Source organism: Coffea arabica, chromosome 6c, assembly GCF_036785885.1.
Source record: "Coffea arabica cultivar ET-39 chromosome 6c, Coffea Arabica ET-39 HiFi, whole genome shotgun sequence".
Classification (NCBI taxonomy): Eukaryota; Viridiplantae; Streptophyta; class Magnoliopsida; order Gentianales; family Rubiaceae; genus Coffea; species Coffea arabica.
In genome coordinates, this window is record NC_092320.1 from 14,531,230 (window position 1) to 14,659,448 (window position 128,219).

At 35.0% G+C, this 128,219-nt stretch overlaps 8 protein-coding genes and 1 long non-coding RNA gene across 16 annotated transcripts; 3 read left to right on the plus strand and 6 right to left on the minus strand.

Annotated features, from left to right (window-relative positions):
- The first annotated feature begins 2,412 nt into the window (after nucleotides 1-2,412).
- LOC113720165 (uncharacterized) lies at nucleotides 2,413-6,750 on the plus strand. Its single transcript, XM_027245124.2, has 10 exons — nucleotides 2,413-2,996; nucleotides 3,331-3,511; nucleotides 3,967-4,100; nucleotides 4,224-4,336; nucleotides 4,884-5,007; nucleotides 5,101-5,256; nucleotides 5,615-5,767; nucleotides 5,950-6,029; nucleotides 6,260-6,309; nucleotides 6,395-6,750. Exons 1-10 carry the CDS (start codon nucleotides 2,628-2,630, stop codon nucleotides 6,523-6,525), a joined length of 1,491 nt encoding a protein of 496 aa, XP_027100925.2. The 5' UTR covers nucleotides 2,413-2,627; the 3' UTR covers nucleotides 6,526-6,750.
- A 1,865-nt stretch (nucleotides 6,751-8,615) lies between these two features.
- Nucleotides 8,616-13,644, plus strand: LOC113720167 (uncharacterized). Of its 4 annotated transcripts, XR_011815881.1 has the most exons (5): nucleotides 8,625-9,212; nucleotides 12,343-12,485; nucleotides 12,625-12,769; nucleotides 13,132-13,233; nucleotides 13,322-13,644. XR_011815881.1 is itself a non-coding variant. In XM_072053053.1 (4 exons), the coding sequence occupies exons 1-3, from the start codon at nucleotides 9,017-9,019 to the stop codon at nucleotides 12,721-12,723; spliced, it is 438 nt and encodes a 145-aa protein (XP_071909154.1). In that variant the 5' UTR covers nucleotides 8,625-9,016; the 3' UTR covers nucleotides 12,724-12,769; nucleotides 13,132-13,644. The 4 variants fall into 4 exon arrangements, 2 of the variants coding, with proteins under 2 accessions (XP_071909154.1, XP_027100926.2); XM_072053053.1 differs by having other exon boundaries at nucleotides 13,132-13,644; XR_011815882.1 differs by lacking the exons at nucleotides 13,132-13,233; nucleotides 13,322-13,644 and having other exon boundaries at nucleotides 8,616-9,212; nucleotides 12,179-12,485; nucleotides 12,625-13,052.
- Nucleotides 13,645-16,346: 2,702 nt separating this feature from the next.
- On the minus strand, nucleotides 16,347-18,947 carry LOC140007994 (uncharacterized). The gene is made up of 3 exons (XR_011815414.1): nucleotides 18,535-18,947; nucleotides 17,580-17,725; nucleotides 16,347-16,672 (listed from the first exon to the last, which is right to left on the minus strand). It is a non-coding gene; the product is annotated as an uncharacterized lncRNA (long non-coding RNA).
- A 478-nt stretch (nucleotides 18,948-19,425) lies between these two features.
- Nucleotides 19,426-31,436, minus strand: LOC113696019 (actin-related protein 4-like). The gene is made up of 21 exons (XM_027215304.2): nucleotides 31,164-31,436; nucleotides 29,837-29,952; nucleotides 29,605-29,696; nucleotides 28,570-28,716; nucleotides 28,408-28,481; nucleotides 27,724-27,804; nucleotides 27,066-27,126; nucleotides 26,786-26,835; nucleotides 26,004-26,058; nucleotides 24,763-24,840; nucleotides 24,599-24,652; nucleotides 23,779-23,832; nucleotides 23,635-23,695; nucleotides 23,087-23,138; nucleotides 22,770-22,836; nucleotides 21,551-21,613; nucleotides 21,390-21,452; nucleotides 20,737-20,799; nucleotides 20,369-20,433; nucleotides 19,852-19,920; nucleotides 19,426-19,762 (listed from the first exon to the last, which is right to left on the minus strand). Exons 2-21 carry the CDS (start codon nucleotides 29,847-29,849, stop codon nucleotides 19,717-19,719), a joined length of 1,308 nt encoding a protein of 435 aa, XP_027071105.2. The 5' UTR covers nucleotides 29,850-29,952; nucleotides 31,164-31,436; the 3' UTR covers nucleotides 19,426-19,716.
- Nucleotides 31,437-47,560: 16,124 nt separating this feature from the next.
- On the plus strand, nucleotides 47,561-54,819 carry LOC113692995 (uncharacterized). Its single transcript, XM_072053055.1, has 3 exons — nucleotides 47,561-48,129; nucleotides 53,513-53,536; nucleotides 54,114-54,819. The coding sequence occupies exons 1-3, from the start codon at nucleotides 47,934-47,936 to the stop codon at nucleotides 54,413-54,415; spliced, it is 522 nt and encodes a 173-aa protein (XP_071909156.1). The 5' UTR covers nucleotides 47,561-47,933; the 3' UTR covers nucleotides 54,416-54,819.
- Nucleotides 54,820-55,437: 618 nt separating this feature from the next.
- Nucleotides 55,438-60,714, minus strand: LOC113693587 (two-component response regulator ARR12-like). Of its 2 annotated transcripts, XM_027212129.2 has the most exons (7): nucleotides 60,200-60,714; nucleotides 59,953-60,100; nucleotides 58,874-59,026; nucleotides 58,225-58,617; nucleotides 58,060-58,136; nucleotides 56,323-57,567; nucleotides 55,438-55,744 (listed from the first exon to the last, which is right to left on the minus strand). In XM_027212129.2, the coding sequence occupies exons 2-7, from the start codon at nucleotides 60,098-60,100 to the stop codon at nucleotides 55,676-55,678; spliced, it is 2,085 nt and encodes a 694-aa protein (XP_027067930.2). In that variant the 5' UTR covers nucleotides 60,200-60,714; the 3' UTR covers nucleotides 55,438-55,675. The 2 variants fall into 2 exon arrangements, with proteins under 2 accessions (XP_027067930.2, XP_027067929.2); XM_027212128.2 differs by having other exon boundaries at nucleotides 59,953-60,714.
- Nucleotides 60,715-72,134: 11,420 nt separating this feature from the next.
- LOC113691916 (uncharacterized) lies at nucleotides 72,135-79,385 on the minus strand. Of its 4 annotated transcripts, XR_003448820.2 has the most exons (6): nucleotides 78,751-79,375; nucleotides 77,940-77,976; nucleotides 77,615-77,851; nucleotides 77,436-77,483; nucleotides 72,503-72,838; nucleotides 72,135-72,421 (listed from the first exon to the last, which is right to left on the minus strand). XR_003448820.2 is itself a non-coding variant. In XM_072053057.1 (5 exons), exons 1-5 carry the CDS (start codon nucleotides 79,047-79,049, stop codon nucleotides 72,581-72,583), a joined length of 723 nt encoding a protein of 240 aa, XP_071909158.1. In that variant the 5' UTR covers nucleotides 79,050-79,385; the 3' UTR covers nucleotides 72,135-72,580. The 4 variants fall into 4 exon arrangements, 3 of the variants coding, with proteins under 3 accessions (XP_071909158.1, XP_071909157.1, XP_027066044.1); XM_072053057.1 differs by having other exon boundaries at nucleotides 72,135-72,838; nucleotides 77,615-77,776; nucleotides 77,945-77,976; nucleotides 78,827-79,385; XM_072053056.1 differs by having other exon boundaries at nucleotides 72,135-72,838; nucleotides 77,615-77,779; nucleotides 77,945-77,976; nucleotides 78,827-79,385.
- Nucleotides 79,386-83,334: 3,949 nt separating this feature from the next.
- LOC113693986 (uncharacterized) lies at nucleotides 83,335-90,012 on the minus strand. Its single transcript, XM_027212805.2, has 9 exons — nucleotides 89,810-90,012; nucleotides 89,679-89,729; nucleotides 88,687-88,708; nucleotides 88,419-88,533; nucleotides 87,045-87,077; nucleotides 85,659-85,784; nucleotides 84,292-84,398; nucleotides 84,144-84,215; nucleotides 83,335-83,957 (listed from the first exon to the last, which is right to left on the minus strand). The coding sequence occupies exons 1-9, from the start codon at nucleotides 89,948-89,950 to the stop codon at nucleotides 83,551-83,553; spliced, it is 1,074 nt and encodes a 357-aa protein (XP_027068606.2). The 5' UTR covers nucleotides 89,951-90,012; the 3' UTR covers nucleotides 83,335-83,550.
- Nucleotides 90,013-113,699: 23,687 nt separating this feature from the next.
- Nucleotides 113,700-118,000, minus strand: LOC113692625 (receptor like protein 27-like). Its single transcript, XM_027211075.2, has 2 exons — nucleotides 115,890-118,000; nucleotides 113,700-113,904 (listed from the first exon to the last, which is right to left on the minus strand). The coding sequence occupies exon 1, from the start codon at nucleotides 117,996-117,998 to the stop codon at nucleotides 115,920-115,922; it is 2,079 nt and encodes a 692-aa protein (XP_027066876.1). The 5' UTR covers nucleotides 117,999-118,000; the 3' UTR covers nucleotides 113,700-113,904; nucleotides 115,890-115,919.
- Between the last annotated feature and the right edge of the window lie 10,219 nt (nucleotides 118,001-128,219).

A 128,219-nucleotide genomic window follows, 5' to 3' on the forward strand; every position in this document is an offset into this window, starting at 1 on the left:
GTATAATACATGGATCTTAATGTAGATTAATGATCTAATATTAGTGAGCGGCATTTTACAAAAATATGAAAGAAAAATAATTGTTATGATTATATTGATTAAATGTTTTAATTTGTGCAAAAAAAAAAGGGAAATAGACCCATATTTATGGAACTTAGTGAGTAATAGAGATATACATAAATATAGATGGGTATCTTTATAATTACCTCACCCAGACCACATAATTTATACAAATCATACCACACAAAATGTCGACACTACATTGTCTCAATTATAGTACTGTATTAACCATTATATTTCAAAATATCCTCCATACTTCACAAACTATTAACACTATATTCACCCAACCAATTTACCGCACTATTATTTTATAATTCAAGTCAGACTTATAATAATTATATAACTCTCTGCAGTATAAGAAATATATAACGACTAAAAATAAAGCAACTTAACACGGGAAATATTAGCACTCCTGCGCAACGCGCAGGCCGTCTCACTAGTTCTTTTTTAAATGAGAGAGATGAGATGAATAAGGTAATATTCTGGGATATTTGCATTTATCATTTATCCGTAATTTAAAAATGAAGGTTGAAAAATCTCGAGTTTTCCTTTGATCTTGTAAGACTGTCTCTATAAGTTGACAAATGTTGTCTCTGACAACTCTTCATGGTTTAGTTAATCCTAGAGAATAGGTCTTATTACAAATTCAGATGTTTCACTTTCGACAGCAAACTCCACTGTTCTGTCACTTTGAGCTAGTAAGAACCCTTTCCCTTTTTATTTTATTTTATTTTATTTCGTGAATAAAAGCTAGCAAGGCTACAAAGTTTGTGTATCATCCCATCCCAAGATGCACTGGCACATATGACAAACTTGGGATTACAGAGTTAGGAGTTTAGTTACATTAAGATTAGCATGTTTTAATATCACTCAAAGTTCTATATTTTGACGAAACAATTCATGCATGATGCTTCGGAGGAGTATGGCTGCATACGATTCGAACCATCCATGTGCAGTTCAACTCAAAACTCGACTCGAATTCGATGAACACCAAACTCAAGTCGAGTTCGAGCTGATTGAGTCAAGTTTGAGTTCAAACTTGAGTTTAAAAAATACTCAACTTATTAATTTGCGAACCGATTCGATTATAAATATATATATATATATTATTTTTAAAATGAAATTACATATATATATATATATATATATATGTATCTAATATTTTATTATTTATTAAGAAATTTTATTTTTTTAAAAAAATAAAATAGTTATTTTTTATTTTGTCAAGTTCAAATTCGAACTTAAGCTCGATTTGGCTTGAGTCCGAGTTTTACATTGAGACCTCGTCGAATTCGAGTTTGATATAATTAAATCAAGACTCAGTTTGATTAGACCAAAATTCGACTTGATTCGATTGGTTTGCAACTCTACTTCGGAGTATGTATTCTAAGACTGGACAATAATGCTAGCTTAATGTACCAAAATGAATCCCGTCAATATGGTAAATCAAAAGAAGAAAGGGCTCGTGTTTAACCTTATTAAAGAAAACAAGACAATCACTCATCCATTATAGGATCAGTGAAGACACAGAGGTAGCTGCGAGGGAAGGTTGGGTTGTGCGATGCGAGAGAAAGGTTGGATTGGATGGCACGACGGGAGTAACTGTAAATAGTATATCCTGAGTTTCAACATCTCTTACTTACCAAAGAAATAAATAAACAAAGGTAGCTGGATTTCCAATCGCATTTGCATGTAAATATGATGATTCTCTCATCTACTATTAGCTTGTGATTTAACAGTCCTTATTGGCACGCAACTCTTTCTGCTTTGGTCAAGAACGGCAAAAGAAGTAACGCGGGTTGCAAGTAGACAGTTCTACGAAGGATTGACAAGACCATGTGGATTATGGGTCCTTACATTGAATTTTGTCCAATTCAATCCGGCTGATATAATTTTTACAACTTTTGGTGCATATATATAATTTATTTTAGTATAATCATGATTTTTACATCAATTTAATTATACGAGTTCAACAACTTCAAATTTACACCAAACATTTTGAAAATTTCATAAACAAAAGATCAGCTTGAGTGGCATCAGATCCCCAGTGTATGTTTATGCAGTAGAAAGTTCTATGCTTCATCCTACCAAATATTTACTGTAAAAACAAGAGGGAGAAGGAAATTGGCTGGCCGATACTTTTAAGAGATGAAATGATTCCACCAACGTCCTTTGATATTAATGATGGATGTAAATTTTCTTTCTGCCAAGAAAACGATATGGATTTGGATTTGGTTACCGTCTGTAATGTATACTGAAAGATTAAACAGCTCATTTTCATAAATGAAAATGACTTCACAGCCTACTACATACAAATGAGCTGGCATTTGATGCCACTATAGCTGAAGACAGGTATACTGTTGATGCTTCACTATTTGAAGCTAGACCTCCAATCCTCTGTATCCTCCAAAAATCCTCTGCAGCTTTTGTAAGAACAAACCTCAGTCCAGCTGACAAGAAATTGGCCACCACTACTATTATCTAAAACTAAAGTATAACAATCTCGACTATCAAGTACTCTTTTCGGCTCAATTCTCACCCTCGAGAACTGAAAAGGACATATCTGTATGGCTTCATCTTCATTCTTTTTGTGGCTACTTTTATTTGCTGTTGCATTAGCCGCAGTAGAGTCAATCCCTGTTTTTGTACCTGGGGCATACAAATCTTCCCTTCTGAAGAAACAAGTCAAGAGTGCAAAACCAGAGATACCATACGAAGCCCACTATTTCCCTCAGGTTCTTGACCACTTCACTTTCCGACCCAGGAGCTACAAAATCTTCTACCAGAAGTATCTTATGAACAGCCAGTACTGGCACGAAGGAGCACCCATCTTTGTTTATACGGGAAATGAAGGAGATATTGAATGGTTTGCAGCAAATACTGGTTTCATGCTGGATATTGCTCCAAAGTTTCGAGCTCTCCTCGTCTTCATTGAAGTATAATCTGCCTGCTGAATTCTCAAATTTTTTTTTTTTTTTTACGTTAATGATCCTGAAAGCTCTCTTTTTCTTCCGCTTTAAATTTACTCAAATTTGTGATGCATGATAAACAATCAAGAAGGAACCTCTATAAATAATACTGCATTTTCATGAATTTTGTTCTTCCAAATTTAGTTAAGTCATTATATCCTAATTTTTGTAACAGTAGTATCTGCTTAACTGTTCTCTATTTGGATTGCCTTCATAGAGAAGAGGCTTAAGAAAAAAATTCTGATCAGGAAATTCTTATTGAAGAATGTGAACAATGGGATTTGTTTTTTACCATTTTCAGCATAGGTTTTATGGGGAATCTTTGCCCTTTCACAAGAAAGATCTCAACTCTGCAAAGACATTAGGGTACTTGAGTTCACAGCAAGCACTGGCTGATTATGCAGTTCTGATAAGGAGTTTGAAGAGGAATCTGTCTTCAGAGGCATCTCCTGTTGTGGTCTTTGGCGGATCCTATGGAGGAAGTAAGTTAAAGATTTTCCTTCCTATTCCCTTTGAATATACATTATTGATGCTGTGTAACTGAATGAGACAGGCATGAGAATGGATCATTTTTGTCTACGCCTGCACGTGAATAAATTGTTTGGACTTGAAAATATCAGTATTGCCACTTGCCAGTTGACTGGACCTTTTGCCAGCAGTCTTTGTGGCAATAATTTAATGACCATTGGGCATTCTTTGCGCAGAAATTTCGTGGCAATTATTGAAATTCTTGAGGATTGTGACCCGTAGAAACTGGATTTTTCCCTCAGTTTTCTGTCTGCAGTAGCAGATTTCTAAATCTCTGGTATTCCACATTGCCAGAAAAAGAAAAAGAAGGGGGCTGATAGTATCAGACTAATGAATAACTACTCCTAATAATAGATGATTATCAAGTTATTTTCAAAATTTTAACGTGATTCTTAACACTTGATTTCAGTGCTGGCTGCTTGGTTTAGACTTAAATACCCACACGTTGCTATTGGAGCTTTGGCATCTTCAGCCCCTATATTGCAGTTTGATGACATAACTCCTTGGTCTAGCTTCTATGATGCTGTTTCCCAGGATTTCAAGGTCTGTGGTTCATAGTAGAAATCAGACCTCAACCTGATTAGGAAAAGCTAAATTTTCTCTCCTTTTCATCCATAATCTTCCAGCATATATGCAACTTTTAATCACCTGATCATAAGCATACAGGAGGCTAGCTTAAACTGCTATGAGGTTATAAAAGGTGCTTGGACAGAATTGGATGCTTTTGGAAAAAGAAAAGACGGACTGGAAAAGCTCAGCAAGATGTTCAGAGCTTGCAAGTAAGTTGTAAGAAATTAGGAAGGGATCACAGTTTGGATTGGATCATAATCATGACCTATAGGCAATAGTTAGTGAAATTGTCTGATATTTTCAGTCTTGATCATGGGGTTATGTAACATAAATTTTACTTATTGTTTTTAAAAACAATAAGCATTGATGTTTTAATTTGGACGCCAAATATAGGGACTTCTTCTTGGTTTCCTCCTCTCTTCTTTTCTCAACTTCCCCTGCTCCTCCTCCATTTTCCTCGCCAAAGTTCTCCACTGCTCTTCCCCCCCTCCATATCTAGCCAGCAAGTAATTTCTCCGCAAACAAGGTTACAGGCAGCCATTGAAAAAGCTCTCTCAATCCTATGGAGGAGCATTGATGACAATCATGCAAGGAAGTCCAATAGCAATCATGGTAGCCTAGCCAAAATTCCCAAAGAATTGCTTAAAACACACGACCATAAAGTACACTATTCCCTTAAATTGCCCCTTGATCATGACTCTAATATTTTTGCAGCCAACTTTGCTAATCTAGTTCAATTTTCTGATTAAACCTCAGGAAGTTGAGTTCAGTAGATTATGCTCGGAACTGGTTATGGTCAGCTTTTACGTACACAGCAATGGTGAATTATCCGATGGAAGCTAATTTCATGAAGCACTTGCCTGCCTATCCTGTGGAGGAGGTGCAGTTTACATAGAAAACGCGCTAATTGAAATTTGATCGTAAAGGGTTTTTCCAGTTTCTAACAATACGTATCTTGGTTTGGTTGTTGAAGATGTGCAAGATTATTGATGGACATTCCCCTAGAGCAACAAAGCTTAGCAGGGCTGTTGCAGCAGCAAGTTTGTATTACAACTACTCCAAGACAGAAAAATGCTTCAAGTTGGAAGACGAGGATAATGATCATGGCCTCCAAGGCTGGAATTGGCAGGTAACAAGCTCGACTCATCGCACAGAAGAAGTAATATTAGTCCTCATGCATGCCAGACCAAATTTGTCAGCTTTAGTTAGCATGGTTTTCTATTGTTCTGTTTCAAAGAAGCTAAACTCGCCAGACAAAAGCTGTGCATGTGAAGGTTGGACCAGCTGTTACATGTGTTGGGTTGGAAAATGCTTAATGGAGTACTGACACAGGACTTTAAAAACTGGTTTTGCAAAGAAATGCATTACAATCTTCAAATTGCAACTGTGCTGCAACAGTGTAAAAATTGAATCAGTGAATTACACACTTCTGGATTCTGCTAAGTGAATGCTAGTTATTGATTTGAACTGACAGAATTTATCTTCAGGCATGTACAGAAATGGTTATGCCAATGACATGCTCCAATGGAAGCATGTTTCCCCCATCTCCCTACAGCTACAAGGAGTTTGCCGATGATTGCAACAGACAATTTGGAGTATGGCCTCGGGAACATTGGATCACTACTGAATTCGGTGGCATGGTGAGTCATCACTAGATAATAACTTTGTCCCATTACTTAAGCAAGTGAATGATTGATGTTCTGTTAAAAAATTCTTGCTGCTGGTAAGAACTAAGAAATCTTCAAGTTTTTTTTTTTTTTTTTTTTTTACAAAAAAAAAAAAAAATTCGAGCATTTTCTCACTCATCATGTTCTTGGTACAGAGGATTAACCTGGTGCTGAAAAGATTTGGCAGTAATATCATATTTTCCAATGGGATGCAAGATCCATGGAGCAGAGGCGGGTTAGTATCACTTGGTTTACTGCCCAGTGTCTGGAAATTTTATGAATTCTACATCCTGAGAATAATCAAATAGACAAAGCACCTTACTGTTTTTTTGTTCACGGTAAATTGATATTTTAAACTCTCAAATGTGTAAGACAAACTGTTCAACGACTCCTTTGCCATCTTGTTGTAAATATTAGTACAGAGGACATCTGCTGAATGCAATTTGATTGCGATTACTTTTTCAGTGTGCTGAAGAACATATCATCCAGCATTGTGGCATTAGTGACTGAGAAAGGTAAATCAGGAACCAGTTGCTTAAAGGGTTCTAACTTCTAGCCATGACCGATCACTTGACTGTTGCCTTTGTATCTTAAAATCAGGAGCACACCATGTTGATTTTAGGTCTGCAACAAACAAAGATCCAGAGTGGCTCATCGACCAAAGGAGGCAAGAAGTGGAGATTATCCAAAAGTGGTTACAGGAGTATTATGCAGACAGCAAGCAAGACTAGATATAGAGTTCTGGGGATAAAGCAACGTAGTGTCATGTCTAAATTTTGGTTATTGGAAAGATGCACTTCATCCTAAAGATGTGTGGCTCAAAAGAAATACTCCAAAGGAGTGATTTGTTCGGCAGAAGGACCATACAACGTTAATTGGATGTTCTTGAATTAGAATGAGGCACCAGAATGAATTGAACCTTTTTTTTTTGGAATGAATTCAACTTGTTTTTATAATTGTGAGGGTAGTAAGTCCTATCCAGTATCATTAATTGCTGGTGATTTGCCAATAGTAGAGAACAATTCATGCCCAAATAAAGGCGATTTAAACGTGCCTCAAATCCGAGCTGTAAATTTTGAAAAGAAAATTTTAGTTTAAATGTTTATACGAATAGTTGAGGTCGAACTAATTTAGCATGACCACGTCTAAATCACAAATCAGACTCCACAATGGCAATTGTAGAAGCCCCTTAGTTTCTCGTACAAGATTATGTATTCGAATCTCATTGTCAATATTTAAATTTCGTTGTCGATACTGAAAATTGTATTAGTGGACAATTTGTAAGCACTTCTATAAGCGACCTATGATCCGAATACACGCTTAATTCGTGGTGATAATCGAATCCAAACTTATTCAAACCTCTTTTGTATCAAAAAAAAAAAAAAAAGAAGAAAAGCACAAAGAGACATAGCCTACTTGAGGTTGAGCTAATTGAGCATGACCATATTTAGGTCACAAACCAGACTCCACAATGGCAATTGTAGAGGCCCTTTACTCCCTCATAAAAGATTATGTATTTGAATCTTACTGTCGATATTTGAATTCTGCTATCGATGTGAAAACTATGTTGATGAATAATTTATAAGCACCCCTATAAGCGATCTATGATCTAGTACATGCCTGATTTGTGGTGATAATCAAACCAAACTTATTCAAACCTTTTTTTTATTAAAAAAAAAAAAGAAGAAGAAAAGCACAAAGAGACACGGCCCACTTGTTAGTAGTTAATGATTTTAGCTTTAAAAGGAAATTAAGAATGTCTTTTGTTGTTTGGGAATGTATCAATTGTCATCCTAGGAAAAATCAACCTTTTAATCCCCTTTGTGGCTTTTTCAAGTTGTGGATCCTTGTGAGAATAGCACGGCAAACTATGCTTGTAACCATGACACGACCTACCAATACATGCACTGGTAGGCCTTAGAATCAAGGTCTCATGCATTCTTGCAATCCTTCTCTTTTTCTGCCCCTACCACCACATGCAAGAAGAGAAATTTGCATTTACCACCTAATATCTTCATTTACGCTCATGGTACAAGGCAAGAACAATTGTTAGGGGTAACCATTTTTCCAAATTTAGGATTGCACACATTTCTATTCTAAAGTTAATTTAACCATGTCATTGTATTTTAAGGAAAAAATTATGCTGCAAGCCTAAAATTTGGTAAATCACTTGTTTTGAATTGTACGAGGCTAATCCACTTCACTCCCTCCTTCTGTCACCTACGCTGCTAAGTGGGAATTCTTGACTTCTGTGTTCATTAGGGCCGATAAGACAGAAGGGATCATGCGAAGTTCCAACGAATCATGACACATAAAGGGAAAAACCCCAATTCTACATTTAGCTGGTCTTATTTTGGTCCCCTTGCTATTACTCAAGCTAATCTTGCAGCTTATCATATGAAAAGAAAGGATGTCGCTCAAGCTAATATGGTCGCTAATTATTTTAGGGGGGAGGGGGATCCAAAGCAGATACCCATTTTGACAATACCGTAATACCATCTCATATATGCATTAATTTAACAAATGCAGATATTAAAACACTACCGTGTAAAAACATGACAAAATTTGGAACTCATTAAAAACTGTCGACGTTTAATTTTTTACATTTGCAGTAAAATCTGGAGGTAGAGAGTGAGTAGTAATGTACCCTTTTAGTTTGAAAATAGGTTGCTTTGCTTCTAATTTTTATTGATTCAGTTAGACACTTAAAACTCTCTTGTAATATAAATTAAAATAAAAATATTGTAGATGTTGTGGGTTGACAAAAAAAATCAACTTACACACATCTTCTCCATGGATGCACCGGGCAATTGGTCAGCAATTGTACAGTCCATTCAACAAAACAGTTAACCACACCTAACATACGAGTCTCTGGTGTTTTTATCCCTTCATCGTTTGTATTTCTCCATTCCTTCAAAATGTGGGAGCGAATCAAGTCACAGAATTGATAGGTGAGGGGACCAAAACTGCAATTTGCCCATAAGTAAAAGCAATCATTCATAACCAGAGAAAACCACCTTTGACTGAAGTTAATGGAAAGTACACTAGCGTAACTAACTACTGCTCACAGCTATTAAATGGAGGTGTGCCAGAAAGGCAGCAGCCCCACTTCCCATTTCCACCTCAAAACCTCTAATCAAAACAAAGCAGTAGATCCAATATTCATAATCCTTCCCACTCAAATTACTTACTACTGCTCCTTTGCTATTGGCAATTAGGAAGATGTCAAGGCGATCTGGGAACTGTGTAAGGTGCTGTTTGGTTGTATTTGCAGTGGTTTCAGCTCTCTGTGTATCTGGGCCTGCAATTTACTGGAAATTCAAGAAAAGTCTCAGCTTGAAAACTGCATCGTTGAATTCTTGCAGTCCTTGTATTTGTGATTGCGCCCCTCCTCTTTCCCTTCTCAAGATTGCTCCTGGTATGATATTTATTGGTCAAAGTTTCAAGCTTTGGAATAATTTTTCCTTCTTTTTTGGTCGTCACGCCTGCATGATTTCATGACCAAATTTGATATTTTGTGGATTTGAGCTAGTATTTGTCACATTTTTTTAATATCTGAAGAACTGTGGAATTGGGACACCTTAGATCGCTTCTGATTTTCTTTTTGTCTTTATTCGGGATAGTCTTGTGTTTATTCGAATTGAATGGAAATCTTGCATGTTTATCTGGGCTGAAAATTAGAGGGCTTTAAAATTTGTTCTAGATTTCTTAATGCCCGCAATATTTTTTGTGGGTTGAGATCGATATTTGCAAGAACAGTTTACCCTCGTTGAGCGTTCATAATGTAATGTCGGTGCAGTTCATGCCCATTGCAACCCCAACCCAACCCCTCCCCCCCCCCCCCCAAAAACCAAAACAAAAAAAAACAAAGCAAAACTTTTTTTTTGTTTTTGTGTTGGGGGGGGGGGGGTGTTGGGTGGTTGGTCGTGACGGTGTACTAGGCTTTTGCGTGGGAATCTAGGAGTTTGGTGCATGGTTTTTATATTGCCCTATACGATGTTTTCTGGCTGCTTCCAAGCAGTATCCATCTACATTGGCAGAATGCAGATGCATGCATCCCTTCTCTGCTTGCGTTAGCAAAAAATCCACTCTCATTCTGGAATTGAGCAGCCTGACCATATCTTGCCTTATGCAATAGGGGAGATTCTTACTTAGGAGTCCCACCTAGATGGCTGCCATGTGCACCAAAAACGTGGGGACTCCTTAGTCCTTACTTTTGGTACCATAGTGGCATAGCCCCATGCTTTTGGTACACATGCAACTATCTTGAGGAGTTACAATGCAGGGCCTTTACATGCAATAGTTAGTATGTAGTTGCATGGTTTATGCAGGAAGCAAACAGGTTTGTAAAATGGCATATTTATGTATCGTGACTCTGGAGCTCAAAACTATTATCCATCTCATGCAAATCCAGTTGCTAAGGTCATACTTTGAATGGAATGCACCCTTTTGTGTCTTGCTTTACGCTTTTTATTCCAGAGTATAAGATCAGTTTGGATTTGTGGGGTTTAGTATTTTTTTCAGCATTAGTTGCAGGTAAAGATCCTATTTTTCTGCATGAGAAATAGATTTTCTACATGGCTCGAGTGATTAGGGAAATAGATATAATTATGCTGCTTCTCTTTTGAAAAGAATGCCGTGACATACTAGAGTTCTTTCTGTTTGTCTCTTTTTTTATTCAGGATAAAATCTTCATGTTTAAGCTTGATGGAGAATTGAATGTTTGTTGTTAGCTGTTGAAGGTGAGTGCCTTTTTTGTCCTGAGAGAAAAAAGAAAGAGAGAGGGGAACAAGGTGAGCAATTTTTTTTTGGGAAAATTGCAGAAACCTCCCCTGAGGTTTCTGACAGTAGCACTCACCTTCCCTCTAATTTAAGAAATTGCATTTACCCCCCTAATCTTAAGGAATCTGGTGCAGATTCTGTCCAAAGTAGAAAGAGTCCCATTAAAAAATTGTTTTAAGGAGGGAGATAAGAAATTTGTGCCAGATTTGCCGTTCATCTTGCTTGCCTAGTAGTATTAGCAAAGGAAGGACAAATCCTATTATGGATCAATAGACTTCGGGGGGTATAAGTGCAAACCATTTCCAATACACTTGCAACCGCTTAAGCATCAGATAAATGCGACAACTAATAAATGGCAAAATGAGATCTGAACTTGCATGAGCTTATAAATAAGGTCTGATTTAGCAGTACACTACTACAACTGGTTTTTACCGGTAACACAGCTAGTTTTCTTGACTTTAGTTTGGTAGTTAGAGACTTAGAGGTGAAGTGTTGCAGCAAAAAACATGGCTTCTTCCAGCCACAGGAGAGAATCGTAGAAAGCTGTATAACAGTGAAGATGTAACTAAGTTTCTTTGTTGAGGTACTTCATTAATGGGGCAGTTATATAATATATGAAATTTAGGAAAAAGAAGTCAGAGGAAGTCTGGTTTACAAAAGTTAGTTTGATGCTTGATTGACCAGCTCTAATACCATGAAGGAAAAATTGGAAGCCTCACTAAATCTCCCAAGATGATCTTGGGACCTTAGGTTGTGATGCAATAGATATTGAGCACATTCAGTCAATTACAGGAAAGTGATTCACCTGTTGCAATTGATTATCCATTCCCCTTGTGGGTTAGAGTTTAATCTACCAGAAAGTAAATTGGTCCAGTGTGGTAAACCAAATAAAATACAAGAAAACTTCTGAGTTTTGATGCCATGATTGTTGGTATCATAAATTTGATTATCCAAAGGTAAAGCCTACCTCAATTCTTGAAAGTGGTTGCAACGAGAAGCTTCCATTTATGTTTCCTTCATGGTGCACTTGCAGGTTAATCAAACCTTTTATAAGCTTCTCCTTATTCTTGTCTGTTGCTCTCGCTTGATTTCGTTGAACGACTTGACTACTTTGAACTATAAGAAATTAAGGGATTTGTCTATTACATGCTTACATGGCTATCAGAGGTAGTTTTCTGTGCATTTTTAGTGGATGAGAGTTGTCATGGGTGTCTAAGCAACACAATAAGTGATCAAAACCAAATATGACTCCTCTCACTAGATTGGTGTTTCCTCCAGCTCTTTGCTTTCCAACTTATCTCCATATACTAATCGAGTATCAGGTATCTAAATGGAAAGGGCCAAGAAAATGTGACTCGGTAGATCCTGAGTTAAATGAGCATTTGTATTTCGTTGGCATTATCCTCCATTAACCTAAACTTCCTCTGCTGACTTTCATCTTGCCGTTTACCTTCAGCAGTCTCAGCCTGCTTTAATTTGGAGTGGTATATTTGTATTTGTGTGGAGAAGGGAGCTTGCCTGCTGAAACTCTTGATCAAAATTTCTGCTCACAATACGATTCCAGTCAGATGCTTATCAATCAAAAAATTTAACCTTTTGCAGCATATTTTTGTTGCTGCCATCTCTTTGACCAGCTCATGCCAGGGTAGAGGTGGGCGTGTGAGTAAAGGTTGAGGGTTTGTTACAAATTAAGGCAATAGACAAAATACAATGCTAACCTACTGGAGCGTTCTTGTAGTTTGAAGTAACTCATGAAAAACTTACAGAAATGGTTATGCCAATGACATGCTCCAATGGAAGCATGTTTCCCCCATCTCCCTACAGCTACAAGGAGTTTGCCGATGATTGCAACAGACAATTTGGAGTATGGCCTCGGGAACATTGGATCACTACTGAATTCGGTGGCATGGTGAGTCATCACTAGATAATAACTTTGTCCCATTACTTAAGCAAGTGAATGATTGATGTTCTGTTAAAAAATTCTTGCTGCTGGTAAGAACTAAGAAAAAAAAACGAGCATTTTCTCACTCATCATGTTCTTGGTACAGAGGATTAACCTGGTGCTGAAAAGATTTGGCAGTAATATCATATTTTCCAATGGGATGCAAGATCCATGGAGCAGAGGCGGGTTCGTATCACTTGGTTGAGAACGAAGCTCCGATTGAGAGCACCAGAGCTCCGAAAGCGGTTGAGGCGGGTTTCATATAACCTGGACCTAATTTTCAATATAAATCAAACCACCTATCTAACTTGATTACAAACAAATTTTGGAGGTGTAATTGGTAGATCACTTGGTTAACTCAAAGTGAAATTTAATGAACCTATATTGTAATTGTAACATATAAAAGAAAGATTAATCCTTCCTATATTGTCATTATATACACTGATGGTTTTATGTACCTATCATATCATTTCAATTTAAATTTAAACACCAAATTCTGTATTTCAATAAACACTGATGGTTTTATTGTCGAAACTGTTGTTTTATTCACATTCTTTCTTTTTGAGCTATTCACAATCTTTCTACTTCATGCTTTTATCTTTTTTTCTTGCAGGTTGAGTGCAAAGTGATCTCTCTTGCCTCTGTCTATCTTTAATTTATCCGCTTGTTTAAATGAAATGATGGTGTTGCGAGTACTTCTCTGAAGCCACGAGAGGTGGTTTTAGTGAATGTGCAATTTGCCCCTGGAGCAATGGTTCATTTAGTTTCGGAGGAAACTGACTCTCTAACTACTTTTGTTTCAGTATATATCATTTGAGGTAGATAGATCCACCTGTATGGAGGCTGCAAGATTGGTAGTTTGGGAAGTGCTGCAGTTAATGTTGTCGAGTCTTTTGTGCTGTAAGAACTCTCCTCATGAACTGCGAGGACCAATGCCAATTTGTTTGATTAGTGATGCACAATTGCGCAATTGCAGCTGAAGACTTGAGACCTCACATACCAAATGGATAATTAATTCGATGGTACCTAGTAGATCAATGTTCCAAGTTTACTTGGAAATTCATGTGCAATCAAAACTCTGAAGAAAAAGACAATCATGTTCATAAGTTTTCTAATTTATACCTTATCTTCGTTGTGTTTTTTATGCATTAGAAAAGGGATAATTGCACAAACCTCCCTTGATGTTTCTAAAATTTTCACTTAGCACCCTTTAATTTTTAAAAAAAAAAAATCATTTGTCTTCCCTATTTTTAACTTTTTGTAACATTGACAACCTATTACAAAACATAATATTTAAAAACTCAAATTTTGGATAGCGGAGATATTTTCATTCCTAATGTGCCCTTTGTTGTCTTACTTTTTTTAAAAAAAAAAAAAATTGAAAGCATGTAATAAAAAGCTAAAAATAAAACAAACGGTACAAATGTGTAAATTTTGATTGATACAGTATAATCTTAGATATTTTAATGTACCAAAAATTTATTTTAATAATATATTCAAAGTGTTTTCAAGTCAAAAAAGATTGTTCCTTTATTATAAAATGCTATTGGTTAATTTGAGGAGCTTTAAAATTTTTTAACAAAATTTCTAAATTCCTTGTCTAGAGTGATGGCTTGTAAATCATAAAAAAGGCAAAATATTTATGTTCGCAAACGCATTTGAGGTTTTCTCAAAGATCGCAAATTATATGAAATTAAGGATTTAAGAATTGTGTACAATTTTTTTTGAATTTTATAATTCTTTGACCAGATCAATGGCTTGAAAACTCGAATAAGATAAAATTCTTAACTATAAATTTAAAAACATATTTGAGGTGTTTTGAAGGTGAAAAATGCTATTATTTTCATTGTACAATTCTTAGGCAACTTTTGTGAATTTTCCAAATTACTTAGATTTTCAAATTTTTAGTAGATTTCTTGTGCAGACAAATGACGCAAAAATTATTAATAGGTCTTTCAACCTTGTTAACACTTTGCAATTCCTAATTAAAAAATCACATTGGCCAAGTGTTCAAAAGTTAAGAGATTAACTAGTTTTGTTATGTCAACAAAATGGTTCACAAGAGAAGGGCAAAACACTGAAATGAAATTATATTCTCTATCTACAATTGAGTGTTATGCAAATGAAGGCAAGTGATTTTTAAAGTTTAAAGGTGCTAAGTGAAATTATCACAAACTCAAGGGAAGTTTCTGAATTTATTCCTGAAAAAAATTACGTCGGGGTAAGGTTAACCTTGCATTTGCGGAGACCAATAAGTACTGAGTTTAGTGAGATCTCAAGTTGCCTGAAGGATGGACTATCATTGGCAATCGGCAAATGATGCAGTATGGCAGGGCAATTGGCTGACATGTTCAGAGCATTGCTGCGAAGTAAATTGAAACGAAGGGAAAACCTTATACGCAGGCAAGAAAGTCATTATCCGTATGAACAATATAATCCAAAAAAGAAAAATCAAAAAAGAGTTAATCCATTTTATTTTTTCTCCAGAAAAAATATTAACCTAAGAGATTATTGTCAAGTCATCATATATATATATATATATATATATATATATATATATGCATATTTTGGGGAAGATTTCTCTTGCAATACTTGTCTATCTAAGGAAGAGTCACGCATTCTTATATGTCCTGCTTCGCCATAGTAAAAAAAGTGATTGTTCATATCAACAATAGAATCTGAAAAAAATGAAAAAGAGTTAATTCTTTTTATATTTTTCTCCAAAAAAATATTAACCTAACATATTATTATCAAAGCCATGTCCTTGTGTGCGTGTGTATATATTTTTTTGGGAAGATGTTGCTTTTTTTTATGTTTCTCTTACAACACTTACCTATCTAAAGGAAGAGCCACGTGTTCTTATTTGTCCAGCTTCGGCCATAGCCAAGAAAGGGATTATCCATACATTAATATAATCCAAAAAACAAAAAAAAAAAGTTAGTTTTTTTTTCCTTTTATTATCCAACCATGTCCTTGCCTTATATATATAGATATATATATATATATATATATATATATATATATATATATATATATATATATATATATATATATATATATATATATATATGTTGCATTTTTCTGTTCCTCTTTACCACACTTGCCAATCTAAGAAAGAGCCACGTGTTCTTGTTTGTCTTCGACCAGAGCCAAGAATGCTCAAAACCAAATTTAAAGCAGAAGAAGACGGAAGGAGCTTTAACTTTTAGGGTGCGTTTGGTTCAACAGAATTGGAATTGAATTGGAATTGGAATTCTATAGAATTAGAATTCCATGAATTGGAATTCCAAAACATTGAAATTCTTTTGTTTGGGAAATACATAGAATTGATACAGAATTCATTTAGAATTCCAAATTCTTTGTTTGGATCGGAGAAGAATTCATTAAAAATTAGAATTGTTTCCAACTAACATTTCCTTACATAAAAAATTTCTTTTTTTTTACTATATAATAATTTTTTAACATTTAGCTAATTGTTACTAAAGCTTTAAGGAAAAAGCCAATTAGTGCCTTTAATAATTTATTTTTTCTTGCATTTAACTAATTGTTACTAAAGCTTTAAAGAAAAAAAAAACAAATAAGTTCCTTTTCTGCAAAAAAAAAAAAAAATTCTTGTTTTTTTTAATTAAATTATATTAAATAAAAAATTGCTTCCATTCCCACTTTTCATGCTCCTAACCTTCCATTTCCGTTTCAGGCTGGATAAGATATTGTTTCCCCAATTTTATGATAGCACGTAGAACTATATTAAAGTATCGACTAACTGTCTCACATGATCTTATGAAATTAAAATTGACAGTGCGATTCTTAAAGTTATGAGCAAGAACATAGAGAAACATTGCAACTGCTTCTTCAACAGTAATATTTCTAGTATCCCTCAACCCACAATGCTCTCTTAAATTTGTACATAAAATAGTAAAACAATGTTTATTGAGTCGAAATTGCTCTACACAAACTCTATTGTTTCCATAGTAAAGACGCCTTAGATATATTTCATGTGCTACTTTAAAGTCCAAATAAGGCTCCTTTACTATATGTTTCTCGTGCCACCAAACTACTAATGTGGCTACTGTTACCATATAATTTGCAACTACCACTTTTCTCTTTTTTGTTTTTTGCTCGTCTCCTTCCTTATCGATGTCAATATCCAAATTCTGCAATTCAAAATCACGACAACAATAAGAAAAGGTAAGTCAAAAGACCAAATTTTAAAAAGTGGGTCTGTGTTAAATTCTACATGGTCAATTGAAGCTAAAATGATAGCTAAATAAACCTCTGACATAATAATCTGCAATAATATTTTTGCCTTTCGTAAAATATTACATTTACAGCTTGTGAATACAACTATTGACAGAAACAAATATATTGGCTTATACACCTTTAATACTTTAGAGATCGCTTAGGAATTAGCTTTAGTATTACAATTTTGTAATTCATTAGTTTGTGCAAGTTGTTGGTAAACATAATTATTAGCTTCTGTGATTCATTGCTATGATCAGGTTAGTGTTTCGATTTGGTACTGCCCACTTTGCCTTGGAAAATAAGCTTGGGAAACTATTACACTCAATTCTGCGAGTTACAAAACAAAAGATTAATTATCTTCCCCTTGAAACTCCTCTATATGTGTGTGTGTGTGAGATAAAGATAGCTATTTACAATTTCCTAACTAGCAATGAATTGCAGGGAAGGCCCAACTGGATAACAAGCACACCAAAGCTTCTTAAAAAAAGCCAGAAACTTTGGTATTATTCCTGCCTATTTTGCTACAAATATGTCAGAGTAAGGCCAGATTGGGAGATTAATTGCACTTCCTACCAATAACGCATTCATGTTACACCACATTAAGAATACTGTGATAACCATAAGCTTTAAAATATGCTTAACAATTGATTATATAGAGAAACATACACCAAAGAACTGCAGGACAACTGTTCTAATTAGTGTCAAAATTGAACCATTATTACCAGGCTCAATAGTTGAAATATGAAAGCTAGAGATAGAGCTATAATTTTCACATCAAAAAACCTATTCACAGCATTCGAAGCACTTGAAAATAAATACCTTTATAAATACCACACATACAAGGAAGACTGGAGTGACGATCTTCAGCCTTTAAGCATGTCCAACTTCATGTCAGCCCGCAACTTTGCTATCAAGAAGAATGCACCGACCTCACTTTAATGCAGGACAAGGTTAAACAAGCCTTCCTGTAACATATTAGGAACAATCAAACACATTTAAATGTACGTTAAGAGAGAGTGTGTGTGAGAATTTATGACAGCATTAAATAGTCGAAAACACACATTCATCACATTCCATGTCCATTGACGAGAAGTTAGCAGCCTTGAGACGATACATAAAAATTTTTCAGGCCCTGACCCGACAGCAAATTTTTCCTTTAAGAAAAGAAACAACAAGACAACAAGATAAAGTGCTCTATAAATTGAAGACAAGCAACCATTGTAAAGCACAAGTGCAGGCAAGCTTTAGCTAAACATGTCTCTGGCCTTTGTCAGGCAATACAGGAAGTTCAAACAAGGTTTAGAAAGCTTTTATTTTAAGCAATGAACAGATATGAATTATAAAACTTCACCCTAGAATTCTTCAAATTATCTAAAAGACTCCTAGTAGGATGAATTGTTGCTGAGGTAAATGACTCTGTATGATTAATCATACAGAGGAGGCAGGGGAATAAACGTATATATTTTGAAAATTTTGTCAAATAAATTTGTTGCATATGACCTGCAGAGATTGAGCCCCAGAGATCCTGAACTGCCCTATTGTTCAAGATGGCGTCCCAAATAGCTTTCTGCGGGCAACAGGTTATAGAATTGGTTTCGTTATCAACCAAACCAAACCCCCCCTCTCTTCCCTTCCCTTCCCTTCTTGGCTAATCATAATTTTCATTTTTTTTAAGCAAAAAATAATTATGTGCTAGAAAGATGCTGGAAAGATTAAAAGATTATTCTGATAGTAGATTATTTTGATGCTGGAAAAATTAAGAAACAACTCTTACCAACTTGGCTTGTTATTTCCTTAATATGATGGGTGTTTAGCTCGAACCACTGGTACTCTATTCGAGGTTGCCATGTGTTAGTACATCTTTAGGCTCAAAGTTCCGCACAGGCCATTTCGATTCGGGGCAATAGTAGCGGCAAAATCTCAGAGACCAAAAGGTGTTCCTCTGCTGTTGGAGGTTAACTTTGCGTTCGCATTATCCTTCTTGGGTGTCTCACAAGCCCTAAATGTGTCTGAAATTTGGGGTGGACGAGTGGCGAGAGTGGCGAAGGATGGAGGAAGTGGCCAGAGAAATGGAAGGCAGGGGGGAAGACGGTGGTGGGAAAGGTAAGATATTAGGGTTGCAGGTGGAAGTGATGGTGGAGAGTAGAGCACTAGCGGCTGAAGAAAATGGTGAGTTGGATAGGTAAAAAGGGGTGCCAATATCCTTTGACCCGATTTTAATTTTTGACCCATACTAGATCCGCGTGTGAACCCATTTAGTTGTGGAATCGGAATTAGAATTCTTTTGATCGAGTAAAGAATTCAATTCATAGAATTGGACTCCTATAGAATTCAGATTCAATTCTAATTATGTGAGGGAAGCAGAATCCAAACAATGGAATTGGAATTAGGACCCCAATTCCAATTCTAAATCCTAATTTCATAGGGAACCAAACATACCCTTAAGAACATTGGCTTGCATTGGAAATAAAATGGCAGTTGCTTAGACGTTGGAACCAGAGCATGACCATTAGTACATTTTTAGTTGTTGGGAGAAATAGGCTTTAGCTTTTTTCCAAGGCTGCACTTGCACCAAATCATTTCAGACTTTTATTAAATTTAACACGCAGAAATTTAATCCCTCTTTCACTAAGTACTCCTGGAAGACAGCAACAAATCACCCAAGTTTTAAAATGTCAGCGATCGTAAAATTCTTCACGGTGACTTAGATAGCAAGTCAATAATGTTGCTACACGAGCCTAGTACGGAGTATATTACAATCCCCAGTACGTAACGTAATTGTACAACATTAGCAACGATAGGTACAATACATATATAGTACATTGTTGTTTGGACTCCTATAGAGCAGGATATTAAAACCGAACAACCCATACCGTCAGCAAACTAATCGAAGTGAAGTCAGCTCCATGAATTTCTGTCTATCTAATGTGATAATTGACCGCACCAGTAAAGTTCCTTACGGGCATTTTCTTTGAACATAAGAAGCTCCATGTTCCTCGAACCTGTTAATCAAGAGACAAAAGACTTAATATGGGGAGAAAAAAGGAGAAAAGTTTGAGTATTGAGAGGTAGAGTGGATGCAAAAGCTTACTCAGATTTTGAAAACCACATTTGCTGAAAGGAACCAAGTGACGCCAATATACTCCCACCTATCCAAACACTGAATGCGACAAGTTAGTCAACGCTTGGTATGCTAACATGAATGCAAAGAAATATCCTCTTCAATCATAAAGCAGAAGCAATTTGGTCCAAACATGCAACTTCGGAGGAAGCACTGAGGCAAGGAATGCAGGAATGAAACAAAAGCATATCTGCCAGTTACCACCATGATTTACCCTCTCCATATGGCGAATTCCTAAGTGACACGTAACATCAATGCTGTAACCTAATGGCTTTTCTATTGAGCCACCTCCCAAAGAGATGCCGATTTATGTAAGAATTCACAATGTTCAACCAGAAAATTTGGTGCTTGAAGAAATGAAAATAACATGGGAAGGAAAGGACAACAGCAATCTACATCCACCCATCAACACAAGCAGAAGATAGAACACATTGATTTCCTTTTTTCATTTTTTTTAATTTTTTTCCCATCAAGCAAGTTAGTCTACCTGAATCTCCTTTCCGTTGCATTTCCACTTGCCAAAACTTTCACTCTAGCTGCTTGAGGAGATTCCTGCAAACGGTAGACCCAGACATAAGAAAAATCTCAAGCATTAACTAAAACCACTGGACAAACTTGAATTTTCACGTTGCAATAAGCTGTGTATTCTCTCAACATTAAGCATTTGATATCAGAAATAACCAAATAGCCGCATGTCTGATCTTTCTTCCTTCCCTTTCTTTCATCTTTTCCTTCATCACACAACTTTGGGCTTCTGAGTTTCCTTTTTATTTTCCCTCTCCTCTTTTAGGGAGAGTACCAGAACAAGGACTTCTTTTTCTTTTAAATACAGAAATCTGACTGAAAAAAACCTACCTCTAGCAAATCTTTCTCCAGACGTTCCTTTAACTGTTGCATGGATGCAGTGCCACCAGCAAGCTGTGTAAGGTTGAAATCAAATCAGATACTATATGATCCACTCTTCTAAGTACAAGATATGTTTCCTAAAGACAACACAAAAGGAAACTATGCAAATACGATGATCTGGGGGACAGAACAGAAACTTGAGTGGAAGGCATCATCTTTAAGAGTCATTGAGCTAAACAAGCTTAAAAAGAAGTTAGCAAAAGCTAAATATAACAGCAGGAATCCTTGATGTGCATCTGCACTGGAAAAAGGACAAAAAATAATATCCTGCTACTATAGGAATATCATCAGAGTGAAAAAGTAGAAATTAAGTGAGATGTCTGAGTTTGTGGAGAGGGGCAAATTTATTGGGACACAGCCAATTTATGCATAAATACTATGAAGAGAATATATGGGAAGCTGGAAATCCAAGGAAAAAGGGGAACAGCTGCAACATGAAGCACTACATACAAGGTTTACCTCACTAAAATTGCAGAGATTTTAGCTAATCAACAGGGGAAAAAATAATTTACTGTCGACAGAAAAAAAAAAGTCTAGATAACAGCCTTATACATTTTGGTGTAATTAAGGTACTTATTCACATTGAAGGGTTGAAAATTTACCAGTATACTGCTGAAGAGTTCTCTCCTAATATCCACATCACACTTATTTATGCTCTCCAAGACCTGAAGAATTTTAGAAGGATATATTGTAAAAGTAAAAAGAGAATAATGGTAGCTAGATCCCCAGCTCATGGATAAAAGTGCAAAATGACAGGAATTACCATTTGTGGCAGGCCACGAACAGAAGAAGCAGTCTCGGCAAAATTCTCCATACCAGGAATAGTCTGACAGATTAGATCATGTCAGTAAATGGAATTTCAAATCAAACCAAAAGCAATCAAGAGAATTCAAAATGCATCATATGTCAAAAAAACTCATCAGCATCATTTGTCAAAATCCATCATTTGTTTCTCTAGTTATTTGATAATTTGAACCAAGACAGTAGATTAGTTAATCTAAACTCATCAGTATAAAGGTCTCTAAAAGTAGCCCATGCAATGAGGCATATGTTTAGGCAATTCCGGCCAGTGCTAAACAAGTCTAATATAGCAGCAAACCTCATCGCCTCTTGTCTTTATAAGCAAGATTTATTGGACAATGAATGTCCCAACAAATGATGAGAAAGACCTCCTAAAGGCCAGAGCAGGAAACTGCCACAAGCCCTTACTTAATTCTTTGCTAGATGTGCATTTTCAGACCATCTTCATTTTCCAATGGCAATTAATAAAGTCCTAAAAGCCTAGCCAAGAAAAGGATATCCATGTTGAGCCAAACAATTTGAGCTATGATTCTCCAACCGTGCATGGTTTACGAGATCTGCATACTTAAGAATATTCTAATGACGCTTAAATTTCAAAGCAGAGAAGAAAGGTAAAAGTTTAACCTGCATACGTTACGACAAGCTCCACATGTTCTGAGAACATGAAAATAACTAAATCCAATTGGAAGAACTTTTAAGGCTGAAAAATATAAAATTACAAATCTAACTATAAGCTTCAACTCTTAGGGCGGAGAATTGGTCAAACAAATTTATAATTTTTAACATGCATATCATTCAAGGATTAGATTATCTTAGTAAGCTCGTGCTGTGCAATATATATAAGTTCAGGATACTCTACTAATTTTATGTGATGTAGATACTTAAACTATTTGTCAAGTCAGTGAAAGACAAACATGATGAAAATCATAGGGGAGAAGGGAGAGTCGAGAGGTGAAGCATAATGCAAAGAAAAATACATTTTTTTCTTTCAATCTGGGATACATGTACGCTATACTTCCCCCTTGAGCAAAAGCACAAAAATCTCTTAATACTAAGCTCAAAATAATAGCACGTAAAAAAAAATACTCCAAAAGGCTTGCAGATTATGTAAACCTGAAGAGTCAAATTTGCACTCATGATTATAAATGGAAAAGCGGCATAGGAAAAAGTTTCAAAACCACCTGAGCCAAGGATGGGTTGAAAAGAATATCAGGTGCCTTGAATCTGTCGGCTCCAATTTCTATTGTCCTGGATTAATAAACAATGAACTTAGATGAAAAGGAAGTGCCAGTAAGAAAATAGAAGTACAGAGAAAGCTATGAGATGCGGTAAGACCTAGATTATCAATGGCCTTGTTATATATCACCCCAGGTAAATCATGAAAAAGTTAATGGAACAAGAACAACTCATTAAGATGTGTCACTTACAGATTCTAAAAATGTCTGTATCCTGTAAAAAACTTTCAAGATAGAAACAAGGCTTTAATTACAAAACTTACTGTCCATCAGGAAGCTCATAAGATGTCATTGGTATGTTCGAGTATGAACTATCTGAAAAGAATAAAAGACCAAGATTATTTGTAAGTGTTTTTGTTATTGCACTACAATTAACATGATGAAACCACTATAAATAGGAGCACATCTTACATGATCAACTAATTATAATGCATTAGCAAGATTCCTGAACAAAGATAGGAAGGAAGTCGGCAGTGGGTCTGCCGGATTAAATAATAAAGCAAAAGATTATGGCATGTGCTAAAGAGAAGCATTAGGCTTTTTGTTGGATCATGACGACTTGTAATACAGGAATGTTTAAGTTTGCTCTATCCCTGCCAAATTTTCACAAGTGATATTATTGGTAGCTGCCCTTGTTCATGTAGACTTTCTAAGTGCTCAGACTTGGCTCTTACTGTGTCCAGGCTCTCCCCTGAAAAATAGTATGTACACTTTCTATACTCTTCTATCCTAGGTTATATATATTCCCAATAATGAGTCAATAAATGCAAGATCAAATGAAGTTCAAACAATGCACCAAAGCAGTACTAACCATCATATGGAGTATCAGGAGCTCGACATACACATTCTTTGATATCACTAGCAATTACTCTCTGTTAAAAGAAAGTCACAATTAGTAGCAGAAGAAAAAAGGGTACAAGTACAGAATAAATGTAGATTTTGGTCAGTCAGTAACCTGGCAATAGAGTTTGTAACTCTCAGTTGTATTTGGAAAATCAAGATCTACTGTCTGTATGACTCAATGAACAATCCATACAATGTAATAAGAACCACAAGCATAGTAATCAGTAAAATCAGTACAATATTAAGCCTTCAGAGAAAAGAAAGTAGAAAGTAATTACATTAGCTTCAGTTTACAACCTTGTTTAGTATTTACTTTAACAGCATTGCCTATGAAATACATGAGCTTGTAAAATAGTAAATATCTGTAATCACTTGATTCCACACTGGAAATGTCAAAAATATAACCAGTAAGCTTTTCCATTGTTTAAGCTTTTAAGAAGACTTGCTATTTAACATCATAAGCGTAGGTTAAAGGTACAGCCACCGCATGCTTGCACTTCATACACCTGTTAAAACTAAAATAAAGGCCACATTTGTGGAGCTTTTTAGAGATAAAAATAAAGCAGATCGTTCACTGGAGACCAGATTAGCATTTTGCAAGGCTGTACAATGAAATAAAGACACTATAAGACAACATTTAGTATGGCTTGAGGTGGAGTTCATTGTGATGATCACTTCAAAGAAAGGGGAAGAGAGAGCACGTAAAGCAACATTATTGTTAATTTTAGGTACAGACTATCAACTTATTTAGTTACCTACTGCAGAAGGTGGAAGGGGCTTGAAGAGATGGTTAGAAAGAGAAATTTCCAAACAATTTCTCCAGGACCAGAATAATGACTACAATTGTGGTAGTGATATACAAAAAAGAATGAATTCTTAAAATAGGGAGGTAAAATATTAAAAAACATTCATAATATAACAGGAAAAATCACCTGAAATTCTCCAGGCCGAATGTCCTTTCTTTTGAATGCGTAGCGAGGTTTTATCTGAAATGAAAATAGGAGAACCAAGAGATTGTACAAGGAAAGAATAGTCAGATAATCATGATCAGATATTTAAGAGCGTAAAGTATTATTCATTCAGTGAAAGAACTCACAGTAATGCCTTTGCTTTCCAAACTTTTCATCAAGCAATCAGTAAGGAATTCTCCGCCAATAGGAGATGTTGCCACGGCCTATGCAAAAAAATAGAAACTTAGAAAATATCTCTAAAAGACGAAGAAAACTATAAACTGGGCTATCTTCACAAGAATTGGGAAGGTGTAAATTAGAAAGGAATACTCCATCCAAATAAATGCTCATATTAATTGTTTGCAATAGTCTAATGAATTTAGATATCCAGATGTGTACTTCATTCAGTATAACCATTGAACATCCACTAGAAACAAATTGAAAGCAGACAAGCCTTGAGCAAACAGTGTAGGGAAGGCTTTACAGGTTTATTCAAACAGCAGAAACATATGAATGTGTATGTCTTATGCCCACTAGCATGCAAGATATGCCCCTATTGCTACGTGAATCACAAAATTTCAATTCTTCAGACTTTGCCTACAAACAACCCCCCAAAAATGAACTTCAATTCTCCACTTTTTACTGACCAGTAGTTCTTTGACTACAATATATCTCATCTCAGAGCTCCACCTGTATTAATGCTATTTCACCTTTGGAACTCAGAAATCAAACCATGTACTGCAATAAGGCTTCAAGCATCAAAAAAACTAAATTTGTTGCAATACCATCAGGATCCTTCACATTTGCAATGGTTACCATGTGCATATCAATCAACAGTACAACTAGACAACGACCAAGTAAATTTCCAAATTGTGGTAGTTTTGAAGAAGATTTCTCAAATAGTGAGAGTTCTGAAGCAACGCATTCACTGAATGCGTCTTTTAAACAATGCATTCAATAAATGTATTCTTCCAGGGAAAAAATGCATAAACAAATAAAAGAGTGTATTATGCGAATGCATCTTTTAAGGAAACAACACATTCACTAAGTATGTTTTTCACCCTTTGGGAAGAGGTTTGAAAAACACCACCTTTTGGGAATTAATTTTAAAACATCACACCTTTTGGGAATTTCCGAGACAACAACTGGACAACAGAATATGAAACTCAGGACAAAAAGGTATTAGTCAATTAAAAATCCAAGTTGTTCCACAAGAAGTAGCTCAAAAAAAAGCTACAAAAGACATGGATTAACACATTAACAAAATTAAAAGAGGATCACTGGAGTTGGATATACAATGATCTCACTACCAAAAACCTCCAACATAGTAAGGTCAAAGTCAGTGCTAGTATCCATCTGCAGTTTCTACATAGATCAACAGGAGTACCTTTTGAAGTACATATCCATCATGTACGGGAGCAACTGTAGTTGATCCTCCGCCACTGAATCAATTAGCACAACCAATAAGTGCCCATTTTAATCAAGGTCAAATAAGCATAAAATTTAATTGATCGACAAGAAAAAATAAGACAAAAGGCAACTTCATTATGGTAGAAAACAAAATATGATCCAGCACAGTAGTAAAGAGAAAAGAAAACACAAGATCAAGGGATTGTTCTTTTGTTTTCCGCAAAACACTCTAAGGACTACAAATGCATGAAAAAATTAAAGTAAGAAATTATTCCTCAGGAGTTTTACAGAGCTAGGATTGAATTGCATGCTGAAATTACCATGGGACTGTTTTTCTGGTATTTGTGCTTCCCCAGCAAACATTTAACAGAGAAAGTGAAGGTTCACATCTTATTCTTTTCAAGCAAACTCTGCATGACGCTTCTCAAAATGATCCTAAATACTAGACAAGAATGATTTATAGATCAAGAGGTTGTGCTTGTTGAAGACAATTTCTAACAAAACCACCTGAGATACCACTACTTGTCACACCAATATCTGATGTCTGCATCTTTTTACGAACTCCAGGAGTCATAGAAAAGGACGAGAATAAGGTGAAAGAAGTATGCATGCCAAAATATAGAAGCAACGTCTTGGAAATGGGTAAACAAATTTAACATGGAACATAGTAGGATAGTGCGGTTATAACACAAACTAGAATTTAAAATACTGCATTGAACGGACAGTAATAGTAGTTGGCATGCATAAGAAAACTCTTACCTATCAACAACTAAAGAGGTTGCACGTCCAGATGCAAAGGACGTAAGAACCTGGCATTTGAAAATTGCAGTGAATAACTAGCAAAACACAGACAAAATGATTTTTTAAAAGCATATGAAGGGAAACCAGGCATTTGAAAATAGCAGCCAATAATTAGCAAAACATAGACAAATTTATTTCTTGGAAGTATATGAAGGGAAACACTGGCTGTAGCATACTTCATCACAGATTGACATAAATAGCTACAAGTGCTAGTTGGAAACTGAATAGAGGAACTCACTGCATTTTTAGCCAAGAACAATGCCGGAACCTGGTACTTTTCAAACATAATCTCTGCTGACCTGTCAGATGCCTAGTCAGTTTCTTTAGTGCCAGAGATTGGACATAACTTTTCCAAAAGCCAACTCATAGAAGTAACACAGGGACACCAAATAATCTAAAATCACTTTTAAAAAAAAACACAAAACATAGTATTGCATACAAGAACATGGAAAAAGGAGAGCATTCTTGTTTAGAAGAGCATTCTACTTAGGTGCTACAAACCCAAGAAGAAAAGCATTCTTGTTTAGACAGCCACATGGAATACCACCACCTCCTTTCTTATGTCTCTCAAAATTATGGGAAATGGAAGAAAAGTACTTACATCTCAAATAACTGAAATCTCAAAAGAAGAGAGACAAAAATAACCAGAGCTTACCTTGCAAAGACAGACTTATCCACCCATAACCCCCAAAATTATATGAGAAAATTTTAACTTATAAATCAAGCATCACCCCTATATTAGAAAATTAGTAACACTAATCTTTTGGAGCAAGAAGCAAAAGGACCTTCCAGGTCATATGTATGAGAGATGTCATGCAAGTAATAAAACATATAGGCATATAAAGGACTAAAGAAGGATCCATTAAGGGATTCTGAATTTCTGATTATCATCTCACTTTTCTCTCTGCTGTTGAGAATTAGCACATGGCTCAGCAAGCAGCATGGGATGCTCCTTAGGATCAATCAAGAGGCATTCCCTACAAATGACAAAGCAAGTAATAGTATGAATTATGAATTATAATATTCATTGAATGGTAGAGATGGCTGTACCATTCAAAAACAATGCGGAGATGCACAATTAAGGGAAAAAAGGAAAAACACATTTTTCCACAAACAGTGCATGACAATGGAAAGGATGGGATGTATTTATCCATAGCTGAAGACAATACACCAGCACATAAAAGCTCCCCTTTTCTCCTGTCTTCTAGTAAATCTAAAAGAATTCTAGAATCGGAAAACAATTATTGCACAATTATTGCACTAAAGTGGTATCAGTCTGACACTCTGACGATGAGAAGAAGTACAAGATTAGTTACATATGTTATCTATGACCTGCAAGATGAGAACCAAACTATTAAAGATTTGAACAGAGCTGGATGCGTTGAAATTATTTAAGTTGAATTGGCTATTACTCCCTGCCAACATGATATTCATGAATTTTCCCTATTGCTAAGGTCTGATCCATTTAGTAAGCAAACCATTGTTGCATCCCTTGTAACTACTAAGCAGGTGATGCAGCACAGAGATTCCATATGCTTAGTATACAATTTGAACCAAAATGAATATGCAAATTTGATTACTTGAAGGCATGATCCCATATGCTTTCAACAATTTCCCAATCAGCAACTATCCCATCCTTAATTGGAGATAGGACCTGAGAAAATAGAATATCACAAGCTCAATAAGAAAAGAGGTTGAACGTGCAAGCCAAAACCTATCTAAAAGATGTTCTTCTGACTGACCTCCATGTGATCCCGGCGGAATCCCAAGGCTTGGGATCCTACGTATAACTTTCGCTTAGCCTTGGATTTAGAATCTGGAACAGATCCAGAATTCTTGTCTGGATTATCCGGCTCATCAACTTCCATTTGATCAATTGATCCAACAACCTTAAACAATACAAATCTTATGTCAGCTGTTTACTGTGCATCCATTAGACGCCACATTCACCAGTATGTTTTAGAAGCATCAGTTATCCTGTATTTAATCTACATCAAGCTTCACATTCACGATAAAGAGAAGTCTTCATTAAGATTCTAGAACCAATGTAACAACCTGATAAATGATCAAATAGTTGATGCATCATTTTACCAAAACAAGACCCTTATCCTTCAAAGACCCCTCGTGTAGCAATATGGTGAATATCAGAAAAGTGAAGTCCATAATTCTGCCATATGGGCGGCATTTAAAGCTTCAATCTTTAGCATAGATCCCCTTGCAATCTATAGCAAGTTGGCACTTCAATTTTCCTTCCATGCATAAAATCCATTTTATTCGACTGCCTTGTCAAAAAAAATTCTCCTTAAAGAGGCAAAAGAAAGTAAATTGAAGAAAAATTAGCACTATCCACAATGGCAAAAGTAAAACAACACAACAACTTAATCCCCCTGTATATGTTCACAATCAACTTCTTAGGTTGGTCTGTCCTATAGTTAGTTCTTTTTTCTTAAACTGTAGGTTCAGTTCCTTGTAACCATGATTCCACGTTCCAACCTTTAAAATCTCCCAGTGTAAGAAGTTCACATCTGACAAACGAGGACCAAAAGAAAAAGAAGAACGACGACTATCAAAATCAAACTTTAATGGTTAAATTGAGAAGAAACTCGAATGAGATTAACATAAATCAGGTGCAAAAGAAGGTAAAACAAAAAATTCAAACTTGGAGAAAAATTCAGCTCCAGAACAGTAAAATTCTAGCCACATTGCAAAATCATGATAATAAATGCAGTAAATTCGCAAATATATTGAGCTGAAATAGACTACTAGCAATGGCTTACCGAAGGAAAGACGGCTTTGGGAGCATCTTCGCCAGCATAACCAGCTTTGCAAGTGTGTGAGCCTAAGTCCACCACTATAGCTGATACCTCATCTATTTTTTTTATACATAGCAGAGAAAAACGCACATAAATTAAACAAATTTAAACTGGTACATAGTGAAGTCTGTGCTAGCGAGTGCCTGAGCCTGTAAGTGTGTGTTCTACGTGAAAGAGAAAGATAGAACGATACTACCTCCGCCGTACATGGTTGCAAGGCTAAATTGGGCGGAGTTCCGATTTGGTTGGGGAGTTTGGTCTTTGCTTTCTTTGTTTTCGGAGCTTCGTTCTATATATAGAAGACACACACACCTATGCACAGAATAAGATATAAATGGTAAACCACAATTAACATAAGAGCAATATCCAACAATTAACACACACACAGTTAACATAGTTATCAAACTTACATGTCCAATTGTCTAAACTATTCGTATTTGGGAACTGAAACTGTCACCAAAAGATCTAAAGGGGTTAATGGAGACAATGAAACAACCGTTTAGCTAGAGTGGAGTTAATTCCCAAAGCCTTGTGCATTCCTTGAGGGTGTTAAGTATCTTCACGATAACTGGGTTTTGCACAGAGATTTAAAGACATCAAATATGCTTTTAAATAATTGTGGTGAGTTGAAGATCTGTGACTTTGGATTAGCACGTCCTTTGAAACCATATACTAACTTGGTGGTTACTTTGTGGTACAGGTGAGCGTAGTTTTATGCACTATTGTATTTTTTACTTGAGATAATTAAAATCTTTTATCTGGCTCAGCGAAGCAGCCTCTATTCAATGGGAAAACAGAAGTTGATCAACTTGACAAGGTTAACATTTTGAAAACTTTCATCTGTCATTAGGGGTGAGCATTCGGTGCAAATGCGGTAAATCGGTGCGCTGAATTCGGTTTTTTCGGTTATTGCACCTATAGAAATCTAAACCGTTTTCAATTTCGAATTGGGCATTACCGAATTCATGCGGTACCCGATTTCAAATTCGAAAACGGTAATGAATTCGGTCTAACCGAATTCATCTATTATTTAAAAAAAAACCTGCAGCAAATTAAGAGAATATATAAACCAATCTTTATAGTTCAGCAACTACCAACCCCCGCAAGCCATTAGATGTTTCTCTTTTACACATTGCAGAAAATTCATATCCAGAATCCTAGGTACAACTTCTGGAGCCGTACTTTCACTAGATGTGCACCAGAGATTGAGAATCTCCACGGACAAGGAGGTAAAATTTTCATTTTAGCAAGTTTTTTTCTTTATAATTTTTCTAACGGGTAAAAGGTGGAATTTTTCCCCAAGGCCTTAACTTTTAAAGGCTGCACAACTGGAGAGAGCTTCTTGTGTATAAAATACAAAGCTTATGTTATATCACACCTAATCTAAACTACTACAACAGTTAGAGTTTGCAATTGGAAGCTCAGATTTCGTCCCCTTATCAATTCAGGATAACAAATTTCCTAGTCGATCTTGGCCCATTTTAATGCCAGAGACACAGAGCCAAAAACAGAGGAGCACTTACCTAAGTGAGCCAGAGATGAGCAGTGATGAACCAGCGATGAACTAGTGAGATCTTGGTGCTTCGTCTTCGACACTCGGCAGAGATGAACCAGCACGGCAGGACACAGCCAACAGGAGACGTAGAGCGCGGCGGACTGGCGGAGGCCGGAGAGGCAGAGAGCAGCTTCGATTTGGGAATTGGGACTTGGGACTTGGGAGTGTTAGTGCTGTGAAAGCCGTAGGTGACGGCAGTCACGGCACTATGCAATATTGCAAATTTGCAATGGTTGTTTTCTCACTTTTCAATTTTCATCAGCTGAAGATGAAATCGGACTTTTTCCAAATGAAGTGATTTTGTAATTTTTAATTTACAAATTAGGGCTCCTAAATTATAATACATTCATTATGCTCCTCAATGATTTAAAAATTATTACTAATTTGATCCCCAAATTTATTCATAATTGAACACATTATTTATGTTCAAATCATTTTGTGGTTTAATTGGCATTTATTTGATCACTTATACCTAAAATCCTTGGTATATGATTTAAGAAACACATAAAAAGTTATTAATTTAAACTAATTTAGTTAGTAGTTACAATGAATTTATAATTTACAATGATTAATCATAAGTAATATTAGTTACAAACTTACAAATTACAATGAATCAATGATTAGTGATAAGTTACATTAGTTACAAACTTATAATTTATTTCAAATCAAAATAAAACTTAATTACTGGATTTGCAACTCACATGTATTCACTTACACTGCTTAGTTATTTTGTCTATACTTAAAACTTTAAGATTAGTAAATAGATAATATGAACTTTTAACTTATTTGATCACTTATACCTACAATCCTTAGTCTATGATTTAAGGAACACATAAAAAGTGATTAATTTAAACTATAATAAACCTTAGACCGTACAATGGTTAGTAATAATTCATGAATTTATAATTTACAATGATTAATAATAAGTAATATTAGTTACAAACTTACAAATTACAATGATTAGTGATAAGTTATGTTAGTTACAAACTTTTAATTTATTTCAAATCAAAATTAAACTTATTTATTTACATATGTTATTGTGAAAGTCAATACACTAATACATTGATTTGCAATTCATGTACATTCACTTACACTGCTTAGTTGTCTTATCTATATTTAAAGCCTTAAGATTTGTGAATATGTAATGTAAATTTAGAGTACACTAATACTTGCAAGTTATAGATTACGCATTCAAATATTCAATAATTCAAACATGAATGATGTATCAAATTACCAATATCTAAATTCTAATTACTAATTATGTATATTGTTTAATATTTAGTATTATACATATATGTATTAATTATTATCTAATTCTAGTCATGTTACTCATGTATAAAATAATAAGTATTATAGTTATCTTATATTGTAATGTATTACTATGCATTATTGTAGTCATATAACAATTAATAAATACCAAAATAATATAAATATATTGTACATCATTATATATTATTAGTATTATAAGTACATGATATGATAATAATACCATATAGTAATTATTATTAATAACATTTACCTATATAATATAATAAAGTATTAGTAGTATATACTAATACTAAATAACATTTATCTATATATTATATAATTTTATATATCAATTTGGTATTCGAATGCTGTAATGCGGTACCCGATTTCAATTACCGAATTTTGAATTCGAAATCGGTTATTACCAAATTCATAATCTCATTACCTATTTTATACCATATTAGAATTCGGTGAATTCGGTATGCACCGAATTGGAACCGAATTACCAAATACCCGATTTCAAATTACCGAATTGAATTTGAAATCGGTTATGAATTCGGTACGAACCGGATCTGCTCACCCCTATCTGTCATGTTACTGTAGATTTTTGTATGGATTTCTTCTGTCATGTTAATGAAGGCAGGACAGCTATTGATCTGATATTAGAAGGAGAAAAGGGAACTCTACACTTGTTTGCACCACCAAAAAACAAATAGAAGTTGAAGTTCAGATGGCTCATAGTAGTTCAGTAGCAAAATGGTACTTGAATTCATTTATAATCCTAAATTTCCAGACGAGTCATAATTCCAATCAGGTCAAGCGGAGTTAAACATATGACAGGCAAAATAACCACTTGATACTTTATTCATCAAGAATCAGCACAACACATCAGAATGTATCATTTTAGGAATTCCAAAATAGGGCGTTGCGTGGATATATCAGCTTGGAAAAACCAACAATATGTTTATTCAGTAAGAATTGTGAGCCTAATTTAGACATTCTTTCATTTAGGAAAAGAAAATATATTTCAGTGATGTCATGATTCAAAAGCCCAGGTCTCATCAACAGCCTGTTAAGAAAAATCCTCCAAATGGTGCGAGATTTCATTTTTGTCATTAGATATAGTCTTATTAGGGCTCTTATCTCACCAGACACAAGACCTTATACAGTGAAGTGCAGCATATAGTCCTATTCTCTGCACAATAAAGGAAAACTAAATGAGCAGAGTTGCAGAGAGTAACAGAATTTTCCAACATGTATCCCTCTATAAGGTTTAGCAACTTCATTCTAGCTCCCTCAGCGGAATATTCTAGCTCGCTCTCAGGCAACAAATTCTCATTTCGAAAGAAATTCAGCATCCAAGGTATAAAAAGTTAAAATCCCCAAATTTAACTTCTACACATTTGGAAATTAGCAATTTAGTGGAAAATAAAAGAACTTTGTAAATCTGTTATGCAAGAATTGCTCTTCTTATCCTCAATAGGGGTGTGCATTCGGTGCAAAATCGGTAATTCGGTGCAATGAATTCGGTTATTCGACTTATAGAAATCTAAACCGTTTTCAATTTCAAATTGCCCATAACCGAATTCATTCCGCAACCAATTTCAAATTCAAAAACGGTAATGAATTCGGTTAGTATCTTAGAAAAGAAAAGATTAATCAAACATTTGATAGAACACTTTCGAGTCTGCTCCATATGAACCACACAAAAGTGAAGTAAAATCTCTACCATATAAGGATGATATGCATCTCAATTGTGTCAAGGTCAAGATTTCCAGTATATTGTTCATAATGCCGACGAAATCAAGCAGTATATTTTCAAAATCCAGTGAAAATGCAACAAGATAACCTAGTAGTAGACAAAATTCTAATTCAACATAATGATTTTCCGATTGCAGAGCTCAATAACAAGTATATCGACTTAAAGCTTGCAAAAAGAATTAATATTTCGAAGCACCGGTGACATATATATACAGGCATATTAAAGAAAACGGAAAAAATTTAAGCCTTACCTCAAGTGGAGTCCTATTGATGATTTCAGAGAGGCCGATTACGTTTTCTTGCGATGGAGCTGTCGGGAGGGAGGTGATGGGAGTAACGGTGGTGGAAGCTTAGACAAAAGTGACCACCAGGGTGGGTTTAGTGATAGCGAAGGGCTTTACCCTAAGGCGCCTGTTTCTGAAAATGGATAATCTTTCATCTTCACACCTTGAACAAGTAAGGCTCTGACTCAATTTTCTGATTTATGCATTTTACGAATTTACTTTAGCCTAAACTCCATTGGAAATTTACCTAGAATTGTGTCTGCCACTAAGACATTTTAGTTCACCGTCCATCATGTTTTAATTAGTGTTGGGTATCAATATTTCATCTTGTTTTCAAAAACATCACTGTAGCATTTTGAATCTGAAAAACAAGTCCGTTTGGATTAGTTGTTTTTCAAAAACTATATGAAAAACTTTTTCTGTAGATTTTTTTGGATTATTTTTAGAGGTATTTTTGAAACATATTTTTGAATATTTTTAGAATATTATAATTTTTATATTTTGATATAAATATACATTTATGCATTTATAATACATTTATATTTACAAATGTATAAATGTATATTATTATAAATGTATAAATTATAAATGAATATTATATAAATGTATAAATTATAAATTATAATTTTTATATTTTTATATAAATATGCATTTATGCATTTATAATACATTAATAGATATTTATAAATAAATATATTTATATATTCATATAAAAATATATAAATGTATTATATTATATATAATACATAATATAAATATATTTATAAATGTATAAGTGTATATTATTATAAATGTATAAATTATAAATGAATATTATAAATATATTATAAATTATAAGTATATATTATTATAAATGTATAAATTATAAATGAATATTATAAATGTATAAATTAATATATTATAAATATATATTAATATTATGTAGAAATGTATTTATATAATTAATATAAATGTATATATGTATTGATATTATGTATAAATGTAAAATTAATATTATGTATATTAATATAAATGTATAAATATATTATATTATATATAATACATAATATAAATGTATATTTAAATCTATAAGTGTATATTATTAAAAATGTATAAATTATAAATGAATATTATATAAATGTATAAATTAATATATTATAAATATATTAATATTATGTAGAAATGTATTAATATAATTAATATAAATGTATACATGTATTAATATTATGTATAAATGTAAAATTAATATTATGTATATTAATATAAATGTATAAATGTATTATAAATGTATTATATTATATATTATACATAATATAAATGTATATATAAATATACATAAATATTTATATATTATGTATAAATTTACATTTATCTAAATGTATAATAGATTATATATTATGTTATATATAATTTATATAACATATAATATTTATGTAAATATATTATGAATATATAAAAATATATTATAAATAAAATAAAATATTTATAATATGTATGTATAAATATATAATATTAGAAATGTATAATATATATAATATACATTATTATTAATATAATTTATGTATAATATACATAATTGAAATAGACATATTAATATATATTATAAAACAAAATTGAATAAATATATTTATAAATTTATATATAAATAAATGTATTTATATAAATATATAATATTTATTTCAATTGATATAATATATATAATATTATACATAATTGAAATAAATATATTTATATTAATATAATATATATAATATACATAATTGAAATATACATATTAAAATACATAATTGAAATATACATATTAAAATATATTGAAATATACATATTAAAATACATAATTAAAATATACAAATTGAAATATACTTATTAAAATATACAAATTAAATATACATAATTGAAATATATTTGGAGTTGTTTTTGATATATTGTTTGGATATGGTGTTTTTGAAATTGTTTTTGAAATACACATTTACTGTAGAATTTGGAATGTGAAAAACAATTTTTCAAAAACAGGTGCAAAAACACTCAATCCAAACGGACCCATTGTTTTCGATTAAACTTTGCACCTTTTGTAAAGACTTGGAATTATTCAAAGAAAAGAAATGATTTAGTTAATATTCATTCCTATTATCAAACCTCAGGCCATACTTAATTGTACCAAACTTTAGAAGCTATTCTGTAATTTACCCAAAGAAAACAGTAAACTTTGAAAACTAAAACCAATTCTACAATGTTCTCCTTCCTCCCATCAACTTCTATGATTAATGACCCACCGCCGAGCTGTGATTCAATCATGAGCAGGACAAAGAAATTTAGTCATGTTTTAGGCGGTTTATCAAAGATGGTTTCTTCTTCTTCTTCTTCCATTTTTTTTTCCTTATCCATGCTTCTATTCTTCGTCAATCCTCCAGCTCTTTTTTTTTTCCCCTCAAAGTTACAATTCCAATAGTCATCATCATGAACAGTCAAATTAAAAGCCGTTAACCATGCGTAGCCAAATTTACAAGATTTTGTAGTCCGTGTGGTCTTATCTATGCTTTGAACTTGCTGATCGAATATGTTAGTAGTTCCACTACTTCGGTCAAACATCCTAGCCTCTCTCTTCTTTTCTTTTCAACATAAGTAGATAACATGCGAAGAGGTATGATGACCTGGAGGTTTTTGTCGTCCTCTCACGTGCCGCGCATGTGATTGAGAGCGTTGTTTTCTTCGCGCATCGCATCGCGCGCTTCTTCTCCTCTGCCGGTACCCATGTGCCTCCTGCTGCTTCGCATTAAAAACCTGTTTCTCAACCTGCTGCGTCGTCTGTCGCATTGATAGACTTGTTTCTCTATCTGGCAGTATCACATGCCCCTTCTTCCCAATGCATTCTCTCTCTCCTTCTTTTTTGGACAATGTTGCTCTGTTCTTACCCCTTGTACATGAGCGTGTTGAGATAGCCGGTCCTCTTCTTACCAAGCAGGGAGTCTCGAGCCTCGTTCTCTCGCGTTCTCTGGGTTGCAGTGGTCCGGACGTTTGGTTCTCCTCCTCTTCTCCTCCGTTGTGAGTTTTCTTCTTCTTCCTTTTTTTTTTCTCCTTTCCGGTGAAGTACATCTTCGTTGTGAGCTTTCTGCCTGAAGGTGATGTTTTTGTCCTCTGTTCTTTGTTTCCCTTCTCGAGCCGCGCAAGGAGTATTGGTCCTCTGTTGCTCGGGTTCTCTTGGTTTCAGTTGTCCAGATCAGCTGCCATCCGGTCGGTGCTCCTCCTCCTTCTCCATCGTAAGTTTTCTTCTTCTTCCTTTCAGGCGAGGTGCGGTCTTCGCTGTGAGTTTTCCTTTGTAATTTTTAACCTGGGGACTGATGTTTTTTGTTCTTTTTTCCATTGTTTCCCTTTTCGAGTGGCTCCTGTCTTGCTCTCGGGAGAGGTTCGTTCTTGCCAGCCGTTTGGTTCATCTCCTCCTCGTTCGTAGTAAGTCTTCACCTTCCTTTTCGCTGAGGACCATCCTTCGTTTTGCCTTTTCTCTGTATTTTAAGCCTAGAATTGCTATTTTCGTCCTTTGCTGCTTCCCTCCGAAGGAGGGTTACTGTTCACAAGCTTTTGGTCGTCCTCACGAGCCTCCCACGTGATATAGTATAAGGATTCTCTCTCCAAACTTTTCTCTTATCTCAATTCTTTACCGATCCTTTCTCTTTTTCTATAGTTTCTGCTAGGATTTTTGTGCTCTCCCTCTGTTGGTCTGCTGCTCCTCTTTGTTCTCAAAAAAATTTTCTGATCTCTCTTTTCCTTCTCATTATCTTATCTCTTTCTCTTTCCTTTTATTTCCTTCTTTCCTTTCCATTATCTTATCTCTTTCTCTTTCCTTTTATTGATATTCATATTTGCTTCTATCTTTTTCTTTAATATGATCTCAAGCAGATCTGCATTTTTTTCATTAGAAATAGTTAATATAGAGATTAATGGTGAATAAAGCTCCATCGCCATCTTAGTTGGCTATTCCTATACTCAACATTGGTAATTCTATGGTTTTACTTCCTTGTGTTTTTTCCTTTTTTTTTTAATTATTGTAACTGATTAAAACCTTTCTTTAGAATGAAAAATGTGTTGCAACTAAAGATGATTAAAGCCCCATGACTACAATCAGCAGCTAGCCATATCAAGCAACATGCTCTACCATCGGTAATCCCTCCTTACTTCCTTTTTTCTTGAAAAAAAATTATATTATGGTGATATGCTCGAATTCTCCCTTTTTTTTGACATTAAGCGGCATAGAAACAATGCACTTACGGAGTAATAATTTTAAGAAGTAGAAAAATGGGTTGTTCGATGGAATTTTGAAAGAAATGTTACTGCCGATAATGCTCTGTTTGACGCTTGAATCAACTATTGTGTATGACAAGAAAAAAAGGCTGATATTTTAGAGAGAACGATTTCCCACAAAGAAAAAATTAAATTAAAGTCTGCGCACTCAATTATTTCAAAATTATTATTTATGTACAGTTCACCTCTTTTCTATTTCTTGTTCGATATTTGGTAATTTGAGTGGTGTTTGTGATTTTGTGGAGTCTTCGTTTAACATCCATCACCTTGATTTGAAGGTGACCAAATTTCTTTGTTTGGTTTTGCTATTATAATTATTTGACCCCATTTGGCACAGATTATATTGTGTTTGCAATTCCTTATTCTGTATCTTAATTTTCCCAGGTGTTTTTTTGTTCTTTTCCTCCTGCACACATTGTGCTTGTGAGACGTTGGCTAGGTTTTACTTGAAAAGAATCTAAGATTAGGCATTTATTATGACATGACAATAATGCTATACGTAGTTCACTTGCTTGGACCCTGACTTCAAGAAAGTTGGATGGTAAAGAACACCTATGTCAGGTGAAGTAATTCTCTAAAAAGCTTTTTATTTGATGTCAATCAAAATGGACTGTTATTTTCATGAATTGATTGAAGCACTTGCAATGTACTTTAATTTCTTTTTACTAAGTTTGCACATGTTTAATTTCATTTTCTATTGAATCACATTAGATTAGATAGATAGTCAAATCTAATGTGTCGGTTGGCCTGTGGTGCTTGTTCCCTGTATTAAATTCTTTTTCTTTTTCTTTGAGTTCATTTTTTTATGTTCATTTGCTTTTCCTTTCTCACTTGATCTGAATGATTATGGTTTTGTGTGTTTTAAGTTTTATGCCAATTTTGTGTTTCTGAAATTCAAGAATTCTTGATTTATTGCTATATAAATGTGCCTTGTAGGCTAGCTGTATTGAGACTGTGGTAGATGGTGTCCAATTTGCTTGCAGATTTTGGTATTTGGCGTTAGTTTCTTGTGACCCTTTCTTTAATCTTTTTTCTTACTGATGTTTGAATCGTGCCTTGATTTTGTTTTTCCTTTTTTTTAAATCCAGTGAGATAAGTCTATGATTGTCTTAGAGAGTGCTTTTCAAGAGACATATTTTAACTTCCTCCCTATTAAGTGTTCACTATGTGCAGGAGAATAACAGCACATGTGGGTGTTATTTACTTATAAGATTAATTACAAAATATTGACCTTGGTCGATCAATCCTTGGTTTTGATGATTAACAAACCAAAATGTAGATTTGGGCTAATGTTTTTATGTGAGTAATTTGTTAGAATAGATTCTTGTGGCATAAAAGAAGAAGCAAAAACAGGGCACTCATGTCGGACGCTATCGGACGTCCGAAAGGATGAAAAACATCAACAAGGTAACTCTGTCGGACGCTCGTGAGGAAGTATCGGATGTTCGGAAGGATCGGACGCACGCCTCAGACGCACATCGATCGCATCGGACGTCCGAGAAATTTCGCAAAGATTTGATGACTCTCTGACAACGTTCGGACGCAGGGTTCGGACGTTCGACAGGTGGTTCGGACGTCCGACAGGCCAACGGCTAGTTTTGACAGCATTTAATATTTGACCGTTGGAGAGCCTTTTGGAGTCATTTCTCACCTTCTATAAAAACCCCAAAGCACAAGAAGATAAGGGACTTTTGCCAACACAAAATACAAGCTTACAAGTGAGATTTTTGAGTAGAAAGATTCTTTGTTGGTTGTATAAGGGGTTGGGAAAGTTGGGTTGTGAGGTTGCTCAAGTGAAGGTTATTCTCTAGGAGGAGTAAAACCTTGGTGAAGGTGAACCTATCACTTGAAGTGGTAAAACCTTGGTGAAGGTTGCCTCATTTGTATAAAATAGTTCTTAATTAGGTGTGTGATCTTTCAAGTGTAGGTTGTTGAGGGTTAACTAGAATAGTTGTAAAACTCCTTGGCTCAACTAAAGTGTGTTTGGGGTGAGGAAGGAGTGAGCCTTCACTTGTACATCTTGGTTAGTATCGCCATCTATTGAAGAGGCTATTGGATTGATATTTGGTTTGCATTTCTCATCTTTTCTCTTTAATTAAGTTTTCTTTATTGTGCTTAAATTTGATATATCTTTGTGCATCATTGTGATATTGTTTGTACTCATTGGGTTGCTCCAGACCTTACAATTGGTATCAGAGATTGGTCTCTTTTGATCAAGTTTAACCGCTTAGAGTAAAGATCATGGCAACCATAAAAGTTTCTTTTTTAGAAGGGCAATCTATTGATAGACCACCTATGTTTAATGGTTCTCATTTTAGCATGTAAAAACAAAGAATGATGATTTTCTTACAATCCGTTTATATTGAATTATGGTATGTGGTAGAAGGTGGTTCTTATGAAGCTAGAATAGTTGACTCCACCACCAATTTGAGTAGATTAAAAACTAGACAAGAATTGAATGAAAAAGACAAGAGATACCTTTCTTTGAATGCCAAGATCATGTGTATATTGTACAATGCATTAGATGTAAATGAATCTAGTAGGATTAAAGGTTGTAAATCAGTTAAAGATATTTGGGATAAATTGTGTGTATTTCATGAAGGTAACCAAGATATTAAAGAACAAAAGAAATCTTTGCTTGTTTCTCAATATGAATTTTTCAAAATGCATCCTCTTGAAAATGTTGATAAGATGTGTAATAGATTTTGTGACATTATTCAAGATCTTAAATTGCTTGGAAAAGAATATTCTTTGAGTGAGAAAAATAGAAAGATTTTGAATGCCTTACCAAAAGAATGGGAAAATAAAATAAATGCTATAGAAGAGGCAAAGGATTTAAATTCTATGTCCATTGAATCTCTTGTGGATACCCTAACCTCTTATGAATTAAAACTGAAATTCAAAGTGCAAGAGGAAGAAAATGCAAGAATGTATAAGAGATGCATAGCTTTTAAAACATCTCAAGTGGGGGATAACCCATCCTTCATGGGTAATGAAATCATGGAAGTGGACAATGATATAACTCCTCACATCAAAAGTTTCAAGAAGATGTTCAACAAGAGATGTTCAAGAGGAGATTGCAAAGTTACATTGGATGAATGCAATTCAAAAAGAGAAAAAGAAGAGTTGGCCCAAATGGCACTAATGGCCGTTGGAGAAGATGAGGTAAGTTCTTATCACTCTTCTTGTGATGAAGATAATGAAGATGATGATGTGAAAATTCTTATGATTAAAATGCATAAAAGTTTGAGAAAATCTTATGCTAAAAATAAAGATTTGAAAACAAAAATAAATGATTTGTTGGAAGAAAACTTCAAATTTTTTCAAGAAAACAAATGTTTGAGAATGGAAAATGATGATTTAAAAAATCAAAAAAATGTTTTGAAAAGAAAGTTGGAAGAGAAAACAAAGTTTTATGAAAAAATGTTGGAGGAACAGAATTTGTTGAAGAAAAAAATTAATGACTTGAACGTGTTTCTCCAAACTGAAAAACAAAAGTTTTCTCAAACAAAAGAAAGCAAATCTTTCAAGGCATAAATAAGTTTGCTATGATAAGAAGTAAGAAAATTAGTTGCATTAAATCCACCTATGTGCAAAATACTTCAGTCATGTGTCACTTTTGTTGCAATTTGGACATATGCAAAATGATTGCTATGTAAAGAAAAATATGAGAAAAAGTATGAAATTCATGTGGATTGCTAGATCATGTTGTATTAACTCCCAAGGACCCTATAAAGAAAGGGTACCAAATGAAATTTCTCATATTTAAGTACATCATGAAGATTTGATCCAAGAAGTGATATATGGTTGTAAGTACAATTGAAAATTTTGATATTCAATATGGTCTTAATTTGAAAAATAAAGGGGGAGTTTGTTTTTGATTGATGCCAAAAGGGGGAGTAGGATTTATTGAAATTTCTTTGTATGTTGGCACTTTCTAAGGGGGAGCTTTATTTGAACTTATTTGATAAAAGAAATATTCATTTTGTTTGTCATCATCAAAAAGGGGAGATTATTGACCTTGGTCGATCAATCCTTGGTTTTGATGATTAACAAATCAAAATGTAGATTTGGGCTAATGTTTTTATGTGAGTAATTTGTTAGAATAGATTCTTGTGGCATAAAAGAAGAAGCAAAAATAGGGCACTCATGTCGGACGCTATCGGACGTCCGAAAGGATGAAAAACATTAAGAAGGAAACTCTGTCGGACGCTCGTGAGAAAGTATCGGACGTCCGGAAGGATCGGACGCATGCCTCGGACGCACATCGATCGCATCGGACGTCCGAGAAATTTCGCAAAGATTTGATGACTCTCTGACGACGTTCGGACGTAGGGTTCGGACGTCCGACAGGTGATTTGGACGCAGGGTTCGGACGTTCGACAGGTGGTTCGGACGTCCGACAGGCCAACGGCTAGTTTTGACAGCGTTTAATATTTGACCGTTGGAGAGCCTTTTGGAGTCATTTCTCACCTTCTATAAAAACCCCAAAGCACAAGAAGACAAGGGACTTTTGCCAACACAAAATACAAGCTTACAAGTGAGATTTTTGAGTAGAAAGATTCTTTGTTGGTTGTATAAGGGGTTGGGAAAGTTGGGTTGTGAGATTGCTTAAGTGAAGGTTATTCTCTAGGAGGAGTATATTTGAACTTATTTGATAAAAGAAATCTTCATTTTGTTTGTCATCATAAAAAAGGGGGAGATTATTGACCTTGGTCGATCAATTCTTGGTTTTGATGATTAACAAACCAAAATGTAGATTTGGGCTAATGTTTTTATGTGAGTAATTTGTTAGAATAGATTCTTGTGGCATAAAAGAAGAAGCAAAAACAGGGCACTCATGTCGGACGCTATCGGACGTCCGAAAGGATGAAGAACATCAAGAAGGAAACTCTGTCGGACGCTCGTGAGGAAGTATCGGACGTCCGGAAGGATCGGACGCACATCGATCGCATCGGACGTCCGAGAAATTTCGCAAAGATTTGATGACTCTCTGACGACGTTCGGACGCAGGGTTCGGACGTTCGACAGGTGGTTCGGACGTCCGACAGGCCAACGGCTAGTTTTGACAGCATTTAATATTTGACCGTTGGAGAGCCTTTTGGAGTCATTTCTCACCTTTTATAAAAACCCCAAAGCACAAGAAGATAAGGGACTTTTGCCAACACAAAATACAAGCTTACAAGTGAGATTTTTGAATAGAAAGATTCTTTGTTGGTTGTATAAGGGGTTGGGAAAGTTGGGTTGTGAGGTTGCTCAAGTGAAGGTTATTCTCTAGGAGGAGTAAAACCTTGGTGAAGGTGAACCTATCACTTGAAGTGGTAAAACCTTGGTGAAGGTTGCCTCATTTGTATAAAATAGTTCTTAATTGGGTGTGTGATCTTTCAAGTGTAGGTTGTTGAGGGTTAACTAGAATAGTTGTAAAACTCCTTGGCTCAACTAAAGTGTGTTTGGGGTGAGGAAGGAGTGAGCCTTCACTTGTACATCTTGGTTAGCATCGCCATCTATTGAAGAGGCTATTGGATTGATATTTGGTTTGCATTTCTCATCTTTTCTCTTTAATTAAGTTTTCTTTATTGTGCTTAAATTTGATATATCTTTGTGCATCATTGTGATATTGTTTGTACTCATTGGGTTGCACCAGGCCTTACACAAAACATGCTTGTTTTTAATTACAAGTTGTTCCAGCTTTTCAGACCAAAGTAGCAGCAGTACAACTTTTTCACTTAATTAGTTCATGCTATAAAGTTTTGGTTTTTTACTAACCAATTTTAGGTTCAATCTAGATAGCCACTCAACCTAATTTTTTGGTTTGTTGAATGCTAGGCCAAGGTATTTGCTCATGTATGCCCAAAATACAGGTTTCATTTTAGCTAATGAATCTTTAATTCACAGGTCTACAATGTTGCCGGATTACTGAAGTTTTATTATGCCAATGGCTATCATATACATATTAGGAGATGAACACAAGGACTATAATAAATAGAGGTACACACAGATCATTTTCTATGCTTGAGGTGATATATTGTTGGTTAAATGCCATTTGTTAGGTTTATTTAAATGCACATACTAGCAAAGAATGTTAGGTTTTTCTATGCCTCAACTCATGCCTTTATTTTGATATTAAGCAATTGTTAATGAATACGAAGTTTAATGAATCTGATTCAATGCCTGTTGTAGTCTACCAATTTTATAACATTATTTTTGCGTGCATTGAAGGTGCTTTAGGTAATATCGATATTTTCCAAGCACTAAAGAGGGTCTGGCAATTTATTTTCCCATTTTTTTTTCTTTGAGTTGGACTTTCAACATATAAGACATAGAGCCAAAGGGAGTTCTACTGTTCCAACTTTGGTTCATATCTGTGTAGTTATGTTTGGTTGAGCATACACTATATTATTTAATTGAAAGTGAAATTCTATTTAATAATACTGATTATGTATCTGTGTAGTTATGCTTGGTTGAGTATACACACTATAATTCTCCCTATTAACTTAAAAATTAATCTTAACTTAATATTCTTCAATTTTATTAGTGGTAGGGATGAAATGGTAAGCGTTAATGAAATGGCTGATATGGTTCTCTGTTTTGAAGCCATCCATCCACATTGCACTGGGTGTTCATGATTGTAACTCAAATTACACTCTCAACAAGGAAAAAACTTGGTTGGGCCTTCAACTATGATATTGAAGGTATTTATATTGAGCATTACATGGTCAGGCTTCATAGATTCCAAGCTAACTTTTACTTTCTTAAAATCTTGATTTCATTTGTTGTGTTTTTGGTTCTTCACTGGTATAAATAGGATGATAACTAACTGTTCCCTATTGTTGTTTTAATAGGATGGGCTGATACTTGCATCTAAAAAGGAGATAGCTTATGGTGTAGATTTATCATGGGACTTCTAAGGCATTCAAAACCTAGGCTCAAGTGCAATTTGGCTCAGTTTGTGTTGCTGATGGCGACTGACGAGTGACCTCATAGTTGTTTATGCTTAATGAAGTGAATTTTTGTTGCATGTAATCGTTATAGCAAGTGTCAAAATAGAGAAATGTAACATAATAGTCTTCTTTTTAGCTACTAAGGCAAACTGTATATGCCTATGTGAAAAGGGTGCAAGTTTTCTCATACTATATGTATCTAGCTTTCTTTGACAAGTTTGCGATGATTTGAGGCCGTATATTAGTTTTTGAAATGCTTCTCATGTTGTTGATGTGCATTAGTAATTGGCTTGTGTTATCTAACGAAGTCAATTTCTTTTTTATTTTTCAAATTATATTACATATTACAGATGCTTTATGGGCATTCATGATAAATTGCAACCGCGCAGCGCGCGGTCCATGCCTCCTAGTTTTAGACAGAAAAAGCGAAGTAAAATCCACTGGTTATACTTAACTTGTCCAAACCCGAGGCCTGACTTGAGTAAATGTTAAGCCTTAAAATTTTTGAATCTTACTGTCGATATTTGAATTCTGCTGTCGATGCGAAAACTATGTTGATGAATAATTTATAAGCACCCCTATAAGCGATCTATGATCTAGTACATGCCTGATTTGTGGTGATAATCAAACCAAACTTATTCAAACCTTTTTTTTATTAAAAAAAAAAGAAGAAGAAAAGCACAAAGAGACACTGCCCACTTGTTAGTAGTTAATGATTTTAGCTTTAAAAGGAAATTAAGAATGTCTTTTGTTGTTTGGGAATGTATCAATTGTCATCCTAGGAAAAATCAACCTTTTAATCCCCTTTGTGGCTTTTTCAAGTTGTGGATCCTTGTGAGAATAGCACGGCAAACTATGCTTGTAACCATGACACGACCTACCAATACATGCCCTGGTAGGCCTTAGAATCAAGGTCTCATGCATTCTTGCAATCCTTCTCTTTTTCTGCCCCTACCACCACATGCAAGAAGAGAAATTTGCATTTACCACCTAATATCTTCATTTACGCTCATGGTACAAGGCAAGAACAATTGTTAGGGGTAACCATTTTTCCAAATTTAGGATTGCACACATTTCTATTCTAAAGTTAATTTAACCATGTCATTGTATTTTAAGGAAAAAATTATGCTGCTAGCCTAAAATTTGGTAAATAATTGTCTCTCACTTGTTTTGAATTGAGGTATGAGGCTAATCCACTTCACTCCCTCCTTCTGTCACCTAGGCTGCTAAGTGGGAATTCTTGACTTCTGTGTTCATTAGGGCCGATAAGACAGAAGGGATCATGCGAAGTTCCAACGAATCATGACACATAAAGGGAAAAACCCCAATTCTGTAATTTTCACATTTAGCTGGTCTTATTTTGGTCCCCTTGCCATTACTCAAGCTAATCTTGCAGCTTATCATATGAAAAGAAAGGATGTCGCTCAAGCTAATATGGTCGCTAATTATTTTAGGGGGGAGGGGGATCCAAAGCAGATACCCATTTTGACAATACCGTAATACCATCTCATATATGCATTAATTTAACAAATGCAGATATTAAAACACTACCGTGTAAAAACATGACAAAATTTGGTACTCATTAAAAACTGTCGACGTTTAATTTTTTACATTTGCAGTAAAATCTGGAGGTAGAGAGTGAGTAGTAATGTACCCTTTTAGTTTGAAAATAGGTTGCTTTACTTCTAATTTTTATTGATTCAGTTAGACACTTAAAACTCTCTTGTAATATAAATTAAAATAAAAATATTGTAGATGTTGTGGGTTGACAAAAAAAATCAACTTACACACATCTTCTCCATGGATGCACCGGGCAATTGGTCAGCAATTGTACAGTCCATTCAACAAAACAGTTAACCACACCTAACATACGAGTCTCTGGTGTTTTTATCCCTTCATCGTTTGTATTTCTCCATTCCTTCAAAATGTGGGAGCGAATCAAGTCACAGAATTGATAGGTGAGGGGACCAAAACTGCAATTTGCCCATAAGTAAAAGCAATCATTCATAACCAGAGAAAACCACCTTTGACTGAAGTTAATGGAAAGTACACTAGCGTAACTAACTACTGCTCACAGCTATTAAATGGAGGTGTGCCAGAAAGGCAGCAGCCCCACTTCCCATTTCCACCTCAAAACCTCAAATCAAAACAAAGCAGTAGATCCAATATTCATAATCCTTCCCACTCAAATTACTTACTACTGCTCCTTTGCTATTGGCAATTAGGAAGATGTCAAGGCGATCTGGGAACTGTGTAAGGTGCTGTTTGGTTGTATTTGCAGTGGTTTCAGCTCTCTGTGTATCTGGGCCTGCAATTTACTGGAAATTCAAGAAAAGTCTCAGCTTGAAAGCTACATCGTTTAATTCTTGCAGTCCTTGTGTTTGTGATTGCGCCCCTCCTCTTTCCCTTCTCAAGATTGCTCCTGGTATGCTATTTATTGGTCAAAGTTTCATGCTTTGGAATAATTATTCCTTTTTGTTCGTCACGCCTGTGTGATTTCATGACCAAATTTGATATTTTGTGGATTTGAGCTAGCATTTGTAACATTTTTTTAAATATCTGAAGAACTGTGGAATTGGGACACCTTAGATCGCTTTTGATTTTCTTTTTGTCTTTATTCGGGATAATCTTGTGTTTATTCGAATTGAATGCAAATCTTGCATGTTTATCTGGGCTGAAAATTAGAGGGCTTTAAAATTTGTTCTAGGTTTCTTAATGCCGAGATCGATATTTGCAGGAGTAGTTTGGGTTCATAATGTAATGTCGGTGTAGTTCATGCCCAAACCCTCCCCAACCCCCAACAATAAAACAAAAAAAACCACTTTTTTTTTGTTTTGTTTTTGTATTTTTGTTTTGGGGAGGGGGGGGGGGGAGGGTGTATCAGGCTTTTGCGTGGGAATCTAGGAGTTTGGTGCATGGTTTTTATATTGCCATATATGATGCTTTCTGGCTGCTTCCAAGCAGTATCCATCTACATTGGCAGAATGCAGATGCATCCCTTCTCTGCTTGCGTTAGCCAAAAATCCACACTCATTCTGGAATTGAGCAGCCTGACCATATCTTGCCTTATGCAATGGGGGAGATTCTTACTTAGGAGTCCCACCTAGATGGCTGCCATTTGCACCAAAAAGGTGGGGACTCCTTACTTTTGGTACCATAGCGGCATAGTCCCATGCTTTTGGTACACATGCAACTATCTTGAGGAGTCACTATGCAGGACCTTTACATGCTGCATGTAGTTGCATGCTTTATGCAGGAAGCAAACATGTTTGTAAAATGGCATATTTATGTATCGTGACTCTGGAGCTCAAAACTATTATCCATCACATGCAAATCCAGTTGCTAAGGTCATACTTTGAATGGAATGCACCCTTTTGTGTCTTGCTGTACCCTTTTTATTCCAGAGTATAAGATCAGTTTGGGTTTGTGGGGTTTAGTATTTTGTTCAGCATTAGTTGCAGGTAAAGATCCTATTTTTCTGCATGAGAAATAGATTTTCGACATGGCTCGAGTGATTAGGGAAATAGATATAATTATGCTGCTTCTCTTTTGAAAAGAATGCCGCAACATACTAGAGTTCTTTCTGTTTGTTTCTTTTTTATTCAGGATAACATCTTCATGTTTAAGCTTGATGGAGAATTGAAAGTATGTTATTAGCTGTTGAAAGCTGTATGATAGTGAAGATGTATCTAAGTTTCTTTGTTGAGGTACTTCGTTAATGGGGCAGTTATATAATATATGAAATTGAGGAAAAAGAAGTCAGAGGAAGTCTGGTTTACAAAAGTTAGTTTGATGCTTGATTGACCAGCTCTAATACCATGAAGGAAAAATCGGAAGCCTCACTAAATCTCCCAAGATGATCTTGGGACCTTAGGTTGTGATGCAATAGATATTGAGCACATTCAGTCAATTACAGGAAAGTGATTCACCTGTTGCAATTGATTATCCATTCCCCTTGTGGGTTAGAGTTTAATCTACCAGAAAGTAAATTGGTCCAGTGTGGTAAACCAAATAAAACACAAGAAAACTTCTGAGTTATGATGCCATGATTGTTGGTATCATAAATTTGACTATCCAAAGGTAAAGCCTACCTCAATTCTTGAAAGTGGTTGCAACGAGAAGCTTCCATTTATGTTTCCTTCATGGTGTACTTGCAGGTTAATCAAACCTTTTATAAGCTTCTCCTTATTCTTGTCTGTCGCTCTCGTTTGATTTCGTTGAACGACTTGACTTCTTTGAATTATAAGAAATTAAGGGATTTGTCTATTACATGCTTATATGGCTATCAGAGGTAGTTTTCCATGCATTTTTAGTGGACGAGAGTTGTCACGGGTGTCTAAGCAACACAATAAGTGATCAAAACCAAATATGACTCCTCTCACCAGATTGGTGTTTCCTCCAGCTCTTTGCTTTCCAACTTATCTCCATATACTAATCTCGAGTATAAAGTATCTAAATGGAAAGGGCCAAGAAAATGTGACTCAGTAGATCCTGAGTTAAATGAGCATTTGTATTTTGTTGGCATTATCCTCCATTAACCTAAACTTCCTCTGCTGACTTTCACCTTGCCCTTTACCTTCAACTGTCTCTGCCTTCTTTAATTTGCAGTGGTATATTTGTATTTGTGTGGGGAAGGGAGCTTACCTGCTGAAACTCTTGATCAAAATTTCTGCTCACAGTACAATTCCGGTCAGATGCTCATCAATTCAAAAATTTAACCCTTTGCAGCATATTTTTGTTGCTGCCATCTCTTTGACCAGTTCACGCCAGGGTAGAGGTGGGCGTGTGAGTAAAGGTTGAGGGTTTGTTACAAATTAAGGCAATAGACAAAATACAATGCTAACCTACTGGAGCGTTCTTGTAGTTTGAAGTAACTCCTTACGAAAAGCTTACTGTTGACTGGTAAACAACTCAATGGAGATGGGAAACAATACATGCTGTTATTGATGGAACAATGAGGCTTAATTGAATGGAGGAACTGTGATAGAGACGAAAACACCCAGTGGTGGTATCTCTTATGATATTCTGTAACAGTCCATTCTTTGGCTGTGGGCTCTTTTCACTTGTCCACTGTTTATCCATGTATGGAATTAAGATAATTTCAAACCCATGGCCAACTTATTGTGGTTGATTGTCTGCATGTCAATGTAAGAGTCAAACAGCATGTCAGAACTAGTGTGATAATTTTACAGGTGCAAGGGTGTACTTTGGACCAGTATATCTGTATTCATCAGAGATACTAAAATTGGAGTCGCATTTAAGTTCATGGAAGTTTTTGTTTCGTTATTGGTAATTTTTAATTTCTGGCTCAAGACATTCCATAATCATGCCTATTATGTCTGAAGCAGATTGCTTCTCTTCTACTTGCCATGAAGATGACATTATTTGGATGCATGCTTTAGAGAACATGTGATTAAGAACTCCGGATAAGTCCTTATATCTTGGTAGATTTGTTGCTTTAGCATTTTGAAGTTGCTAAATATTTGTAGCCCCTTTCTTGGAGTAGAATTGGACACACGTACCATTTACATTGACCAAGAAACAATTGAGTATTTACTTGATTTGTGAAATGAAATGTGCTCTTCCAGGGCCCTTTTTCATTGGCGAAACTTTCTGGAAGAGGGGCCTCAATGATCAATAGAAGTGTTCATTCCAGATAGTTTCTTGTCCACATTGAACCACATCAGCTTTCCCGTAAATCCAATGGCTAAAATTACTCTGTGAGCACACTTATTAATGCATTCTACATCAGATAGTTTGTGTTCATTCCATCTGCTTTTACTGAAAACCATTGGGTCCGTTTGGATTAGCTGTTTTTGGGGTTGTTTTTCAAAAACAGCACTGTAGCATTTCGTTTTTCAAATACAAGTCCGTTTGGATTAGTTGTTTTTGGGGTTGTTTTTCAAAAACTATATGAAAAACTTTTACTGTAGATTTTTTTGGATTATTTTTAGAGGTATTTTTAAAACATATTTTTGAGTATTTTTATAATTTTTTATTTTTATATTTATATACATTTATGCATTTATAATACATTTATAAATACTTATAAATAAATATATTTATATAAAAATATATAAATGCATTATATTATATATAATACATAATATAAATATATTTATAAATGTATAAATTATAAATGAATATTATATAAATGTTTATTATAATTTAAAATTTAAAATTTTTATATATTTATATTTATATACATTTATGCATTTATAATATATTTATAAATAAATATATTTATATATTTAAATAAATATATAAATGTATTATATTATATATAATACATAATATAAATATATTTATAAATGTATAACTGTATATTATTATAAATTATAAATTATAATAAATATCATATAAATGTATAATTTATAACTTATAATTTATATATTTTTATATTTTTATACATTTATGCATTTATAATACATTTATAAATATTTATAAATGAATATATTTATATATTTATATAAAAATATATAAATGTATTATATTATATATAATAGATAATTTAAATATATTAATAAATGTATAAATGTATATTATTATAAATGTGTATAAATTATAAATGAATATTATATAAATGTATAAATTAATATATTATAAATATTTATTAATATTATGTATAAATGTATGAATATAATTAATATAAATGTATTAATATTATGTATAAATGTATAATTAATATTATGTATATTATTATAAATGTATAAATGTATTATATTATATATAATACATAATATAATGTATTTTATAAATATACATATATATATTATGTATAAATGTATAATATATAAAATATATATTATGTATATATTAAATATATAATATATAATATACAATATTTATATAAATGTATAGTTACATATTTATATTATATATAATTTATATAATATATAATATTTATATAAATATATTATAAATGTATACAAATATATTTTATATAAAATAAAATATTTATAAAATGTATAAATAAATATATAAATATATAATATTACAAATATATAATATATATAATATTAATTAATATTAATATAATTTATATATAATATACATAATTGAAATATACATATTATATATATTAATATCTATTATAAAACAAAATTGCATAAATATATTTATAAATTTATATATATATAAATAAATGTATTTATATAAAATATAATATTTATTTCAATTGATATAATATATAATATTATACATAATTGGAATAAATATATTTAAATTAATATAATATATATATCCTATATTTAATTGAAATAAACATATTAAATATGTATTTGGAGTTGTTTTTGATATATTGTTTGGATATGTGTTTTTGAAATTGTTTTTGAAATACACATTTACTGTAGCATTTGGAATGTGAAAAACAGTTTTTCAAAAACAGTCCCAAAAACAAGAATCCAAACGGACCCATTGTATTCAAGAAAAACTTGTGGTTGACTTGGATAGTGAACTGGACTGCATGGTATGATAAGTCACGTAGTCATGGAGGGTCTATATCCAACCTTATCGATGCAGCTCAAAAGTCACGTCTAATAAATGGAAGAAAGGATGCTCTTTTCCATTTTTCTTATACAAGTTTGTTGTGCTCTTTATTGAAAGATATGATTTGTAGGTCTGAACAGTTCTATTATGTTATTCTACTCCCAATTCCCATCCTACCAGGAGCAAGTGGAGTGTCATTCCTAATCTTGTGCTTCCCAGGCTTTGTTTACAAACTGCATAGGAGCTTGCATGTAGTACTTTTTTTTTTTAAAAATCTTGAATTTACCTGAACTAAACACTTGTATGTTATCTTTTGGCAGGCTTGGCAAATCTTTCTGTTACAGGTGAGCTTCTTCCTTGAACTATGTTCTTTTTTGCAAATCAGAATTTCAGGGCCTTTTTTTTATGCTTCAGATTTCTTATTCTACTCTCCGATTCTTGGATTAGAGAATTGTCATGTCTTCCGTTTGCCAGAAGTTGAAAAAGAAAAATGATGGCAGGAAAAGTATAATGGCTTTGAGTGGTTATTCATTTTTTTTCCCTTAACCTACAACTCAAGAAAATGCAGCACTCCTTTACTCAAAATAAATGAAATGAAGAGGATACCGTTTGTTTTTTTTTTTCATTAAATGAGTTGTCATTCATTTTAAATCCAGCTTTTTGTACATATCTAGGAGCCTCAGCTATGAATGCAGCCGAAATGAGAAGCTGTGGAAGTATTTCTGTATAATTTTGGTTGATAGAATATTTCGAGGCTGATTAGTAATATTCTTAAGTAGCTTTCTTTTAGTGAGAAACTTGACACCATAAAGATGAGAATTGCGGATAATCTTATAGGCCCTTGTGAATGTTGTTTGTGCATCACACAATTTATGTGTGCTTTAAAAGACCCAATTCTGAATACTTCCTTTGCAATGACAGATTGTGGAAAGGATGACCCTGATCTGAAGGAAGAGATGGAGAAACAATTCGTGGATTTACTGACAGAGGAGCTAAAGCTGCAAGAGACTGTTGGTGAGGAGCACATGCATCATATGAATATCACCTTAGGAGAAGCAAAAAGGTTGGCTTCTCAATATCAAAGGGAAGCTGAAAAATGCAATGCTGCCACAGAAACTTGTGAGGAAGCTAGAGAACGAGCTCAGGCACTACTTACTAAGGAAAAGAAAATAACTTCCATGTGGGAACATAGAGCCCGTCAACTAGGTTGGGAAGGGGAATAGAAGAGGTGAGCTTTTGTATGATGGCGAAAAGATTCGCTGGCTCAGTTGATATAAGATTGCGAAAGAATTTTGCTCTCTGCCGCTTTCAATCTTACCTTTGACCTCTGTATCCACCAGTAATTAAGATGGCTCACATTAAAAACAAATGTACATGCTGCTATGTTGCTGAAAACTCTTCTGCATTCATCAGGGATAGAATTTTTACAGGTCCTTCGTGATCACCCAAGTGTGATAGAGCTCGGCAGTCCATTTTAAGCCAGCACCAGCCAGCTTGTTTATTGCATTGTCTTAATGGTCGCTTTTAATGGAAGCAGGAAGGGCAGCATAAGATGGTTTTACCGTATTCTCAACATTTGACTGGACATTCAAGATGGGCTAATGATTTAGTACTATTTTCTGTGCCATTTCTTTTGAGGGGCAGCTTGCTTTCATTCTACTTCATCCTTTTGAGTCAAATTGCAGCATTGGCAGTTGGGAACTATTTTTACATGATTTAACATCTTTTCCTGAAATTTCCTTCAGTGTCAGAATGTGCTTCTAATACTTAAAAACTTCCTGTGATGAGAATGCTCATTAGTGTGATAACAAAATCTCTTCTAGGCAGAGCCTACAAAAGAGTTCTCATTGCTTGCTGTGCACTTTTAACTTCTGAGATTTGGAAGCTCTGTGGTATTAGAAGGTACAAAGACTTTCTGTAATTCCCTGTGAACTTGAACATAAAACTCAGGTCAGAACTTTTTTTTTCTTTTTTAAATAACTAAAACTCGGGCTGGATCAAACGGTATCACGGGAAATACTTAAAGCGTAGAGAGTCCGTTGTATGTTGCATTTCTGACAATTCAGTAGCCATTCATATTTACTTATCAAGTCCGAATAGTGATTCTCAGGAATACTTGAGTATTCAAGAATGATTAGTTTAATGCATTTTGATATGTAGAATGCTTTTATGTTGTTGAATGTGCTGACAAGTCACAGAACAGCGAAAAGGAAACCATTAAAACTAGCTTGCTAACAAGCAACCATACGAGGAATTATAGTAGATCATATAATACTAACTCTTATGATTGGCCAATGTCATACTAGAAGTTTAAGAATAAAGAGAAAAAGGGTGTAAAGGGGGGAAAAAGAGGGGTTGTTTGGAGAGAGAGAGAGAGAGAGAGAGAGAGAGAGAGGAGATTACATAATGATACAGCTCCTAAAGAGTGAGTTCTAAGAAGTTGGTTCCACTGGTCTTTCTGGACGAGCCACTACCCACAATCCTCATATGCATGACCCAAATTGGTAAGCATCAAAACCCATGTCACCGTCAAACATGCTTCCATTTGGTTCCTGCATCAAACATCAAAATATCAGAATGATATCCTAATACAAAGATGGCGATGTTGGAAAAGTAAGGCTATTGATGATTATGATGTTACTGATTTTAAATGCATCTTCTCCCTACAAATTTGAAAGGCAATGACTTTTGGGGGACACAAAATTGGACATCATGCATATAATCTACTCCAACACCTCCACCAGCCAAAAAAGGTAAACGAATTAAAGTTAGATGATTTTGAGTTTAGAGTGCTCTACACTGCTGGTCCTAATATAATCTTTAGCATGTCTTTGAGAATGTACCGCAAATATAAAAGCAATACGAGTCTTTCAGGGAAAAAGGGCAGACAATGATTATGAATTCTGTTAGTAATCTCCCAAAACATAGACATATATTTGCTAGTGAAATCAGAAGTTAAATAATTAATAAATAAGTAATCCCGGAGCAGATGGAATAAAAGATTTCATCTGTGGCGAATTAATTTGAACATCCTTTTAATCACTTCATGTAGGTAAAATTAATAACAATAATTGCATACTGCATCCAGAAACTAGATGAGCAAGGCAGGATAACTGGAGAGCACCCTTACCCGTTTGATTGCAGACATTAAATCATCCAAGGAGTCATAGCTATTAGGAACAAAACCTCCTTGTGGTCTTATTTGTTCCAGCATGTAGTCTTCACCGGACCTTGTTCTTGACCCCGTTGTTGGGTTCTCAACTTGACTGTGCTGCAAGAAAGATGAAATGCCCACACCTGATTGGCCAGTTAAACACATATCCATCCTTCTGTCCGTGATTCCAGTTTGTCCCATGCTCTGACTTAAAGGAGGAGAAGCCTGAGGATTTAAGGTGCTGAAACTATTATTCGAGTTGTGTGAATAACTCTGCTTAGAAACCCCCCACCGCTGGGCTGATGCTTGGCTCAAATTTTGAACACTACCACTAACCAAGCCTTCTTGACACTGTATTTCTCCTCTTGAATCTTCAAGAGGAGCTGCAGTGGTCGCAGTAGAAGAAAATCCAAGAGGGCTGTTCTGTTGATGAGGTCCAGCTGAAGAATTATTGTCTCTCACACTGGAGAGAGGCAGTTGTCCTTGGCTGAAAGAGTCATTTGGTGCCAAAGCATTCGAAGGGAATTTTGATAACTGAACTGCACTCTGCCAGTTCTCATTAGTTCTACCATGATCCACAAACTTGGAAGAAACACCAACATCCCTGTTGAATAATTCAGAGGGAAAAGAAGATTGATCTACAAAACCTCCCCCAGCTAGTATTTGCTGGGAATTCCCCTGTAGCATCAAACTGTTATTTGGAACACCAGTTAAATTGCTATTTGAGTTGATTGCTAGAGCTCTAGCGTCTGTAAAAGCACTAGGAGCACCAAAAATCCTTGAGTCGTCCATGGGATTAAAGTCACCAATATGCATGGCTGACTTATTCTGTTGCAACTGATCAAGCTCCAATGATGATGGAACTCCTTGAAACACACTTGCAGTTTGACTTGCTGGAGAAACAGCTGGATGCAATTTCCCAAGGGTACCAGTGGAGTTGTTTAAAGTTTGAGCATGACTTGGATGCACTACTGTAGGTGAAGCAAGGTTACGGAGGTTGATGCCTGCTGGACTATTCAGTCTACCAAGCATGCCACCTTGTGTGTATGAAGCAAATGCAGGATTTGAGAGCCTTCCTGACCCACTCAAGGTCCGAAAATCTCCAAATCCATCTAATGTACTCATCCTCATATAAGCAGCATCCTTACCTCCTAATGCAGCAACCATGTTGGCTTGCTGGGTTGCAACTGAACTTATCCTTTTCAGGTAAAGTCTATACTTCTGCATTACAATTGGACTTTTGCACTATTAGAATCCAAAAAGCCAAAAAGTGGACTACGAAAATATGCAAATTTTAGAGTTCTAAAATTTTAGGCATCAAGTTCTTCATAAAGAAAACAGTTAACTGCAACTAATGTGGAGCATACCACCTTCCTTCACTCCTTTTATTTGCAAATTTCCTAATTGACATTGAAATGGCAACCATTACTGGCCTCCATTGATGTTATAATGGTCATTCCTGTCATTTAGCACATGGAATCTGCTTTCTGCTTAAGAAGGATTACGCTATGGGACATTCAGGCCACAGGTAAACAGTACTTATATTACATTTTTCTACTCTTTTAAAAACCATCAATTCTGTAATGATCGTATGCCATTTTACTCGTTCGTGCTATACATATCCCAAAAATGTCTAAATGTCTAGCAATCACAAGCAAACGGTTGTTCGGTATTGAGGAAAGAATTTACAATCCCATGAGGATAAATTCATACCTGGAGATGGCTGGCTACATTTTCCCTAGTGAGCCCTTCAACATTCATCAAGTCAAGAATTCTTTTAGGAACAGCTTCTGCATAGGAAAAAAAAGTGGAAAATGTAGTTAAAGATATAAATGAAACACGAAGAAAGGCCAGAATTATTGGTGCTGGAGTACTCACTTTCTATTCCAAGCTGATTAACAGCGGCAACAAACTTCCTGTGTAGCTCAATGGACCAAACAACTCGAGGCTTCTTCTGTGTTGATGGATCTTCATGGTCATTTCCGGTATCTTCACTCTCGTCTTCTTCATCCTTCCTCTTTTTATTAAGTTTTCCATTCTGATCTGTGGTACCTGTGTTCTGATGCCCTTGACAGACATCTCCATGTCCCTGAAGAGCCTTGTCTTCATAAGTAGACTTGCCTTGCTTGTTGGTATCAAACTTCTTTCTCCTGATAACATGTTGCCAAATGTTCCTCAGCTCCTCAATTCGGACAGGTTTCACCAAATAGTCACATGCACCATGCGTGACCCCCTTCATTACAAGCTTGGGATCACTATTTGCTGACAACACTGGCAGAATTCAAGGTATTATTAGAAATTCATATAGAATGATCTAAGGCTTTCTATAACATAATGCCTAAACGCTCAATATGCATATATTTTGAGAGACAAAATAGTAAAACGTTTTTACTTTACTCATCAGAGCAAATAATGCCAAAACAATGCAGATAAGTCAAATGACATGCTTCCTGTTCCCCAATGCACTCCAGAAAGGAGTAGTCATAACATTCCCGAATGACATAGAAGAGAAAGTTTGTTTGCTTACTGATGACAGGAAGGTCCATTTCAAGTCCAACAAGCTCCAAAAGCTTAAAGCCATCCATGTCAGGCATATGAACATCACTAATTACTAAGTCAAATCGGTCCTTATTTTCCCTCAGCATCTTCAATGCGGCTCTTGCTTGACTTGTTGTTGTAACTATAAGAGTCATCACCCCATGGTCAGTAAGAAGAATAAGTGCAATCATTCAAAACAGCACTCACACAACTTATGAAGATGCCTTCGTACACAATGCACCCAAGCAAAAGTAACATCTTGCAGAAAGAACCAAATACAGAAGAACAGCATTTACAGGATATAAAACAGTATTTGTCAAGCCAGAAACAAAAAGAAATCTCTGATACAACTTATCTTGCTCTAGCATTCCAATTGATCACTTTCAGAAAATGAGCCAAAGTAATAAGTTAGTGATCCATGAACGATAGAATAAGTTAGTATATGTGCATCAGCAAAATGAACCTCAACCACAGCGAAGTGAGTTTAAGGGGCTGCTCTACAATCACAACAACTTTGAACTCACAAAGAGATTCAGAACCAAAAATTGCTTGTCTTTCATTAAATATAAACAAAAAAAGAAAGAAGAAAAAGGTAAAACGACAAAGGCAGCACTATGAAAGAAAAAGATTTGAAAATCATAAACTCTTAAATGTTTCAAGTTTCGAAAAACTAATAATTTAAAACTAACAACCAAATCATTATGAACAACAGCCATTACACATCCAAGCTACACTTAAAACACAACAAAGTCCAGAGTCTTTAAAACAACAGATAGTATGATACATCCTAGAATCATATCAAATGCAGATTCAACAATCTTACTTCAAAATCTAATCGTGCCCCACAAGCGACAAAATAATTAGAGGGATGCAGGTGTTAACGAAGTTTCAAGAAGCCATAACTGAAACAATTGCCATGAATCCAATGGAAAATGGAAATTTGACCAATCTAAGGCATAGCATAACACGAAAAGCACACAAGTCAGATAATAAACATGAAACCACCCAGTAAACATCTAAATTATAGAATTCAAACTCAAATTCAGACAAGGCCAAGGCATAACGTACCATGATACTGACATTTCCTGAGCAGACCGTCTAATAACTTGAGACAAATTGGGTCATCATCTACAGCAAGAACTCGCATACCAACGGGGAAATGGTCATAATTCCTATCTCCACCTTCTGAATTTCCTCTGACTTCCTCAACAGTCATCTTTAAATCCAAAAAGCATCAAAATCCAAGATGAGAAAACAGGGCAACAAATCAGAGATCACAGAGATAAAGTTTGAATCTTTAACACTGAAACCTCACTTTCTTGAGTGTTCCTCAAGAACCCACGAACCAAATTGCTCGAAAACCACCAACTATTGAGAAAAAAAAGCTCCAAAGAAGCAGTAAAAGTTGAGGCTTTAGCCTGCTTTTGTTCGTGTCTTCCTCTGGTTTTGGTGTATAAACGTAGAAGGAAACTTTGGTTGTCTGGAGAAAGGAAGGGAAAAAATCTGTACTACAGACAATGATGGTGATAGCCAGAAGAGACTGAATGGTTTCAACCCAACAATACAACAAATCATAGGGAGTTTTTAAGTCATCACAAACTCTTCCTCTTTCCCCCCACCCTCCCTTCCCTTTCTCTCACTCCTCTGTTTTTTCTCTTTTGCCTTTTCCTTGTTCTCAAGAACTTTATCAATAAAATAGTGGAATATAATGCAATCAAAAATACAAAAATGGTATTTAACAATTAACTATATAACATATCTGTACAGTCTAGTCTTCTGAATAATAGAGAGTCTGCTTCCAAGAGCTTTTTCACACTCTCTCTCTTAACTCATATGAAGCCAGAGGCATGCACATTCTGCAAATTCAAGTGGGAGGACTTTAGAAATGATAAGCTGCTGCTGATGTCCACCAGTACTTCAGTGCTGCACTAGTCCCTTGTTTACTCTGGACCCTCCATCTGTGAAGATTCTATTAGGAGAAATACGTCCCCTTGATCTCGAATAATGTACTAGATCCCTGACAGGAATTTTATCAAACTTTTTGCCTCTGGTACTTCCATCTGGTACACAAGTGGTGATTGTAGAGTAATCAGACGGTTGGGATTTAGTGGAGGGTGATGCTTGCTTAGTTGACCTTGTTTTAACTTGAAAGATCAAGGTGTGTGGATCAGTGCTGGCCCACCATTTGCATTAATCATTTTGGCATATATATAGTTGAATGATAAGCAGAAGAAGTATGTGGCCTTTTTTTTTTTTTTTTTTTTTTTTCTTTTTTGCTTTTGGTTTGAAAAATGCTGTTGATATTATTCAAGAATGATGGACATGGACATAGGGTTCACTACATTATACTACTAGTCATTTGCAGTTAAATTTGGTAAGTGGAAAGAGCTAAAAAGTTGTGAATCTTTTGGGGTTAGTGTGGTCAACTGAGGCAACTTAGTGGTTGGATTGCAATGGAAATCTGTTTGGGAATCCAGGTAATTATTTAGGAATTAAATGCTAATGATACTCTTAAGATTTTCCCTTTTATGCAAGTCATTCAAAGCCCTCAACTCCAGCAAAATAATCCCCTTTTTTTTTTCAGTGTTGATTGACAGAGAAGTTTAGATACAAAGGTTGGTTGGTTCAAGTTTGGAATGCTTCTTTAAAATAGCTTATTGATTTCATAATTGATCATTCCAACTTTTTCTCAAACTGGTGTAATTTTTTTCATGAAATTATGATATTCAAATTCGAAAAATGAAAATGGTGCATCAATTTAATCCATAATTCTGTTAGGCTCATTGTCGAGAAAGTGACATTAATTCCAATTTAGCAAAAATTCAAGATGACATATTACATTCTATAGTGCATCATATCTTGGTGTGGCACCACATTTGTGTCCTTTTGGGCAATAGGATGGTGAAAGAAAAAGAGGGTTTACTTTTTGTCTCTTAAAACTGATGATCACTCCTGCTTCTGATAAAAATTGGGCATGTAACTCAAAGAAATGAAACAAATTATATGGAAACTAAAGAAGAGGAAGAAAAAGTGTAAGAGAAATGTGTGTATAGTAGGAAGATCAATTATTATTATTTTTTAAAAAAAGAGAGAGGGAGAGAGAGAGAGAACATGTATAGGAGCACTGTAGGTCAATGGCCAGCAAATGCAAAATTGTATTTTGCATTTCTCTATGGAAATTAACAATGGCAATACCTAAAAGATTCTTTTAACCAGCCTTTCTTCTTCAATTTTCCTTTTCCCTTCGTGAATTAGACCTTAATTTTTGCTACAAAGAAGTGAAAAATTAGAGAATATATAGTTAAATCTAATTAAGTAACTATGTGCAAAAAATCTTTTCCTATTAAAACCACCAATATGTTAGTCATGCTTGATTTAGGAAACACGAGATTCTAGTTTCTAGTATTCATTGTCGCATTTAATCTCAAAGGAAGTTAGAGAAGAGAAAATCAATTTGGAAAAAAATCGTTTCTTAATCGTTACTAGACCTTTTTTTGTGGCAATGGTATCAAACCTTTGGATCAATCCAACTAAGTAAAAATCTGTGTAACTGTGTAGTTATCTATTATTTCCACTCTAATGGTACTCTCCTAATCCACCTATAGAATGTACTTCATATATTTTGAATCAATCTAGTTCTTTTCCTCGGGATCTAAGAAATTGTTGACTGAAATTCTTCAAGGTTAGAATTAAGGTAGCCAATATATTTTGGTTTGCATGTCTAAAAAACATCCAATTTACTATCTAAACCTACACACTCATATAGTCATATTTATTTTCCTCCTGGCATTTCAACACTTTTTCTTGTTCCTGATTTCACTTACACCTTTTAAATAAACAAACACAGGTCAAACAAATCTTTGTGCATAAGGGTTCTTTCTTTCAAGGACTTTAACAATGCAAGTTAAATATGGAAATTTTGGACTATCAAACTAGGCACATTTGGGTTCCATTCGTTTTTTTCAAAATGAGGGTTTGATCTTGCTTCCTTTCCTAGTTTTGAAAACAGAAACAAGTCTAGCATCTTCAATTTGAGCTCGTGGTTGCCATCTTGTAGGAAATTTAACTAATGACAAAGGAGTAGTTGAAAAGTTCATAAACAAGTTTAAAATATATGCTTGGGCCACTCAACTCGTTTCTAATTAATTTTGAATTTTGATGGGAGGCTCTTGTTAATTAACAGCCAAATGTGAGGAGGTATTAGCTAGGATGACATTTGTTGTTGGAAATTTTCAAAAATTGTATTTAGTGATTCTAAGATGTACATACATGTGTTGTATTGTGAATCAAATGATTTTAAGACGTACATGCATTGTGATAAATGTATATTTATTCATGTATACGGGGATTCTTGAATGTAAAGATAGATTCATATATATTTTTTTTATCATAGACTCATATGATGCATGAATCAAAGTACATGAATTTATATACAATACATTGAATTTATTCATACAAGTATTTATTATGTTCATTTGTTTCTTAAACAATCTCTCCTATATAAATCAATTATATCATTTCACTCATTGCTAATTAATTTTGTGTTGAAATGATTAACATCTTTACCAAAACATAATTACATTCACTAGAAATATACTTGTTTACATCATACCTCTTCCACTCGTCTATTCTTCTTTATTTTTTTTTATTTTTATTTTTACCCTCTCAATTTTCTCCCTATGCCGTTCTCACCCTCAATTGCTAGACTTAAAGTTCATATATTGAATCTGACAATGCGAAAGAATTCTAATAGCTAGTTTGTGAGTTTAGGACAGAAAGGAAAGGATGAGAAACTTAAATTATCAGAGAAAAGAAGAGAAGAGAAGTAATTCTAATATTGTTGGGAGTTTTGGAAAGAAATTGAATGATTTTGGATATATATATATATCAATAAAATTTCATTCAATAATTTTGTGAGGATAAAATGGGCAATTTGAAAAAGTTTTGTAAGCTTCCATCAGTTTTCCTTCGCTTTCCAACCGTTTTGGTTAGAAAAAATTTTGCATTGTAGTAGCTCTTGGCATCCTTCAAGATCCGTTCGTTTCTTTTCTTTTCCATCTCACTTGAAAATCCCAAACATAGGAAAATCCACCTTTCTTTTCGATTCCGTGGGAATCTAAATCCCCAAACTAGCTATAAGAGTTGAGCCCTCCACGCTCTTCCATTTGCCTATCCTTGTTTGGCCTTTGAAAATGACTTTCCTCATGGGAGGATGATCTTTCCTCGTGGATCTAGCAAGGAGCAATGGACAAGAACAGGTGCCATTAGTTGTTACTTGTTAGTCATTACTACATTTATCCACACAATTCCCTCGTCAAATTTTTGCTCCGTCCATTCTGAATTACTCCATCAATTATTTGTTGCTTTCCTTATATGGAAGTGTTTAGGTGAGGTCATATCCAAAAATATGTTACGCATTCACATGGTTTCTTCTTTCTACAGTCCTGTTTGGATCTGGAATGTGTGAAGGAAAAACAGAAGCAGAGAATTTTTTCTACATTGTCTTTCATACTAGAATCAAAGCCGAAAATCAGAAATTTCTTGTATTTGCATATGAAAATTAGGCAACTAAAAAAGCTAAATTGATGATTAAAGGCAAATTGTGTTGGATTGCAAACAATTCTTTTCACAAAAAATTACTCCATAAATAAGACAAAAGTTTTGTTGGAATAGTCTATATTCTTCTCTAGCAAAATTGATTCAAGCTCCAAGTATTGCCTGGCTACTATGTCATTTTCTTTATCCTTCTTATACTTGTCAATAACAATGCAAGTTGAATATGGAAGAATACTTGGACTATCAAACAACGCAAATTAACTTGGTTCAAAGCTTTATCGACTTTCTACTCATCAAATCTTGGAGATTTAAAAAACTACTACATAGTATCCTATACATTCTCTTGAACAAGGGCAGAGAGGCACGAAGGGTTGTAGGAAGAGGAGATTTGGTCAAAAAAAATTAAGACCCAAATTGATTATATACATCGTTTTTCATATCATGTGCGGGTTCACAAAATTTTATTTTAAAATTACACGTTATTGAAAGTGAGTTACACCGTATGCAAAGCGAATTATATCTTATGCATTTGAACAAAACTGACCCGAACAGTTTTCCTAACAACCGTTTGCCCCGTGTCCTCGAACAAGGCTTGTATTTTAGTTTTGGTCTTGAAAATAACACGCTTTGATTTCATCTATGTGTTTGTAGTTTTTTTATGTCAATTTATGAAGCAAACTGAGCCAAGCCAATCATGGCTAGCTATTTTCCTCGTAGTTTAGAGTTTTGGCCCTTTTGGCTACAATTGCAAAATTTGAAAGGCACGAGTACTGCTTTTTGCATCAACCTAGGGACCAAGAGGAGATGTTAGAACATATATGCACCTGCAAACTTTCTTCCCGTCGAGTTCCACCGAAGAAATTTAAAATTTTGGACACAATCCCAATTCAAGATTTATAATTATAAATTCATCAAAAGATTGATCACCGGTAAGAATGCATTAAAGTTCCATGCACACATCATCATTGCATTGATTTTTTATAGAAAATTTTTTTCGTTTTTCGTTAACACATTTTTTCAATCAACCTTTTACCTTTCACGTATCAAAGTTTACTATAATACATTTTTTTTAACAAAAATTTCTAAAAAAAAAAAAAGGCAATCCGATGGGATATAAATTTCCACTAATTCAAGGAGAAAATCAGGTTTAATCTGGTTCTGATGGGGGATGTCAACTTTGCTTTGGACAAGCCTGGCAGCAGAAATTTCACGGTCACCAACTCGCCGTTGTTTTGTTTCATTTCAGTTCAGTGGTTGGGTACAAACGCAAGTACCAAAAGTACAAACTGCAAGTCCCCATCCTGCAAAGGAAATTTGATATTGCCACGTTTCAGTGAGTCATAGGCTGAACTGAACCGGTAACGGGTCCCACTTCGAGATTCTTAGGGAAAAAACGCAGCCTTTTGTTCGATAAAGACACATTAGTCGCAGGTAGTCAGATGACGTGGGTCCCATCTTGGGAATCAGGACAAAATGACATTGGCCAGTGTGGGGCCACGTGGGATCCACATTGTGGTGGGGAACTCTCTCAAAATCGAACTGCAATGAGGGTATTGTGGGGCGTGTACATCTTGCACCGTGTGCATCCTCGTAGAGGATCAATCATAACTCCAACACAAGTTGATTATGTAAATAAGGATGGCTCACTTCCTCGCAATAAAAAAATTAAGACCTCTGTCCATAAGTAGGCAATTTGTAACAAGTATGGTTTCGAGGGTACGTTCTGATTCGTGGTGGTGATCGGAGTTGAGCTTATCTAAACTTTTAAAATTTAATAAATTATAATATTTTTTAATTGAAATTATAGGAAACAACAATGGAAGATAATTAATGCTTTGGATTTTAAAATTGCTTCTTTCTTATTTGGTGCAAGTCCTGAAAATTTTTTGTAAGAGACTTAAAAGACAAAAATAAAAAAACACCAAAGCTAATGAAAAGAAAGATTACTCTAATGTGTAAGTAGTCCAACCTAATTAATATTGGCGATTCTTTGGGGTAAAAAAAACATATACAGTGGGCGAACAACTTAATTTTGAAATCGCACAATAAAATACAAAAAAGAATTCAGATCTTAAGTTAAAGTAATAGATTAAGCTGCTATCAAAGTGGTATTGCTCAAAATCATTTTGAGTTCCTATCTTATATTTTGCCTTTATCTGTGTTTTCAATCTTTTATTAGGTCAAGAAGTTTTCCTTGGAGTATTAAAGATGACTCATGATTTTTAGTGTTCATACTCACTTATCTATCCAAGTTGTTTTGGAAAAAAAAAAAAAAAAAATCTTTTTCATTGAGCACAACACCGTCGCAACCATTTCTATTTTTTCTTTCCTTGTTTTCTCTTCCTTTTTTGTAAACCAAAAAAAAAAAAAAAATGATATAATCCCTTAGCATGTATTTACTTGACATTTACGTAACTTCTTTTTTTGGTTAAGTAGCACTTTTGAAGTATAATATGTAGATTACACAAATGACTTCAAAAGTCAAAATGCGGATACAATTATATTTCACCTTCCTTCCTTCTCAACAAAAAAAAAGAAAAAAAAGAAAAATGATAAATGCATCCGTTCAGATGAAGCAGGCAAGATTCTTCTAGCAGTTGGCTATTTATTGTCGTATTCCCCAATCTGTGAAAGAATAAAGTTCACACTTCCCAGAACAAATTTCCTCAGCTGGTAAAAGCCAATAATGAGAACTGGAGGAGTAGAAAAGAAAAGGGCAGCAGTCTTATGCTTTTTGGGATAGAGGTAAAAGTTAAAAGTAAATATAACGAATAAAATGTAGAAAAAATTCTTTTTTTTTTTTTTGGGAGGGTAGAAACGTGATGCAGTTAATTCTAATGGAGTCCCACTCGATCGATCATCTTAGTGAAGCTAATAACTGAATTGGATAACTTTGGAGCTAATCCATAGTGGAAGAACAATCATCATGCTTTCAAAAGTGACATCATGTCAACCCCCCCCCCCCCCCCCTTTTTATTCCAAGCGAGAAAAAGAAAACCTTAATTGGTTCATCCTTGCATGATTAGAATAATGATCAAAGCTTGTTTTATGTGGAGAATTATTTAATCCATTAGCAATAGATCCCCCAATTCAATGAATTATCGATCCGAAACTTTAATGCTTCAACTAATCAAACATACTATTAATTATAGGGGCAAAGCGATCCAATCAACTTCTGTGCATGTATTGTATTGTTCATCCCTCGAAAGCTAAAAGTGTGCTTCTTTTCAATCCACTATGACTTTGGTAGAATTAAAGATCACCACATACCATCTCTGATCTCTTCCCCTTTAGCATGCAGATATTCTTCAAGGATTCATCAATCACCATTTGCCCCACAAATTATCGCTTATTCTTCTTCCGCAGAACCCAAAATCTGCTGCCCCGGCCATTTGAGTTTTAAGCACAACCATTAGTCAAAGACTATATATCTTAAGTAAGGTTAAATTCCCACTATAGAGGAAGGGAGCCGCATGATCCCATTATCTTTGTTTGGAAACTGTGAAAACAAGCCAGGGTATAACGTACACTGCAAGGTCCTATCCTACTGCTTGTCTACAAAATATGCTCAATGCCAAACGGACCTGCAGTATGTGCGTCAAGAAGCTACGCATAATGATGCAATGAAAGCTACTTGTTGGACAGTACTACGTGGGGATCATGAATTAAGCAAAACCTAATTAATTAATCTTAAGGGACCTAATTAATAACCTTTTTTTTAATCTTGTTTAATTGACAGCAAAGGGTCAATTTGCATCCCACTCAGCTTGATGGGAGAAGTTTTACAACATTGTTTTCTCCGTTGGCGTTTACTAATCAGCATTATTCTGTTACCCATCCATCCATCCATCTTTATAACAAGATCTAAATCTCTTTAGTCGGCTAAAGTTGTACATCGTCAATGACAAATTTGGGTGGCTGATCTGGATAGCATAAAAAAGAGTGCCTGAGGTTCATACAAGACTAATTGTTTAACACCAACATGTGTTTTCTTACTTTTATGTGTATGTCTAGATTGATTTCACTAACCACTTACAAGTTTTTTTTTTTTTTTTTAATTTCAATTCTTTATACACGTACTTTCAATCCAAAGTTTTCTTTGGACCAACGAGTCCTTATGTTTATTATATGTCTTATACTCCTAACATACATTCAATGAATGATTATGTAACATTGATTTTATCATACAGTCGACAAGGGCTGAGTTGGATAGTAAGGTGGGAGAAATTATAAACAGAAAGTTCTTGATTTAAAACTTTTCACTTATATATAGAAAATGTTACAGTTGTGTAACGAATTCTATGCTCATCCTGTGTGTAAGATAAATCGATCTTCCTAAAATAGCATACAATAATTTGATTGCACAAATGGCTGCTCCAAATTGAGTAGCTATACATCAATTGATTACAAATTTCTAGTGCGTGATATACGAAGGCAACCAATTTATATTCAACTGCCACTTATATTAGAAGTTTCTTATAATATCCACTGTCCCAAGAAGCCTTACTGGCTCTCTGAAAACAAGCTGGCGATTTAATTGACACTCTTCACATGACCAGGATGCAACATTCTGACTTGTATTTAGTTCAGAGCATGAATCTCATTCAAGATCTTAAAGATCAGATTATATTCTCTGCCAATGCAATACCCTGGTCCTCTTCTTCTTTGCTCTCCTTTTCTGTTGTTTCTTTAGTTATTAAACTTGCTCCTTCTCTTTTGGTTTTTGTGGTGGGGGCGGAGTAAATGATGCTTCATGTTGATTTTGTCTTTTAGAACCTTAATTTTATGAGACTAGTGAAAGGAGGGTATAGCGCTAAGTATATTAAGCACGGCTACCATAAACCCTCCAGCCATAAATATATATGTACGTACGTATGTATGTATGTATGTGCCAATTTGGAATCCATTACTCGTTTTGTTGTCTACTTCAGACCCTGCAGAAATAGTACCTGTTCCTGAAGTTACCACATGATTTTATTGTCTAGTATCGTTGTCTCTTTCAAGATACTAACCATTTTAGGATAATGTTAAAAATGACACCAAAAAAAAAAAAAAAAAAAAAGAAGAAGAAGAAGAAAAAAATGGAAAGACAAAGAAAACGAAAAGACTTGGTTATTTAGGTCTGATGAACACAAGTGGATTGAGCGACTTGGTGTGGTTTTCATCAGTTTCAGTTAGCGTACTTGTGCTGTTTACTAACCAAGCAGAACTCTAATACAGTTCGTCTTTCAAGTAACTTGAAGGTTTTGCTTGTTTAGAAGAAAATGGATCTTGAGCTTGAGTTCCTCATAACTTCTTTCATGTTTCAACCCTATTTAGAGGATATTTTTCACCCATTCTGGTGGATATGTCTCATTTAGTGGTTTGAGGGGAAACCATATTGAGTATTATACCACTAACCTTATGAGTTGACGTGGGAAATTGCTCTTTAATATGTCATCCTGTGGCACTTAGCAAAATTTGGATTCTAGATAAATTCTCTGTGCCAGCAATTGACAAGTCACATTTTCGCACATAGGATACATCAAAATTTTGAAAAATGAAAAAGGGAAAGATGGTGTAATGATAAGTTATGGGATATTTTGACTTAACCTAATGTCCATATCCACCTTTGACATGTTCGTTTGAAAATGAAATGTTAACAGAGACAGGGATTTTGTTGGATAAAAGCCAAGAGGAAATGTGACAAATTAACACCCTAAACTTTAGTTGCAGTAGATTCAGACAAACTCAAGCACAAGCTTTCAAGCAGCAGAGGACAAAAAGAGGCATCATGGCTTTCACGTCATCAGGTCTACTACAATTCTCCTCCCATACTAGCATTGCGCGAGATTCCTTCTAGCATGCAGTAGAATTCTTGGAATCTTCTACCTGTTCAGTCAAGGTATATATATATATATGTATGTATATGTTTCTTGGTTTTTTATTAAGTTCAAGGTCTTGGTTAGGTGGCAACTTGTAGTTTCTACATGAAATAGGGGGAAGGATTCAATGATGCTGAATACAAGGTTTTATCCCATGTTAAATTACAAGGAAGAGGATACAAGACATCCAAGGTTGAAGAATCCAAAGATTATACCTCATTGGAAGTAACGGGTGTAATCTAGTCACTGGCTTTTAGTTCTTTCCAATGGAGCTGACCATGTCAAACTCATTAAATAGAAGAAGAAATTTTGCATTGGAGAAGACCAAATATTTAACTTTTTATGCTAATCCCACCTTCTCATCCGGGAAACTGCAATCTCATCTCTAGGGATCATTGGACGAATCAAATGAAGGAATAGTTGGTTCTCAGTGCAGTGAACCCTCTCATACTACAGGCTCTTTCCCATTAATCATGACAGAAGAAGCTGTGACTAACATTATTGTATTTTTCAAATTTTTTTTTCTTTAGCAGTGATTGTTAGTTGGATAAACACACTGTTATGAAAAGGGATTATGTACATTTCGAACTTCGAAATCAGAAAGCACAATTTTCTTTGATATCCTACAAGTGTCTTAAATTAGTCAACTTTTAACTTATAGCTTCTATTTTAATGCAAATGTTAACATGTGATTGTGGACTTCAAGAGCCTTTCCCTGCTTTGGGAGACTAATCCCGTAAATCTGGAGATTAAGCTTTACAAGAAACAGCCAAAACAAAAAAGTGGAGGAAGTATTTGACTGGTTAGGCAATCCAGTCTTGTGACTTGAAAATGAGACGAAGTATTGACAATCTAAAGCATATTAACCTCCTTATATCTGATAATGGCTTTCCTTCCATTAATTTTTTTAAAAAAATTTTACTGCTGCCCGAATCTATAGTTGATCCTAGAACTACATAGATGATTTTAGTATCACTATATTACTTTAATTCCTGAGGACATTATTATTATTATTATTATGACAGGCGAGGGATAGGATTTAATAAGTAGAAAACGGGAAAGAAATTGAACCCAAAACCTTTAAATCATGAGGCCTCGAACTTGACAATAAAAGGCTTAAATATATTCTTTGGATTGACGAAACTGACTCTGGAGTCTGTTGTATTTGTTCCATCCGGAGTCATCAATCGGAAAAGGGGGCAGTCAAACTAAGCTAAATGACACTTTACCCAGAATTTACATAAAAATCTCTAATTAAGCATAGGAAATTAATTAATGATACACAAAGAGACGTCATCTAAATCTTAAGCACATGCAGTTGCATATTCTAAGTCATGGCATAACAGGGTCCTATTTAATAACCTGTAGAATAAAAAAGAGGATAAATCCCTTAGAATCCGGAAAACTGAATTTTTTAGTTGTGTAGGTTGGCTTTCTCCCTCAACTTGATTGAGTTTTTGTCATAGTTAACTATGATCAAACCTTGTATGTATACTGGATTAGAATTACAACTAAACATGAAAGCTTTGCACTTTTAGCCCTGTACGATAATCAAAGATGGTTTAAGATTTTATGGACAAAGAAATAAAGGAGGATCAGAAGAGAAATGCAGACATATGTATAATGGGTATCTCCCCAAGCTGTGCTCTAGTGTTCTATTTTTCCTGGTAAGAGGGTCAAGAAAGGAGAATGGTTGCAGTCTTGATGAGAAAATAATCTTAATTAGGCATGTTTACTCGTGAGTTTGCATCTCATTTGTTATGCTTTCTATATTTCTGCAACCAGAAAGCAGAAGGAATATTGCATGATCATATGTGTTGAGGAATCAAATGGGAAGGGATATGGTACTCTGAATCTAGCACATCAAGAAAAGAAGAAAAATACAGAATCAACAAACTAAACAGATACAAAAAAATGAGCGATATTTGCATTCCCTTTTCTATTAGCAAGAGCAGTCTTTGTCTAGCCTAGACATTCCTCGTGTACATGAGATCAGAACAACTCAAACTTTGTCAATTGGAAACATTGCCACATCAAATAAAGGTCACCTGCAGCTCTCTCCTCCATAACAATCTTTTAAGCGAGCAAGATCCGGATGCAACAGTCTGGACGCTCAGCTGCCCAACACGGATCACAACACACTGCTTAATATTGCTGAATAAACTGCTACTCGACTAAACAGAAGCAAGTAATCCCACCTTTTTTCCCATGGTGGCTCATGAGGCAACAAAGAGCTATGTCTGAGCAGTACTTTTCACATGTTGAAATTGCTTCATTTATTTTCTAGCAAGTCTCAAGCATTTATATTTTCCTTCAGTTATACTTGAAGTTGGAGCCAGGTTAGCCTTGCTTCGTTTTGAAAATGAGTGTTTTTCCATCGCTTTCATGAACTTGCGCAGGTGCTTAATGTATTCAGGGAAAGTCTCAAGGTTACAATGACCTCCTCCTTGGACCCATAATGGATCATATTTTTCTCTGGATAGTTCCCACAATCTCTTGCCATGGGACCAGTCAACAATGTCATCGCTTGTGCCCTGAAAATATTTGACCAACAAACACAAAGAAGGTAGTCAAAGAAGCAGAACTGTAAATCGAAATCATGGAAAACACTCGTACCAAAGAAGCTAAATCTGATTAAGAAATAGGAGTTTGCTATCATATTGATATATAAAATAATTCTAGTGCTAGTAAAATGGTTAGAGGAAGTAATGTAATCCAAGACGCTTGATAGCAACAAGATCAAAGATCAACATTTGAGAAATTGCAGCAATATTCCACTTAGTAATAGGTATCTCGTTGAAAATCAGCAGAACAACAGTCTAATCAAAGAATGTAAAACGCATCACTGTCCATATAAAAGTTTTACTTTCTTTTTGAGAGTTTCTGCACAACGCTTAACTTGTATAGCAAGCCATTGTTTAAGAAGGATACCTACACTAGGTTTAAGAAGGATACCTACTGATTGAGATCACTTGCTTATCAAAGAAATATAAGAACAGAGAAATTTCGCAAACCAAACAATCCAGAAAATATAATGACAAGCTTAACTTTTTCCTTGTCCAGAAATAATGTGCTAATATATCTGGATATCAGTCATCTTTCGAAACAAATGATATGAAAAAAACTGGAATGATACTTGCAGCCAAATTTAACTCTCATTTTTGCCTATTCAGCTAAGAATGACCATATGTGCATGCCAGGTAAATGGCAGTTAGTGGTGCCAATGACTGACAATTTACACAAATTCAGAAGAATAAATAGAGAAGCTACCCGGCTTATTTGAAGAAGGCACAGGATGTCCTTAATAGAGAAGAAATAGCATTTACTAGTGAAGAAGCAAGGGATATAAATTCTACTAGCTAATAAAGAAAGTCAGTGGTAGGTAGGCAATTTAAGAAAAAAGACCTCTTAAGTTTACATCAAATTGCAAAATAAACTGTGACAAAGCTTAGAAAGATGGATTCATGATGTTGAAATCCTTAAGGAGTTGGTAACGGCATTAATTTCCTTCTAAGACACTGACAAAGGAAAAAAAAAAAGCAAAAAGGATAAATCTTTGTTCTGGAGTTCTGATGAATAAACTTTCAGAATCACAACGTGCCTTTTGCGTCATTCTCTATTGGGATAAAAAAACAGCCTTTTCATCCCAGAATATTTCCTTGGAGAACTGTTGAATGACCCATGTCAAACATGAAATAAGGATTTAATCAGAAGCTAGATATGGCAACTGGTTAGCGATTCTGCAGTCAAGGAAACATGATGGCATTGTGACAATCTGATCCTTTTGGTCAAAGTTCTTGATTGGAAATGTTAAACAAACTAATCATGGCCTAAGAAAGGCCTTCCATCCCATGCATTGTATTCCTTTGCTGACATCTGGCTTTGGGTTAAAGTAGTGACTCTCTTTATTAGTCATGCAGCTCTTTCTAGAATTAGGTTCTGGGATACTCAAATATTTCGTTTTTTATTTGGAACTTAAGAAAATGTTGTTAATATTAATGTACTTCAGAAACACAGAAGTCGACTTCCTATCTCTAAATATTTTTCTCCTTCCCTTTACTTCTCTTATTTTCCCAAAAACAAAGAACACATACTGCATGTTGCCTCTCTTTACACAACAATTTCCCTATGTCTACAAAGGAAGTCTGGGATTTTTACAGCTCCATCCTTCAACCCCTCATGCCTGCAATGAATTTTCCGGCTATTCAACATGATTAAGAGAATTAGGAAGGTGACCATTGATGGGAAATCTAATGCCCATAATGGTGCAAGTCGGTGAAAGCGGATTAAGAAGATGGAGATCAGTCTGCATAGAAAATATCTATTCAAATTTTCTGTGGCAGGTATGTGTAAAATGGAAGGCTGCTGGAATTTGGACATGCAAAGACTCGGCAAAGACTCTGTCAAAGACTCTGGCAAAGACTCTGGAATTTGGACATGCAAAGACTCTATCAAAGCCGGAGGTGCCTACAAGTTATGCTGCTAGTGCTCTGACTGTCAGGACTCAGGAGCATCATCCCAAGGTTGAGTAGACTGAGAGTTAGATGAATTTTTGTGAAGGCAAGAACAAACATATGTTTGGGTTCCTGATAGCTGATGTCAGACTCTAAGTAGTTTACTTCTATACTTTCGGAAACCTATTATGGCTAATGACATTTTTAAATAAAATGTAAATGTTTGTTTGAGTAAATATCCCAAGAGGTTCTGTTAACTTCATAGCACTGATTTTTCTTACCAGACTAGAAGACTTTGCTCTCCATATGCTTTCTTTTGCTGCAAGCATACCTTGAAATGCTCTTTCACAATGTCGTACTATTGGCATTACATGTTAAAAGGAACAAAGAGATCCTTGCTCTTTGTTTCCAGTTTTTACCTGCTTTAAAAACAGTTGTTCCCTGTCCTCTTTTTTCAAATAGTTTCCTTTCCCAGATTACACAAGTACTTTAAACTCACAGTAAATGATAAGTAGGTATTGAGGTGCCTTGAATTAGTTTTCTGAAAACTAAAGGCAATCCAGCTTAACAAAACGCCTATGTATAATTCACATCAGTATTCTCCTAAAAGAAGGGAACTATATTTCCCAATTTGTAGGCAATGGAATACCAGAAAACTCTACCAAGGCTTTTTTCCTGTTTTCAGGATGCTTACTTTGAGGGATGGACTCAAACCCAAATTAATTTGTGTTCTTTCACTCAAACCCAAATTACCCAGAACTATGAGCAAAAGCTGAACACCCTAATCTAAAGGAGACCAGGATTTCAAATACAAGGAAAAAAAGTAAACCATCTCATTCACCAGGAAAACCATTTTGATTGAAGCACCAGGGGACATATAGAGGGAACTATTATAGAGTATCATAAAGGATAGAAAGAAAAAAATTCTGCAAGATATGCACCTTAGGCTCATATAGCATCTCTCTACCTGTGAAATCTAAGATCATCTTAGCCACAGCCAGCTGTTAACTTTAGTTGCCTGAGCTCCAGTATTTAGGGATGAGATGCAATCTCACTCGACATTCTTAGGACCAACTATTGCAGCTTGGATATAATCTAACCGCACGGTCTGTACAAGAAAGGAAGATGTAGCCTATGTTTACTGCTCTTTATCCAAAATTTGGGAATCTGTAATCAATTACTCTTCTTCAATTTCAACAGGAAGAGAAGATAGATTTTTAAATCTACCCCTTCCTCGTTCAAAAGGAAGAAACAGAAATTGAAGTACAGAATGCTCCAAAGACCTCCCCCCCCCCTGCCGCACTTTTCGAACTCACAGAAACACAATACTGTAGTAAGCAACTCCATTGAACCTTTTCCTATACTGTGCTTTTGTATACGGTTTCCATAAGTAAACACGAAACAAAGTACATGAAAGAAAAGATTCAACCATTGACACAAAACATAAAGCTAGTTTCTAAATTCATTCTGTTAAAGGATTCTCTATGACAGTCTTGGCATAATTTCCAACTGTAATCTCAGGCAAACAAGCACGCAGTCAAAGAGATTTATGATCATTTCTCAAAAGTGCAAGTAGGAAGGAATAGTAATTGAAAAATGGTATGATGCTTTTTTCACGTAAGAAGCACATTAACAACATGCAAGCAAAGCCACGAGAGCAGAATGCAAGTGAAAGATTTAAATCATCCAACTCAAGCATTTCATTTATTGTTTTTGCATGTAGAATTCAATTAACACGATAAACCACTTTGAAGATTCTATCAACATGGATTCTCCATTTGTATGTACTGCAGCATATGAGTGGATATATCATTGTGTTGTAACAATGCAAAATACAATATTAAGCTAGAGAAAACATAAAAGCATTTATAAACTGAGAGCCTAACAAACAGCCTTTTCTTTTGTCAGGGCATCGATGTATTTGTGATCTAATAAAGATAATAATTTTAATAAGAAAAAGCAAGGTTAGCACTATTTGCAGTTACAATGTGCAAAATATTGGTATTCTTGCCCAATACATTAGCAATGCTTCAAAGATGTCTCAAGAAAGTAATATAAGTTTCATGTGATGTGATTATATCGAAACCAACCACAATCACAGGCAACTACTAATCAAATCACTAAATGCAAATGGTCTTCATCCAACATTATATCTATATAAGTTCCAAGAACAATTCTTGAGCTCCTTGACTTTGAATAAGTACAGAGTAAAACAGATAGAAATACCACTGGAGTGCAGTCTACCTCTGTTTCAGTTCTTCTAAGTAATTGCAATGCTTTGTATCTACCAGAAGATTATTGCATGCTAACTTTGCACAAGGCAGAGATGTTTATCAGCCAAACTAATTACGTACTATCTGTCACATATCCTAATTTAGTCCATGTTGTCAATGAGCTCTTTTCCTCTAAAAGATTATACAACGACGACAGCAATAGAATAGTTTGAGAATGCAAATCTTGATTGACATGACATACTATTTACTATAGAAACTCTGTTAGTTTGTTAAAAAAAAGGTAAGATTACATATGGTTTGGCAATTTGATTTCTGCACAACATTTGCTGAAGATTTTGCTACAACTTACCAGCAAGGGAGCAACAAACAATCCATAATAATTGATGCACTCAAATTATATCTAAGAGAAGGAATGAAGAGACAAAAGAGGAGGCACTTCTTACATGTATAACTAAGACTGGGCAGCTGACATTCCTTATCTTGTCTATATTCTGCGAGAAAACAAATGAAAAGCAAAAGAACAAAGGGTGAATACCATCAGCATCAAACTGACTAAAAGACAGAGTAATGTAAATTTGGGAAAAGTGGAGAAACATGATAACTGCAAGAGGAGAATACTTACTTTGAATATGTCAAACCAAAATGTCATCTTTACGTTGTACAATACTCGAATTCCTGAAAGGATAGCACTATGCAGAACAACCGCTCGCAACCTATGCTGACGAGAAGCCAAATGTAGTGTTGGACCACTCCCAACAGATTGGCCATATAAGATGATATCCTCCTGCTTTATTCCATATTCATTCTTCAAACAATCGAATACAGCCTCTATGTCATAGTATGTGTTGAACTCAGATGGCTGCCCAAGCAAAGGTCAACTATTAGGAATAAAATACATAGTTTCTGTACGGCAGGGATTCAATACAAACAGTCTCATGTTTTCTCACCTTACCAGAGGAAGCTCCATATCCTGAATAATCATAGCTGCCATAATAGAAAGAAATGAAAATTCAGTAACTTGAGGAAGAGGACTAGTATAAAACTTTCATCTTAGTAAAAGGAAATGATGCTAGATTGAAAATCTATAGGATAGCTTCCAAAAAAAAAAAAAAAAAAAAGATACAAGATATTCACAAAATTTAACTTAGCTATGTTTAACCGAGCATCAGACCAAAATAACTTTCAAAAAGCTTTTGGCAGTAAATGGAGGAAAACAAGTAGAATTTCAATTGCTAAAGCCAAAAAAAAAAAAAAATCCACAACCTCAATGAACTGCGGAAATAGACAAATAAAACTGTCATACTAAATGCAGAAACAGCAGTGCAAATAATGTCTTGAAACTAAATTCTTGCAAGTATATAAGCTAGGCTTGTCTGATGATTATAATCACCAACACAAATGTCACCTAATATATAAAACTCACAGGCCCACTAATTGAAAAAATTTTAACCCAAAATAGCAAAATATAGCAAACTACTTGTAGAAGTTCAGTTCAGCAGAAATCAAGGTAGAAAAATGAAATGTCCCAATGTAATTTCCCCAGTAAAATGAACACGTTCGAGAGGACCTGTGTACATGTATCAGGAAGAAAGTTTACACAACCAAGAAAATGCATCAAAATCAAAACTTTATAGCACCCAAAGCTGACATCAGAAAAGAAAGGAATCATACCCACAAAAACAATTACTCTAAACTAACTCATAGACAAGAAGGCATGTTGGATAAGGCAAATACAATGATCAAGAGGAAAAAACGGACCCCATGATATTAACACGAAGGTGAGCTCTGAGCTCAATGAAAAGCTCTTGCATTTGGCCCAAATCAGCAGCATTACCATGGGAATACAAAAGCGTAAACCTCCCAAAAGGATGTTTCCAGAAGGTAGCCACAATTTTATTACCAACTTTTGTTTCCAATACGTGAACATCTACATTCTTATCAGCTGTTAATCCGCTGCAAATATACTTGCCATCTTCATCTTTGTAAACATCATATGTTGGAGGGTCTGGAGGGAAAAATGCAAACTTTGCAGCCACGTTTGATGTTACATTGCCCATTAAAACCAACCCTTTAAAGAAAAATCACCTTCAAAAACAGCCAGTATTGCTTCAGGCCATGAAAATGAGTCAATAATGAAGACAATCCCTGACTTTTCTTGTTATTCTGCCTGGACAATTGTCATTCTCTTTTCTCTATTTTTTATTTGTTCCTTTTGTTCTTGGTGGTTTGTTGGTAGGAAAACGAAGAAAGATCCGATCTAAGCGGGATGAGCTAAAAAAAAAGGACCAAAGCCCCAGAAGAATTAAAGCAAGTATAAAATCAACTGTTGCATGTTGGTTGGGATGAACTGTCTACACCAACTGCTTTTTATTTTCTTTTGGCTGTTTTTGGGAAGAATGGGCAGCCATTATCAAGCAGAAAAAGTAGAAAAGTCAAGTTTGGCCTTAATTATTGTCGTAGTTGATTAGGAGTTAGGACCATACAGAAAAGGTGACAGTATATATTAACTTTTGGCACTGATTGGTAGCTACACTTGATTAATTGGGCTGTGGGAATGCCAAGCTTATCCACTAGTCTAGTAGTATGTGTTTGTCATAGACCAAAAATCTCCAAATCAATGATGATCTTATGGGAAAACTTTTCTCATGTTTGTTTTGATATGACATTATGCAGCAATCTTTGATATTTTAAAATTATAAGCAATTACCATATAGGAATTAACATGATAGAGTTTTTTTTTTATTTCGATTAATTATCCAATTTAGTACGTTTTTATATCATTTTGTGTTATCGTTTTCGTCGTACGTTATAGCTGAAATTCGTATCATTCTAGTTAATGCATCACATGTAACTTTTTTATTATATGTTTATATTTTTGGAAAATTTACCAACATAATTTAGGTAATAAAAGACCAATCTAACTTATCCAACTGGGATTGATTTTCATGCTTTTGTCAAAATTGAATAAAAAAAGATGCACATAAACACTTTCTCAAAAAAAAAAAAAAAATGAAGTCTTCTCAAAAAATAAATAACTTTGGTGATGGAAGCCATACCAACTTTGTTTGACAGTTTCTTTTATTCCTTATACCGTTCTATAAGTAATAAAATTATGCAAAATGGCAGATTAGTAACAATTTGTACAGCCAAGCATTTCAGGACCAAATTTTGAATACATGCTTATGCTAGCCAATTTTGAACAAGTTTCAACAAGAAACCATGGAAATTAGCTATCCTGTATGCCTAGTCGTGAACTTGAGAGTGTATCAAGAATGATGGCAGAATATAGGACAGAAGTCTCTCATCAAGGTTTCTCTTTTCCGTTGTTTTCAAATCTTGTACACTGGATTTTGGTGCATAGCCAGCCCCCTAAGATTTTGTAGACTCATGATTGCAGGCAACGGTTAAAGAATAATCATGCTAATGATCAAGTTTATTGACTATAAGAAGGGCTTGCTTACACAAGCCAGAGTTTCACGTGATTGTATTATGTGCATTTACAGGTTTAACAGACTATAAGAATTTTAAGTGAGATGGTATGAACAGTGATCAATTTACAGCAAAATTTTGCCATAAGAAGGGGTAGTTTTGACTCTTCCCATGAGTAGAAAGAATCAAAGGTCGGTGGTGCCCCCATAATGATGATAGCCTTAATCTAGAACACGGAGAAATCACAGATAACAAAACAAAGACATTGGAGATGAGATAAACTATTACTTCCAATTGCTAGTAAGATGGATCTAAGAAATCTGTGGGATGCCAAATGTGTAAATAAAGAAAGGCCAAAAAGGTGGTATTTAGGAGAATGGCGGACGGCCAAGATTCGGTCAAAGGCTGCTGTGGATCTAGACAGGAGAAAGAGGGAAAGAAGGAAGGAAAGTGGAGTGCAGATTTGGGGTGAAATAAATAAGTCTGTCTGTCAGGCAGACAATGTCAGAATCAGACATTCCCTCATTGTTTTTTTTTTTTTTTTTGCAGATTACAAAAGGTTGACGCTTCATCAGAATGCTCTTCTTTAAGATTCATCAAGACAGCATTTTGCGTTTTCATCATTTTAATGAACTAGCAGTCCAAAACCAACTACCTAAGTAGGAATTAACAGTTTACATTGTTTTAACCCACTTCTTTAGGAACATTTTTTTAACCAATATTTGGAGCTTAATCGCAAACTTTCGTGTGATATTGGAAGAAAAATAATAGATTAATTGCAAATATTAATTTTTGTAGAAACTAAAGAGTAAGATTGTAATCGAGTCGGGTCGAACTCGAGTATGATGATACTCGAGTTCGACTCAACGTGGAGAAAGGATGCTCGACCTCGAGCGAGTAGTATTATTGAAACTCGAGTTTTATTAGGGACAACAAAAGTAACCACGCAAGAAGGCATCCTCTGCGAATAATCTATGAACAAAAAGAATAGCATGGTGGCTATGACCAAGAGGTCATGGCAACAGACGTAGACAGCACAAGGCAGCCCATGTGATCAATGTGCATTAGTAGAAAAGAGATGTAAAACTAGGAAACAACTTTGCTTGGTTGACTATATATTATGAGGATATAGATACGAACAAGTGAAGCTTTTCTTAGGATCCAGAGTTAATCGAAATGATTTCTACAAAAAGGACATAAATCAAAGGTCATTCATGTTTTTTAGAATTGAAGAGAAGAAGGAAAAAGTCATACATACACAATGATACCATCGCATATTTTCGCGACGCTTTTTTGCTTTCGTATTGGAGAGATCACTCCTCTGATCCATACTTTGTATTTTCAAAAGTAATGAAACATGCAGGCAATTCAAGCAAAATTTGAGTCACTCAAAGAATGAATAACATTGAAAACCGGATCATGATTCATACTTGGCGATTTAACAAATATATTTTTTTTTATTCAAAGTTATCTAACACAGCATTTCATTTGGGGAGGATTGGATTAGATGGTAAGACGGGAAGAATAAAAAAAGAAAAAGAAAAAAAGAGCAGCGTTTCACAAGTTCCAATTCCTGGCTCCTGAATCTCCCAATAAGCCACGCAAATTTCTTGGTAATCCTCTAATTTTTAAGGTTGCAAAGCAAAATGCAAGAAAGTAAAGAAGCGAGTTAATGTTTTATGAGAAAGAAGTCATGACACATTGATGATAATGACTAGTATTTTTTTCCTTTGAGGAATTGATGATGACAAGTCAATTGCGTGCTCTTCAAAAGAATTGAAACATAGAGAAAGAGAAGCAAGGGAACCCAATCTTTGCTAACCAGCTCAGTTCTAGAGTTCGATCCAACCACGCCACCTCCCGGCTTTCCACAACCTTCAAAAAAAAAAAAAAAAAAAATCCCAAAAGAATCCAACATCTGTTTTAACTGGCTAGAATTTCTCGTGTACAAATGTTGCCAGCCCACTAAACCAAAACTTTCATTATATATGCCTTTTTAGTAAGGATTCACCAGCAACAAGTGATTTTAGAAGAAATACGATATGTAAACGATAGACAAATATGAAAATTCTAAAATTAAGAGTTGAGCCATCTTTTAAATTTTTTTTTTCTATGATCGTGTATTGCTTAGAGTAGGATTTGTGTTTGATAAACGTCCTAACATCACCGAGCAACAACGTAAGAGATCCTGCAACCAACGTTCTTTTCCATACTTCTTTCTTTTGTAAACTTTTTTAAGAGAGCCGGGTGCATAAACTTTCCACCCAAAGAAAAAGGCAAACCATTAGAAAGAAAGCTTCGATTTAAAGGTGGAGAATGGGTCAACAGAGCCATTGAATGCTTGGAAGTTGGTGCATTTGCAGAAGTTTGGTCCTAAAGAGAACTAAAGGCGAAAAAATGGAGCTCTTAAAAGGGGTTTCAACCGTCATTTGATTGAAAAGGAATTGGGTCAAAACCAACACGTTGTTAACTTCACTTCATTGCTGACTATCCACTTTAATTTTGCATACTTTTGAAGAAATCTAGGTGATGGATCATCGCTACCATATGAAGTACCCCTTTCCTTTTATTCATCAATAAATAAATTGCTCCATGCTCACTTGGCAAAAGGGTTCGAATCTCTTCCACCACGCTCCAGCCTGCCACTGGGTAATGTTTGCAGTTTGGAGGGGAAAAGACCATTAACTCTTGAGAGGTAGATTGTAGTACGTCCCAGAGAGCCAGATTGGGCATGGAATTTAGTACACTAAAACCCTGGCAATCACATGGAAGCCTGTTGGCACACGGATAATAACAAAGCTCATATCTAACATTAAAAACCACATTTAAGGAAAGAAAATACCCTACAAGTCTAAAATTGCATAAAAACTACTGATGCACCATGGTGGCCTCTTTCTAAAAACACACGTCACAGAAGGAGCAAAGGAGGCTGGTAGGCAACTTGATTCAAGTCAAATGTATGAACACAGTCACAGCTCATGTGAATCTGAAATTCAAGGAAAAGTACACAATTTTTAACCAAAGAAAGGGAATGTGAAATTACGGACCGACCATGGTTATGTCCTTTATGTACATGACCACAAGTTTGTCCTCACAGGAATGTGATATTTGTTGTCATGACAGACCGCATTACAATGCCCGCCTGTTACCTGCAGTTGTCCTACGGAACATTATGTGTTCTTCTTCTAAGGATATATTTTCTCCCACCACTGAAACCCAAGTTTCAGTAACTTTCTCCACTCGTCCGTGCAAGATCTCTGCCATAGTGAAGGCCCGCGCCGTGCCTCCTGATTCTGACGCTGTACCTGGTGTCCCATTAAACGTGGAGCTCCTCTTATGGCTATCCTGTTCATTTCCCAATCTTTTTACCCTAGGAACAATGGCCCCATTCAAATATACAGTGTTATCCTCTCCAAAAACAATCATTTTCCGAGGACCAGCTCCATGTGCCAGCTGTTTATGCATGTGACCAAATACCACCAAAGGGATAGATAATTTGGTGGTCTCTTTTAACTGGGATATTGCTTCTGCTAAATCTGTAGAATAGCATTTGTCATCTAGTTATCAAATGCCATTTTAGTGAGATGAAAAAGGATTACTCTTACTGCATAAACTTGTACATTCCTGTTGTAATCGTTGGAGCCACGAGCTACAGCATATTAGTAAGTACTCCAGTTCACAGGCTGGCTACATATCAAACAAGGAAACCTGACAAAAATTACCTGGATCACCATGGTCACCACCTCCAAAGAACCAATCTCTTCCACAGATATCATTCATGTTAGACCCAAGGCCTGCATGATGTTGACCACTGAAGTTTATCCTGCAGCTAGCACTTGAAAACATGGCCAAATAGCAAAAGTGATATACCAGTAGGTCCATTATGAGCCAGTAAGATGATTGAATGATCTTCAGGAGTCCCTAAAGCAGATTGATAGATCCTCTTGGCACTTTCACCCATGTTGTGAACCGCATATCTGAGCACAAAAATCGCAATGGGATATGAGGTGCAACCTAGACGGCAGTAGAAGGCATGGAAAAAGCATTTGTGGCAGCAGATCAAACTTGCATATAAAGAACATATTTACCTAGTTCTTGAATCAAAATTGAAGACGAATAGATGAATGTGAGATTACAATCACTAAAATCTCAACTTCTTTGTTCAAAACGATGAACAATCTCAAAGCTATGATATGATAAAACTTGTGAGGCCATAATACATACATAGAAGCATACAAAAGGCATAAAGAAATAAGAGTAATAAGATGCAGGGCACCAAATTCAAGCAAAGAAGAAGGGTTTCCATTAGCAATTGCTTGAAATTAATAGGTATTGTGGAAGGAGGTCTTATAAAGGAAGAACAGAAACTGGACAACAATATTTGGATTCTTCAGAAAGGGAACTTACTTTCTCAAATTGGGGTTCATAACAGAACAGGAGCACATGAGGAAAGATTGTTCTGTCATATTTCCCTTATTCTTCTTGAAAAGACATTCTCTATACATGATATATATCACATACATATGCCATAGGACTACTACAGGACAGCTCTCCAAATCTCCACTCAATTGTTTTTGGAGTTAGGGTGACTCAGACTGTGGTAAAAGGAGCTAAAGATTTTACTTAACTGCCAAGAAGTGTTGTGGTAGAAGGTCAACCCATTTTCCATTCCTCCCATGTCTCTATTAGAAGAACCATAAAAGCCCTTAACCCAATTCTTTATTGTTCGATTTGCGTATGCCGTTAATGGATTGCACCTAAGGTTCCATATGCAATTTCGATGCCAAGCCTCATGCATACTTTCCATATAAAGATCAACTTATATTTAATGCAGAAAAACACATAATTCCAGAAAACCCAAAAACTACAGCAACTACAAGTCTCAGAGGAATGAAGGTGGAACTGCAAAGGGGAGAAAAGGTGTTAATGCAGTAGTGCAAGGACTTTTCAACAGCAACCACAATGCTGAGCAACGGGAAAGATGAAGGATGCCCATTCAGTTTACTATAAGATAATCAGTGAACAAAATTTGGAGATTGTTGAGGAATTTTAGAGTCAACATCTGAATACCGTCAAATTTAAAAAAAAAAAGATTGGAAGAATGCAGTCTCATGTTCATTATTGCCCAGCCAATGAAGAAGTCTTTGCAATTCTCCTCCATCATGTAGATTTCATTCCAGAAACAGGAACAAACAAAAAATAGGACAGAACGAGTGAAGAACTTGACTAAATCATACCTAGCAACCAGTAGCTTTTTCCTGAAGAGAGAGCTACCACCACAAGAGAATGGTCGTCCACCGACAATACTCAGTTTCACTGATGGAAAATCAATGCGTCTGTAGCCAACATGCTCATCACCTAGACTAACCATTATAAATGGCAAAAGTTTGAAATTGCAGTCCATGTATAAATATTGAAAAACGAATAAATGTTCTATGTTGTTCTCTTTTAATGTTCAAGTTTGGTTCATTAGTTGACAATGCAGTAATGAAATTACAGATGTTAATGCAACAGCAGCTATAGCACCACAAAACAACAAGGCCCAACATTTTTTTTCCCCGGTTATGACGGAATTTAAGCCTTCCCTAGAACTCTATTCAAATTTCAAGCCCTTATACATACAGGCCAAAGGACTTCCATTCAGTCTTTTATAAGTGGTGTAGAGCAGGAATTTCAAAAGACCAACTTACACATGCTATGAAACAGGGCTCAACAAGCCAAAAAGCTCTTGCCATAGTGGGTTTCATGTGTACAAAGCTTTAACACTCCATAGAGATGTGATGAAAATCATCTACCAGTCCAAAGTGACTCAAGGTATCATACTACTCTTCATGGAAAAAACTTTTTGAACCCATTGACTATAGACAGTTATGAAGTCAATAACCCATAGTTCATTTTGATCATATATTGAATAGTTCCAATAGCAATCAAGCATTTTGATCATATAAAATTGTCCCAATTGCAAGCAAAGACAGTATCCGAGCATGGAAAGGAAAATAAAGAAACAAGTTGGAAGCAATACCCCATTTTAGAGATTACACAACCATATGATATCAGTAAGAAAGACTTTTGCTCATTATCTAATTAAGTGAATTCGACTTATGGACACAGAAAAGGCATCTTAGCAACTCAAACGAAGAAATATCAACTTTGTTTATAAAATTTGAGCATTACTTTCTGTTCTTTGCGCATTAACATGTTTTTTTTAAAAATAAAATTGGGTTTCATGTCTCTAATTCTAATGATCACTAAAGACGGATACGCCATAAGGTTCTCGAACCAATTTTGAGGGATTTCCACTTTGACCTGAACAGCAGCCTCCTCATATTTTTCTTCTAATGATCCAAGAGAATCAGAAGAACATAATGAAATGCTTTTACATCAAACCTCTAGCTTTAATTCATATCTAAGCTCATTAAATGACGACTGAACTAGTAAGACCACTAAGAAAAGAATACCAGCTCCTATCCTACTGATCTGAACTTAAAAAGCAGACACTGAATATGCTGAAGTATAAACTGGAAGCTCTTGTTACAGAATATATTGAGTGAGTGGTACCTGACTTTCATCTGCTTCAATTCTCAAACTTCCTAAAATTTAAATAGAGCAACTCAATAACTTACCATTCTAGTTGAAGTTGGACAGGATCCTTCTCCCTGAAAAGTAAATTGATGCAAAAATCAGAATGTAAAGGGAAAAAGTTTGAAGCCTATGAGATATTAATCACAAAATTTAATATTCAGCAGTCAAAAAACTATCCACGTGGTCTTGGGAAGCTAAATAGAAGCCGAAAAAAGTTTATAGATGTACATAATGTGATAAATTAAGAAGTAGGAGAAACATTAACATTCAACCCATGGCTTAATAACTTACAGGTAAAATTTTAGATCTCGACAGAAATAAAGCAAGAAACCATTCTTCCTAAAATAACTGAAATACTTATGTCAAAACTTGAAAACAAGGGCTATAAAATGTAACAAGACAACACATAAATCAAAGCCAAGTAAAAGAGCATTCTCAGCCTCATTGGATGGAACAAGTTAGATGTAAATCCATTGGTGTCGATGTTGCCTCTAACTTGTTCTGAAGTCTTATTAATGCTTTCTAAAGGAGATAACTGGGATGCAGACCTAATGGAACGTTAAGGGAGGGAATTAAAAGTAGTTCCATATGCTTGTAATCTCATTACTGGTTACTATCAAAGGTTTTTCTCACAGCATTCTACCTAATTTTTCTCCCTATTATCCAGAGTTATCATGCAACTCTAACTTGGTTACCTAATTACAGCAAACTTGGTTTGCAAACCAAGACTCCGTTTTCTCCCGCAAAAACCTGAACACGATTCTGGAACACGACTGAATGAAGACATCATTTTAGTTCAATTCAAATCTCCTACGGGTTTAACAGTCATCTTTGGAAGCTAGAAAAAGTATTAAAAAAGCATGTAATCCAACTGATAATTTTGTCCAGTTGGCAGAAACTTGGAATTAAAACAATCCACAGAAAGTACATTGGATTTGTGACAGATCCATTGTTTTGTTCATGAAAGACCAAAAGCTACATTTGAGCAATTACAGCCTGAAGGAGCCTTGCCCTAAACCAGCAATTTCTAACAATGCAGAATTTATGTCCTTGTATGATATCACATCTAGGAAAAGAATTACTCAAAACAAGAAAATAAAGAAATGTGTCAGAAGATTTAGCAAGAAATCTAATTGGAAGACAACAAAAAATTGAAAAAACATAAACTACAACACTTACAATGCCACTATAGTACTACAGTGAGGTTGGATATCTGAAACAAAGAGAATATTGTTTGTATATCTTAACAAATTCTACTATGTATAATGAAACATCAAACAGAAATCTGGACAAAGATAAGTAAAGGATTGGGCCAATCAGGAACCCAACCTAACATATCCAGACAAGCAATAGTACAGCAACAATTTTGCCAAACTTCTGGGCATATAGTTAGACATAGGTACAAAGTATCCTACCTTGCAGAAAACTTTTGGGTACCCCATGCGTCGTGATTCCCCAAAATAACTGCTTTCGCAATGTCAACCTCTGCAATACTTCTTACAAGATCAACATTCTCATTGCCAAAATCACCTGGAGTAAAGCAGCAGAATATGCGTTGTGTGACGCTTGTAAAATTTCAGGGTTTGGGTTACAGCTGGAAATAAAATAAGCTGCTGGAGAAATGGAATAGCTGTTTTTATCTGTGGATATCCCAAATAGTGAGTTCAAAGCAAGAGATCGTGCCTGTGAAAAGCACCAAATCCGGCTGCATTTCAGAAAAAGGGCATCAGATTAGAGAAGAATTCCAAGGAATAGAAAGGATATTATGCTCAACGTACAGCTGAATTTGATATAAAACTTTCAAGTGAGCTTTATTCTTTATCTAACTTGTGCTAAAACCAAAAAAGAAAAAATTGATTCATCATCTACGTGTTATTCCTCCCTTAGCTCCGTGCTAACTTTTTTTTCCTTCTGACTGTGTGATAACTTATCACCCTGACAAATCAATTCTCCTATTCATGTAAGCGCACAATAAACAGTTCCACTAAACCTTTGTCATGGAATCAAACATTCGCTAAAATTATTTCACCTTTTGAGTATTAGGTTCTGGCCATCAAACAGTTTCAGTTGTAAAAAATGTCTCTTTCCTTGAAAATAATTAGCAAATCCTTTCATCTTTAATTATCTTTCCATTCAACTCACTTAAGTTAAATGCCTCAAAAAGAGTCCATACAAATAGCTAATCCATTCAATCAAGTGTCCACTGGTTTGACGTACTATTTACTTCACATGATATAACTTCAAAAAGCATAAACCAAACACTAATGCAAACATTTGCTATCAGCCACTTCATCCTGTGTTAGAGTAACTCGACTCTTAGTTCCAGCAACCACGGTTCAATTCCAGGCCTCACCGTATCAAAAAAAAAAAAACCCCTTATGCAAGCATTTTCCTCCAAAAACATCTTTATCCAATGAAATAAAACTAAAACTTAGAAGTTAAAAAAATTTTGGATTAATCATTTTTTCTATATTGACTGTATAAACATATTGCTAACGAGCACATAACCTTTATTCAAGATTGAAATTCTCTTTTTATCAATGCATCATGCATCTACACCTGTTAGTCAAAATTAGACTGTTCACTGCTGCGGCGAATATTAAAATAAAGAAATTAGGAGGTCCACAGGCAAAATTGAGTAATAATTACAGCTTTGCAAGGTTAACAAGAAAGACCTCGAGGAATTGAAGTGCTTTTGTATCTTCTTCCAGACTCCAATCATCATGCTTCAAAATTTCAATAAAATGGAATTAAAACCATAGAAAATGACATCGTGAATTGCGGGGCTGAGAGATAGAAAGCTCACGACGTCGCCGACGATGGCGATTCGAGCAGAGGACGGCGTGGCCATGGTGGAGGACCAGCTGCCCGGCTTTGACGCCGCTGAAGGAGTGGGAATGCCAAGACGCAGAGCCGGCGCGTGTAGCCACGTAGTGCAGCTGAGCATAAAAGTGTCTCTTTCGATAGAGCTTCAACTGTTTCGAGTTCCAAGTCACGTTTTTGCCTCCAAATATTTATTAGTATTTTGTTCTTTTTACTTTCTATCCCAAAAAAAAAGGGACCATTGAAAAAAATTGTAAAGCGGGGCAGTATGGTTGGATCGGGTATTGTACTTCAGTCACGTTTGGATTACTATTTATTGAAGTTTTTTTTGTAAAAAAATATGCCGTAGCGATTTGATTTAATATATGTGAAATAAAAAATTTTAAAAAAACGTAAAAATTTATTGAAAAAAAATGACATTCCAAACATTGCTCCAGTTGTATTTTTTTTTTTTGACCAACTCGTAGCAGTTGTATCTATGCAGTAAATTAGTGTGTACTCGTAAATTTTATGAATATAGCAAACTTACATCATATTATGTATAACTATCGAAAGATTGTACGAAAATTCCAACCATACCTGCTCTTGATCCATTAAAGATATACGTTAGATGTTAATTTTTTTTTTTTTTTGGTACAAAGTAATCCATCAAAATGTTTGGGTAGATACTTGTACATTTCTTTCTAAATTTTTTTCTTGACCTTTAATGTAACAAAGTAATGCATCCTCCAACTGTTTGGTAGATAGCTATACATTTCCACAAATTTTTTCATAACCTTTTATGTACTTTTAATACAACTTTCTAATGCATCTTCTTCAGTATTTGTGCAACACTGGGGCCAGAACCAGTGGGGTTGAAAATTGAAATCAAATACCTTATTGACTGCATTTCTTTAAACAGATACTGGGGATGAAATTGAGAGATTCTGGGGATGAAATTGGTTCAGTTTATAGCAGAACAGCGGGGGTTAATCTCTACGTGCAGTTCTCGTGATTGCTTCAGCAGTTTATGTGAATGTGCTCTGTTGGTTTTTTTTTTTTTTTTTTTTTAAATTTTTTTCAAAATGTGCTTTGTTGGTTTTGTTTTGGCATTTTTTCAATCAGCAAATTAGATGACCAACAGACTGAGGGTAGATCAGTGGTTCAAATCAGAGAACGAAAAAAGGTTGATGGTCTAAGCATCATATCCCGTTTACTTTAGAAAAAAAACAATAAGAAGAATGAAATTTCTAAGTATGATTATTTGATCTCTGCCCCGCTGCTAGGTTTCTCCTTCCTCTCCTCTCCTCTCTCAAATCGGTAAACCCTTTCATGATTCATCGAAGACCAGCCCCATATTCTATTACCTAAAGGCGCCTCCAACACAATGTCAGACCTCCACAGTCCAGCCATATGATGCTGGTAAGGGCAGATGGAACCATTTCAGCGTCCCTTTGAACTGTTATAGAACTGAATGAATTACAGGTCTTCTTATGCTTGCAATCTGATTCCTTTGATTGCACGCAATTATGACACGTTCCATATAGAGACAGCTCATCATCCTGACTTTCTTCTTCTTTCCCTTGTTGCATGATTAAGGAATATCGAAAGTAGTCGGTCCCTTTTGGTAAAGAAAGTACTGACCATTCTAGATAGAGTGGGCAAAGGAAAAGATGGATGCCCTGCTCCAGGCTCAGAATTCTCCAAATTCTCAATGACAATCGTACTCTTTGATCAGTTTCTTGATGTTTGCAGCACATGGCTTTGATGGGGGCAGGAATCTCACCAACATAATCATTTCCTGCACGCACGATTGTACATCAATCAACTTCTTAAGGCGAGATACCTCAGCATGTGATGTGATTCAATTCCATGCCAAGAACTGATTTTGGAATTGCCAGTGATCCAAAGAGAGGTGAAGTTCCTAGACGTTTGATCGTGCTAATGGCTGCCAAAGACAGCCCATTAAACCTGATTCTTAGGAAAAAAAAAAAAAATCACATGGATACTGTGATTTCTTGCTGTCCTAAAAACTCTTAAATTTGTATAGTCCATTCTTCTGAGTTTGTGACATAGGATTGCAATTTCAAAATTGATCATAAAAAAAAGTCTTGAATTTCTAAATCTCAATAAACTAAAGGCGAAATCAATTCAATAAGAATTGACCATCTTACAAACCCTGTAATCCCACGCACGCACGTACTCCGCACGATTACTCAGTCAGGAGGCATTTAGGTTCAAGAAGTTAGCTCACTTGGAGCCTTTGACCATACTGCTACAGTTCTAAGCTCCGCCTCCATCTTGACCTGGAAATTAAGTTCGTATACTAGTTAAGAGATGAGGTGATACTGAATTTAGTTTAAATTGACCAGCATTATCATCCTCAGAATCAAAACTTTTCCACCATTGATACCATCAGATTTGGCAATATGAATAAAACATTTAAGCACTGAAAACCTCGTAAGTTGCAGTTGCACAGGATCTTGCTGCTTGACGATTTGCAGACAAAATACAGATGGCTCTAGGGCCATGCTGAGAAAATGACAGTATTTTGGCAGACACATCCTGCAAAGAGCTAGTAACATTAAGGTTGATGAGGCCATTTGGCTTTTTCCTTTCATCTAAACGCTCTGCATGGCAGAAATTTTTGAAACACTTTAAAGAATGGAAGTGCCTTTCTAGTTGCCAACCACATATTCCGCACGATCATGCCTTGAAAAATCATTTGGTCAATACATCATCGGTGTAAAATTTGTCTTTATAGCAACATATTGGATACATCATAACGTGCGAGAATTAAAAGAAGATATTTAAATGAATCTTATATTTCATATGCTCAAATTCACTACTATAAAAAAATATTGAAACCAATACTTCGCAGGAGGTAGTAACATGTAGTTTTAGTCTATTCACTTTTGTGTGGGGATGTTTAGGCTATTTTCCTTGTATAATCTCTTGGTAACTTGAGAACAAAAGATAAGAAAATTGGACATTTAGTTTGATAAGATAAAGTGGGATTTCCAATCACATTTTTTTTTTGCTATGTTGGCTTGATAAAGATCATTGCTAAAGATAAGATAATCTTTCACTGATTACTGCTAAATGTTTGAAAAAGAGTTGCAATATGGCAGGTAAAGTGTAAAAATCTCTCTTTTTCTCTCCCATGCACAACAGGTTAAAAAGGCTATATTCCATCTAAAATGAGCAAATTACAACCCTACGAGATCAGTTTCTAACCTTAAAAGGAAAGAGAACCAAACTGCCAAAGATTAACTTGCATAGCAAGAGTATCAAGAACCAAGAGAACCAAATTGCAAAAAAAATTACACAAAAACTAGAATTTGGTTTGGAACCATCATTGATGATTTCCTTAGTATACATTATTTGTCTTAATCATTCTAACATTTTTTTTTTTTAGATAAAATGTTCAAACTCAGCAAGCCCCTTTAATTCCATTCCTTCAAAAATTAGAAAAATGAAGAGAAGCACCAAAAGAGCATTTTAGGCTATTGATTTTGATTTACTTCGCTTATATATAGAAGACCCTGACAGCAACCCGATCGAGGAAGGGATGGCTGTTAAATGAAGGTCTTATAGTCGATTAGAGTACTGGTTCTTGGAAGCACATTTAGATTCCCTAGTTCGCCATAGTGCCTATCTTGATCTCTAGAGTAGTGTTTGTTGCAAGGAAAAGTGTGAGAAAGTAAAGAAAAATTAGTTATTTTTTCTTTCATATACGCTTGTTTACTAGGAAAATAAAAAACATTTCTTGCACTTTCGCTCACTTTCCTACATTTTATATCTTGCAAAATCTGCAAGACTATTTCAGGACTTTGTATACTGATCTATTATATTATATTTTTAAAGTCTTAGCTACTGCCAACCACGGAGACCGCACGGGTATGCATTTTGCAGATTTATTGTCATTTTGCTTGTAGTTTTTTCTTCATTATCACTACTTACTGACAAAGCCAAAGGCTTCCCTCCCATGGCAATAAAAAGATTTTTTTTAAGAAAAAAAGAATGGGACTTTGCAGAGAACAAGGCAGCAAAGAGAACAACAAATAGAGACGAATTTATGTTGTATATACTGGTTAGTATATTTCCATAAACTTAATACTGAGTCATATCATTGTTGTTGTTGCTGCTGTTTTTTTTTTTTTTTTCTTTTAATGATTTTTTTTATGGAGCTTACAAACTAACAAAACATAATGCCTAATTATAAAGAATTCTTACTTGATTCATCAAAACTATTCCCACTCAAGTTCATTTTGAAAATTCCGCTATGGATGAAATCCACCAGCTACTCATATATTCAACTAAGTGTAATATAATTATTATTTTCATTAATAATAATTAACCAATATGACAACCAGATGCTTCCACCTGCATTGAATGTTGGTCCAACGTTCTCTCACCTTTTTTTCCCTTAACCCTAATCTTCAAGCCTAAATTTTCAGGGGATTAGTATAAATAATTTTGAATTATGTTTTTAACTCTTTCTCATCTTCAACTCAAAAGTTCAAAATATCAATTCAAATATTAGATTATCTTTATCAGATTATCGCTATCGAAGATACTCTACATTTTTACTCATATATATGGTTATCGATCTATTACTTATCACTTTATCAAGCAGTGCAGATGTTTACACTTTTCCATAATGTTTTTGGAATTTTTTTTTTCAATGCAAGGACCGGATTTGGAACTTCGTTTTTATTCCCTTCAATGCAAGGACTGCATTTGGACTTTGTTTATACTCGCTGTATGTGGTCTGTAATTTGCTACACCTTTTTCATAGTTGGGTCATTGAATTTGAATTTTCTAAATCTTCAAAAGTTACAGTTTGGTTTTTATTTCTGGCAAGATTTTTGTAATTAATTTGTTATTTCAATTTATGGATTCACTCTTCAATTCAAGTAGAACACATATTGTTTTTTTGGTTAGTGATTTAAAAGTGGCCATTTAAACTATGTGTTTTCACACGATTTTTTAATTGCCTTTGACAATTTATTAATTGTCTCCAACAACATGTTAAATTTTTTTATTTTCTGGGTTTTTGGGGTTAAAAAAATTTTGTGCAGTTTTCAATGTTTTTTTTTAGACTTTGATAGAAAGCTTCTAAAGAACAAGAAGGTGTCATTGATTACATAAATGGCAAGACATCAAGTTTATTGTCATACAGCAGTTCACGTCATGCAATATACATCAAACTATTTAGATTTTTTATATTTTTTACTTAATAGCAAAATACATCTTATGTTTTCATTTTGGTTTCTGTTAGCCATGAACAGATTTAGAAGGTTGCTATGTTCTTGTGACTTGATTGATTCTGAATTCTTATCTTTTATTAATATTTCATTCGGCTTCTTTTCTTTTCACATTAACCTTTAAGCCATTTCTATTAAGTACCAAAATTGATGTTTTGGTAACGGGTTGGCCATTCTTTTGTTTACATAAGATCAATCAAGATTTGATCTTCCCTATTTTCAAGTTTTTGAATGTCATCATATTGTCGATTTTTTTTTTTGCATTTCGAATTATTAATCACTAAATTAGATATTTAAATTTACATTATAAGACTATTTTTGAATAACAATATATTTAAGAAAGGTTATAATAGATTATACAATAAATTTGTATTTTATGAAAACATTTTTATGAACTGCACTAAATAATTTATTATTTTTAGACAATTCCCATTCAACAATGGGTACAAAACTAGTTATATTATATTTTTAAAGTCTTAGCTACTGCCAACCACAGAAAGCGCACGGGTATGCATTTTGCAGATTTATTGTCATTTTGCTTGTAGTTTTTTCTTCATTATCACTTACTGACAAAGCCAAAGGCTTCCCATGGCAATAAAAAGATTTTTTTTTAAGAAAAAAAGAAAATAAAAAAGATTGGGACTTTGCAGAGAACAAGGCAGCAAAGAAAACAACAAATAGACGAATTTATGTTTTATATATTGGGACTTAATACTGAGTCATATCATTGTTGTTGTTGTTGCTGTTGTTTTTTTTTTCTTTTAATGATTTTTTTTTATGGAGCTTACAAACTAACAAAACATAATGTCTAATTATAAAGAATTCTTACTTGATTCATCAAAATTATTCCCACTCAAGTTCATTTTGAAAATTCCGCTATGGATGAAATCCACCAGCTAGTCATATATTCAATTAAGTGTAATATAATTATTATTTTCATTAATAATAATTAACCAATATGACAATCAGATGCTTCCACCTGCATTGAATGTTGGTCCAACGTTGAAGATAGAAGTACATTTCTCAATTGTTAATAACTAGAGATGCGAATTTAACATTTTCTTTATAAGAAAAGAAAATATTTCAATAAATTTAGTTTCGATTATTATCACTGGTGTAGACATAGTTTTGGAACCCATTACTATCACGTGTAGACATACTTCTGGTACTCGATTACTGTGGCGGGTGTAGACATACTTCTGGAACCTTAAATCACTTACCATTATTGTTTTGAAACTGGCGATGGAAGGAAAGTTGAAACCATTCAGTCATTTTTTTTCCTTTCTGTAAATTAAAACCATTCAGTCTCATCTGGCCATCACCATCATTGTCTATAGTACAGCTCCTTTTTCCATCCAGCCTTTCTGGCTAATTGCTTAGATTATAGGTCAAAAAAAAAAAAACATCCGCCAAATGCATATCTGATACAGGCTTGTTCTTATTCTATAGGTGCCGTGCTGACTCAACACTAAAATTAAATTTCGTAGAAGTCAAAAAACTGTCAGTGCGTTCAGCCTTGTGTCAGTCAGAACCGTGCCGACTGTGCACGGCTCCAACTGACACAACGCTGACAGTGATGCTTCTGCGTCAGTCCGAGCCGTGCTGACTGTGCACGGCTACCAAAGCGGAGGTTAAACCAAAGTGAATAATCTTTTTTTTTTTTTTGGCTCGAAAACACCTTCAATGTACTTTTAAACATAAATTATTTATGCCTAGAAACACCAACTATTATATTGTTTCCATCAGAATTACGCATACGCATGCTCTGTCATTATTTTCGAAGGGTACTTTGGAATTTAAACCAAAAAAAAAACATCTTCTTTATCCAAAAAATGAGTTTTTTTAGTGATATATTTTGAAATAGGTTGATAAAGTCACAAAAACTTAAAAGTAGAAGAGACAACTAAAACTTTTTTCTCCTCTCTGGCCGCTAGATTTCCTTCTCCAACATGGTTTTCGGCAGTCGGCGTTGCAAATTTTAGAGCAAGGGTGATGGAAGGCTCTGGGGAAGTGCAAAATCAACACAAATTCCTCTATTTTGGAATAGATCAACTTTGAGGGAGCATAATTATGCTTACATTGGAGATACTTTAGAATCAGAATGGATAGCTTACATCCAGAGATGAAGGTTAAGAGGATAGTTTGGAAAAGCAGCAGCAAGGAAAGACTTGCGAATGAAGTTAATGATGACCATGATAGCTCTTCAAGAATATCTCAGGATGATGACCAAAAAACAGACGCTGTTCTGATTGTTCGCATCTTACTGCAGTGCCAAAGACTAGTGATACTGATGGACCTGAAAATCATGATGCACCGAAGAACTTCCAACATGATTTGCAGAACCAGCTTCTTTGTGATTCTCAGATGTCTATGTTACAAACAAACAATACACTGTATCGGCCTAGTCTGATGCCCCTTCTTCCTATTCCCAATTTGCAAGCACGTAGTTCAGATTTGCGTATCGTCTTCATTGGAGCAGCAAATAGAGGGGGAACCGCGCCGGGCCACCCGTAGGAGCTGCAGATATTGGTGTTGGCAAGTCAGCATACTACTTTCGTGTCACCCTACTTGGAGTAAAGAAAGATAATGGTATAAATAGCTCTGCCCTTTTTTCTTTTTTCACATCTTGCTTGTGCCAATGTCCAACTTAATTACATCCGTCTGCACTAATTGTTGTTATCCAAATACTTCATGTGTTAAAAACTAGGATTGCAAATACTTGTCAGAGCACTTTTTCTTTTAGATCAAATCCTCGGTGCGACTTAATCAGTGACAATTTGGTGCCACTTCTTCCTCTGATGTCAGGTATTCAGTTAATTTAAATTAAAACCATATATCACATGATAAATTAACTGAATACTGCACACAATTTTAAGAGTGGTACTACTGATCAGAAAGTGGCACCGAGGATGTCAATTGCCTTTTCTTTATATTGGCTGGAACCTTATTACAGGTTGCGGACAATATGGGACATGGTTTATGCATTACTTGACTAAAGACATCAGCTTTTCTAAATGAAGTGAAAGGCATTTTGGAATGCTTATTTTAGCAAAAACCTGTACCCCTTATGGGCCGTTAGTAAAAAACTTGGGAGGTATAAAATGGTCAGGTCTTACTTTACATAAGTTGAACTTATATATGGAAGTAATATTTGAACTTCTCAAAATTAATGAGATAAAAAAAAAGAAGAAGAGATAAGTGATATTTTTTAAAAGAGTTTTTCTAGAGGGTGCTCTTAGAATACTCGTTAATATATCTAAGGTTTGTTTGGATAGAAATTTATTAGCCAAAATTTATTTGCTTACATCATCATTACAATTTTCAATGCACCTTTTTATCTTCCCAATTACCTTTTTATCTCACAGACATCACATCACAAAAAGTGCTACAGTAAAAATATCTCAAATAATTTACAATCCAAACAGAGCCCTAGTATTTACTGAACCTATCATATACACACACAAACACTAACAATTATTATTTTCTTTTACAATTATATACTTTTTCTATTTAATTTTGCCTACCCTTTCTTGTATTTATTTATTTTTTTAATTAATATTATATTTTTAAAAATATAATATTTGAAATATATTTTAACGAGTGCTCTGTGGGCACCCACCCATTAGGCAAATCGTTTTTAAAAGTGCTAAGAAATATGGTCAAGGGAGGTTTCTAAAATTATCCCTTCGTTTTTCTTGGAAAACAGAAAAACTAATCCATAAAATTATATATGAGTTGTCCGACACGCAGGCCGCACGATTCTTCAACTCGATCTTCATCTACGTAGAAAGGGATCAGACCAACATCATTCTCCCGGAAAGGTCTATCATCCACCACAGTTTAACAACTTTCCCAGATGCTGGGAATGGTCATTACAAAAAGGCACTGACTAATGGTTTAATTTTTGTTTAATTGTCTCACTAATGGTAAAACAATTAGGCATTTTCCTACTTTTTTTCCATGGCCATTCAATTTTCTTTACTTAGTTTGTGAATATGAACAATAAAGTACTTTTCCAATAGTCCAGACTCAAAGCACCGTGTGGCTAACCCACGAAGTTGTTACCACCTACACCCACACTAAGGATTAATAGCTTCTACAGTTGAATAATTGTTCAGTTCTGTTCAATTATGTAATTCTTATAATATTTGGCATAAACATGAACTTATCAACTTATGTAATTAAGTTAGAGTAAAAAAATTAAGATTACACTAAATTGTACAAATTTACGCCAGACTGTAAAAATTATGTCAACTAGACCGGCCCTGGCCAGCCCACAAAGAACTAGAACAGCCTTACGCAGCAAAGGAACCAGCAGTCTTAGGATTGAAGGCAGGGAATTGATCCTCCAGAAGTAGGTTTTCAACAGGCATCACAAACCTCCAGTCTACCATTGGCTTGCAAATCTGCCCATCGATCCTGCAGACAGGGGTTGTACTTTTCCTGAATCGATGGTAACAACCTGTGGAATAGGTTGAGACGAAGCCATGGAGCGAGCCAAAAACTAAAAACAAAGCAAAAACAGAACAAAGGAGGGGACGTGAACTATGGAAACAACAAACCACATAACACACACAAAAGAGCCAAGAGAAGAGAAATGAAAGAGCAAGAGAGGGGTGAAACGGAGTGGAAAACAAAGATGATTAGCTAAAGAAAAGAGTAAGATCAGCAGCAAAGGAAACTGCCAGTACTACAAGCTAGAAATCCTCTCCCATCATCTTGGGATATGTTAGCGTCCCCAATCCCTATATTCATTTGTTGAAACTCACCTATTTTAGAGGTTTAACTATTACTAACAAGTGATCGATTGCATTGCAACACTTGCATTAAACTGTTGGCTTCTGGGTGCAAATTTGGATCTTCGAGTTCGACCTAAAAGGTTCAACACTACCTCCCAAGTCTTGTTACTATCGACAGTGGTGGAGGGAAGGGGTGACCTGCGGGGGCAGTTGCGCCCTTAACTTTTGAGGAATTGTAGTTTTATCCGTAACATTTCATAGAATTTGATGTTAAAGTCCTCATTTTGCCTTCCCTAAAGATTTTATTTAACTTTTTTGCCCTCTCTCGACTTGACTATTTTTGTCAAAAATCTTATGCTCCTTCTCTTATTTAAATTTGTCTTTGATTGATTTCTATAATTCTTCTTGTTGTTAATTTGTCATAAAAGATTAATTTCTTATTTTAACAATATATAACATTAATACACCATAGTTTTAATTTGTGTTCTTCCATATGTAGTATTGTGCCCTAAATATAATCTTTGTACCTTTTCACTTTACGTCTAGAAAAATACTCGATTTAATTCAATTTGGTTAATATTTGAAACCATCATTTGTAGTAACGAAAATCACAATTTTTACTTCTGGATTAACATTCTTTAAGCAAAAATTTTTTACAATTGTTGTATTTTAGAATAACTTATAGGTGCTCTTTTGTCTGTGAATTAGCCTCCTTCATACCAAATCCTGGCTCCACCACTAACTAGCGAGTTGGATCAAAAAGGTAAAAGTATTCCGAAAGTCTAAATAGTTCTCCTAAAATCAAACCAAAAGATGTTGCACAATAATCTTAAAAACATCAATTGAGATTGGAAAACTTCAAATTTTACAATAATAATCTAGAACATTCAGAAATTTGATTTCTTAGCGATTGTTTTTTTTCTCCTTCATTCTTGTGATTGCTTATCTCTGTCACTTATGAACCGTTGGCAAATCTAATCTTTACTAAGTTTGAGCCCTTCCAAAAATTTTGCTCTAGGTATTTTGATAATTCTCTATGATCCTATTTTAATTTTTGGTCTGTCTTCGGATACATATTTTTTTGGTGCATTTTAAGAACTCTTCCTGGACGGCCTTTTGAAATTTTCCTACCCTCCAACCAGGTCACAAGCTGTAGTAAAAATTTTTCGCCTTTGTCCTCATTTCTTCTGATTGATCTACAATCATCCACAGCCAACTTCTCAACCCCCTTTCCTATATCGTCAATAGACTCATTGCCACTAGAACTCTTTGAGATCTTCCTTTTATCTTCTTTTCTCGGTGGCCCTTTTCTTGTTGGAGATAGAGAAGATTTGAAGATTTGGAACGTTTACATATTAAGGGCTCATATTAAGGTCTTAGGTACTGCCCAGCAATTTAGCACGCAGGCCGCACGAGTATGTATTATGCACATTTGGCTTGTAGTTTTCTTCATTCTCTCACTTATTGATGAATGCTGCAGCAATAACATCATTTCCAAGTTAATATTCAAGAAGGTTTTTAGACTAAAACTGCTACAATTGCTATTTCCTTGGACTTGCAATTTTTGCATGCAAAAGATATAAAAAATTGAAAACCAGACATGGGGAAGTTAGTCTGCGAATTCATGTAACAATCATGATCCTAAAAGCGACTCAATAGGAGCCTCAATCAAAGTGGTATTGTCATTGAAAAAAGAGAGAGGAAAGAAAATTGAAGGATAGATGAAAAATCAAGAGAAACTAAAATCTTGGTAATCATATAAGAGAATGGTGTGCCATAATAATGGAAAGCGAAATAGCACTCTACAGTGTTTGTGTTGCTTTGCATTTTCACTTCAATTTAATTACTTAAGCTTTTCCTAGCTTTCTCCCCGCGCATACTATTGTAACAACTCCCAAGGATTAATACCTTATGATACTGGCAAATATAAATAATTCAAAACTGTTTTGCCAGATTTGGAAATTAGAAGAAAGTCTTGCTTAATCTCTTGCTTGATAGGCATATTATAATCAGCACATGGTCAAGACTTTGGTCTTTTGGAATATTCGACCTCTTGATCAATCCACTTTACTGTTTTGATCATTTGTGTGGTCTTAACTACAGACAGAAGTCTGTTTTAATCTTCTCAGTTCTGTGTCGGGATGAATTTAAGCTATATTCCTTATATTGTTTGATAAGATTAGAGAATTAAAACTTTTAGTTTGATAAGATATATGTAGGTTTCTTATTTCGCTTATAGAAAACATAAGAGCAGCCCAAGGAAACGGAGAATTGTTAAGTGAAGGTCGGTTGGCTAATTAGCAAAGTTTATATCTCCGAGTTCGACCTTGAGGTTTAACACTGCCACCAAGTTGGTCAAAAAAATATATTCACAAATTAAATCTAAATAATTTATAGAACTCCTAATATTGGAAAAAATGTGTTACAATGAATAAAATTTTAGTACTTAAAAAATACCTCAAACCAAATTTAAACACAAAACTACATATTTTACTTTTGCTTTAAAAAAGAAAGAAAAAGAAACAAGCCACTAGAGCTCAGAATACTAGCTACTTTTACAGTAATACTCTGGAAATCAGAAATCTGATTTCTCAGCAACTGTTTTTCCTTCATTGCGTCCCATTTCCCCATAATCTTGTGATTTTCTCCCTCTTGGAATTTTTGCAACTCTTATGTGGCTTTTTTTTTTTTATTATTATTATTGTATTCTTTTACTAAGTTTAACCATTCAGAACGTTTGCTTCAGTTGCTTTAATGTTTCTTTTGGGTCCTATTCAAATTTTTTCTAGCCTAAAGTTACCTGGGAGTTATTTATGTCCAGTGCATTTAGAGGCCTTCCACCAGGGCCTTTCAAAATTTTCCGTCCCTTTGAGTAAGCTGAGCAATTTAATAAAAAAAATGTCTGCCTCTGTGCTTATATTGTCTGATTGATCTACATCCAACTCCTGCATTTCCTTCTCCGTGAGCCTGCTTTTCACCATCAGCTACAGCCCTAGCTATTGGCCGATTGTCCTTGACTTCAAAACCCTTCCAACAATTTGAGGTCTATCATCCACAGCCAACTCCCCCCCTCCGCCAACCTCCCTTCCTCGCTTTTTTTCTTGTAACCAAACCACTCTAATATAATATATCTTCCTTCCTCGATGGCTCTTATATATCTTATTTTGTGCTTGACTTTAGGACATGGTATATGCAACCCATGTAGACTTATGCAGATCGAGAACAATTTCAGCGTTAGGTTAAGTTGATATAGTATTAAGGTCTGGGTTACTTCCTAGCACATTGACCGCACGATCATGTAGTTTTTGTTGATTCTCAGTTACTTACTGATTGATGCTACATATATAAAACTAGGTTCCGATGTGTAGAACGACAACAATGACCAAATTATTAACTGCTATATAAATAATTCAGAAGTGATTTCCAAATGTAGAAGAAAGTCTTGCTGATTCTCTTGCTTGAACCAAAGTTCATACTTCAAAGTTCGCATAATTTAGTGCCTTAATTTGTTTTCTAATTTGTTTATGTAGATAATTACTTTATAAATGAGTTGAGAGAATATTTTTACATTTTTTGTGAAGAAGACACATTCATTTTCTGGTTTTAGCATGTTACATTTGTTAAGAGACAAAATGTTTCTCAATTCTTCAAAAAAAAAAAAAAATCAGTCATGTTAATACAATTTTAGTCCACTACATTCATTATTAAAGGTTTTGAGATGAAAGTCCAAATTCTTTAAAGAGCAAAAATACACCTAGGCATTCAATGACACTCTTGAATAATAACATTACACCTAGGCATTTAATGACACTCTTGAATGAGAACGTTCAGAGATACGTCATTTTGATGACCGTCCCAGCTGCCTCAAAACCATGTAGATGAGTCTACGGGTGAACTCACTGACATTGGTAGAAAATAAAAAAATTTCCTGTGCAGAGAAAATTTGTGTTGGCGGTTTTCGAAACGTGATTTTTTTTTTGCCTCATAACAAATAAGGACGGTGCTTAATTTTCTAGTGCTTGGATGTGTTCAGGCTTCTTTCATGCCTCATCAGAAATAAGGTAATATGGAAGAAAAGAGGAGCATTGTGGGTAAGAGGACAACGGCTCAAATAAATCGTCAATTCAAGGAAATGATTGATCAATATTATGAGAAGAAGCAAAAGGAGAAGACAATGAGAGAGCCCATGACTCATGAAATGAACACTACTGAGGGGGAAGAAGAGGGAAGAACTGGAGTCAAGTAAAGTCACAAGAAATGTCGAAGAAATGGTTAGAATTAATAGCAGTAGCAATGATGAAGAGCAAGAGGAAAATGTCAACCGAAAGATCTTCAATAGAAAGGGGAAGGGAACTGGTAAAAAGATTTTCAATGATAATGAGAGTACTGGAAGTGGTGTTAGGATTTTGGGAAAGAGGAAGTTGGAAAAATGAACTTGTAGAAATTTAATAGGATGAGGAAGAGGAGGAGAGAAGCTATTTACAAGGGTAAGAATGATGATGGGGAGCTGAAAGTACTTTTAAGATTTTGCAGGATTAGTAAAAGGGTGAAGATTTGATATGTTGCCACTAGAAGAGTTGTTAGTGCTTTGGATATAGTCGTAAAGGTCTCGAACTAAAATATAAAGGAAACGCACATAATATTTATTGTTTAAATAATTTACCAAAAGCTATTAATTAATAGATAAACGACTAACAAAACATATTGTTCAAAGAGAAGAGATAGTCACGCACCACGCACACCTTTATACACAAAATTCTTGTGTACTCACTAGTGACTAGTGAAAATTGGGTATCTTAGTTAAATTCCGCAAGAAAACAATGAAAGGCTATCCAAACAGATGTATACAGGGGTTCAAACTAGTTTATCAATTCAAGTCATGCCAACTTAAGGCAGTTCCAATCTTCATCAACTAAATAATCCAAAACATGCTAAGAAAATTTGATCTTATGGTCTTATGACAAATTAAGTCCCACCCATCATCATTCGTCCCGAGAATTCAATAGTCCCCCATTAGACCAAAACCCATTTATTTTTATCATCTAGTATTTCCTTCCAAGAAAACTTGTCATCAAGCTAAGATCAAACCTGCAGAAACCCACATTCTACTTGTACCTTTAATTTCCCTACGCAGAGAAAATTTGTGCTGGCGGTTCTCAAAACATGCTTCTTTCTCGCCTCGTAACAAATAAGGATGGTGCTTAATTTTCCAATGCTTTGAAAGCTTGTGTTCAGGCTGCTACACACCTCATTAGATATAAGGTAATATGGAAAAAAGAGGAGCACTGTAGCAAAGAGGACAAGGACTCCAATAAAAAGTCAATTGAAGGAAATGATTGATGAATACTATGAGAAGAAGCGGAAGGAGAAGAAAGATGAAAGTGAGAGAGCCCATGGCTCTCATGAAATGAACACCATTGAGAGGAAAAAGAGGGAAGAATTGGAGTCAAGTAAAGCCACAAGAAATGTCGAAGAAATGGTTAGAATTAGCAGCAGTAGCAGTAATGAATAGCAAGAAGGGGAAATTGTCAATTGAAAAATCTTCACTACAAAGAGAAAGGGAACTATTAAAAGATTTTCAATGATGATGAAAATAGTAGAAGTGATGTTAGGATTTTGGGGAAAGAGCAATGTTAAGATTTTGCAGGAATAGGAAAAGGGTGAAAAAGTGATAGCAAATAAAATGAACAAAAGGGGGAGGAAAACTGTTACTAAGGGCAAGAATGACTGTAATTATGATTTTGGCGGAAGTGGATGTGATGTTATGTTTGTGACTGAAGAAGATGTCCCTCCAAATTTGAGATGCAATTATGTAAAAGTTATGAAGCTGTTTTCATCTAGAGAAAAAGGGGTAGAAGTGATGGAAATAAGACAAATGAAAAGATGACCATTGAGAGTGAACCTTTAGGGAGTGGAGCTCAAGACAAGGGAAAGGGTCTTTTGATTGGGGATCTTGATGCTCTTGACTCAAAATCTTCTGGCTCTTAAGAGGGTGCTGATTATTTTGTTAAAGACTTAGTGAGAAAGAATCAAGGAGCTTTGATATCAGATGTAGAACCAAAAAAATATAGGAGACAATAAATTTGATGGATATTATGGATATGGTGGTAAAGGTCTCAACCTGTAGTATAAAGGAAACACAGTCTTCTCACATGCATGATTGATTTTTTTGATCTAATTCATTTTTTGGGAAGTAGGGGTATATGAGCCACGAAAATACACAATGAAAGGGCAGTCTTGTGATTGCAGTGACAAAGTTCTTCCTTTTTAAGAAAATAGAAGTAGTAACTTGTGTAAATTGTTTGAAGGTTTTTAACAAATTAGGTGGTCAAATAAAGGATATTTAAGATCAAGTAAACTCATCTTGATTTTGAAAAACAGAAAAACCACATGATTTTTTGAACATGTTTCACACATAGGGCATCAGGATGTAATAAAGGCAAATTATGAGACTAATACCAGCAAATTATGCTCCACGACATTCACTCCGTTGATCTGGACGAAGGATGAACATTATAAGAAGATATAAAACGGAACATATTATCTTGAGATTTTTTTTCCCGAGCTCATTTTTCTGTAATTTTTGTGTAAATTCTTCCTTCATATATCATGATTACAAAAACCAAAATGAAATTTTCCCAATGAATATAGCTCTCACGATCAAAAGAAGCACAAGCTTGAGTACGAGTGGAAATGATGACATGTCGGGTTATTATCTTTGAAAAGAGATACAAATAAGCTTTAGAAGGAAAAGTCGAAGCTTTGCTAGAGAGAAAGATGGGTTTAAAAATATGGAGTCCTGCCAACCCCGAATTATCCAGCCAGCCTTCTCCAGCCTTATTTTCAGAGGAAAGTACATTGGAACAGGGGCAGAAATTACTCTTACACAACTCCGGCAAAAGCAAAAGCAATGGGGCAGTGTTGTTATTTTCTGTTTGCTCTGGAGAAGAAGGAAAAGAAATGGAGAAATTGCTTAAAAGAGACCTGTATAATAAGATGTAGGATTCTTTGTGAACAAAGTCAATGGTTGACAATTGATTAAATGTGCATAACATTGCACTTGCAATAATTAGATGACTAATTTCGACCAAAGAACAAAAATGAGACACTTGTAAATGTTCATGACAAACGGCATAGTTTGCCTTCAATTCATTTCAATGTTGGTTCATTTTCAAACATGTATGAAACAGATTTTAGCTTTTAAAAGGGAAGCTCTTAGTCATCTAGAGAGAGCAATGAAAGAGAAAGAGTAGATTTTAAGTGAAAGAGCTGCTTGGCAATCGAACAAAGTAGAAGCTACTGTCAGATTGCTACTCTAACAAGAGAATTAGACAAAAAGAAGGCAATTAATACATCTTTAAGAAGTCAATTAAATGTAGAGAGTACAATCAACTCAAGGATGAAGGTTCCAAGAGGATGGGAGATATCAGAAATGAAACAATGGTTGAAGCCATAATGATTTATAAAAAGTCCAAACAATATGAGAGGATCAAATTTTTGAACTCAAAAAATCAACTCCTGGAAGCTGCACGCATCAAAGCACTTGATTTCGCAAAGGCCAACCACATGCCAAAATTTGAAGGCTATAAACATGAAAAATTACAATCCTGATGATGAAAAAACTTTTCAAAAACGGCCACGGCTTTGCTTGCTAAATTTGTCGAAATTAGGCCTTTTCTTCGCACCCTGTTTTTTATGTTTATTTTGTAGTTTTATTTTTTTTTCACAAAGACCGTCATTTACAAAATTGGTAAACAATTCTCATATTTTTAAATCTATGAATTAATAGATAAAAAGAATAACAAAAACATTCTTCATCATCTGTTGATATTGATAAAGAAGAGATGGCACACGCACCTCGCACGCCTATGTATATAATATACTAGTGGGGCATTTTCCACAGCCATGAAACTAAATTACTAGCTCTTAGCATTTGGGCTATGAATTCTCGCATGTGGACATTACCTCTTGAATAGGGTTAGTGGAAATAGGGTTGAAAAGTTGGTCGTGGGAGCTAGGCCGTGGAAGATTTTGAGGTCTAGGACAATAGCTTCAACTGGTAGTGTGAAGCAGGCTCAGTGAGAAGGAAATACAAGAGATCATGAAAGGCAAGTTAAACGTAGATCATTCAAGCGTTATAAACACAAGGATGAAAGCTAACATGCCTAAGCTCCAAGAGGAGAAAAGCAATCGCAAGAATGAAGGCGTAGTGGGACGCAACATAGAAGAACAGTTGTTGAGAAATCGAATCATCAACATTCTCAAGTAGGCAGGTTGGACCATTTAGTATCGACCAAGAAGAAGCAAAGAGTACCTTGATGCAGTTTATGTTGACCATCAAGGAAGAACTTACTGGTCAGTCACCTTGGTTTATAAAAGGTGAAGAAATGGTTAAAGATTGGATAGCAGATGCTAAGGCCATATCCACTTTTACTCAAATTCCAGAGGATGAACTTTGCAAACTCTATGGAATTACATAAGAGAAAGGGAACAAATGCGAATAGCTATCAAAAGTGGGTATATAGCTATCAAATGGTACACGCCTACCGCACGTACAAATATTTGTAGTACTCAAACACTAATATATGTAATTCTGCCAGAATGACTTAATTTGTACATGACTTAATATACTAGTGGGGCATTTTCTACAGCCATGAAGCTAAATTACTAGCTCTTAGCATATGGGCTATCAATTCTCTCATTTGGATATTACCCCTTGAATGGGGTTAGTAGAAATAAGGTTGACAAGTTGGTCAAGGAAGCTAGGCCGTGGAAGATTTTTGAGGTCCAGGAAAATAGCTTCAACTGGTAGTGTGAAGCAAGCTCAGGGAGAAAGAAATACAAGAGATCACGAAGGCGAGTTAAATGTAGATCAATCGGGCATTGTGGAAGCTAACATGCCTAAGCTCCTGGAGGAGAAAAGCAATCACAAGAATGAAGGCGTAGTGGGACGTAACATAGAAAAATAGTGGCTAAGAAATCGAATCATCAGCATTCTCAAGGAGTAGAGGTGCAAACGAATCGAGCCACGAGCGGCTTGAGTCGAGTTTAAACTGGTTGAGTCGAACTCGAACTTGAGTTTGAGCTCAAAATGTTAAGCTCGTTAGAGTTGGCTCGCGAGCTCGAGTATATATATATATATATATATATATATACATATATATATATATATATATATATATATATATATATATATATAATTTTTATTTTAATAGTAAAATTACATATATATCTTTAATATTTTATTATTTATTAACAAAAAATATTATTTTATTTATTTTTTAAAAAATAAAACAATTATTTTTTATTTTTTCGAGCTCGAGCTCGAATTTCAAAATTGTTAGCTCGTCGAGCTCGATAAAACTAAGTCAAAGTTCGGTTCTATTAAGTCAAAACTCCATTCAGTTCGATTCGTTTGTAGCCCTATCAAGGAGGCAGGTTGGACCATTTAGTATCGACCAAGAAGAAGCAAAAAGTATCTTGATGCAGTTTATGTTGACCATCAAGGAAGAACTTACTGGTCAGTCACTTGGCTTATAAAAGGTTCAAAGAAATGGTTGAAGATGGGACAGCAGATGCTAAGGCCATATCCACTTTTACTCTAATTCCAGAGGATGAACTTTGCAAACTGTATAGAAATACAAAAGAGAAAGGGAACAAATGCAAATAGCTATCAAAAGTGGGTATATAGCTATCAAAAGGTACACACCTAGCGCACGTACAAATATTTGTAGTACTAAAACACTAATATGTGTAATTCTGCCAGCATGACTTAATTTGTACGTGCGCTTGGCCTGTACCTATTATATAAGGAGAAATGGAGAATATCTTCCCAAAGTGTTGTTTCATTAACTGAAATAACTAGTGCTTGTACTTAATTTTTGTTGCTTCACAGTGGTCAAGAATATCATCTTTATTGATTGAAAAATGTTTATTTGTGACAAGTTTAATTGTGAAGTCTACCCAATTTCATACTATTATCTTTCTTTGTTTGGTTAATGTCCTAACCTTTTGTTTTAGGTAAAATTATATGGATGTAATGTTCGTTAAAGAAAAAAAAAAAGAAAAAGGTATAACCAAACATTATCTTGAAAATTCATTTGTTGTGCCATATGTTAAAATAAAGAATTTTGTAAATGCGGGCACTAGGTTAACACACACAAGTTACCATGATGCGTGCACTCATATTTATGCCTCTAGTAATTAGAGAGCGTGTTGGTTTAATTTCAATTTTCCAAAACAAATTAACATTAAGAGGCACACTTTCCTTCTATGCTCATACATTTTTATTTGACTTTCATTTTTTTTATTGAATAGAAATTGGAATTTACTCGTATGAATAAACAATTTAATATAATTTTCATATGCTTCAACAGTAACATTCCACACTTAGACCCCTTAGTTTTACCAATCAAGAAAGGTCTGTGATATCCTAAACTCCTAAATATACTATTAGCAAATTATAATTATTCAAAAAGCAAATATAATGTCACACTCTACAATTAGATCATAAAAGAGGATTTTCTGACATGATAAAGCGCTTAATAAATGAAATTTGTATCACTAGGATAATTATAAGCACACAATGTATAATTGGGTTTGGGGCCATATGCACCCAAATTTGACCAGTCTATGGTTACTAAGTATCCTAAAAAGTTAGGTATTTAAAATACTAAGAAAATTAGAATAAAAAATCCAGGTAATTGCTCCCTGTGAGGACCCGTAAAAACCCTAAATTTTTCCTAGGGTTTTAGTCCCTTAAATTGCATGTTTTCTGCATTTTCTGGCTTAGAAATATTTTCTTGGTGGATTTTATGCGCAATTATAGTTTTAAGATGATTTTTCTAGCATTGGTGAATTTTTAGAAAATTAAGAATATATATTGGATGTGGGACCCATTAGTGCGAAACGTTCGGAAAAATTCGGCCAATAAGGTTAAGTTTCGGATACTGTGTAAAATTTATCGGGTGTTAAGAGATAAGTAGAGTGTGTGAAATGATTGATGTGAGAGAGAAAAGAAAGATAGGAATGCATTTATGGAGATGCCACATGTCATCCTCTTATTGGTTGGACTTTAAGAGTTACTATTCACATTTTTGACTTTTTTGACCAAAGGATTAAATATCTAAAAATTGCTCAAAAATCACCATTTTCTTACCTCTTATGGCCGGCCCTCTTAGCTCAAAGAAGAAGGAAAAATCTTCAACTTCAAGCTTCCATATGCTTCAATCTTCCACAAACAAAAGTTTAAGTTAGTTTTACTCCATACAATCTTTCCTTTTGGTGATATTGGTTGGTTTATTGAAGCTTTTTGGAAGAGTTAAGGTGTCCATCATCTTTCTCTCTCTTGTTATTAGGTGAGTGATGCTTCAACCTCTTCCCTATACTTAATGATGGTTATATGATGCTTAATGGTGGCTTGAGTGATGAAATATATGATTTATTTCTTGATTTGATGAGTTTTGGTGAAGTTTTTATTTTATTGGGAATTTTTCTGGTTTAATATGAATGGAAGGTTGTGGCCTTGTATGATTAATGGTTATGGCTGATAATGACTCTATGAGGTGTATTGGATAAGAAAATGCAACCAATTTTGGATTTGGTGTGAAAATTGAAAAGTTAGGGTTCATAAAACCCCAATTCTGTCCGGTTTTGGATCATAGGGTTAGAGGCCGAATTGGACTTTGCTCAAAACATGAAAGTTGTAGGTATTGATATGTTTCAGGTGCCTGTAAAATTTCAGGTCATTTGGATGAGTGTAGAGTGAGTTATGCCGTTTTTACTGTAGCTGTTCTGTTTTGATCAGAATGCGAAAACTGCATTAGTAATTGGCCCTTTTGACTGGAATTGGTTTGGATTTTGAAGTTGGTGTCTTCTGATGAAATGTATCTGAATGTCTTAGATAACATATGCCTTTAGAATTTCGGCATTTGGACTTGTATGGACTGAGATATACTGATTACAGTTTTCTGTGTTTTGCAAACCTGTTTTGGTGATTCTGGTTTAGTATTTGGCACTTTTGACTAAGTTGTGTTAGGAACTGGATTGAGTGGTCTTCTACATTATTGTAGCCCTGTTCCATAGCTTCGAAACGGTGGGTCTTACACCCCCATCCGATAACCGTAGTGAATTTGACGCCATTACCGCATAATAAGGGCAAAACAGTTTTCTATTGGGGGCCAAGGCTAATGCCATTGTTTGAATTTCTGGTTTGCTATAATGCTTGTATATGCATATGAAACCCTATTGGGGTTGTGTTCAGCATTGTTATGTGACTCGTTATCGAGTCTCATTGCATTTGTTTACGTGTTCTAGGGCGTGACGGTGGTTCACGACATTCTCCTGACGGAAGTGCATGAAATAGCACTTAATTGATTGGTGAGTATACTACTCACTTAAATGTTATTATGTGGCTTTGCTAAATGTATATGTGATGCCTTGAAGGCTTACTTGGATATTGGAATTGATTAAGGTGAGGGTGTACTTGACCGCCCTCACCCCTTTTGATAGTATCACTGATTGTCCACTGTTTCACTGTCTTACTGAACTTGATATATGAGTTATTGCAATTCATATTATGGAAACTGATTTGGTGTTGTTTGGACGATGTCCAACGATCTTACTGTATTACTGAGCTCAACCCCGTTTGGTAGTCAATTGGATCGAGCCGGCGAGGGCTTGGTCGTGAAGATTGAATTGCCACGGGGACTGTACTGGGGAACCTTGTGGTATTGAGACCCTTGGTTCCGGTATACTCGAGTATTACCAAAAGCTAGTGAATTGGAGTGCGGGCCCGGTTGGGGAATGTTGGGTGGAAGGAATGGAAGTAAAGAGTTGTCTACGGTTGGTTATTATTTAACATTGACGGAGGGTCAATGAGGTTGGATCAAGACATAAGCGTGGAAATGGGCTCTTGAGAGCCGTCCGTATCCTTTCACTGATGTGATTTATTGCTTATTTGCATACTTGAACTGAACGGTTGTGCTTATGTGATCTTAGCTGCTATGGTGGTTGTATTCTCACTGGGCATATAGCTCACCCCGTTTCTTTTGTTTTCCTTACAGGAATATGACTCTTTTGGAATGAATTTTGGTTAAATGGTTGCCGAATGAACTAGATGAATGCCTCTTTTGTATTGTATATAAAATGGGACCCCAAATGTTTCATTAGGGCCGTTTTCACTTTTGTTTTGGCAACCCACATATGTAGTGACTTTTGTATCACTTTTAAAGGCCATTGTGGCTTGTAAATGGTTAATGTTATGTTGTATATGTTTTCGAGGTTTGGTTGGGTTTCGGATGGGTCGGTTACTATTCGTGGCCGACTCTGGATTTCGTTTATTTTATTTTGGGTTATTTTGCCCTTTTGCCTTGTTGCGCGCATTATAAGTTTCAAAACGTGATAGATCGCTTTGTACTGCACCGTTAGTCCTGGCGAGAGCTGGGCAGGCAGTCCGCTAACCCCTTTGGTTCGCCTTAGGGGAAGGTGGGGCTGTTACACTCCCTATGATTAAATTAGGCTAACCTTGTTTTTTTTTTTTTATAGAATTTTTCTAATCATATAACCCTACTAACTAAGACTCCTAAACTTAAATCCTGAGTTGAAAACTAGAATTTGGTTTTTGGAGGGAAAGTTGAATTTGACTCTATTAAGAATTTTGGTTTTGAAACTATTTTTATTGAATCCAAATGGGGGTACTTCTATATTTACATGTAATATCTTAAATAAAAGGACATGTAACATCTTGAAAAATTTACTGAAAAATCCTGAATGCTAATAGATTGAATCACCTGTGGACTGAACACAATTTACTCAAACTTGAAGGACCAGTATACAAATAACAAACGATTTCGCCATCTTACTTCGAGTAGTGATGTAACACATATCACAACAGTTGGCACGTTTATCATAGTTTGGCACGTGTCACCATAGTGTGACACATATCATCCAAGCCAACATATGTCATGATCCTATGATATGTGTTACAATTTCATCTCCTCTCTTGTTGATTTATTATCATCCCATTTTCCTATAAATATAGCCCCCATCTTCATTTGTACGTCGAAACTTAAAAACTTTCACCTATACTCCTGAGAGGGCAAAGAAAAGTGAGTTAAAGAGAAGAAAAGAAAGTGCAAAAAAATTCATAGAAGATAGAAAAAGAAGGCCATAATATGGAGATAGTGTTAGAAAAAGGTCATAGCCTTTCTTTTAATCCGCAAGAATGTTATTTTTTGGATGCTTAGTAATGGCCTAGCCATGAACTTACATCATGCAACTCTAAATCGATGCTCGATTAGTCTTCAGGAGTTTTCATTAATGTGGAAAGCAATCTTGGTAGAACTTAGACGTCTAGTTGGTACTATCATACAAAACCTAGAATATAGAAACTATTGCATTTGTTTTCTGTGGGCGTGCGCAATCCGTGTACCTTAACGTGGAAAACATGTTATTATCCATTATACATTAACTTGAAGATTCAACGTTAATAATATTTAAACGAGTTCTTTTTTTTTTTTTCAAGAAAAAGGAAAACTAAAACCGAAAAAGGGGTACTAGCCTAATAAAATGTCTGTCTCCGAAAAAAAAAAATCTGTCTCCAAGTGCAAAGGATAATCAATATCATAGAAAGTAATCTTCTGAAGCAAAACCAAAGCGGATAGCTATGAATGAGAAAATCTGTTCGAAGCAAAACCAAAATTTCGTATATTAGTGATTTATCAAAAGGGAATATTGGAGACAAGAGAATAATACGGATATAGTTGGTCTTTTCACAGATCTAAAACTGCTTTAATTTGTGAGGATTTAATTTAATGTTGTGGATAGTTAAAAATAAAAAAAATTGAAGGTAGTTAATTGCTGAAATGAAACTATTGGGGCACAAAATCCAATTTAAAGATAATTGAGGGGTGCAAACCACCATTGACCCTAAAAGAGTTTATCATAAGCGCCATCCTGTTTCCTGTATTCTCAGTAATTTGGGGGTTAAGACCCGCTCGCATGACATTTTAGACCGCAATGAGTTCCGGGAGGCTACATAATTCATCAGCAGTAGTCAATCGGTCGTCGATGTCATTGATGGTTTGTTAACATCTCTTTCGGATAAAAGGACGGAATTGAAATAGGTATCATCAAAGAAACAAAAATTCATTAGAAATATGGTGATTCTTTCTTCTACTACCTTAAATTAAAAGAATTAATCTTTTCTATATTGTCAGTATATACAGTGACGTGTCTCGATGCATACTATATCATTGTAGTTTAAATTTTAACACTAAATTTATATATATATATATATATATATATCATATGTATCTGGATTACATTAGTATATATATTACCGGTCTATAAAAGATTTTTTCAAATTAAAAATGAACCCAAAATGGGAACAAGCGACTGATGACTCGACTCAAATAGTACTTTTTTTTTTTTTTTTTTTCCATTAGCGGCAACTTCTAGCCTAGAAAACATTTCTTTTGGGTGCAAACCAAAAGATTGAGGGGTGCAAACCACCATTGACCCTAAGCGGATACTCTGCACTTCATAAATTTTCATTTCTTTTTTTTAAAAAAAATTCTCCTATCATTTTTTTCAAACAAAACAATTTTATTTATTTTTTTATTTATTGCATGCACACATATCTAGTGTACCTTAAGCACTAGTACTTATTATGTTTTGATTTTTTTGTCCTTTTTGTTTTGGTAGTACGAGGCACCCTCTGACTTTACTCTTCATTTTCAATATCCACTACCTACTAGGTGAAACAGGATCCAGTATTTAGTCACAAAATCAAGAAATAAATTACATACACCTCTATTAGTGTCTTATGTGATAGTACAATATACGGAAGTTGTACCTCTATATGATAATCCACATTTTCTTGTTAAAAAATAACTTTGTGGTCTCTAATATTGACTCTGAATAATGTTCTCTGACCATGACCATTGCAATTTTCAGTTTCCATGAATTGAAAAGGTAATTAGTGAGAGAGGATTAAATTCCAGTACTTTTGGCCATGATGTAATCGAAAAAAAGAAAAAAACCAATGGTCCACCCAATATTGATTACAAATTACCTTGATGCATGTATCAACTTCAAAGATGTCTCACCAATCTTCCTTCAAATTCTTCCGCATTTGTTTTCCTTTCTTATTGAAGATTCTTAAGATAAGTTGATCAACATTTTTATTGTAGCAGATTCTCCACCTCTTGGATAGCCAAAGTGGCCCGAAAATGAAAGCTAGACCTACCAAAGATCCAACTGCCGCACTAACGCAGATATCTGTCTTGGAATATAACTGCTTCTCCTCCAATTGAGACTCTGGAAATGCAGGATCTCTGTCACCGTTGCAAGTTCGGTTTAACTGGAATCCACACAAACCACTGTTTCCTTCAAAAGAACTTTCTAGGAATGTTTGCATTTGTCTTCCTCCTGGAATCCTTCCAACTAGTTGATTATGTGACAAATTTAACAATGACAGGAAGGTGAGGCTTGACATATTCTCTGGTATTTCCCCAGTCAGTTGATTGGAGGAGAGGTCCAATGATTCAAGATTCTTCAAATTCCCAACTGATGATGGGATTTGGCCCGTGAGGGTATTGTTTGACAGATTGAGAAGAAGCAGTGATATGAGATCTCCAACTTTTTCTGACATTGACCCTTGGAAATTATTGCTTGAAAGATCAATGGAAGTCAGGGTGGTAAGAACTTTTGTCAGCGTTGTTGGCGTTCCTTTAAAAGCCATTGTTACTGTATCCTGATAGTATGTTTTGAAATCTCGTCCTTGGTAATGCAGAAGGTCAAGGTGCAAATTTGATTTATCACCGTCAGCCATCATTGCACCTAAGCTTGAGAAAAACTTTGGTGGCAATACACCATTGAAATTGTTGGACGCCAGGTCAATAATTTGAAGATGAGGCCAGCTGTAGTTGGAGTTGGGGCAACTAATTTTCCCACTGAATCTGTTTGAGTGCAAAACAAGGACACGCATATTGGTCAATTTGTCCAACCTGCAAGGAAAAGTGCTGCCAATCCTGTTCTGGCCGAGGTTTAATACCTTTAGCTTTCTGCAGTTGACCAAAGATTGTGGAATTTCGCCTTCAAATTGATTAAAACTCAGGTCCAATGTCTCTAGTTTGCAGTCCCTTGGCAATGTATTGGGTATATTTCCACTGAGTTTGTTTCCATGCAAATTCAGTACCACGAGGGATCTGGACATTGCCATGAGACATGAAGGCATTGAGCCACTCAAACTATTATCTGACAGGTCAAGTACTTCTAGAAGAGTTGCATTACATAGTGATAGAGGAATGTCATCAACAATGCTGTTGTTTGCAATGTTGAAATAAATGGCAGATGAGAGAAGATTACCAATATCAGCTGCGAGCGAAGAGGTAAATTTATTGCTCGAGAAGTCCACATAGACAGCTGATGGTGGTGGTAAAGGCATAGCTCCAGTAAGCAGATTGGAGTGGATGTCCAGATAGGAATGAGTTTGAAAATGGTAAGGCTCTTGAAGAACCGTGAAATGGTTATGAGAAAGATTCAAATACGGGAGATAGCCATCATGAATTTCCCATATCCAGTTTGGAATGTCACCAGTTATTTGGTTATTTGAAAGATCTAGCATATTCAATCTTGATTGGTTCTTCAAAAAGGGAAACTTTTGCAGCTTGCAAGAGGCCAACATCAAAGAATTAAACTGGGGGAGCAAAGAAAAGGCAGAGTCACTTCCTCTTGTGCCGACTGACAGGTTATTGTAGGAAAGATCAAGAACAGCAAGAATCTTCAGCTCGATAAATCCAACCAACTCTACGGTGCTTGTAAATTTATTGAAAGCAAGAGAGAGACTTGAGAGACTAGTGATTTTAAATAAAAACTGGGGTATAGGCCCTTCAAGATTGTTGCTACTCAAGTCAAGTTCTCCTAGCGGAGATGGATACATACCTTCTAGTTCATTGATCTGACCAGAAAACTGGTTGTTCGCAAGTTTCAAGCTCTCCAGTGATGGTAGAGAAAACAAGAACGCAGGAAGTTCTCCACTAAGTGAATTGTTGCTCAGGTCAAGAATGGTGAGATGCTTGAGGCCTTCCCAATCTAATGGAATTTTGCCCATCAATTTATTGTCACGAAGGCTTACAGAGCTAAGGTTCCTGGACAGGGTGAAGGATGGAAGTGAACCCATAAAATGATCACTGCCAGGTCGACCGAGACAAGCTGGGAAAGGTTCGATATTGAACTAGGAATTGGTCCTGAAAAATTGCAACCAAAGAGTTTCAAGCTGGATAATTTTTTAAGATTATCAACAGAGTCTGGTAAATTTCCTGAAAAGGAAGTGTAACTAAGATCTAAACTCTCCAAGAATCCGTTGTCAGGGAATTCCGGTAAACAGCCACCAAGTTCCCCATTATTTGATAAGTCAATGGTCCGCAGAGTAGGTAATTGGAATATCTGTTGCGGAGCTTCTCCTAGCAAGTCACACGAACTAGCACTCAAGGTAGTTAGATTGGCAAATTTTGCGAAGAACCCTGGAAGTGAAGCTGAAAATTTGTTGCCATCAAGTTTGACAACAGAAAGAGACTGAAGTTTTGCCAAAGAGGAGTCGAATGGGCCTGAAATATTGCAGTTGGACAAGCTCAAGACTTGTAAATCAGGCAGTGCAGATGACACAGCATCGCACCAATCAACCCCTGCTGCGGCAATATCAACACCATCTAGGCGAAGTTCTATAAGCCTCGTGAGGTTCTGAACCAACATGTTCAAATTTGGGTTCTGAAGTTTCAGTGAGAGCACATAGCCAGGGGAAAAAGTAGAGAGGTCTAATGTTACCAACCAGGACATTCGTGAAAAATTACTGGGGATTTGCCCAGCAAAGCCTGTTTCTGACAAGTTCAGATAAACCAATTGGTTTAGCAAGCCAAACCCCTTTGGCAAATCCGTAGAGTCAAAAGAGTTTCCGGCTAAGCTTAATCTTCGGAGAAATCGGAGGCTGAAAAGGGTGCTTGAATCGTCAAGATTGCCAGTGATTGAATCGCTGCTAAGGTCGAGGTCAATAACATGACCAGCATCATCACAATGCACACCTCTCCAACTGCAGCAATCAGTGTGTTCTTCCCAGCTCCCCAGCTTGGTAGAAAGCGAAGAGTCATATGTGAGATTGCTCCTCAACTGAAGCAACAAACCTTTCTGTTCACTCAGGCAATGGGCTGATGCCAACTTAACATCAAAGATGATGTACAAGTTTGAGAGAACCAGAGGCAAGTAGAGCAGGAAATGCATCATAAATGTCATCTTAACCTGTAGATTAAGTCTTCTTCTTTAGGGAATCGTCTCGTAGTAGCTTTAAATACTTGATTCCTCATAAAGAATACATACAGTGGACAGCATATGGCATCTTTATAAGATAATATAATTGGCATAATTGACCACTGTCGGGCCTAAATTATTTCAGTTGGCTGTGCTACGCTGCCGGCCAGATTGTGATCACATCTTTGCTTTTTGATTGGAGTGCTATTTAGTCAGATAAAGCAATGCGAAAGCAAGCACAATCGTGTCTAACACTTAACATATTTTATAAGCCAAGTCATTTAGATACACGTTCCAATGCTATAATCAAGACCATAAATTAATTTTTCTGTCGGTAGTAGCTTTTTCAAATTTTCAGTTTGTACTTTGCAGCCTCTATTGTTAGTTTCCCCAGAAATTTATGTAAAATAAAAGCATCTTTAGCACTTCTTTCTAATAAGAATGTTAATTATGGTGAATTTCAAATGTGTAAAAAAGAAATAGGTAGTTAAAAAAAGACAAAAAAAAAAAAGAGGTTATTGTGTATTAATCAGTAACAGCACCAAAAGCTTTCCAGCAAAACAGGCCATATGGAGAAGTGAGTGCAAAATCTCCTGGTGATGAATTGAATAAGCACCAAAAGCTTTCTCTCTACAACAGTAGGAATTCTAATATCTTTGAGAATTGGACTGTTCCTTGTCCACTTTTCTGCTCACCTAATCACATATATTAGTATATCAAAGTTCGGTAACGTGATCAATGATATTCTCATATGAACAAAAAGCAAAAAAGAACAAATAAACAAATAAACAAAAAAAAAAAAAAGAGGGCGTGTCGAAAATAAGAAGGAAAAATGATTTATAAACTAATCCAAGATAGCCATAAATCGCAGTTAAAACAACTCTTTAAAGAAATCTGTCCAATTGAGATTCATGAAGCTGATGATGAAACTCCAAAAAAGATTATTGATACTGCTCAATCAACTCATCAATAAAAGTCCTTTGCAACAGTTCTCTGTTTTTCTGAATATCAACTGACTCTAACGATATCATTTTCTCAGGTTAAAAACTGAACACAGTACGAGCACATTGTCAAAAGTCTATTAATATTGCAGAATGCGATCTCAGCTTCCTTAAACTGTGTCAAAAGTCCGTGCCATAAGTGTGTATCAATTTTGGAGAGCACATATATTTTGTACTCTTTTATTGTTTCAGTAGATGAACTGATGATATATCGATCATGAGATTTTGCAATACTCAAATGTCGTCATTAGTCACTTCGATGGTCCTACATTTCAAGGGAACAATCTAATTAAGTACAGGAAATAGTACAAGGAATGTGATGTGGATTCTACCAAAAAGTCAATCAAGCCCGAAGATATTAATCATGACTTTAAATTTCAATTAGAAATTGCTACCCTTTTATTTATGCTATTGACCATGCAGCTCACTAGACGATGGGAATTCGATCATTTTTTGCAGCAGAACCATAGACATGGTATTTTCTTTAATTGCAGGAATTGATTAAGAAAGCACTATATCTGCAAGCTATTTTGCTCAGATACGAACTATTAAAATGCTGTCCAAAGAAACATAAAGAACCAAATCATGCAGATTTCTTCTATAGCAAGTAAATCATGTGAAAAGCGCACACAAACTGAAAGGCTTTCATAGGATATAAGAAAAGTTTATTACTGAAGATTTTGGTTTGGCTGGAAAGAGTACCTTGGAAAGAAGTGAGCTGCGAGAAAGAAAGAGAGAATAAACAGAGGGATGGGGGTTTTGTTGTGTGGATTCTGCAGGCACTCACAGAGAAAGAAAAACTCTTCGTTTTCATTTGGTCTTCTCTTTCTTCAAACTGAATCTGCTGCCAAATTTTTTTTTTTTTTTTTTGTCTTGTCTTTATTTAAACATATTCTGCTGCTAATATTTTCTGAGCAAAATTAATCTTTTCGAAGAAAGTAATTTTTAAATGTGAATCTAATCACAATTCAAGATCATATACCACCTCATGGGAAGTTTAAAAAAATTAAAAAATTTACTCCGACGCAGGTCTTCATTTGGCTTGAAGGATTTAATGAATAATTTGAAATTTACTCAAATCACTCTATTTGTTTGAATTATTTAAAAGCCTTTGAATTTATAATCCATCAATTATCAAAATACATTTTAAATATTATAATAATTTATAATTTATATATTCAAATACCTCTTAAATAATCTAAATGATTAGAAGAATTTGAGAGAATTTCAAATCATTCGTCAAATCCCTCAATCGAAACGACCATTTCTTAGCATGCACGACATATATAGTCGGACACACACGCATACTGAATTTTGCAATCCAAGTTGCTAAAAGAAAGAATGAATGCAAAGAAAAAAGAAAAAAAAAAAAAAAAAAAAAAAAAAAGAAGTGGCCCTTGCAATTGATTCGACCAGTTGCTATTGCAAATGCAGGAGGCGTCAAAGACCATTGTCCTATTTGTAAGATGGAGCACAATTGACTTACCAAAAGTATGAATATAGTAAAAAAAACTTGATAAGTGAAGTAAAGCAGCATGCAGCTTTGCCACAAGTAAACGGTGAACTCACTAGTTGGGTCTAATAAAATTCCGCCTTCAATTGAATTTCTTAAAACTAATTAATTTGTTATATTTTTCTTCTAGAGTAGTTTGATAGTTTAGTTTGTTAGAGTTTTTACCTTTTTTCCAAAGCTTTTGCTGTATTTGTTGGTTCTCTGGACCTTCGTAAGATCTCCTTTCATATATTTAAAAAAAAAACCCAAACCAGCTACAGGCAGAAAAAGCTTTCATTCATTCTATTCGGTTCCCAACAAGAAAAACTTCAGCTCTGACTTGTAGACAAAAAACTACATTTTTCCTGCATGGGCGTGCGCGATGCGTGTCAATCATTTAGGAAAATATGTTTTGTAGCCTATATATAATAACTTGTAGTTTCACATTCGTGAACTTTAAATCATCTTTAGAGAGGATTTTTTCTTCTGCAAGAAAAAGAAAAACTAGTGGCCACTGGCCTAATGAGAAGAAAGGGAACAGCTCATGGCTTCAAGAGCAGAAGTGGAATCCGACAAAGCAAGACTGCCTATTTCATGGAACACATCATTTCGACCTCAAACTTGAACAGGATTCACATAGGCTAAGGCTTTTTAATAATATGTGTGAGATTTGAACCTCTTTTGTTGCTAAATTAACAAAACTGAAGATAGGGCAGATAATATAACAATTCTAGATAATATACAATTAAAAGGATTTGAATTGAATTGAAAACATATATTAACTTTCAATCAAATTGAATCAAAATAGTCAACATGCAACAAGGTTGGAAAAGAGATTTGGAAAGGAAAAGACAAAAGGAAAGGAAAATAAAAAATTTTCCTGTGCAAAGAAAATTTGTGTTGGCGGTTCTCAAAAATGTGCTTCTTTAATAGTCATCCTTTCACTTGTTTTATTTCCATCACTTCTACCTCTTTTTTCTCTATGTAGTAACCGCTTCCTATATGTTACATAATTGCATCTCAAATTTGGAGGAACATCTTCTTCATTTACAAACATAACATCACATCCACTTCCCCTATCACCATCATCAGAGTCATTCTTGCCCTCATTTTATCTGCTATCACTTCTTCACCCTTTTCGTGTTCTTGCTAAATCTTAACACTACTTCCCGTTTCCTATCATCATTCTTATCCTTATAAATAGTTTCTCTCCTCCTTCTCCTCCTCCTCCTGTTAAATTTCTTCAATTTCACTTCTTCTACCACTTCCTCTTTACCCAAAATCCTAACATTATTTTCACTACTCTCATCATTGAAAATCTTTTTAGCAGTTCTCTTTCTCTTTCTATTGAAGATTTTTCGATTAGCATTTTCCCCTTCTTGCTCTTCATCACTGCTACTGCTGCTAATTCTAACCATTTCTTCGACATTTCTTGTGACTTTACTTGACTCCAATTTTTTCCTCTTTTTCCCCTCAATAGTGTTCATTTCATGAGTCATGGTCTCTCTTTCCTCTGTCTTCTTCTTTTGCTTCTTCTCATAGTATTCATCAATCATTTCCTTCAATTGACACTTTATTTGAGCCCTTGTTCTCTTAGCCACAACACTTCTCTTTTCTTCCACATTACCTTATTTCTAATGAGACGAGAAAGAAGCCTGAACACAAGCTTTCCAAGCACTAGAAAATTAAGCACTATCCTTATTTGTTATGAGGCAAAATTGCCACACTAAAGCAGTTTGATGCATGATACCCAAAAAAGCCAACCAAAAAACAAATCGAAAACTATTCCGACAAGAGATTTAGAGAAAGAGGAGCAATTTATACAACTTTAAGAGGATCGACTTAGTACATGAGGCTGGTTTAGTTTCTCCCCAGCTTCGAATACCATACTTATTACAGAAGGCGTACAAGTTCTTTCAGCTAGCCACCATCTGATGCCCTTGGCCTGCGTTGCCATAGCCCAGCGCTACAAGGTCCTGATAGCTGCCACAATTCATCCAAATAAATGCAGCACATTGTTTGCTCTTCTTCATCATTTGTTCTGCTAGCTTGAGTCGTATTTGGACGAGGGATCAGATATTACAAGATATCTTCATGACATAGATTGGGTGTTAACTGTAATTTCACTTAGCATATTGCCTATTTCGTCATCACTCATCCAATCCAAATTAAAATCTAGTTTATGACGCCAATTATCACAGCCATGAATGTTAGTAACATTGCCTTGATTTTCTGCATGTCTAGTTAGAGATGCCCTAGAAAATGGTCGGCCATAGCAAGACGAACTTCTTCTCTTGTATAATCAGGAAAACTTGATATTGTGGTAGTGGCAAACCAAGGCCAGGATACCCAGCACTTCTTAAGGAAGCTACTAAGAGCATTTGCTACGGGTGCAAGAGCAATATAAGCTCCTAAGATTGCACAACGAATTGTCTCTTGTGAATATTACCCTTGACATGCTGTATAAATATGCTATGATCGATTTTTGTGGTGTTATAATGACACCTCCACTGCTGTCATTGACATTGCCCATATTCATCCATCTGCCACCACCATCACATTGAATTACGCAACCTGAGGTGATGATATGATTGGGACCAAGACGATTTGGACGAAAAATGATATGTCGAAGAAGGGTAGTATATTGGCTGCCTATTGTCGCTGTAAATTTGGAAAGAGTGGCTATTTAAACTCCCATCCCAGTTCCCTAGCTGTGATGATATCAAGGTCAACCTTGTTGTAGTGATTGAGGTCCTAATATTGTATTGACTGAAGTCCTAATATTCTCACAGGTTAAAGAATATATAATTACATTCATGAACTTTCTCTTGATCTACAAAAATGTTCTCTTTTGGATCAAAATCAGCAACAATCTCGAAAAAATTTCTGAAATCAGTCAAATGGAATTTTTGAAATGATCAAGTAATCAAAGGAAGCAAGGTCAAATAGAATGCACTTGATTTTTAAAGAATTAAAAATACATGATTTTTGAACATTTTCATGCATATAGGAAATAAACATTACAATAAAGGCGAATTTTCTGCAGTATTCCTATCTTCCATGTATTTGTACTAGTTCAACAAAATTTAATTTTGGGGAAATTACAGTTGGTCCAAATCAAATTCGACCATAATATAATTCAACCCTAAACCCTAAACATGTATGAAACAGATTTTAGCTTTTAAAAGGGAAGCTCTTAGTCATCTAGAGAGAGCAATTAAAGAGATAGAGTAGATTTTAAGTGAAAGAGCTGCTTGGCAATCGAACAAAGCAGAAGCTAAATTCAGATTGCTACTCTAACCAGAGAATTAGACAAAGAGAAGGCAATTAATACAGCTTTAAGAAGTCAATTAACTATAGATGCTGCAGAGTACAATCAGCTCAAGGATGAAGGTTCCAAGAGGATAGAAGATATCAGAAAGGAAACTACAGTTGAAGCCATTATGATTTATAAGAAGTCCAAAAAATATGAGAGGATCAACTTTTTGAACTCAAAAAATCAACCCCTGGAAGCTGCACGCATCAAAGCACTTGATTTTGCAAAGGCCAACCACATGCCAAAATTGAAGGCTACAAACATGAAAAATTACAATCGTGATGATGAAAAAACTTTTCAAAAACGGCCACGGCTTTGCTTGCTAAATTTCTCAAAATTAGACCTTTTCTTCGTACCATATTTTTTATGTTTATTTTGTAGTTTTAGTTTTATCACAAAAACCGTCTTTGACAAAATTGTTAAACAATTCTCATATTTTTAAATCTATGAATTAATAGATAAAAAGACTAACAAAAATATTCTTCATCATCTATTGATATTGATAAAGAAGAGATAGCGCACGCACCTCGCACGCCTATGTATATAATATACTAGTGGGGCATTTTCCTCAGCCATGAAGCTAAATTTACTAGTTCTTAGCATTTGGGCTATGAATTCTCTCATGTGGATATTACCCCTTGAATGGGGTTAGTGGAAATAGGGTTGAAAAGTTGGTCGTGGAAGCTAGGCCGTGGAAGATTTTGAGGTCTAGGGCAATAGCTTCAACTGGTGGTGTGAAGCAGGCTTAGGGAGAAGGAAATACAAGAGATCGTGAAGGCGAGTTAAATATTACCCTTGAGATCACAAAGGCTCAGTTGCTTGCTTCAATTTTTTTCTTGTGTGCTCTTTGATTTGTTTTCATTTGATCTTGATCTCTCAAGAATAAATTGTGAAAAGATATTAAAACTAGATAACTCTAATATTTTCCACCCCAAAAAATGTCCTAAATAGCCCCTATTTATAGTTTCTTAAAATAGTATCAGAAAGGGGGTAGGATATGGTTTATTCGAGCTTAAAATGACAATTTTGCGCATTTTCCCGATAAACACTGGTGCAAACATCGGCCTAAACTTCGGCGCTTGTATTTTATCTGATGTCTTGACTAGAAAAACTCTGGCGTGAACATCAACGCAAGCTATTAAAGATCTGTGGATGGATCTCTTCGCATCTGCGCGCGGATCCAATTCAAGGCTAAAAATCTCTGTCATCAAAGCCGAATCAATTCTTGCTCAAACATAAAATTTGTAACTCTTTGAATTAACTTTCCAATGCAGAAAAAATCATGTCATTTAAAGGTCAGGACACTGAGATATGTCTAAAATATTGAGAATTGGTCAGAAGAACATTGCAGTGCAACTATACTTTAGTGTTTTGAATATTTGGCTGTGAAAACATGAGAGCAGGCCTTTCATGTCTCATAACAATCGTAGAGCATTTGCTTAACTTCAAATGAATCAAGAATCATCGCAATTCGATTTATGTAGCTCAAGTTATTACCAAAATACTAAAATATATTGTTCGTGCTAATCCTCTTACTCTTCATGTTCTCTCCTTCCATTGCTTTTTCACACCACATTTTTAGTCCGTTTCCCTTGACCTATTAGAACAATATAAGAGCAAAATTAAGTAGCTTCCATTCAAAAGAAAGGTTAAATAATATAGTTAACCAGCGACTTGTACATATAAATATAATACAAAATACACCCTATCAAATGTCCAATTTCATGTATATACACATCACACACAGTGCACAAAAAAATTCCACATATATCTTGGGCAACTTTAAAAAAAAAAAATTCCACATACAGTAGAAGCAAACAGGTGACACAACACTTATTTTAATGTCACAGCAAATTTTTTGCTAAATGATAAATTTATCATCGGTGTTTTAGAAGAAACTTAATTAATGTGGCAATATCATTTATCAACCAATATAGCAGCCAAAGCAAATTAAAAACTTGGTTGGCGCAGAAGAAGAAGAAGAACAGCAGCAGCATAAAACTTTTGGACAGACCAAAGACTTGTTTTTTAATTTTTTTTTTCAAGGCAAAAGAGTTGTGTTTTAATTTTTATTTTTTTTCAAGGCATTCTCATTGCCGCTTATCTTCTCTTGAGTAACAACTTTCCCTCCATTAATTAGACCTTCCTTTTCGTTATTCACCATGCACTAGCCAACAACGCACTCACCCGACAATGGATCTTCTATTCCATTTTTTGTGTCATTCTCTATCTCACTTTTTTTCATATTACTATTTGTCCTTTATAAATATCATACTTTTTATTTTCTTAAGATCCAATAACTATTTTTTTCACTTAAGGGTATCCTAATCTTTCGGCCAGACTAATCCGCTAAGGCTATATAGAATCTTACCCAAAGGATATACAGTGAGATAGTACGCAGGACTCGGGACCTGCTAGTAACTACCAGGCTACATAACCAGTCAAACTACCTGCGGAGGGCAAGATCTAATAACTATTAACTGAGCAAAAAAATAAATACAATAGTTTCAAAAAAAAATGATGTACAATGGAAAATTAAAAATATACAACAGAAATTTCATCAAAAATCTCATTTTTTATGCATTTTAAATTTTTTGAGTTTATTAAATTTTGTGTATTATTCAGTTAATAGTTATTGGATATTAATGAAACAAAATGAAACTAAAATATGATGTTTATATAGGAGAAATAGCAATACAGTAAAAAGTGAGATAGAAAATAACATAAAAAATGAGACAAAAGATCTGTTGCGACCAAAATATAACAAAGGATCCAAAGCTATTCTTTGATCAGTCCTGTTTCTGTCAATTTTGCCCATCTTTCCTCTAAATTGTAAATGCTTCCTAACTTTTGCTTTTGATTATTCTCTTCAACAATTTGTATGTCTCTAGGATTCAAATGATCCAAATTGTCTTCCTTGTGGTAATACAATAGAAAATTGGATGAATAAACACAACTACATGTGATATTAAGGATGATGATCTCTCAATTTTTGAGCTGCAAGTTGTTTATTCCAAGTCACATATTTGAAGGAGATTAGAATTGTCCTTGATTGATTTAAGTATTATATTCTTTCGTTGTGTAAAACCCTACGATAATGGTAAACCACAAAAAAAAAGGATGAGAAGTAGAATTTCAAAATGTAGTCACGCACGTTAATTGCCGGCAAGTTATATAATAGATTGCCTTGCTTGTCACTTGAAATCATAACTGCTAAGCTCAAGCAGCCTGAGTAGATCAGCCTGTTCACAATGGTGTTATAAATTGAGTTTAGATAAATCATTTTGAAGC

What these genes read in the sequence shown, in the direction of transcription:
- LOC113720165 (XM_027245124.2), top strand. Translation starts at nt 2,628, where the DNA reads ATGGCTTCATCTTCATTCTTTTTGTGGCTACTTTTATTTGCTGTTGCA. An exon ending in TGGCGGATCCTATGGAGGAA is followed by an intron (nt 3,512 to 3,966) that starts GTAAGTTAAAGA and finishes ACTTGATTTCAG; the next exon opens with TGCTGGCTGCTTGGTTTAGA. An exon ending in CTACTGAATTCGGTGGCATG is followed by an intron (nt 5,768 to 5,949) that starts GTGAGTCATCAC and finishes TTCTTGGTACAG; the next exon opens with AGGATTAACCTGGTGCTGAA.
- LOC113720167 (XM_072053053.1), top strand. Translation starts at nt 9,017, where the DNA reads ATGTCAAGGCGATCTGGGAACTGTGTAAGGTGCTGTTTGGTTGTATTT. An exon ending in CCTTCTCAAGATTGCTCCTG is followed by an intron (nt 9,213 to 12,342) that starts GTATGATATTTA and finishes AAAAACTTACAG; the next exon opens with AAATGGTTATGCCAATGACA. An exon ending in CTACTGAATTCGGTGGCATG is followed by an intron (nt 12,486 to 12,624) that starts GTGAGTCATCAC and finishes TTCTTGGTACAG; the next exon opens with AGGATTAACCTGGTGCTGAA.
- LOC113696019 (XM_027215304.2), bottom strand. An exon ending in ACCTCTTTAGTTGTTGATAG is followed by an intron (nt 26,059 to 26,785) that starts GTAAGAGTTTTC and finishes TAATTGATTCAG; the next exon opens with TGGCGGAGGATCAACTACAG. An exon ending in TGGAAAGCAAAGGCATTACT is followed by an intron (nt 24,653 to 24,762) that starts GTGAGTTCTTTC and finishes TTTTCATTTCAG; the next exon opens with ATAAAACCTCGCTACGCATT.
- LOC113692995 (XM_072053055.1), top strand. Translation starts at nt 47,934, where the DNA reads ATGTCAAGGCGATCTGGGAACTGTGTAAGGTGCTGTTTGGTTGTATTT. An exon ending in CCTTCTCAAGATTGCTCCTG is followed by an intron (nt 48,130 to 53,512) that starts GTATGCTATTTA and finishes ATCTTTTGGCAG; the next exon opens with GCTTGGCAAATCTTTCTGTT. An exon ending in GGCAAATCTTTCTGTTACAG is followed by an intron (nt 53,537 to 54,113) that starts GTGAGCTTCTTC and finishes TTGCAATGACAG; the next exon opens with ATTGTGGAAAGGATGACCCT.
- LOC113693587 (XM_027212129.2), bottom strand. Translation starts at nt 60,100, where the DNA reads ATGACTGTTGAGGAAGTCAGAGGAAATTCAGAAGGTGGAGATAGGAAT. An exon ending in ATGTAGCCAGCCATCTCCAG is followed by an intron (nt 57,568 to 58,059) that starts GTATGAATTTAT and finishes ATTGTAATGCAG; the next exon opens with AAGTATAGACTTTACCTGAA. An exon ending in TAATGTCTGCAATCAAACGG is followed by an intron (nt 55,745 to 56,322) that starts GTAAGGGTGCTC and finishes TGTTTGATGCAG; the next exon opens with GAACCAAATGGAAGCATGTT.
- LOC113691916 (XM_027210243.2), bottom strand. Translation starts at nt 79,049, where the DNA reads ATGGGCAATGTAACATCAAACGTGGCTGCAAAGTTTGCATTTTTCCCT. An exon ending in ATGGAGCTTCCTCTGGTAAG is followed by an intron (nt 77,852 to 77,939) that starts GTGAGAAAACAT and finishes TTGCTTGGGCAG; the next exon opens with CCATCTGAGTTCAACACATA. An exon ending in GCCCAGTCTTAGTTATACAT is followed by an intron (nt 72,839 to 77,435) that starts GTAAGAAGTGCC and finishes AAATATTTTCAG; the next exon opens with GGCACAAGCGATGACATTGT.
- LOC113693986 (XM_027212805.2), bottom strand. Translation starts at nt 89,950, where the DNA reads ATGCTCAGCTGCACTACGTGGCTACACGCGCCGGCTCTGCGTCTTGGC. An exon ending in AAAAAGCTACTGGTTGCTAG is followed by an intron (nt 84,399 to 85,658) that starts GTATGATTTAGT and finishes TTTTGTGCTCAG; the next exon opens with ATATGCGGTTCACAACATGG. An exon ending in GGCTCATAATGGACCTACTG is followed by an intron (nt 84,216 to 84,291) that starts GTATATCACTTT and finishes AACATCATGCAG; the next exon opens with GCCTTGGGTCTAACATGAAT.
- LOC113692625 (XM_027211075.2), bottom strand. Translation starts at nt 117,998, where the DNA reads ATGGGTTCACTTCCATCCTTCACCCTGTCCAGGAACCTTAGCTCTGTA.